Source organism: Rhinoderma darwinii, chromosome 3 (genome assembly GCF_050947455.1).
Source record: "Rhinoderma darwinii isolate aRhiDar2 chromosome 3, aRhiDar2.hap1, whole genome shotgun sequence".
NCBI classification, from domain to species: Eukaryota; Metazoa; Chordata; class Amphibia; order Anura; family Rhinodermatidae; genus Rhinoderma; species Rhinoderma darwinii.
The window spans coordinates 21768036-21885847 of record NC_134689.1 but is presented as its reverse complement, the minus strand read 5'-3'; the positions used below and the strand labels follow the sequence as shown (position 1 = coordinate 21885847).

The following is a 117812-nucleotide window of genomic DNA, read 5'->3' as shown; positions in this document are numbered from 1 at the left end:
TGCAGGCTCCCGGGCCATGCATGGACCGTAAAAACTACGGTCGTGTGCATGGCCCCATAGAAATTAATGGGGCCGCAATTCTCCCGTGGATTTTCGGGGGAATTGCGGTCGCAAAAGTACGTTCGTGTGCATGAGGACTTAGTGTTCGGAACACCACCGATCAAAACATCTGACATGTCAAAAGTTTTTTGAAAGTTTAGTTATCCTTTTACATAATCCTGTAATTGTGTATTTATGTGTTAATCTTTCACCAAGGCAGAACCCCCCTTTAAGTAGGTGTCTAGATGCTTTATAGGAAACAATGCCTGAATGACTATCTGGGGTATCTGTTTCCAATGTGTGGTCTATGCAAATTTTAGTGCCTCTTGAATTAAATGGCCACATTCACAACTACTTCGGCACAAAAATGTCATAGATGTAGTCATGCGATGCCCAGGCCATCATATCTCCGTTCAGCAGGTGCTAGCCGTTTCCTATAGTACATTTCATAGATAATCTTATTTTAAAGAGGCTGTCACCACATTATAAGTGGCCTATCTTGTACATGATGTGATCGGCGCTGTAATGTAGATCACAGCAGTGTTTTTTATGTAGACAAACGATCATTTTTGACAGTTATGACCTATATTAGCTTTATGCTAGTGACTTTCTTAATGCCCAACTGGGCGTGTTTTACTTTTTGACCAAGTGGGCGTTGTGGAGAGAAGTGTATGACGCTGACCAATCAGCGACCAATCAGTGTCATACACTTCTCTCCATTCATTTACACAGCACATAGTGATCTAGCTAGATCACTACGTGCAGCCACATACACACACACATTAACGTTACTCAAGTGTCCTGACAGTGAATATACATTACCTCCAGCCAAGACGTGATGTTCATTCAGAATCCTGACACTTCGCTAACGTTTGTGTGAGATTTACAGCACCTCAAGCGTAATCTCGCGAGATTACGCTGTAAATGACAGCCCAGCATGATCTCGATGTGCTGTGCTGTAAATCACACACAAATGTTAGCGAAGTGTCAGAATTCTGAATAGACGTCACGTCCTGGCTGGTAGTGATGTCTATTAACTCTCAGGACACTTGAGTAACGTTAATGTGTGTGTAGGTGGCTGCACATAGTGATCTAGTAAGAACACTATGTGCTGTGTAAATGAATGGAGAGAAGTGTATGACGCTGATTGGTCACTGATTGGTCAGCGTCATACACTCCTCTGTACAACGCCCACTTGGTCAAAAAGTAAAACACTCCCAGTTGGGCAATAAGAAAATCATTAGCATAAAGCTAAAATAGGTCATAACTCCGTCAAAAATGATTGTTTTTCTAAATAAAAAACACTGCTGTAATCTACATTACAGCGCCGATCACATCATGTACAAGATAGGGCACTTATAATCTGGTGACAGAGCCTCTTTAAGGGTGTGCCCTGGTGACAGACCCTCTATTATCAGACTGTAACCCCTGGGCTGATACACTGGCTGTGCCAAATGCCAAGCTCCCATGATAATCCTTCCAAGCATGAGTAGCCCCCAGAACACAATGAATGCAGGGAAAAGGTCACTGTATTAGACATGTAACAAGAATAGGAGAACAAAGCAAAACTGGAGATTAAATGTGAAACTGCAGTGAGTGCAAAATAATAAACTCCCTACTCATGTCATTGAAGTTAGTTGCCATAAAAGCTTTAAAAAATTAGTAAACGTTTTGATCAGAAGAAACCAGTAGAAATTTTGCTTGTACATTTTAGTGAGTTGTACAGTGACTTGTAGTCGCCTGCCACACGTGATCGCTGTCGATTAGTCTGTTTGACTTGTCCTGATTGTCACCAGTGATGTACACAATGATGGGATGTGATAATACATGATTCCTGCCCTCTTGATAGAATGCGAAGGTCTCATGGGTTGCTTCAGATTTGTAGTTTGAGGCTCTTGGGCCTGATGCCATGTCTTTACCAGCGCCACCCCAACAGGTATCACCTCTTGATCTCTATGCTCCCGTACAGATTGAGCTGTGTCGTTCAGTATATACCGAAGTGCCTTTTGGAAGCCATAATAATGGATAGAAGCATGTGGCGTACCCTAAGCCCACTTCTTATTACCAGAGGATGACCTTCAAAACCAGGGCTGGCTTTACATTAAATGATGCCCTGTGCGGTAACTTTTCTTGGTGCCCCCCATTTTGGTGTACAGTCAGTCATACAGTGTATAATTATAAGCGCCATATATTATGTGTTATGACCAGCAAACAATGGTACCGATAAAAACGACAGCTCATCCCGCAAAAAATAAGCCCTCACACCGCTCAATCCACGAAAAAATAAAAAAGTTATGGCTCTCAGAATGTGGCGAAACAGTTTTTTCCAATTTCAGCCCGCAAATATTTTTTTTGCCGTTTCCCAGTACATTATATGGTACTTTAAATTGTGCCATTAGAAACTACAAATCCTCCCGCAAACAATAAGCCCTCACACCGCTCCATTAAGAGAAAAGTAAAAAAGTTATGGCTCTTGGAACACAGGGAGTGAAAAACGAAAATGAAAAATGGCTCCGTCCTTAACGGGTTAAGAGGCGGCCGGAGTGCGCGCACGTACTAGGAACTGTGCGGCCGGGGTCAGGGAACACAGTCAGATGCCGGTGGCCTGGAGGTGGGACAGACTGCTGGACAAGCTACGAAACCCGGTGGCGGGGACCGCTAGGAGGAGCGGTACCCGGGCCAGGAAGAGGAGTAGACTGTAAAATGCTCAAATAATACCATACAGTGTTCAAATACCAACATACAGTGCTCAAATAATACCAACATAGAGTGCTCAAATACCAACATACAGTGCTCAAATACGAAAATACTGTGCTCAAATAATACCAACATACAGTGCTCAAATACCAACATACTGTGCTCAAATAATACCAACATACAGTGCTCAAAAACATACAAAGGCCAAATAACAGCTGCATATATAATAATAACAGTTCTATACAATGTGTAAATAATACTGCTGTACAATGAATATTAAGATTTCTGTGGTCACAATCCTCCGGTGACAGTCCTTCTGTGTGTCCCCTCATGCAGGGGTGACTGACGGACTGAACTTGTTGTCATTTGGCCCTGTATAGATACCAATGTCCACAGCAACCACTTGACAGAAAAACATTGCATACATTAAAAAAACATATGGTGAGCAACATTGTGACCTCCCTGGGTATAGAGGGAAAAAGTTTTCAGTAAAAATTGATTTGCGATATTAGCACAAGCGAAGGTTTGTTCCGTGCCCATCATTGGACAGAAGTACATGCATTTTTTTTTTTTTTTAAGAGGTAGAAACTATGAGGAGAGTCTTAACTTTAAACTGAATTAAAGAAATTGTATAGTAAAGAACGTCATTGGCTTGATGACGTCCAGCATTGTGGTATGTCTCTGCCAGTGGCATATGGAAGTGTAGTGTTCATGTTAAAGGGTCATCACTGCCACTAAACTCTGCCTGAGAGTAATGATCATAGTTGGTGCCTCTATTGCCATTCTAATGTCTGCGTCCTGTCACCAAATTTTGCCTGCAGCTGGAATCTGATTGGTTACGTTGTTTTTCTTTGCACTTGGCTATGTTCGCATGGTTTGGATTTGCCACAGGCAGAACTGACACGTATTTTCAGCAGGTTTCTAAGTTTATCTCGGATTTCTACCGCAGATGTGCAGTTTGATGTGCCGCAGATCCGCAAAGGATCAGACCCATTCAAGTAGCGTACAAAAATTGTTGCAATTGTTTTTTTGCAGCATATGAACATCAGGGCCGGCGTCAGCACCCGGCGAACCCGGGCAAGTGCTGGGGCCTACTACTCTTGGGGGGGCCCACTTGGCTGCCGGGTGCTGCCGCAGTCGTCAGGGGTGGGCTGGCTGCCTTTAAGAGCCCTATCTGTTAGGCGTGCGGCGTTAGGCACGTCTGCTATAACAGACCCTCTCCTGATGCTGCCCGTGCGGCCAGAGTGAAGCAGGAGCGCCAGGGAAGACACCGAGGAGAGGCTGACCGGGCTGAGACTGAGGTGAGCGATGTTCAAAAATAACTGAGCGACGCTCACTGCGCTCAGCCTCCTGCCCGTTTTTAACTTAAAAAATGTAAGCCCTCAGCAGTCAGTCAGATGCTCAGACCCTTTGAGGGCTCACTCGGCTGCCGGGTGCTTACTTATGCTGCCGTCATGTCTCCTTCAGGAGCGGAATCCCCGGCCAGAGCATTGCCGACGCTCTTGCCGGGGATTCCGCTCCTAGAGGGAGCCCCTATCTAGGAGCGGAATCCCCCCACAGTGTTTGTCGACACTGGTCAGGAATTCCTCTCCTAGAGAAGCCTCAGACATCACTGTCCATATATTTGTCAGTGATGTCAAGTGCTCCTACGGGATCGGAATCTCCGGCCAGAGCGTTGGCAACGCTCTGGCCGGGGATTCCCCTGCTAGAGGGAGTGGTGCTATCTACAAGGAGGGGGCTGTAGCGCTATCTACAGTGTGGGGTGTGTTTGGCACTATTTACAAGGAGGTGTGTGCGGCTTTATCTACAAGGGATGTGTGTGTCGCTATCTACAGTTAGCTGTGTGGCACTATCTACATGGGGCTGTGTGGAAGTATCTACAGGGGGCTATGTGGCATTATCTACAGAGGGCTGTGTGGCAGTATCTACAGGGGGTGTGTGGTAATATCTACAGGGGGCTGTGTGGCATTATCTACATGGGGCTGTGTGGCAATATCTACAGGGGACCCACTAAGTTTGTGTTGCTCAATAGCCCACCTAAACCTGGAGCCGACCTTATGAACAGGGTTGTGGAAATTCCATTCACATGCATGGTATGTGGATTGTCGTTGAATTGACGCAGATATTGGTATGTAATCTGTGTCCAAATCCATGTCACATCCTAAGTGTGTAAACAGGGCCTTACAGTATTACAGCATCTGTAACTTCCACCCACACCTTGATGTGAATTTGCAATATATATAGTAATAAAAAACATTGGTGTAAAGTTAAAGGTTTTTCAATGACACACAGACCACATTTAAAAAAATATATATATTTTTTTAAGTAAACTTATATGCAGTAATATTTACCCCCCCACTCCCCCCCCCACACACACATATTAGGCCTCCCCACAAAACTACAACTTGTCCTGCAAAAACAAAACATGCGTAGATGGAAAAATAAAAAAGTTATTCATTTCCATAAGCAGAGATGAAAAATCCCAAAATTTTGAATAGTTGTAAATTTCCCAAAAATTGCTTGGTCCTGATGGGGTGAAAGTGAAAATATTCATAGAAATATCTTCAACTGAACTTGCACTATAGTGTTAAAGTGAAATCTATCTAGACTAGGATCAGAGGTAAAAAAAAAAATCGAACAGCAACAAACGCCCCTGAGGAAAGTCCAATGAAGAGATGGAAAACATTTTCTGAAGTAAAATTCAGTCATTGTGAAACAAGGACAAGGAATATTTCACATGTACTGTACGGCAACAGATAATAAGTGCAGGATCAGCTATCTGGCAGAGATAAAGTCCGAGCTAGCGATCATTTCATTTACACAATGAGATAACGAACAAAACATCATTCACCTCCCATTATTAATTCATGTTTTCAATGCTTCAGTGCACTGCACGTATAAATGAGTAAGCAATGGCCAATAAATGTGAGGTAAAAATGTTACCTGTCAGAATGAAGAACATGGGGGCCATTAAAAACCAACACCCTGATACCAAAATCAGGGACATATCACATTTCAAAGAAAGGAAAATGAGTAATGAATAAATCCCAAGACTAAGGCCTCATGCACACGACCGTGCATTACTGTCCGTGCAATTGCGGATAGTATAGGACACATTCCATCCTATGGGCCAATGCACAAGACCGTGGTTTCCACGATCCGTGCATTGTCCGGGAGCCCGGACTGCAAAAGATGGGTCGGGGCTCCTTAAAGTCAATGCACATCTTGTGTGTGCACGGTCCATGATTACGGACGGCCCGCGGATGACACTCCTCGAGCCATCCGTGCCATAATCACACCTGGCAATGGTTGTGTTCATGAGGTCTTAGGCTTTATCCAGACGAACGTGTCAAATCGGCCGTGAGAAACGGACGTTTTTCACGGCTGATTTGCACCCGTGCGGGACCCATTTTCACGGATCTCTCATAGCCGTGAGTCTATTTAGGGATCTGCGAAAACAGACAAAAATATGATATGTCCTATTCCTTCATGGGCCGTTCACATGGTCCGTTAAAACAACGGACGATTTCAACGTTCGTATAAATAAAGCCTTATATTGAGGTTTAAAGTGTTCCTATTGCAGAAATCAGTAGTACATGCGAATACAAGACATTTTTAAAAATACAGTACCTTATTAGGAAAAAGTGGAATCTTCCTCCACCCCTTCCAACAGTCTGTAGTTCCCCTCACCTTGTCTGCAGTCTCTCTGCAAATACTTAGAATCCTCCTCATTCCCTGAATAGTTGGTCAACAGTAACTCAGTAAAGTAGGAGGGAGGAGGGGGATGCAGCTGCAGGATCTCTCGCAGTATTTTAAAAAAAAAATAAAAAAAATGCATGAAGGGGAGAAAATTGATTGGCTCATAGTGCTGAGTACAGCAGCAACTTAAAGAGGTTGTCCCATCAGGACAACCCCTGTCCATGCGCTCTATTAAGACAAATGAGCCAGAGCAGAGAGTCGCAATCACGCAGTATTACATGGACAGTTATTAGTCTGAATAGCCCCAGGTCATACTCAATGTTCCCTCTAAGTCTTGGCAGCTCCTGAGCGGGGCAGTTAGGGAGCAGGGGAAGTCTCCATCAATGGTGGGCGATCTGATGACCAAAAGTAAATGCTAATATAGCGACTAAATAAGAGAATAAGAAAACGTATTTTAAAGTAGTTTTAATTACTTTTTTAAATACTATAATATTACAAGTCCAGCAGTAAAATAGACAGTTATAAACACTAATTATAGGCATTAATGAAAGAATCCTCATTACAACATTGTCCATATAGATAGCGCCACACAGACCCCCCTGTAGATAGCGAAGCACACACACACCCTGGTGATAGTGCCACAGATCCCCTGTAGAGAGCACCACACAGCCCCTGTAGATAGTGCCACACACATCCCCCTGTAGATAGTGCCACACACATCCCCCTGTAGATAGTGCCACACACATCCCCCTGTAGATAGTGCCACACACATCCCCCTGTAGATAGCGGCACACACAGCCCCCTGTAGATAGCGTCACATCCCCCTGTAGATAGTGTCACCCCCCTGTAGATATCACACACAGCCCCTGCAGATAGCGCCACACACAGCCCCCTGCAGATAGCGCCACACACAGACAACCTGTAGATAGTGCCACACAGACCCCTGTAGAAAGTGCCACATAGACCCCCCTGTAGATAGTGCCACACAGACCCCCCTGGAGATATTACCACACAGACCCCCCTGTAGATATTGCCACACAGATCCCCCTGTAGATAGTGCCACACAGACCCCCCCTGTAGATAGTGCCACACAGACCCCCTGTAGATAGTGCCACACAGACCCCCCTGTAGATAGTGCCACACAGACCCCCCTGTAGATAGTGCCACACAGACCCCCCTGTAGATAGCGCCACACTGACTCCCCTGTAGATAGTGCCACACAGACCCCCCTATAGATAGTGCCACACAGACCCATGTAGATAGTGCCACACAGCCCCCTGTAGATATTGCCACACAGCCCCCTGTATATAGTGCTACACAGCCCCCTCTCCCCTTGTATTTAGTGCTACACAGCCCCCTCTTGCCCTTGTGTATATAGTGCTATACAGCCCCCCTCCCCTTGTATTTAGTGCTACACAGCCCCCTCTTCCCCTTGTGTATATAGTGCTACACAGCCCCCTCCCCTTGTATTTAGTGCTACACAGCCCCCCTCTTCCCCTTGTGTATATAGTGCTACACAGCAATTCCCCCCTGCATATAGTGCTACACAGCCCCCCTCCTCCCCTTGTAAATAGCGCTGCACAGCAATTTGCCCCCTGTATATAGCGCTACAACACCCCCTCTTCCCCTTGTATATAGCGCTACACAGCCCCCCTCTCCCCTTGTATATAGCGCTACACAGCCCCCCTCTCCCCTTGTATATAACGTTACACAGCCCCCCTCCTCCCCTTGTATATAGCGCTACACAGCCCCCCGTCCCCTGTATATAGCGCTAGACAGCCCCCTCCGCTCCTTGTATATAGCGCTACACAGCCCCCCTCTCCCCTTGTATATAGTGCTACGCAGCCCCCCTCTCCCCTTGTATATAGTGCTACACAGCCCCCACCTCCCTATGTATATAGTGCTACACAGCCCCCCTCCCCCTGTATATAGCACTACACAGCCCCCCTCCTCCCCTTGTATATAGCGCTACACAGCCCCCCTCCCCCCCTTGTATATAGCGCTACACAGCCCCCCTCCCCCTGTATATACTGCCACACAGTTCCTTAAAAAAAAAAATTGTACTTACCTTGCCCCATTCCAGCAACAGACGGAGCGCTACACGGCCTCTCCGGCGGGAAAAAATAAATATATATATATATAAAAAGGACAGCAGAGTATATGAGGGGTCAGCAGGGTATATAGGGGGTAGCAGGGTATATAAGGGGCAGCAGAGTATAGAGGGGGCAGCAAGGTATATAAGGGGCAGCAAGGTATATAAGGGGCAGCAGGGTATATGGGGTAGCAGGGTATATAAGGGGCAGCAGGGTATATAATGGGCAGCAGGATATATAGGGGCACCAGGATATATAGTGGACAGCAGGATATATAGGGATAGCATGGTATATAGGGAACAGCAGGGCATATAGGAGGCAGCAGGATATATAGGCGGCAGCAGGGTATATAGGGGCAGCAGGGTATATAGAGGCAGCAGGGTATATAGGAGGGAGAACAGATATCTTAATTTTATCTGTTCTACTTTAATATTGAACACACACTTTTACATAAACACATACACATGCAGAGATAGAGACACACACACTGTAACACATACAAACACAGAGACACATACTGTATACACAGAGACACATACTGTATACACACAGAGACACATACTGTATACACACACATATACACATAGACACACATAGATACTCACCATCTCTCCTTGCTGACAGTATCACAGGCTTCGTGCAGGATGGGCTGTGGGCGGAGCTTCCTCCTCTGCTTCTTGGCTCTTATTTACTCTGTGTGTGTAACTAAGAGCAGAGCACAGAGTAGAGGCAGAGCCCCGTGGCGCCCCCCTACATGCTAGGAGGGTGCAGCGCCCTGTGCGCTCGCACACCCCTAAGGCTGGCACTGCCTGCAGCCTATAGTATTCATTTGTATGTGCATCCCATAGCATACCACCCAACTTTCGAAAGGGACAACTCATGCCTGCAATTTTTTTTGTTAAGCCACGCCTGTAACCACATCAAATACCTGTCCATACACAATTAGCACTCTTTGTGCTTCCAAACAATATCATGCTCCCAGAGTGTCACAGACAGTATCATGCTTCCACAGTGTCCCCATAGAGTATCCTGCCTCCCCACACAGTGTTATGACTCCAATCCCTCCCCACAGTATAATGCCCCCATAGTGCCCACCCACAGTATAATGCCCCCATAGTGCCACTCGCACACTGTATAATGCCCCCATAGTGACTCACACACAGTATAATGCCCTAAAGTAAAAATAATAAAATGAATACCCTCATAGCCATGTTCCCACAATGAATGAAGGAGTTTCCTGTGTAGTGCTCCTCCGGTCTGTGCTGTAAATCTCTATAACGGGGCCCCCCAAACCCCATTCTACCGCTCTGTGTTCCCGCTGACGCATGTGATTTCCGACCATGTAAGGGTATGTGCACACACACTAATTACGTCCGTAATAGACGGACGTATTTTGGCCGCAAGTCCCGGACCGAACTCAGTGCAGGGAGCCGGGCTCCTAGCATCATAGTTATGTACGACGCTAGGAGTCTCTGCCTCGCTGCAGGACAACTGTCCCGTACTGTAATCATGTTTTCAGTACGTACGTGACAGTTGTCCTGCTGCGAGGCAGGGACTCCCAGCGTCGTACATAAGTATGATGCTAGGAGCCCGGCTCCCTGCACTGTGTTCGGTCCGGGACTTGCGGCCGAAATACGTCCGTCAATTACGGACGTAATTAGAGTGTGTGCACATACCATTAGATGAAAACAGCGTAGCTGGCTGATCTACGTTATTTCCCGAAAGTCCCATAGTTGTGAATGGCAATTACAGAAACAGCGTAGTTCTTGTTCTGCTAGATAATGTTCACCAGCAGACAACATGTTATTTTAGGGGCAACAACAAAGTATTGGGGTCATTGTGGACTGCGCTCATAGTATCACAGTATCCTACAAGATATACAGAAGCTTCTTGTCAGCTGTCAGAGTCCTTGGAAGTTACAGTATACTGGTAAATATTGATGCTGTAATATGCTGGTGGCAAATGCCCTTTCGCTCCAGATATCAATTGGGTGATCTCACAGATGAAAGTGCAAGACTGATTTTTCCCTCAATTAAGCCGGCGTGGTAATCATTTATTTTTGTCATGATGTCCGAGCTGTTTATAAATTGAGATATTTTGCAGGATGGAAACAATTTTATAGAATAAAAGTGGTAGATGTTAAAACAGACGGCTCTGCCGGAAACTGTCAGCAGGGGCAATCCGTCATAGAAATCACAACAAGAAGAGGGAATTACCAACATAAGTCGCATTGTGTTCGATGCTACTACGGGGGGCACTGTGGACAGTTTTGATAAATCTGCTCCAAAGTACCCAATTTATAACCCCACACGGAGTCCATGCAATAGTGATAGCCAAAGTAGCCATACAATAGTGCCAGCCACAATGCCCTGTAAGGGTCAATTCACACGCGGCAGATTTTGTTGCAGAAATTTCAGCGACTGATGATCAGTTCCATCAGTAAACATGCCCTTGTTGCCAATAGCAACCAATCACAGCACAACTTTCATTTTTTCAGAACAGCTTAAGAAATAAAAGCTGAGCTGATTGGTTGCTATGGGCAACAAGGGCAATTTTATTGTTACAGTTTGGATAAATCTGCCCTATAAGCGTTATTTCCACTACTAATACTGTATGTTGGTATTATATAGACACATTTAATACATGGACACTGTTGGGATGGCATTATTTGGGCATTATATGGACATTATATGGTAATTTGAAATAGGAGTGGGCATACTATATGAGAACTCTCGTCTATAGTAGTATAAATTGCCCACTGGATGGCAGTATAATTCAAGCATTTTGTTGCCAATGAAGATGTACCAGACTCCTAAACAGCTTGGATCCATGATATATGTTATACCAGACCATTCACGTCTCAACATCACAGAAGAACATACAGTTTTAAGACGAGTTACTAGTTAATACGCATGCGCAGTATAGTCGAGCCAAAACCGGTAGAATTGCGCCTGCGCAGATATCGGGCGTGATCTCTGCTGTACGCATGCGCACTGAGTAGATCACAGCTCTGCGTCTCGCTGTACGGTACGCGGCTCACTGCTTTTCCTCCTGCACCATAGAGACGAAAAGCTAGAGTAGCTGGGCAGTTATCTGCAGACGGTACCATAGAGAAGTCGTTACGTAGGTGCCAATTCTGGAGAGACGTTTGTGCGGTCTGGTGGTTCAGGACAGAGCACGGGAGGTGAGGTCCGGAGTGGGAAGACGGGTAGGCCTGTGTGCCCAGCAGATGTTTGGAAGTATGGACACTACAGCAGCTCTAGGGACACATGTGAAGGCTGCAGAGCCAGGACCGGGGGTTATATGTTTCCATATTTGTGGGTTATTGATAGGTTAAACTATATACATTAATAGTTAACGTAATTATAGATTTATAATAAAAAAAACATATTTTTTATGTATGTATGTATGTATGTATGTATGTATATATATGAAAAATAGAGCACGGAAGCAGCACTCGAAGAAAAAAAAATTCGAAATTTATTCACCCAGTAGATGTGTGTGTGTGTGTGTGTGTGTGTATACATATGTGTGTGTGTTTCATACAGTGTTATTATGAGATCGCTGTGATGACGTTTCCTTGGTGTGGCGCAGACCACGCGATGACATCACGCCGAGGTCCACGCAGACAGATCTGATGTATCTGAGCTCTGCTTGTGCCTGAATTTACTACTTTAGTTTCTGTTACAATTTGGTCCCAGACGGGTGATTCTAGCCATTCTGCTTTCCGAGAAGGGATGTAAAATGTCTCCCCCCCCCCCCCCCTCCTCAAATAGGGAAGACGACAAATGATTGGCGCCATTGATTTGCGTGCTCGCGCTTTTTAAACCACTTTTCATAACCCTGTAGCATATGGCGACTGCAACTAATAGGCTTGGGGGAGGGGGGCTTTGGAAAGTGATCTGTGCTTTTCAAACCAAGGGTCAAGTAGGCAAGGGGTCCGATGGTCCTTTCTTGCCCAGCTGGCCTGGCTCAATACTCGGTCATCATAGCGCCAGCCGGCCGGGGGTTGCTGTAGTGCCAGCTGGGCGGTAGTCTCCTCAATGCACCCACCACATAGTGCCATCCTCCGTAACGCACCGCAACTGTTCCTTGCTCCCACACTTTTTCCTGCCACTACGAGTGTCTTCGTGGGCACCGGATACAACTTTTTTTTCTCTGTCTCCCCTAAAGCCCTGACTACACGCAGTACCCTGCAGGAGCCATAGGGCAACACCATGTCCATGAACTAGCGTTAAGCCACGTTCTGACCACTTGTAAACACTGCACTTGTAAACACTTATTCAGGGGTTTCGAGGGACTGTAGGGGGATGCTTTCCAGTGCAGGGGTGACTTTCTGGACTGTTCCCCACATTTTTAAAATGAGCGCTGCTATTTAAAGGGGTTGTGCCAAGATTGACATTTATCACCTATCCACAGGATGAATATTCAATGTATGATCGCTGGGGCCGCGCTAATCACTAGAACGTGTCTCTCGAGCCATCTGTTGATCCTCACCACGTGCCGGCAGTGAGGAGGAGCTTGAATGGAGCGGCGGTTGAACATGCGCGCGCCTCTCCAGTCAAAGTCTGGGACTGACCGAAACAGCCGAGCGCTGCACTCTGCCGCTGGTGATCACTAGAACAGGGGCCCTGTGATCGTACATTTATCTCCTACCCTGTGATTGATCTTGGCAACAACCCCTTTAATGGGGATAATGAGCTTGTGTTTTTATATAATAGTTGGCAGGGGCACCAGCCACAAAAAAATAAGCAGAACGTGTCACGGCACCTGCGTTGTCGCCTTTGGGGGAGTACTAGTGGTTGGACTATCAGCAGTCAGATGTTGCTGGCTTATCTAATAAATGACATCAATACTACTGATGGAAAACCCTTTTAATATCTCTGCACACCAGGTAGAGTGAGGTTGTCACTTGCACACATATCGATCCCATTATTCCTCTGCTGTCCTGTGGTTGTCTGTTACGTTATGTCCATCATTGGATTTGACCCCTCTCCAGAGCTACATTAGGATTGTGGCCCCTAGTTCTTAACTTTACCTTTTTAAAGGTTGTTTTATGAATTGGAGACGTTCGCTGATTGCTGTTTTCCTTAGTGATGGGAAGGGATATATATCAGGCCACAAAAAAAGCAAATTGGATTGGTCATTACAGCAGCGTTTCCCAAAAGTTTCTAAGCCATGTCCCCCCTACTCAAATTTCATCAAAGCAAGACTTCTTAAAGCACAACATAAGGACTGTTGAAGTACCCCCTAAAGACATGGGTACATGTACCACTTGTTGAGAATCCAGGGTCTACCGTATGCTGTCAGTCTTTCTAAAACTGCGTTCTAGTGGGTAAAGATGGGGTGATGCATGACACTGGGATTCAATGTCATACCCTGCCCCTAACATTCCCACGCTTGGCATAACACGGTGTATGTTTTGCGAAGAGTGTTCCTTTAGGCTACATGCACACATTGCGTAATTTGGCGCTGAAAATCTGCATCAAAACCCCAGGTAATTCCGCAGGTAAAATATAGGGGAGGGGAAGGGCATTGTAAACATAACTTTTTACACGTTTGGTTGCCCCAGCGCGACTGTCGCAAGTGCCACTCTCTGCTCTGAGTGACGGCTTTACCAGCCAATCAGGAGATAGCTAAAACCGTCACTCAGGGCTGAGGGGCTGGGCTTGCAGCGTGCAGTGCCGGAGCACATTCACATCAAGTCCCACCTTTGTGGCACTTGCCATCAGCGCACTGGGGGCATCACACACCGTTTTCTCGGCCATGCAACTTGCCCTCTCCTATATCACCCTGTCAGCGGTTTTGAGACCTCAAAACGACTCACAGGTTCCCTTTTAACGCCACCTATTTAGCTTTATTGGAAATGATGGGAGTGATGATTACAGATAGCAATCCATAATTTTCTATTCACCATCTTCTTATGATCCTTTTTTTTTCTGTCCAACGGACTTCGTTATAGGCTTCATGCACATGACGATTCTAGACCTGTACTGAACTTTGTGCTGCGGCGTGGTGCCTCTGTAAAGCACTGTATTCTCCCCTAGATGTACTGCATTAGTGCAAGTTGTTTTTGCTCCTTGCCCCCTTTGTGCTTCCACCCGCTGCCGAATGCATGGCGCTGGGTGCTGCCACTGACCGCAGGGTGCTCCATATCTCCCTACTGGAAAATGTTTTTTTTTTTTGTTTTTTTTTTAGCTTATGTTCTAAAGTATTGCAATATTTTCTATTCGATATACAGTAGGTAATCCTGCCGATCAATTCTGGTGAACTTACTGGTACTTGTATTTTCACAACAGCTGAAGAGATACGGGTAGCAGAAGTCTGTTTTATATCTTCTCCATATACGTAGGATGTCTTCTATGTATTTTTGCCAATCGTGACTGTGTAACTTGTAGGACATAAACTGTTATACTAATTCTTTCTGTTAAACACACAGGTGTAAAACCTCCCTCTGTCCAGGACAAGCCTCTGTCTTTCCAAGTCATCACCCTGCAATCAACCTACACCCTGTCACGATGCCCGCTGCCGTGGTGGACAACAGTCAAGTGATATGTGAGGTTTGGGCGGTCAACCTGGAGGAGGAGATGCGCAAGATCAGAGAGCTTGTCCGTACCTATGGATACATTGCAATGGTGAGTGCTGTTAACCATCTCCTTGTTATATACAAACTGTTATACGTGGGTTGTCAGGTATCCTCCAGCTCAGTGGTATCTTCACTATGCAAATAACCTACAAGTTCTCTAGGGGTTCACACGTAGCGTAAATACGCAGCATAATACAGTAGCAGCAGAGTGGATGAAATTGTAACAAATCTCATCCACACGCTGTGTAAATAAGCAGAAAAAACGCTCCGAAATTAATGTTAATCTTACAGTGAAGGAAATAAGTATTTGATCCCTTGCTGATTTTGTAAGTTTGCCCACTGTCAAAGACATGAACAGTCTAGAATTTTTAGGCTAGGTTAATTTTACCAGTGAGAGATAGATTATATAAAAAAAAAAAAACCTGAAAATCACATAGTCAAAATGATATATATTTATTTGCATTGTGCACAGAGAAATAAGTATTTGATCCCCTACCAACCATTAAGAGTTCAGCCTCCTCCAGACCAGTTACACGCTCCAAATCAACTTGGTGCCTGCATTAAAGACAGCTGTCTTACATGGTCACCTGTATAAAAGACTCCTGTCCACAGACTCAATTAATCAGTCTGACTCTAACCTCTACAACATGCGCAAGACCAAAGAGCTTTCTAAGGATGTCAGGGACAAGATCATAGACCTGCACAAGGCTGGAATGGGCTGCAAAACCATAAGTAAGACGCTGGGTGAGAAGGAGACAACTGTTGGTGCAATAGTAAGAAAATGGAAGACATACAAAATGACTGTCAATCGACATCGATCTGGGGCTCCATGCAAAATCTCACCTCGTGGGGTATCCTTGATCCTGAGGAGGGTGAGAGCTCAGCCGAAAACTACACGGGGGGAACTTGTTAATGATCTCAAGGCAGCTGGGATCACAGTCACCAAGAAAACCATTGGTAACACATTACGCCGTAATGGATTAAAATCCTGCAGTGCCCGCAAGGTCCCCCTGCTCAAGAAGGCACATGTACAGGCCCGTCTGAAGTTTGCAAATGAACATCTGGATGATTCTGAGAGTGGTTGGGAGAAGGTGCTGTGGTCAGATGAGACTAAAATTGAGCTCTTGCCGTGTTTGGAGGAAGAGAAATGCTGCCTATGACCCAAAGAACACCGTCCCCACTGTCAAGCATGGAGGTGGAAACATTATGTTTTGTGGGTGTTTCTCTGCTAAGGGCACAGGACTACTTCACTGCATCAATGGGAGAATGGATGGAGCCATGTACCGTCAAATCCCGAGTGACAACCTCCTTCCCTCCACCAGGACATTAAAAATGGCTCGTGGCTGGGTCTTCCAGCATGACAATGGCCCGAAACATACAGCCAAGGCAGCAAAGGAGTGGCTCAAAAAGAAGCACATTAAGGTCATGGAGTGGCCTAGCCAGTCTCCAGACCTTAATCCCATCGAAAACTTATGGAGAGAGCTGAAGATCCGAGTTGCCAAGCGACAGCCTCGAAATCTTAATGATTTACAGATGATCTGCAAAGAGGAGTGGGCCAAAATTCCATCTAACATGTGTGCAAACCTCATGATCAACTACAAAAAAATGTCTGACTGCTGTGCTTGCCAACAAGGGTTTTGCCACCAAGTATTAAGTCTTGTTTTCCAAAGGGGTCAAATACTTATTTCTCTGTCCACAATGCAAATAAATATATATAATTTTGACAATGTGATTTTTCTTTTTTTTTTTTTTTATATAATCTATCTCTCACTGGTAAAATTAACCTAGCCTAAAAATTCTAGACTGTTCATGTCTTTGACAGTGGGCAAACTTACAAAATCAGCAAGGGATCAAATACTTATTTCCTTCACTGAATTTGCGGAATCGCTGCTTTGTTGCGGCTCTTCCCCATTGGATTCAAAGGGGAGGTAAAGCCTGCAACAAATGGCAGATGTTGTGATTTTTTGCAGCCGAAAAGCTGCGATTCCGCCGCAAAAATCGCAACTCTGAAAAAGAATAATTGTATACCTGCCCAGAATTCTGTGCTTCTTCGTCCAGGTCCGCCTCCTGGGATGACGTTTCATCTCATGTGACTGCTGCAGCCAATCACAGGCTCCGGAGGTCACATGGGATGAAACGTCCTCCCAGGAGAACGGGCTGCAGGACAGCAGAGGCATTGCCATGGCTACTGGTAAGTATGAAACATTTTTTTTTTTTCTTTTTACATGCTGTTTGGTGTGGGTTTTCGTCCAGAATTCCCTGCGGCGTCCATGGCGGGTCCGCTGTTTACTTTTATGCAGCCTATCCTCCCTGTGTGAACATAGCCTAAAATCTTGTGTTGTCTCTCGTGTGCTTTATTTTATGTTACTAGGCAACAGTTCTTCCTAACAAATGGAGCTGCCCTTTAAATGTATATGTAAACTGTTGTATGATATTTATGTGGTAATTTAGTTAATCGTTGCTTTGCCTCCATTGCTGTTCGCAGGACACAGAGTTTCCTGGTGTGGTTGTGAGGCCAATTGGGGAGTTTCGAAGCACCATAGATTATCAGTACCAGCTCCTGCGCTGCAATGTAGATTTGCTAAAGATTATACAGCTGGGTCTCACCTTCATGAACGAAAAGGGCGAGTACCCATCCGGAACCAACACGTGGCAATTTAACTTCAAGTTTAACCTGACGTAAGTCTGATCATTAATAAAGATGGGAATTTAGCGCAAGCTGTAACCCCAATCCACTGGATTTTTTTAATTCCCTATATTGATAGATTATTAATGCCCAAAGGCGAAAATAAGTGTATAATTCAGATTCTTTGTTCCAATAATATCTCATTTACAGTGGAATCTATAGCTTCTGTACGTGACAGTGTGTGGTCAATGGGGCAATGTTATACCTCACAAGAGATTCTCTAATGGTGGGACAGTTCTTCTCTGAACCCAAATCCCTCCTGGGTCTCGGACCACCGCTGATCAAAACTTCTGGCATGTCACCATGACATGTCAAGTTTTTTTAAATGTTTAATTACACTTTAAAGGGGTATTCCAGTTTCAGCACATAAATGTTGTTAAATTTTGTTAATTTAATATTTAATCCCTTATGGTTTTCACGAGCTCTGCTTGCAGTCATTTAATAGGATTTTCATTGTTTACTTCCAGTGGATAAAAACCTGTCCTAGTCATGTGACGGACAAACTGGTGTACGGCTCGTTACAAGACACAGCTCATGCACCTGTGATCACCACATGACCAGGAAGTAAACAATGACAGCGGACATGAAAATCATGAGCACTTGACACATGAAGTATATTGGAAAAGTGAATAACTTTTTATTGTAGAAAGAAGAACTTATTTTATGAAATTGGAATACCCCTTTAACCCTTTGCCGCAGCTGCCATTTGACGATTATGGCGATACCAAATTTATATATACTGTGTGTGTGTGTGTGTGTGTATGTGTGTGTGTGTATATATATATATATATATATATATATATATATATATATATATATATTTATTCTATATATACTTTTTTTTTTTTTTTTTTTCTTCATGTTTTACTACTTTTACAAATAATTTTAATATTTTTTGTGAAAAACAATTTTTGCGTGCCACATGTTTTTTTTCCAATGATTGAGTGGTTTTAGTGCTTGTGTTTTTTTTGCAGGCCGAGCTGTTTTTATTGGTACCACTTTTTGATTAAGTTATATGTAAACATTTTTTTCTGGGAGATGAGATGACCAAAAAACAACAATTTTGTCGGTTTAATTTTTTTTTTATTTTTTTTTTCGGCGTTCACCATGCAGGAAAATGGTATATTGTAATAGTTTCAAACTTTTAATTTTATATATTTTTTTGGGTTATAAAAAACCCAAAAAAAACTTTAACTGTTTTTTACTTTTTTTGTAATCGTTGGATCCATTGCACAATATACTGCAATACTTATGTATTGCAGTACATTGTGTTTTTTACCGCCTCATATTAAGCATCGGGAGGGGTGTCTGAGGGGGCCGCCCCACTGTTTCTAACGGCTTAGATGCTGCAGTCGCTTTTGACCGCAGCATCTAAGTGGTTAGATGGCCCATCCCAGCGATTGCAGTGAAGTGTTGGCTGAAACATACAGCAGACATCTGCGGAGTGTGGAGCGGGATCAGTCGATTCCCGGCTATGACGTATTGTTATTTATTTTAAAGCGCCATTAATTCCAGGGCACTGTACATATTAACCCCTTCCCGACATCCGCCGTATATATACGGCGCACGCTGGGTGGGGGAAAATGGAGCAGGTTCACGGGCTGAGTCCACTCCATAGAGCGAGTGTGTCGGCTGTGTGTTACAGCCGACACTTCCGGGTTACGAGCGGGATCGCGCTTTAGCTTGTTTAACCCGTTAAATGCCGCGTTCAATAGAGATCGCGGCATTTAAATTACTAAAAACAGGGGGGCGACACCCTGTAACGTCTCAACGCCCCCCCCACGCGGCGAGATCGGGGGGAGCCGTTGGTTCACACGGCTGCCTGGGGGTCTGACGAAGTCCCCCAGGTCCGCCATCTTGGTACTCCTATGAAGCTCTGCCTCCGGCAGGGCTTCATAGGTGACTGTCAGAATCACGATATACTGAAATACATTAGTATTGCAGTATATCATGCAAGCGATCTAACGATCGCTGGTTGAAGTCCCCTAGGGGGACGAATAAAAAATGTAAAAATTTGTGTAAAAAAAAAATGTAAAAGTAAAAGTTCAAAAAACCCCCCTTTTCCCATTTTCCCCCTAGAGCATAGTAAAAAATTAAATAAATAAACATAATTGGTATCGCCGCGTCAGAATTTGGCGAAACAAAATACATTTTCGTTTTTACACTTAGGTTTTTACGTGTAAAAGTAGTAAAATATAGAAAAAACTACACATTTTGTATCGCCGTAATCGTATTGACCCATAGAATAAAATTAACATGTTGTTTTAATTGTACAGTGAATTCCGTAAAAATGGCGCGCAAAAAACCATGGCGGAATCGCTTTTTTTTTTTTCATTTTCTACCCCACAAATAATTTTTTCCCCGTTTCCTAGTACATTATACGGCAAAATAAATGGTGCTACGAAAAACTACAACTTGTCCCGCAAAAATCAAGCCCTCATAGTACTATACTGACGAAAAAATAAAGGCGTTATGGCCTTTGGAAGGTGGGAGGGAAAAACGAAAATGAAAATCTGAAAAAGGGCTGCGGCGTGAAAGGGTTAAACCGGTTTTAAGTACAACATAATAAAATAAAAACTAGTACAATGAACATGAGCTTAATAAATAGCAGACTGGTATAGGTGAGAGGATCCGGTCTGCGAGGAGACTATATGTAATGGTAGAAGTTGCTCATCTGGCAGGGTAGGGGCAGCAGGTTATTGCAGGTTGTAAGCTATTTTTGAAGAGGTGGGAGAGACTAAGGGGTAGAACGTTCCAGAGTAGAAAACACTAGATCATCAGTAGATTCTTCATCCTTGTGCCTATGGAAAAGGTTGACCAGATTAGGTTGTACTGTTTGATCTTCTTTGTGTGCAGCCGATACCCCCAAATCCATTCGTAGTCATAGGCCGAGTCCTCATGTCGCGGAAATGACGCGGATCTCACCCTTTGCATTGAAAATCTGCCACAAATAAGCAAAGTGTGAACTCATGTATTTTTCTTTTTATCGTTTTATTTCTGACCTTCTAGAGAGGATATGTATTCTCAAGACTCCATTGATCTGCTGGCAAATTCCGGCCTTCAGTTCCAGAAGCATGAAGAGGAAGGGATCGACACGCTGACGTTTGCAGAGCTGCTCATGACATCTGGAGTTGTTCTGTGTGATAATGTGAAATGGCTCTCATTCCACAGGTGAGGTTTTTGTTGTGTGGTTGTGACACGTTATGAGCATTCAATTGGTGAATTCTATTCTTAAAGTGGCCCTTTGGTCCCGGGACAATATTTTAAATGTGGCGGGGTATATTCACCCCCACTCTAATTTTGGATGGGGGGCGGGGGGCAGGCTAATGTGCTTCAAGGATTTCTGGCTCTCTAACATCTCAGATGCCTGGGTGTGGAAAGTCGTTTCTACCGGGTACAAAATCAAGGTTTTTACTCCAATCTCTTTGTAGTTCTGAAAAAGAATGGGTCAGTTCATCCCATCTTGGCCCAAAACGTTTGAATTCCTACATTAAGGTTAGTCATTTTCGCATGGAGTCCCACCAATTGGTGATTGCCTCCATGGACCAGATGGAGTTTCATCTGCATACCTCCACGTTCCCATTTGCCCATCCCATAAGCGATTCTTACACTTTGCCGTCCCCCCTCCCCCACCATCACCAATTCATGGCACTCCCGTTCGGCCCAGCCCCACAGGTCTTCACCAAAATCCTCTTGGTGGTTATGGCGCTTCTTTGCCCCAGGGGTGATTCAGTTGTCCCCTACTTGGACAACATTCTGATAAAATCTCCTTCTGGGGAGGATAAACTGACCAGTTTCCAGATCACTCTGGATAACCTGACTCGATTCAGCTGGATAGTAAGCGATTCCAAGTCTTGCAAAGTATTACCTCCTATGGTATAATGTTCAACAACCTTTTTGGCGAGTGTGTTGCAGAGAAATTCTCAGTCCTCCAACAGGGGGTACAGACTCTGCGGAGAGTCTTGGGCTTCTGCATGAGAATCCTGGGCACCATGGTGGCTTAGATCGAGCCCTTTGCCCAGTTTCACTGAAAAGGCCATACTTACTCACAAGGGCAGGTACACACACCAATTTCCAACAGGATGCAGACACCACAATGCTACATAGAGGGAGATTGCTCAGGTGCAATATACTAATGAACAGACACTCACGCCAACTATTGAAGAGGGGGGTGGCTGCTTAGTATTATCATTGCACGCAGATATAGCATCTATAAGTGTGCCAGTCACTGTTACATGTACTACACCAAGCTGGCATACAGGCTATTCGTTACGCCCATACAATTAGATCAGGCGGGCTGTCCAGCACCTTCTAAGTGTGCTACACAAAGTATTGATACACTATTCTCCTCCAACATTACCAGGGCTGGCTGCTTCCTGAAAAGGTATCCATGATAAACATGAGGTATTAGTTGATATTTTGGCCAAAATACGCAAGCTCGCAACCCGTATCAAGGGTCCTCATCGTATTGCGAGTCCCTATACTCCTATTATAAACAAATCATGGAAAAAATAACAATATTAATTTAAAATCACTGAAAAGGCCATACTCCAAGGGTAGGTACACACACACCAATTCCCAACAGGATGCAGATAAGCCACAATGCTACGTTGCTAGTGTGACTGGCACACTCATCGAAGCTATATCTGTGTTCAATGATAATACTAGGCAGCCACCCCCCTCATGAATAGTAGGTGTGAGAGTGGATGTACATTAGTATATTGCACCGGAGCAATCTCCCTCTGTAGCATTGTGACTTGTCTGCATCCTGTTGGGAATTGGTGTGTACCTGCCCTTGTATGAGTAAGTATGGCCTTTTCAGTGATTTTAAATTAATATTCTCTTCTGTGATTTCTTTGCCCAGTTTCACACTCGTCCGCTTTAAGGGGCGATCCTTTTCCGGTGGAACCGCTTCCTGGATCCCTCCAACAGATAAATCCTCCTCCCCCTGACCGTACTACGGTGCCTCAGCTGGTGGATCTCATCCCCAGAAGTTCCCCAGGGCCGCTCCTTTCATCTACTGCAATGGCAGGTCATTTTCACAGACACTAGTCTCTGAGGTTGGAGGAGGGAATATTCCGGAATCTCAGGGCCTGTAGTCCCAACAGGATTCCTCTTTTCCTGTCATTCTACTGGAATTGAGGGCGATCTTCATTTGTCTTCAACATTACATGACCGTTCTGTCCAGTCCGAGTCCAGCAGACAATGTCACGGCAGTAGCCTACCTGATTCACCAAGGAGGAACACGAAGTTCAGCAGCAATGGAGCGAAGCTGTGAGGATCCCGGAGTTGGTGGAGCTCTACATTCCTTCCCTCCTTAGCAGTGCTCATCCCAGGGGTCGAAAATTGGGTCACGGATTTCCTCTGTCACAAACTGGTCGACCCAGGGGAGTTGTCTCTCCGTCACAAGGTTTTGGACCAGATCTGCTTCAGGTGGGGCAGGCCACATGTGGACTTGATGGTGTACAATTTCAACCGCAAGGTTCCCCCATTTATAGCTCAAGATCCTGAAACATAATATAGTCAATGCTTTAGTGGCTCCATGAGATAAATTAAACCAGATTTTTTTTCTTTGTCCAGGCTTCTGTCGTTTCTCTAAGAAGGGCTAAATCGGGGTCTTGCCCTGACTTCGCCTTGTGTAATTGTATGTTTTCGTTTTCTACAGCGGCTATGACTTTGGATATATGGTGAAACTTCTAACAGACTCTCGGCTTCCAGAAGAGGAACACGAGTTCTTTCATATTCTGAATCTTTTCTTTCCATCCATCTACGATGTAAAATATTTGATGAAGAGCTGCAAAAATCTTAAGGTGGGATATAAAATTGGTGTTAATGCAAAGTGTGAACCTGGTTTTAGAATTGGAGAGATGACTCATGTGGGATGTTGAATTAGTACAGGATTAGCATGAGCGAGGATTGAATAATGAATGTGACTGTTTCTTATGTCAAGCTATGTTTTCTTACTCTTGTATAGGGCGGTCTACAAGAGGTGGCTGATCAGCTAGATCTCCAGAGAATTGGTCGACAGCATCAAGCAGGTTCTGACTCCCTTCTAACTGGCATGGCATTCTTCCGTATGAAAGAGGTGGGCATATTTCGTAGGGTGAAACATTGCCAGTTTACGGACTATTACTCCTTACTCCTCGGTCTTTGATTTGCTTCAGTAATGATGTGGTTTCCAATGTAAAAGTTTTGTTGTAATCTGAAAGTTTCAGAAAATAATGGACTCTCCGTTTTTCCTGTAACAGCTATTTTTCGAGGACCATATTGATGATGCCAAGTACTGTGGACGCCTATATGGGCTGGGAACAGGAGTGGCCCCAAAGTCGAGCGAGGAGGCAGAGGAGAAAATTAGCATCATGTCTCTTATCAACAACGGACAACAATGAGACGCTTGGTCTTCTCTCTCTTGACAATGTGCTACTTCATCTTCCTATATTCTCCGCTTGTCTCAGCCACATCGCTTCCACAAGGCAGAGCCGGCTGTAAAGTAAACGGCTGTCGAAATGACTGTGTTTACAAATATTGTGCCAGATATGTCACATTTTTCATTGTTTTAAAACTTTTACTCAAGACGTCAGCATCTTACAAAAAAAAAAAAAATGTAGTAATCATCAAGAATGAGCACTTCTCCTCCACACGTGACCAAATCTGTGGGCTGCGGCTTATAGGAACAACTCGACCCTTTTTCTCATCCTTGTGCACTTGCAGACCTTTCCTATGCTTTCAGTGTGGACTATTTAACTGCAGCATTGTGAGAATCACTTTTGACCAGGTCAGTGTTTGTCCTCATGGCTTCCACTCCTGCAATGCTAGGCACCTTTAAAGCAGTTCTCCGCTGTTGTCTCTCCTGGCCTCGCGGCAGAAGTTAGCCATTGTCTCTTCATTGGATCTGCAGTCCTACGCAGGTATGTCTGCACCAACTTAGACAATATTGTGGCACTTCTGAATTGCTGCAATATTCCCTATCCAGGTACTTTGTTACCTGATCCTTTCCTTTGGGCTGCAAGCCGTGAAGAGAACCCTGTTAATGTTTTTAGCATATATTGCCGCTACAAGGAAACCAGAGAGCAGAGCTGGTCTTAAGAAGGTACATCTAATATTGTAAATCTGATATTTTTCTGTTGGTCCAGTAGACCATCTCCTCACTTAGATCAATATTCTAATAATACGATCAATCGATCGTCTAAGCCAAGACTCTCTGAGAAGATGTGATGTTTTCCTTAAATACTTGACCAAGTACTGGGCATTAATGGAGACGTAAGTGTCATGAAGGTCTATTTGTATTAACTTGGACACTAGCATACAAATTTGATTTGCTTAGAAGTTTGAGACCCCTTTTCAAAGGGAATGTCCATCTCCCAAACCAATTTCTTTTTATTGTTCTAGTGTATCTAAAATGGAAAAGGAAGGAACTTTGCAAAAGGTCTTAAAAATCCTAACATTTTGTGTCTACACTTCCTGTACAGACCTGTTTCCATGGTTACAGACTACAAACAAACCATGTAGTCTGATCCTGCAGTCATATCGCCGTCCATCTGTCCCCTCCTTGCCAATCTGCCAAATGTCAGTTAGTAAGAGGTAAGGGACAGATGGAAGGGAGTGTGACTGCAGGATTAGACTACAAAGGGTTGGCGTGCCGTCTTTTACCGTTGAGACACGTCTGCTTGGGGGCTATAGGCACAAAACATTACTTTTTAGTTTACTATTTGCAAAGTTGCTTCATTCTTTTTGTTTTTAGTTGCATTAGAACAATAAGAAAAAATAAAAGTGAAACAGGTGGACATATCCTTTAAGAAATTGGGGAACAGGCCCTTTAACGTGTAGCTGCTCTCCAAAAGATAGTGAAGGTGACCATTTTTGTTGGTCAAGCCAGTGTGCATGATCATCTTTGCCATGCATTGTTGGTACACGGGGTACCGGACGTATCAGAGCTGTCAGTAGTTACCTGGGAAATTTTTTTTGTTTTTTCTTTTTTTGGGATATCGACTCAGCCGACAAAATGGGCGCCTCTGTTATGTGTTTAGGATTGCACACGGTGTCATTGTATAAGATACCAAGTATATAACCTCCAATAAAAAGATTCTGACTTGCTGAACAAAGTGTAAATAACATTCTCCTTCTAAAAAAAAAAAAGTTGAGGTATCAAATTTATTGTAATTAGTATTTCCACGGTGCGGCTCGAATACGCAGAACAGATGTTTTATTTTTATGAATGACTGATTTCCAATGCTTGACGCTCTGGCCGCCTCCCGCCTGTTTTATGCCCTAAAAAAGAAAAGGCTTCAAACCTTTTTAAAGTGGAACGTATCCTTTATTTTTTTATGTATGTGTATATTGAGTCCCGAGTTACTGACCTGAGAACAAACACTGCCCTGTTCCTAATGTCCCTGTAATATAAAATATATCTAATAAATAATAACTGAAGGCATTGGGAAAAAAAAACAAAAACGACAATGTTTCCTGGAAGTCTTGCAGTTTTACCCCAGCAGGTTTTGTAATCTGTCTCCATTGTTGTAAGCTGGAGTTTAAGACGCGTGTAAATATTATTTATGTTTTTAAATTTGTAAAATAAAGATGTTTCATTTTGTTTGTTTTTTTTGTTTTTTAGTGAAGAGGTTTTTGTGTGGCCTGGTTATTTTGTGAACCGCGGCGGAGGCGAGATTTTTTTGGATTCCAGATTAGTCGTGCTGGTTTCTTTTTATCCGAAACACAAAAATATTAGTAAATCAGATGTTAGAGCAGCAGCCAGAGGGTTTTTAATTTGTTTTATGTACTTAGAGATGCTGGTGGTTTTCCAATTTTGTTCTGGCGGCCGTGGTTTGCCGTGTTGGTTGAAACTTTTTGAATTTGCTTCTCAGCACCTGATGGTGCAAACTGTTGTAGTTATTGATTGTACATCATGAAAGAATGACAGCTGAATGTCAGGTTCTGGAAATCTAATTCAAAAGTGACAACCTATATGTTTGCGCCTTCTGTCTACTTTTACAAAATTGGCCGCCACAATGAAATTTAAATTTTTTTTTAATTTTTTTTACAGGAATATTTCAAACCTCTAATTTAATAATATAAGTCTATTTTTATATTTCTCCCCTCTGAGGACAGTATAGGATGGAAGAGAAGACACTGAGCTGGCGGATATCATTTTCTATTACGCGATCCAGTGTTTTCATGTTAATAGCTGCCTAACTGCTGCCAGAACTCATAGAAAGACCCTGTGAGTCCCGCTTCCCCCATCCACGCAGTGATTGACAGCTCTGCCTGTTCTCATATATAAAAAGCTGTCAATCAAGGTCCTTCTTTTTTTTTTTAAATCTTATTCTTCTTGATTGGGGTTTTACCTTTTGCCATACTAAAATAAGTAGTATGACCCTGCTTTTTTAAGGGGTTTTCCCACTTAAGTAATGGTATATTGCGAAACTATGCCATCACTTATTGATTGGGGTCCAACTGCTGGGACCTCCACTGATCCTTAAAATGAAGGGGCTGCAGAGCTAGATAAGGGCTGCAGGGCAAAACGTAATGGCCTAATTCACTTGAATGTAACTGTATTGCAATTCCCTACATAAAAAACACAAAAAGGCCCTACATAGTGGGTGGTCGGGAAATGGCTGTTTTTTCAGCCGCTTGATATAACAAGAATGTTCCCGTTCAGTGGTGGAAAACGGATATCTTGATATTAGGAAGTTGCTGCAGAACTTTTCATTATATAACGTTTAAGCTTTCCTTATATAAAACACCATGTGCCTATGTAAATTATTTGCAACCGATAACCAATCAAATCACTTCTTTCAAAGCTGTTTTTGAAAAATCAAAGCTGTAATCTAATTGGTTGAGGTGACTGATGCTTCTCCCCTAATTGTAATTAGTAGTACAAGAACTTTTCAGTGTTGTCATTTTTTTTTTTTTTCCAGTCCCTCCTCCGTGGGGGAAATAATTAGTGCAGTCCTAAATTGATCTAAATGATATTGAAACATACGGCTGAATAAGTATTTTTTATGTTCTAAGTATACGTTTGCATCTGTCGCATTGAGTAGTGGATGATGTGATGTGTTGCTGTGGAGTATATGCTGTTAAGGGGGTGGGTCTGCTGTCTGGTACCGGTGACATGGGTTAGTGTGTCCCTTGTAAGGTATAATCCATGTGGTCATAGGTGGAGGTGTGGTGGACAGTGACATCACAAGGGTTACTGGTTGTATACATTAAATACCAGTTCACTGCTTGTGTAGAGCACCATGGCATTTGATATAATGGGAAATGACTGTGACACTGCCGTGTTCTGTCATAGGGTTGTAACGTAAGTAGGGGGAGTTGTGGGTTGTGATGTCATGAGGGGTTCTAGCAATATCAATTGAGTGCTGAGATCCATGGTAGTTTTTGCTTCACCCAGGCGCAGGGGTCCCCCCCCCCCCTCTATATTTCCAGAGTGGGTGATATCACAGGGCTGCCTTGGTGATGGCCACAGCAGGGACATGTGCTGGTGGGTTACCAGTGTATATAATGATGGCATAATGTTTCTATGTCAGGTCAGTTGCCAGACCTGTCCCCTTTTAAGCCCTGGACGAAACTGCCTTGGTGGGCTTGGGTTGTTGGGGATGTTTGCTGGTGAATATGTTAGACACCAGAGCATGTCATGACATCCTAATGGGTAATGCCAGTGATAATGTGTCCCCGTCAAGGCCCCAGAACAGATGCTGATATCACAGGTAGGATCGAAGCAAGCAGTGATGTCATAAGCAGTGCCAGACCCTATAACTGAAACCTCATGATGCACGAGGGAGCAGAGATGACCCATGCCCGAGGGATGATGCTTTTTCTTTGCAGTGGATGACATATTCGGTGTGCCGGCTTTCCTTGATGACATTAGCACAGAGGTTTTGTAATAGAATATATAATACTCTTCAATTGGCAAATTAGTCTATAATACATTTTTGTTGCCCTAATCAGACAATTTTTTACATAGCTCCCCATGCAAATATTTTGTACTGTATTCTAGAGGTACCATGTCCTCCACTTTTATTTTTATTTTGATAGTCCAATCATTCTGCTAATCTGGCACCGCAGATTCACCGCAACATGGAGTTGTCGTGAAAGACTCTTAGGCCTCATTCACACGGCAGGGTTTCCCGTCCGGGTGCCGGCCGTTCATAAATCGGCCGGCACCCGGCTGCATTAGGAATGATAGACCCCTAATGGGGCTATTCACACGACCGATTTTTTGACGGCCGGAAAATCCGGCCGTCAAAAAATAGGACATGCTCTATCTTTGCCCGGACACCCGGCCCCCATAGAAGTCTATGGGGCCGGGTATTACACGGCCATCACCGGAATGTGTTCCGAGTGATGGCCGGGTTTCCCGGCGCTTGCGCTCTATCTCCTCCTCCTCACAGCGCAGAGTGCATGTGAGGAGGAGGAGTTGATGCCATTCTGACGAATGGCATCGCTGCACACTGTGTTGCAGGGCCGGGGTGTACAGCAGGTGGAGGGAGCGCTGCGCTGGCTCCCTTCCCCTGCTTGTTAAAAGCACCCTGGCTCGGCGACACCTTAGATGGCGCCGCTAGTAGCAGCAGCTGCTGCGGCTGCTACTACTGCAGCGACGCCACTATAGCAGAGCGGGGAGGTATCTCCCCGCTCTGCTATGTGCTAGCCGCACTTTAGCTCCTTGAAGGAGCGGAATCCCCGTGTGTTCGGGGATTCCGCTCCTGGACAGAGCGCTTGATGTCTCGGTCCATATCTGGGCAGTGACATCAGGGGAAACTCCTGAAGCGGAATCCCCGAACACATGGGGATTCCCCTTCAGGAGCTGCCGCTGATGTCACTGTCCGGATCTGCCCGGCCCGGCACGGATGCATAACTTTATGCAAACCGGCCGGGCAGAATGGCCGATTTTACCGGCCGGCACTCGGGCTCGGACCCGACCCGGTCGTGTGAATCCCGCCTAAATAGTATTTTTTTTTTAGTACTCCCCTTAAAAATCTTTTCTTCACCTGCTGGCTAAGGGACTATTTACATCAGCATTGGCTTGCCATTGAGGGGTTCTGTTGGAGGTTTCCGTCGTGGAAGCCCTCAATGGAAAGGCAAACGGAAATCTTAGCTTCCGTTTGCATCACCATTGATATCAATGGTGACTGAAACATTGCTAATGGCTTCCATTTGTCACCATTCTGGCAGGCCTCCGTTTTTTTTTTGTTGACGGAATCAATAGCGCAGTGGACTGCAGTGAAAGCAGAGGCAGCGGGGGAAACATGTAAATCAGACTAAGGTGATTGCATGTAGTCACCAGGACATTGACCGCATACGTCTCTGGATCCCAAGACCTAGAGACAGAGAGAGGGCGGCCTGGCAAGTCCATGAGCATGCCCCACATGAAAAAGATTTGTTTGAACACCTAGTGATGAAGCTTTGCCTATTCCAGAATCGGGGCATTGGGCCGTGAGACTCCGGAAGGCCCCTCACCAATCCAGAAGGCTGGCGTCCGTGCAGAGTACCTGCTAGCATAGTGGAAGAAAGGAGTGGCTCTGAATGGCCACCAGAGAAGAGACCAGCAGTCTTGAAAGGGAAGAAGGATTTGGCGGTCAAGGGAATGTTCTCAATGGAAGTCATTATGGTGCTCAGAACCTTCATACAAAAGCAGAGAGAGGTCAGAGTGCCCAACTGCAGGGAGGACATTTTCTCCGTAGGAAGAAACACCCAAGCGAGTCGGTGTCTACACCATGCTTGAGAAGGGTCCTGTTGGACTGAAACGTCGCATTTGTGGGTAAATAAATTCCTGTTATTTTGGATGTGCTGCCTTGTCTTTTGAATTTTGCGGTCTCCATTCATGGCACCTTGGACCAGGTTCCTGTAAGGCTTGCACCCATTATACTATATTATAGTTTTCCTCCGTTGCTGTGATCATTCCTTTTTTCAGTGGTGTCTACACCATTCCCAGGACAGGTAGTCTCCGACGAGTCAGGGTTTCCAGAATAATTTGTAAGTTGGTCAATCCATATAGGGGACAACTGAAATATTTCTGGAACAAAGAATCTACATTATCACAGAAAGACCTTTGTGAAAACCTGCAGGGCCATCGGCAGGACCACATACAGGCAGTGGGGAGGGAGTAAAGTCCAGGAACACTGGTGAGCAGGCAAATGGGGATGTGCAGGTGTGTGTCCCTGATGTCCACTGAGGAGAATTGTTCTCCCTGTTGAATGGAGCTGAATACCGACTGGCGGGACTCCATGTGGAAATGACGGATCTTGACAAAGGCATTCAGTCATTTTAGGTCTAGAATGGAACCACCCGCTTTGGAGACAACAAAAAGGTTTGAGTAAAACCCTCAAAATTCTTGGCCTAGAAGAAGAGGGACAATTACTCGACTGAAGAGAGGGTCTATTGCCACACCCCCTCCGTCACCTGGCAGGTGATGGAGGGGACATGGACTGGAAGAACCTGTCGGGCAGAAGTTGTACAAATACGATCTTGTACCCTGAGTAGACTACTTCCTGCACCCAGGCATTCGAGATGTGAGAGAGCCAGACCTTTATGAAGAGTTGAAGTCTGCCCCCCCACTTGAGGCCCCACCTGTTTTTACCTGCTGCCAGCTTAGTGGGCTGGGGGCAGTAGTGTCAAGGGAAATGGGGCCTGACGGTCTGTTTTTAGAGTCCTTTTGGGATTGCTGTCCGAGGGCTTGTCTGAGCAATCTACGCCGTGTTCCAAATTATGCACATTGGATTTAAGTGTCATAAACATTTAATTATTAGTTTTTCAATTAAAGTCATGGATGGTATTGTGTCTTAGGGCTCTTTGGATCATTGTAATCAATCTCAGACACCTCCGATAATTAGTTTGCCAGGTGTGCCCAATCAAAGGAAAACTACTTAGGAAGGACATTCCACATTATTAAGCAGGCCACAGGTTTCAAGCAATATGGGAAAGAAAAAGGATCTCTCTGCTGCCGAAAAGTGTGAAATAGTGCAATACCTTGGACAAGGTATGAAAACATTGGATATTTCAAGAAAATTTAAGCGTGATCATCGTACTGTGAAAAGATTTGTGGCTGATTCAGAGCACAGACGGGTTCGTTCAGATAAAGGCATAATGAGGAAGGTTTCTGCCAGACAAATTAATAGGATTAGGAGAGCAGCTGCTAAAATGCCATTGCAAAGCAGCAAACAGGTATTTGAAGCCGCTGGTGCCTCTGGAGTCCCGCGAACCTCAAGGTGTAGGATCCGCCAGAGGTTTGCAAGTGTGCATAAAGCTATTATTCGGCCACCCCTAAACAATGCTCACAAGCAGAAACGGTTGCAGTGGGCTCAGAAATACATGAAGACTAATTTTCAAACCGTGTTTACTGATGGGTGCCGTGCAACCCTGGATGGTCCAGATGGATGGAGTAGTGGATGGTTGGTGAATGGCCACCATGTCCCAACAAGGCTGCGACATCAGCAAGGAGGTGGCGGAGTCATGTTTTGGGCTGGAATCATGGGGGAGAGAGCTGGTAGGCCCCTTTACGGTCCCCGACGGTGTGAAAATGACCTCTGCAAAGTACGTAGAGTTTGACTGACCACTTTCTTCCGTGGTACAAAAAGAACCATGCCTTCCGTAGCAAAATTATCTTCATGCATGACAATGCACCATCTCATGCTGCAAAGAATACCTCTGTGTCATTGGCTGCTATGGGCATAAAAGGAGAGAAACTCATGGTGTGGCCCCCATGTTCCCCTGACCTCAACCCTATTGAGAACCTTTGGAGCATCCTCAAGCAAAATATCTATGAGGGTGGGAGGCAGTTCACATCAAAACAGAAGCTCTGGGAGGCTATTCTGACATCCTGCAAAGATATTCAAGCAGAAACCGTCCAAACACTCACAAATTCAATTGATGCAAGAATTGTGAAGGTGATATCAAAGAAGGGGTCCTATGTTAACATGTAACTTGGCCTGTTAAGTTTTTTTTGATTGAAAGAGCTTTTGCTTTCTGTAAATATGACCTCCTGATGCTGCAAATTCAACAAATTACCATTTTAGTTCTCTTTACAACCTTTAAAATGTTTTGATCTCTGTTGTGCATAATAATGTGAAACCGTGCATTTTGAGTTTTTTACTTCTAAAAAAAAATCTGTTATCATTAGGAGATTTGTTCAATAAAATTTGCATTATACTCCAACGGTTGATGGCTTGAAGATTATTCTGACTGTCATTTGCATCGACTATTTAGGAAAATCACCGAAAAATAACATTTGCATAATAATTTGGAACGCGGTGTATGAAAGGGTAGATTAGTAGCGCGACGAGCTTTAGTTTGAGGCACGTGAGTGCTTTCTTCATCTATTGCTTCCAAGATGATGTTGTCCAAGCGAGCTCTTAAGAGACGGGAGTCACAGAAGGGAAGAGGTGTGAAGTAGCGTTTAGAAGCAGTGTCGGCAGACCATCATTTGAGCCATGCCGTCTGGCGCATGGCAACCATGGAAAAGGAGACGAGTCAAAAAGCAACCCGCATTCAGGGAAGCTGCACACAGATATTTAGTAACATCGGACAGGTGGTGAGAGAGATTCAACAGATCTTCAGTGGGGGCCCCTGAAAGGAGACCATGTGGGCAAGGCCATTAAGTAGAGGCTCTTCTGAACCATGTGGAAGCGAAGATTGGACACAAGGCCGAGCCAGCGGCCTCAAAGAAAGACCTAAGGAGTCAATGTGGCGATCCAAAAGATTGTAAAATTAAGCAGAATTTGCCATAGGAAGAGTGGAGGTATGCGCCGCTGTGGGTAGCAAGACGTGTGGCGCAGGAGTGCAGTGCTAGGTGCTAATGGGGAAGGTGGTGGTTCTCATCTGTCCTGAAGTACATCTGCAGAATGGGCAACCAGCAGTGAAGTTCCCACTGTGTGCCAGTTCAGTTTGGATGGACACTGATATAGCAGGCATGGGGGATGACGCTCAGGCTGGTAAGTGACAAAGGAGCTTGCGCTCCTGTGCCCAGCATGGCAAGGTGGGTGGGGGGTCAACAGTGCATTGGAAACACTGTGTGACCGCTGAGGTTGGGAAAAGTTGGGGAGACCGCATCGTTCCTGTAATCTGAGTGAAGAGAAAGAAAAGGAAGCAAAAAAAAAAAGGAAAGACGTCCTGCTGTACTAGCATCGGTGTCGGCCTCCTACAGACACTAAGCTAAGACTGCTTAGCTAAGTGCCTGTAGGAGGGGTATGTAGTGTAGGGGGGAGTCAACATATGGTCTGTTTCCCCCAATGATGAGACGAACCAGAAAAAAAAAAAAATAAGCAATTGAGTGAGGTTTAGAATACGTGAGTACAAAATGTTGCACATGCTTTCAAATGTGGTGCAGTGTTGCAGCATATTAATTCATTTATAACAATCTTGGGTATCTTTAAGCCTTCTGGTATTTATTTGAAAAAGAAACGCAATTCCTCCTTGGCATAACAGTAAGTGTGTACAGAAAACATATAGTACAATTAGGTTCACAGTGTCATCCCCATGTATGTAGCTCGTCAGTCACACGCCCTGTACATACAGGTAAAGGGGACATTACAGCTGTAAATGACAATAATACTATGTCCACCGGGACAGTTCCCACCAGTAATAAATGCGTGTGCACTTAGCCCATAGTAAAAAGTGGTGTGATGCTGCTCTTCTAGTTGTCCGGGATTGGAAAACAAAAAGGTCTGCCTATTCTCCCCCCAACAGCACCATTCTGGTTCATGGGCTGTGTATGGTTTTGCAGTTCAGTTCCTTTCACTGGAGTGGGACTAAACTGCAATACCAGATACAGCCTATGAACAAAAGTGGCTCAGTTTCTTGAGTGTCTTTTTTCGAATCCTGGACAATCCCTTTAACCCCATCGACTCAACAGGTGCATACGAAGCTCTGTACAAGCAAGTTCTGACCAAGTAATAATCACACACTTTCCCCATATCGGTCGTTGCTGGTAAACACTGCCCATTACAACAGCAGGGTAATGGTAGCACACAGTGGTGGTAGTAGTCTTTCTTTGTGGGTTAAGACAACAATTGCTTGGATTCATTCTTTGGAGTTCATACAGTGCAGTTCTCCACATTATTATTTCTTAAAGGTGGGAATGGATCAGGAGCACCACACTTGTCTATGGGCTGGTGAGTGGGGCTGAGTTGCAATACCCAGACACAGCACATGGACAAGAGTGGCGCAGTTTCTAAAATATTCCTTAAACTGTATCTTACATCCTCCCTTTATGGGATCTACTACGTTCTTCCAGAGAACCACGAGTAAACGGCTGTGTAGGAACCCAACCTAAGCAATAGCCTGGAAGGTGGATGGAACAACAGAAAATGTCTCAAACTTAATAGATAGAAGTCATCATTCGAGTAGGGCTGAGCTGTAATACCAGACACAGCCTATGAACAAGAGTGGAGATTCTGGAAAACAAACAAACAAACAAGACTCCTTTTTGTCTCTCTCATACAACTCTTCTAAAAGAGGGCCAGTCAGCTCTCTGGATATGGAAATACATTTCCATCCAAATTGTGCCATTCCTCCATTATTCCTCCTGGAAATGTTCAAATATATTGACAACCAGGCATTACCTTTCCCCATGTCAATCAGTGGCAGACTGTGTAGGAATAAGCCCGATTGACAAGGGAAATGGGAAGACCCACTTACTTCTACATTTCCAGGAAGAATATCAGAGGAACAGCACAACGCATTGTTCCAAGAGAAGATGCTTCAGAATTCTTGTTTTATGGGGAAGTGTTTACAAAAACCAACCATATCAGGAGGGCCAACAAGTACTCGCTAAACTCTGCTAAGATTTGGCTCCTGGGTGTAGGTCTCAAAGCCACAGCTACGGGATGTGGTATACTTAAATTTCTATGTTCATATAGTATCCCTCTCCTCCAGTCGTGCACTAAGAAATTCATTCCTACATGCAAAGCTTGAGCATTACTATATACTACCGCTTTTCCCCTTTAACCCTATATTTTTTAAAGGGGCATACCACTTAAAATGTAATCTGCCGCCTACCCTTTGCGAAGCCAATGTTAAAGGCAAAGCAGCCTATTGTTTCACTATAAACCAGCACTTTGGGGATGATAAGCTACAATTTTGTCAATATAGGCTCACCACCGAAAAAGAGCAGCATCATTTATTTAGGATTTAGCACTTTGAATCACTGCTGCATATCAATGACAGTAAATACGAACAGAAGAACATAGAAAAGAAGAAGCAGAAAATGGATCCTTGGCATTGAACTGCCTCATGACTGGCATGGAGTCCATAAAGTGCCTCTTTTAAAGGTATAGTACAGCATATGCCATGCACCCTAGTTAGACCATTGCGGTTTCATTCCAATGCTGGGAACATAGTCCATAACCCAGCGGCTATTTACATGGGGCGGATCAGTGACTATAGTATCCAGCTTCCGGGAGAAGCGAAGGCAGCAGACGGATGCCGGCACTAGTGCAGTGGTTATTGCTGACCTGAAAGCAGTAAAAAGCAAAGACCTAAACTCAGGGCTGCTGCCCTTCTAATGATGACACAAATTTTCTGGCTACTTTCTGGTGGTCGGGTGACCCAGAGCCGTGTCTCTGCAGGAGACTTCTCGCCTGTCCATGCACGTCAGAGGTCAGCTCAGAAGAGGGGAGGTGAAGGATGACCAGGCAACTCTCCAGAACATCAGGGAATGGCAGCACCTAGAGAAAACATAAGAACGTAATATGTGCAGTGGTCATGTATGTAGATGAGCTTCATAGGGCCACTATTCTACAGAATCCATCATGCAGGCCATGGCTATGTTTCACATAGACTTCAATGGAGAGTGACCGAGCAGTGAAAAAAGTGGACTCCATTTAATTTGTGGTCTTATTTTTAGACATAAGTCTGGCAATTGATCACTGGTCTTATATGAGAACACGAATGGGTCCAGGGCATTTATTGTATTTATCCTTAAAGGAGTTGTCTCAAGAAGATACGCCCTTCTCTGAAGAAAGCTGCCCTAGCAATCATCTGATCGACGTGGGCCGGCTCCTGACCCCTCTCCAGGGATCGGCTGTTTTTACTAGGCAAAGTTGTGGCCAGCCGCACATCTCCTCTGCAGGGAAGTATTATTACGTGACAGCCCTTCATATGAATGGGTGACCATATAATACACGGCCAGGTTGAGTCATTCTTTTCAATTGGCTTTTATACTTTCCAAATGCCCTAATTGGACGTGTATCCTGATATAGACATATTGGAAATTAAGCGATGACTACAATTCCTTTTCATATTTCTAACCTCCACTACGTAATTTGGAGAGATTACAACATAAAGTACAAGAAAGACAGTAGGCAGCATTCAAGGGGTGAGGATGAATCACCAGTGGTTTAATCCAATATGCAACGTTTCGGCTTATCTACGCCTTTATCAAGCATTACACAAGCCGAAACATTGCATATTGGATTAAACCACTGGTGATTCATCCTCACCCCTTGAGTGCTGCCTACTTTCTTTCTTGTAATATACGTTTCTGGGGAAATTGGGACCATGCCCCCGGCTTGGCGTGCATCATAAGGATCCAAAAGAAATGAGTAGAATTGCTATTCCCATCTCTATTTTCTACAGATAACATTTGAGAACTATACACATTCAGTCAGGTAAAGAGGTTTTCCAGGAATTCACAGGATCGTTTGCATAGTCCATTAATGTGTGATCGGTTTGGGTCTGACCTCTGGTGGTTCCACGGTGCAGTAGTACACAGGGGTTGTCTGTACCATACACAGAGGTGTTTCCGTACGTCTGGCTGTGCCCTGCCCTGAAGTGAATGTGATTGAGCTGGGGATTAGCTGCAGTACTGGGCAGAGTATGGAAGCGCCACTGCGTTTGGTACAACAGTGAAGGTGCAGCAGCATTTGTTTACCAACCTCCGGGACCCCCATTGATCACACATTGATGACTGATCCTAATGAATGGCATCAATGTAAATTCCTGAAAAACCCTTTTAAGTCCCATTTATTAAAGGAGTTGTGCCACTATTAAATTTCATAATTAAAAGTATAGATCATGAAAAATGAACGTTTGTTAAAAAAAACAATCCAGTGGAGTGTCATGATAGTCACTTAAAGTATGGCGCCACCTGGTGTTTAAACTGTATAACAATGTGCACGTCCTGTTGGTGGACACGCATGCTTACTCATTCTCCCCACAGCTAGTTCACTGCAAACAGCCAAATCAAAAAAGCTTTCTGGCCTGCTTGTCAGGGAAGGAGCAGAGCCTCTGCATTAACATGGCAGTATAGCTGAGAAAACGCCTTCTTCTCAGTTGAAAACAATGGGAGGTGGAGGTGTTTTTTTTCTCCGCGAGCAGAAAAAAAACGCGCTATTCCGGAGCTTAGTGCTTCCGGGCATGTACGTTCGGTGCACGAAGGCACCAGACCAGCTGATCTGCACGGGGTTCGGACCCCCCACAGATCATGTACTGATGACCTATCCGGTGGATAGATCATCAGTTGTAAGAACGTGGAAAACCCCTTTAAAGTTGAAACTTCCCCCTTAAAATCATCCTGGTGCTGCAGCTCTGCACCTCTTACCTTTAAGTATTCAGGAAATTCAGCCAATTTATGGTTTGCTGTAGAAAGCTTCTTCATCAGCTCCGTCAGGGAGACTGGATTTGGGCTAGAACTATGAAATCAGCAAAAGAACAATTAACATAAGACCTTACGGAAGGAGTGATGATAATGATCTCCTCATAGTCTACTCACATCAGGCTGTTGCCGTCAGAATCTTTCTCCGGGGATGACGTTGGGTTTGATTCAGAGTCTTGGTCTAGTTCTAGAGAATTATCCTGGATCTGCCGGTTCCTCTGATGCTGCTGAATCATCTCCCGGAGAGCTTGTTGAACATCCGTAATCTCCCGCTGTGCGTTCTGGAAGCCGGCATGTAGATCTGACAGCAGGACTCTAAAGTCACAAAGCATTTCTGGAGTGTCCTTCTCCCCTGGGGCAGGGAGATCTGCATCTTCTACAGAAGAGATCTCCATCTTCACTTCTGACGGATTCCACCAAACCTCATACAACTTGACGTAGGCGAGGAACGCCCGCACACTGTCACAAGCAGCTAAGCTTTGTTTGTTGTCCGGGTTGAGGTTCATTCTTAGCTCATCACAACCTGAGGACAAAAGGAAAATACCACATCTTGTAGCATGGAATAATGGACAACTTTGCTGTAGTAACGCACCCTAGTAAATTAGTTGCAACACGTTAATTTAAAGGGACACTCCACTTTTTAAATAGGAATTTACATTTTTGTTAAACGCTACATAAAATGCTGAGAAACTCTGCAAATACTTTACTCATCATGTTCTCATACACTTTATTTTCTTCTCCATTTATGTCTAAAGCTAAATGTAGAATTCTGCTGGTTCCACCAGAGTAGAGCATTGTGGGAGCTCAGAGGACAATTATACAGGAGCGGCTAAGCTTAGGTCACATGACTGACAGCATAATGGAGATAAACTGCTGTCTGTTTCCAAGGGCGACCAGTAGAATTCTAAAAACAGCTGTGTGTGTGTGAATGGAGAAAGCATGGAAAAAAAAAAAAAGAAACCGTGTGACTCACCATTTGGATACAGAAGCTGGGAAATTTCTTGCATTAATGTAAATTGTCCTGCCTGATGACAGCGGGAGAGCGCGCGGAGTAACGCGGACGCCATCTCATCCCAGCTCTTAGACAGGTAGCTCAGAGCAGAGAGCGCCACCTCTTGAGCGATGTGGAAAAGCAGCTGTGTGATTGAAACCAACCAAGATAAGTAGTTAGTCAGTCTTGTCATAATGTTTATTAACCCCTTAAGTAGCAAGCCTATTTTAGTTTTTCCGTTTTTCCCTCACCATCTTCCAAGAGCCATAACTTTTTTGTTTTTTCATCGACAGACGTATGACGACTTGTTTTTTTGCGGGACAAGATGTATTTTCTAATGACACCATTTAATGTACAGAGAAACTTTTTTTTTTGGGGGGGTGGAATGGAAACAATACAGCACTTCCGCCACGTTTTTTTTGGGGTTTCATTTTTAGCGTTGACATGTTAACTTTATTCTGTATATCATTGCAATTACAACGATACCGAATTAATCTGGTTTCTTTTTGTGTTTTAATACTTTTACAAAATAAAAATAATGTGTTAAAAAATAAATTGTACTGTCGTCGTCTAATTTTTGTGTCGATGCAACAATTTGAGGGCTTGTGTTTTGTGGGGCGAGCTGCGGTTTTTATTGGTAAGATTTTGGGGTACATACAACTTTTTATTCTATTTTTTCGGGAAGTGAGGACCAAAAAACAGCAATTTTGGCGGTTTAACTTTTTTGGGGTGCTCATCGTGTGGGATAAACAGCCTTATATTTTGATAGTTCAGACCTCTATAGATGCTGCCATCCCACTTATGTTCATTTATTTTATTTAAAAATGGGAAAAGGTTAAAAACCTTATTGCATTTTTTTGCTTTATTGCATTTCTTTTTTTAGTCCCCCTAGAAGACTTGAACATGCAATCGTTAGATGGCTGGATCCATACATTGCAATACTTATGCAGTGTATGTTACTTTTAACACTAAGCCCTGCGTCAGGGCTTAATACAAAGTAGACCTGGTAGACAAGGTCATGTTAGACCTGGGGGGTCTTCATCAGGCCCACACACTGCATTGGCAACCATCGGCACCTCGCAATCAATTCGCGGCCGATGGGACGACGGAGGGGACCTCCACCTCTTGTTTACTGTGGCATCTAAGTGGTTAAATGGTCGGAATAGGAGTTTTCTGATCTTGGCCGTTAGGGTGTCAGCTTTGATAAACAGCTGAGACCTGCATAATACTTCTCCTCACCAATCATAACGTACAGCGAGATTCATGTACAGATAAAAAGCCATGACACTGATCATTGATGTGCAGAGTAATCATGCAACTCAGATTTCCTATAAAAAAGGGGTGGTCTCATCAAGAAAATCCCTTTCCATATACCATATTAGGGCATATAGATGTCATTGAGAAGTCCCCCCATTCAAAACCCCCCTACTATTAGTCATAGCGGAGAGCTGCTGCAAAAAAATGACTCTTGCTCAGGCAGTCCTGTCCCGTCCATGTATTATTTGGACGCCCTTTGCTTTGAATGGCTGCATGCAATACTACATTTGGCCAGCCATAGTTTATCCAGTAATAACAGCTGATCACCAGGGGTTTCTGAAGCCAGACCCGCGACAATAAGCTGATCACTGGGTCGGCTTAAAGAGACATGCTATTTAGGGATTTTTTAATATGACAATAAAGGACAGCTCCATTACCTGCTTTGGACTGGTGTTGGCCGTGGTTGGTGGGGTGTCAGATGTACACAGCTGCTGACACACCTCAGTATACTGATCTGCTGAGCACAGTCTATACTCCATCTGCCACAGGCCTGTCAGTTTACTAATGAACGGCTCCTCGCTGCCATGTCCCACCCAATCATGAAAACATGGGGTGGATTGGGTCTTCCAGTCCACGGGTGTCTTGTCCTCGAGGCGGTTAAACAGCAGTTCACTGGTACAGAAGACCAGCCTCTGTCCCTGTAAAACGAGAACAGAAAGAAGTGATGTTGCAGATAGAAGCCAATCAAGATTCTAATGGTAGTTTCCTACCAGACTGGTTGCCATGGCTAATATTTCTACATGACCTTCATCTTGCTTGCGTTTCCTTTATTACAGTGGTAGGCAATGTTATCAAGAAAGTAAATGGTTACCAGCAGGGTTGGGTGCTGCTTCAAAGACGTCTGGGCCCCAACCCAGTTCTTAGCAGTGATGTGTTCTTGGGCACAGCGCAGGGCAAATGTGGCTGCTAGAGTCTTCTCTCCAGAAATGAATGCAAGTTCAGCTGCGGTGCTGAGAGATGGCAGGTCACCCTTCTTGGCCAGGACTTTAGCTGCATCATATGGGGATGATGCCCCTAAGTAACTGAGGAAACAATAAGAAGGGAGCATCAGAATTACTGTTAGTCTCGGATTGACACTGGATTCCAGAGTGAAGGGGCTCTATTAGGGGGCTTAACACCCTTTGACACTACTCAGAGATTTCAGTTACTGGAAATCTGATGGAATATTCCTAATAAAGGGCCATTTATATCAGTGTGCTTACAACGTGGTGTCAAATCTTCAACAGCACAAATGTCGGATCAGTGGCAAAGGCGTTTAAGCGCTCTATAGAGACCTATAATTCTGGAAATCAAGTGGCGGCCCAAGATCACAGACCTTACCAATGTGTATATGAGAAACTGCCCGAGGTCAGGAGAAGCAGACGAGGTGTGCCCCGCTACCACCATCTAAAGGGTTTAACAGGAGCATTTGGCGAATCACTGCAAATCTGTTCTTTGTTATAGCGATGAATAAAGAATCCTCAAACTTTTCTCCTTCCTAACATTACCCAACCGTTTACCTACTTATTAGCCGTGCCTTACCACTTAGCAGCCATAGAATAATGACCATCTTGCTCCAGTACAGTGGCCCAGCTGGTGTACAGATCTCCGAGCACGGGGTCATCTGTTTGCAGACGAGATTTGGCCACAGCAATGGCTTCTCTGAAAGACAAACCCCATTCCTAATTACACAGAACACATTTCAGCTCGGAGATTCCACTAGACCGGAGCCGCTACACCTACTAGAAGAGCCGAAGAAAAACCCCAGCCGACCCACCGACCTGTATAAGTGGTTTCCTTTCAGGAGCTGCACCGCTTCATAGACTTTATTAATGGAGAGGAGATGAGTGGCGGCCTTTACATACTGTTCCTGGAAGCACAGCTGTTTCACATATGCGTCAACCGTCCAAACCCAGACTTTGTATCCAGCTAAAAATACATGATTTTTAAATCAGAGGTGGGTCCATAATCCACTTAACCACATAAGGCGGCAGGACTGGGTCACAAAGCAATATCTCAATGCATAATGATGTAATTCTACAGGACGGAGTCATCTCATTATATAATTGCTACATGATGTATATAGATTATATATGGCATCATAATCTATACTGCCATGACATGTGAACTCGTTAATGTACTGGTTAAGGTGTAGCTTTCACACTGGGGTCCAAACAATCCAAGTTATACCCATGTTTTCCCGTAGGGCTCTGTTCACATCGCGTTTGGCCTTTACATTTGCTGAATATGATGGGAACACCTCTTGGCATATGCGCCAAACCTAAACCTCCGACGTATGTCATACAGTAGCATGCAACATGCGTAGGCCCCACGTTAATAAAAACCATGTACCCTGTGGTCCACCTTTTCTGGCAGTGGCCAACAGTATAAGACAGCGCAGTCTACGCTTTCCTTTACAGTTAACATAAGGTAAACCGACGTATATCTGCCCGGTGGAAGACACTATGGATATGCTCAGCATACACAGCAAACGCCGGGAAATACCGCCATAGAAAACGTAACAAGATATGGCAAAGCTACGGACAACACAGACAATTAAAAAATAAACTATTCCATAAATGCAATAACCCCTGCAACACACGATACTGATCTAGTGCAGAAAAGATCAGGTAACTTCAGTCGTTCTGGTTGCCCATGGACAGTGATTGTGACTGGAAAAACATTCACACCTGTGATTAGATGGGGAGTGTGGGATAAGCGGGTGCCAGACCACTCTGGCAGCAGCTTATCTCCTGGGGTACACAGGATATCCTTCTTTCTCTCACATGTCGGGGAATGGTCAGGCTGCCCCCATACACATTGGATTGTCTGCCAATCTTATCTAAATGGGTCAGTGTACTTTTAATAAATGATCATATTATTGAGTAGCTAGAGAGGGCTGACTATATACACATCCCCAAAACCTACCCATTGGTGCCAGAGCAAGCAGCTGGTCTGTAAGCTCTCCCCTATCTGCAGCAAGCTTCAGCGCCCCCTGCAGGTCACCTTTCCACAGCATAATCTGGTGCTGGAGTTCTGAGTGTCCACTCTCTAGATGAGCTTTTCCTGGATGTAAAAACAGACAAAAAAAAAAAAAAAAGTAATGAATTGAATTAAATATGACACAGAGGCCGGACCCTTATGTGAGCTGAAATTGATTCATTCTATAATAGACTCATGACAATTACTGAAAAAAATAGTCGTAACAATTGTCAAACTTATCTTTTGTCAATCATCTCATTGGGGGACACAGACCCTGGATATATGCTTCTGCCACTAGGTGGCGTGACACTAAGAATAAGAAAGTGTTGACTCCTACAGTATATACCCCTCTTACAGGAACTGAGCTAATCAGTCTTAACTTCGTGCCCGTAGGAGGCAGACCACCCTGCTGGTAGAGCAGACGGTCTTGCTTTTTAGTAATGTTCATTTATTTTTCTTCCCTTCTATCGAGGTAACGGGCGTCGCAGGGGTTCAGTGTTTTATCACTCTGTTGTCCCCCTGCCATACTGAAGACAAGAGGGACAAGAGCGTAAACTCCTCTGTCGCCCACCAGCTAAATGGTTGCGCCCCTTTAACCCCACCACATCGCAGATGGCACACAGAGGGGACTTCCCTGCTGGTTCAACATACTGGGGATGAAGTGGACTTCTGGATAGGCGAGTAGTGTACATCCCCCTCCCTTCTATAACCTTCTCAGGCACTCTCTCAGATACAGTACGGGAGCATTTAAATAGAACAACTCTTTTAGGGAGTTACAGCCTTGCTTTCCAGTATTGAGTGGACTCATAGTTACTAGTCATTTTCCCAGGTACTTGGGAACTTGGTGACCCCCATTCTGCCATGTCATACACCAGAGGAGAATTGTACGGACAATTGCCTTATGTAACTTATTTTGTGTGTTCCACATGTGGCCAAAAATTCTCATGTGGTCAACTTATTCCTCTTTGCAATGCATAACGGCCTCCAGGCCAAGCGTCTGTGGACACTCACCCTGTGGCTTCATTTCAGTTTCTGCCAGCCATGTCCACGCCTAGTGCGGAGGCTGAACTGCTATGGACCAACTCCTTCTCTAGGGTCGTTGGTGACCTCTCCAATGCCCCCCATACTGGGCATCTTGGTTCGCCTTGTTGACCGACTCTCTGGAGACTCTCAGTCCATGTCGTCTTCCCATGGCAGACCCCCTAAACAGGAAAGATCTGTACGGTCTCCTCTGCCCTCCGTATCATCTGCCTCATCAGTTTCCCTTCCCTTCCAAGGGACCACTCCACTGTTTCTTCTCCTCACAGGGAAACCTTGTCTGAGAGTGAGCCCTCGGATTCTAACCCGGAGCATTCCTACAAGCTATCTTTTGTGAGGACAGTCTCATCTCTGCAGTCATAGACACCTTACATGTTACTGATGGGGACCCATCTCCCCCAGTAAAGTCAGTCACCTTCCATTGTTCCAGACGACCTCACAAGCCCATCCTCTCCCACCTGGAAGAGTGGAAACATCCTGATAAGAGATTCGCAAAGATCTCGTCTGTACCTCATGTATCCATTCCAAGAAGATGTTTCTTCCAAATGGGCTACGTCTCCGGTGGTGGATCCTCCAGCCACCCATCTTGCCAAGACCACTATGATTCCTATGGCAAACTCTGCCTCCTTTCGCAATCCTTTGGACCACAGTAATGACACTTTCTCCAAAGTGTTCTTTGATGCCATGGCTCAGCCTACAATTCTTGCTTCTGCAATGGGTCAACAGAGCTTCACTAATTCCACCATGGCTTCCTCTCAGAATAACCTACTGAAGATCTAGTGAATCTTTCTCAACAGCTGTCAGAGGCTACCAAGTGTCTCTGCAAAGCGTCTCTGGATAAGGCTCACACATCATCTTCCCTAGTCGCCGGACTGCGTGGCTTAAGTGTTAGTCCGTCAACACTGCTTTGCAGCGCTCCTTGACAGCTCTTCCTTTTGTTGGCTCCCATGTCTTTGGAGCCTGTCTGGTTGACCATCTCAGAAGCCATAGGCAGAAAAAGCACTCACTTGCCTCAAACTAAGGCTAGCTGTGCTCCTTTCCCCAGGCAAACAGGACATCGTTTGCGTCCATTTCTTAGATTCCTCAGACCACAGACATCCAGTCAGCAGTCCCACCCGGACCTCAAGAACAGACCTCACTTTAAGCCTTGTACCTCCTGTCATGCCCACCGTCAAGCCACAAAGTCTGCAGAGGGAAAGAGCAATTCCGCCTTAAGGTACACCCCGCCCTCAGTAAGGGGGGGGGGGTGGGAAGACTTCTACTTTTCAAGAATGTCCGGCTTTCTCCTATTTTGGACGCCAGGGTACATGAAGTAGTCTCCTTAGGGTACAAGATGGAGTTTGTAAGCCTTCCACCCGACATGCTCTCTCTTATTCAAGCACAAGAATCTCTCTTGGGTCAAGCAGTCATTATTCTCGTTTCTCGAGACCAGGAGTTCCACGGGTTCTACCAAAATCTTTTTGTTGTCCCCATAAAGAACGGTTCAGTCCTACCCATCCAGGACGCCTTTATCCAGGTCCGTCATTTCCGCATGAAGTGGTTCCAGTCAGTGGCACAGGGGGACTTTCTTTCATCAGTAGACATCTAGGACGAGTACCACCCATTCCCATTTGTCCACCTCACCAGCGCTTCCTGTGCTTTTGTGGTTCTTCCTCACCACTACGAGTTGTGCCCTGTCAAAGAACCCCTGGGTCTTCACTAAGTTTCTCCCTGTGGTCAAGCCTCTTCTTCGTTTAAAGGGATTTTATTTGTCCCTATTTGGACGACATTTCCATCAGGTTCCGGTCCCGGGAGGAAAATCAGACACCCACCTTGGCTCGGGTGTACTTTTCTCCTCGGAAACTGTCCACCTTGCAACAGGGGGTCAACGACCTGCGGTGGGGCACTCTGACCTATCTCCGATTTTGTATGAAGGATCTGAGCCCAGTTTCACACTTGTCCACCTCAAAGCGTGGTCTTCTCCTGGTGTAACGGCTGGTTTCCTTGGCCAGTCTTTTCTCTGGTGTCTCTACTCCCCGGTGATCCTTCAGAGCAACTCCTCTCTCCCGCTCCTTTGGCAGGCCCTCTCAGTGGTTGCCAGTCATCGGGGTTGGGGAGATGCCTTCCGGAATCTCACGGCTCAGGGCCTTTAGTTCCACCAGTAGGCTGGTCTCCCCATCAACATCTTAAACTAAGAGCAATCTTCATCTATCTCAGTCACTGAACATCTCTTCTGGCTGGGAGTCTGGCCTGAGTCCAGACAGACATGGACACAGCAGTTGCCTACCTCAATCAGCAAGGCAGGACCCAGACTTCGGTAGCCTTCAAGATTCTGGCCAGGGCGGAGCGTCACTTTCCTGCTCTCTCAGCAGTCCACTTTCCAGGGCTGCCGTTCCCTCCATTTGGAGGGTTTTACGAGCTGAAAGCTGTCTTGTCGCGCACCGTATTTTTCTCTACATCGAGTTAAGGCAGTGCTTTTTTTTCCCCCAAGTTGGTCTCCTCATTCCATCTTAAAAAGGATATTGTTTTGCCATCCTTCTGCAGTTTCCGGTGCATCCAAACGAACGCTCTCTTCACATGTGCCTTGCTGGTCTACCTTTCGGTCACTTTCTCCTTTCACCACTCTGTTCGTGTTTCCAGAAGGTCCCAGTAATGGCTTGCCGGCCTCTAAGGCTACAATCGCCTAATGGCTGCGCTTGACTATTCACGAGGTCTACCAGCTCATAGGGAAAGAACCCTGCTCCACTAGCACTCTTGGTGCTTCCTGGGCTGTGGGCCATCAGGCTTTGGCTCTATAATTTTGCAAGTCAGCTACCTGGTTGTCTTTGCACCCTTTCACCAAATTCTACATAGTGCATACTGCTGCATCTGCAGATGCTTTCCTTGGTCGCAAGGTGTTGCTCGCATCTGTAGAGTAGATGATTTCTTCCTTATCTGTTAGTTCTCATCCATGTGGATTGCTTTGGGACACCCCTTGTCTGTGTCCCCTAATGAGACAAGCGAGAGAACAGGATCTTTTTGAATACTCACCGTAAAATCCTTTTTTCGTCAAGTTCATTGGGGGACACAGATCCCACTCTTTTTTCATGATGACGTTGACCGTTGGCTTGCTGGTTAAGATATAATGATTTTCCCTTCTGATCTGCTTCTCCTCCTGCTTTTGTGCAGATTGACTAGCCCAGTGCCTGAATGACAGGTATATACTGCAGGAGTAGTCAACACTTTTTTATTCTTAGTGTCAGGCCTCCTTGTGGCTACAGCATATACCCATGGTCTGCGTCCCCAATGGACTGGATGAGTAAAGGATTTTACGGGGGAGTATTTAAAAAATCCTGTTTTCTTTGCCCGAGCTTCGCTTTATAGGGGAACAGTTAGTTGGTCGCCACTGTGGTTCTGTGACCTATAAGATGCAGCAGTGGTGACGTCATCAAAGTACTTGAACCCTCTAGTGGATATATGACATCAACTGCATCCATCACATTCATAGGGTATATACTAAATTAAATACCAGTTTCTACATAAGAACGTTCATTATATAGTTGACCATCATAAAAATATTGTTCACTAACCCTCTTCCTCCATTAGTCTGTGTAGAGTAGCCCGATCACTATAGAGGCCCAGATGTGATGTGTGCTCATCAAGGGAACACGTCCCCCCTGCAGATTCTGTGAAGAGAAAACAACGAGGAGACATTTACCATTCTAGAACATTATGGCTGCCAGGTTATGGAATAAACTAACCGGACAGGTAATATCTCAGGTAGGTACCCATAGAAATCTAATGATAAAATAGCTAAGACTTCGTTCTATGGCATACAATGTATGGTGCCAGACATGACAATCAGATTATATGGCAGTACATTGAGAAATAGTCTCACCTCCTCCATTGGCGCACAGGACGCCTGCCAGCTTTATACAATCCCTATGTTGCTCTTCTTTGGAGCGATGATCTTTGCTGGTACTAATTGGAAGTAGAGAACGTGATTTCTTCTTTCGGCTGTGGAGGTCTAAGGGTAAAATAACATAGGGAATGTGTTTTCATGGACAATATATACAGTATGAGGAAAATGGTAAAGACTTAATGGAAAGGCGTTGGTGAATACTTAATGGAAAGGTCCACCCTTGCAACGATATATATATATATTTATTTTGTAATTGTTCCAATGCATCAAACATGCAAAATGAAACAACGTTGCAAATAGTCTTCATTAAAAAATGTTCTATCGTTTGGTGTCTACAGCTCCTATGCAGACCTATGTATCTCCATAATAACAGACTACAGACAAACCCGGTGTAGCCTGAACCTGCCGTTATGGTCTCGTTTCTTCAGTCCCACTCCCTACTACTCACTTACATACATTTGGCAGGTGAGCAAGGTGACAGATGAATGGTCATATGATTGCAGGATTAGTCCATACAGGGTTTATGTGTAATCTTTTACCATGAAAACGCATAAGTCTACATAGGAGCTGCAGACACAAAACGATAGGACATTTTTTTTAGTGAACACTGTTTTAAAACGGCTTAATTTTGCACTGGAACAATAAATATAATGGGTTGTGCTGTCGGGCCATCAGCAGACTACAGATTGTAAAATAGCATGTAGTCTGCTAACGTTAGGGCAGCATTACAGCAGTGGATTTCGTTCTATTCTGTTGTTTCAATAGGGAACTGCTATTCAATCCACTGCTAAATAATCACTAAAGTGCAGCAAAAGTTACTTGCGAGTTCACGTCCATTGTCCAGCGAGTCAATACGAACCTCCTTTCTCCTTTGGCTGCTCCTTTCTGGGTGCAGCTCTCTTAAATATTGGGCTTGGACTGCGCTTCTCAACACTCGGCAGAGGTGAAGCGTCTAACACAGGCGGAGATTCTGCTACAGCTAGAATTACACACAAAAAAACCCAATATGTGCATCAGATTATATAATACCAGGTTACAGAGCAGATGATGGACAAGTAAAGCCCCCACCATCCCCCAAGTGTAAGTATAGGAGGTTGTCAGCCCCCCGACCAACGTTTGCACAGATGCACTGTTAAATCAAAGCAATATGGGAATGATATGTCTAGGGGGGCGCTGACTTTTTTGGGTTTAGAAAATCAGGCATTTACTAAGGGGTATTCCGACAATAGACATTTATGTCTAAAAATGGCAGATAGGTGGGGGTTCCAACACGTTCCCGTTGTGTCTTTGGAGCTGGGCATAAAAGGGGGAAGAGAAAACTTCTCGTCTCTCATTCGCTTCTCCTCCTCTTTGTGGGTGGGTTCTAAGGCACATTGAATCCCTATTCTCCTTGGTCCCAGCGGTGGGATCACCTTCAGTGCCAAGTGTTCATTTTACACACTTTCAGCCATGTAGTGTATGTATACTATTTATTGGTGGTCTCCAACCTGTGGCTCCCCAGCTCTTACGAAGACTACAACTCCGAGCATGCGGTCAGGGCATGTTGTAAATTGTAGTTGTGTAAGAGCTGTGGGGCCACAGGTTGGAGACCACTGAAGTATATCAATGCGCTAATTGCTCAATATTAAATAATGCAGTTTATTTTTTTAATGATATTCATACCCAAAGTATTAAAACTAAAGCTATAATAAAGCTTCACGTAACATAATAAACACATCAAGTCTCCAGACCATAAAGCGAGATAGTGGGAGAATCCCAGTGCAACCCGCACATGGGGAATAGATGGAGACGTGCCTGGAGTAAGAAGTGCGGGGCAGGAGAACCTCTGGTGCGGCTGTAAATAATTCATATGTATACATCATTTATGGAGTAGGAATCATCGTAGAGGTCTTGGCCGTACTCTGACAGCTTACATACTAAACAAACTTTTTTCTTCATTCACTAAATTATTTATACAGCAGCAGAATTTTAAGAAATGATGTTAAAAGGAGATAAAATATTTCTTAAGACTTTTCCCAAGTTGCCCAGACTGATGAGAATTCGCAGGATGTCTCTACATAAAGGCAGTGTCCAGATTTAAATAAAGCTTTATAATTGTATAATGAAAAGGTTTGGCAACATTCTAATATACTTTGTGTTCAAATTCCTCATTATTTTCAAGATCTCTGCATGCTGTAAGCGAATTGGAGCATTCTTCTATAAATTCAGAGACAAAAACCATGTCCAGACCGGATACTTCTCACAGCTAAAGGTTTGGTACATTGTAAGCTCTGTGAGTAAAACATAACAGCAGCAGAAATCTCACCCTTGTCCTGAGGGTTTGCTACAATTTATTAGTATAAGAGCGGCTAGTGGCCTGGAGTCCAGACTGTTTAGCTCATATAGGACTACAAAGATTGAATGCATTGTAGTAAACTCTCGCTGTAAATTTTTTTTAGGTCCGGATGGATTTTTCAGCTTTTGGATGTAAACAAATTTTTCCATGATCTAACAGCAAGCAGAGATCTTGAAAATGGTGAGGAATGTAAACAAAAAATATATTACAAAGTTTCAGAATTGTTCCATTATGCAGGGATTAAAGAAGTTGCTCCAACTAGACAACTCCTTTCTGTATGCTCTATTAGGATATGCAGCCGTCACATGGGGGTCTTTGCCAAAAATAGCAGCTCGCTCCCTGGTGGACTCTACGTGAGAATGTATTACATGGCCACCCATTCATTTGACTGGGCACCGTATAAAACAAAATTTCTAATGCATCAATGGAGGTGGAGTGGAGGGTTGTTTATAACAATAGCAGTGAGGGTCCGACCGCTTAAACCCCTGTGATCGCTAGATTGGGGACCCTGGTGAGCTGCAGTACAGTGCTGTGCCTGTGGAAAGAATGAAGGGGCCGTGGCCATCCATAATGAAGTCCTGGAAAATCCCTTTAAATGTATATGTCAAAAATGGGTTAAATCACCAGCAGTCCCACCACCCTGAGCCACGTTTAGGGTGCAAACTCTCCAATACCTTCCTGCGGTGCAGTTTTCTCAGGAATGATCTCAGGAGAGGCTCGATCCTCTTCTTGATCAGATGTCCCATTCTGTGCTGGGGTAATCGGACTTTCTTGTTCTCTGCTCATCACTTCTCCACCAACCTCCGGAGTAATGTTGTCTGTCTTTTTCTTCTTCTTTGCCTTGTTTCTGACTTGCAGAGAACGTTTCTTTTCCAGCTCATTTGATTTCTTTCCTAAGAGAGGAAAAATACAAAAAAAGGGGTTTCCCAAAATTTGCATAGGCCGCTCACCGAGTGAACAAAAAAAAAATCTCCCAAAAAAAACAGATATGAGAACTGACCTTTGGGAGGTCGACTGTGCTCCTGCTTTGATATGGACCAGTTGTGTAAGCAGAAGTCATCTGCTCCCGTCCATATCTGATCAGCCTCCACCGGAGACCACTGGACACAGAGCAATCGTCCCTTGTGCCCCCGATAGTTACTGATTGGCTCTTCTTGGAGTACATCCCAAACCTGGTATGGAAATAGAGACCGATTAATCAAGACACTAATGGCAATATAGTCCATTATTATTATTTGACCCCATGAACAACAGGACATCATCACCCTAATCTTAAAATAGACATATGAGAAGAGGCATATAAAGGCCCTTTGATGTAATTGTAGTGCTGTAATGGAGATGTTGTGTGGATTCATATCAATGTCCACATATATGCCAGTATTCCAGACAAGAGGTAGATATTGATGTAGATAGTAATTTGGATTCACACAAGTCTTTATGACAACACAGTATGTTATCAGGATCTCTCAGTAGTGCAGCCTCAGGACCGCGGGCCTGCAACTTCAAGCAACCATATCCCACTTTGATAGATTGGAGAGGGGAGAGTTTATTAAAGTGAAGACCGATTAAAATGATTGTACTAGAAAAGGCTGTTTATGTCAAGCGTAAAGCGGAATTTTTTTTTTTATTCCATATGGGGACCATGGTTATGCCTAACGGAATATGCACCATAAACACTGTGTAGGACCTCTTTATAGTGGTTATAATATGTTCTGTATACGATTTACACATATAGCTGTGGGGTAAGGAGAAGGGGGAAATTGGAGAGGAATATATCTGAAATACATAGTAATATACTGGAGGGGGGGTGCTTGGATTACCCGATAAATTCTGATGTATCTCATATTCCTTGTATTATGTGATTGATATATCTGACAATTGCAACATGCTATACCTCATATACTTTGTAATTTTGTATTTCCTGAAGGTGTCTGGGGGGAAGGTTGGAGACGGGGTTTGACTGTAATGTTTTGTGCAGTTTACTTTTGAAAATGTAATACAAAATTATCTGATTTAAAAAAAAAAGGGAAGACCGATTAGTAAGGAGTTAGGCCCCATGCACACGACCGTATATTTCATCTGAAATTACGGACCCATTTATTTCTATTGGCCACGGACACCTATCAATATTAGAAGCCTATGGGCATTTCCGTAAATAAGGACAGCTACGGATGTGCATCCGTAAAGCGTCCGTATTCACGGAAGCGTGGCTATGCAACATGTTGGTGGCATCCGTTGCAGCCTCCCTCTTTTTTACGGATCAGTATATACAGATCAAATGCGGACGCATTACGGACCGTATTTGCAGACATCGTTCTGTATATACGGATAAGTTATGGATGACTACGGATCCGTATTTACGGACAGATGAAAATACGGTCGTGTGCATGGGGCCTTACAGTAGTCAAGACAAGAGTGAATCAGAGCGACAATGAGAGTTTTTCCACAGTAAGAAAAGGCCGGATTGTGGAGACGTTTTTGAGGTGTAAGTGATTGAATATAAGGAGTAAAGGAAAGATCAGTCAAAAATAACCCAGAGACAGCGGGCGTGCTGCCTAGGAGTTATGGTAGTGATAGAGACAGCGGGCGTGCTGCCTAGGAGTTATGGTAGTGATAGAGACAGCGGGCATGCTGCCCAGGAGTTATGGTAGTGATAGAGACATCAGGTTTAGGGAGGTCAGTAGATGGTGGGAACACAAGGAGCTCAGTTTTAGAAAGATTCAGTTTCAGATAGAGAGAGGACATGATGTTAGAGACAGCGGACAGACAATCACTGGTGTTTTGTATTAGAGCGGGGGAGATGTCACGGGAAGAGGTATATAGTTGGATGTCATCAGCGTAGAGAGGTTACTGGAAGCCAAATCTGCTGATGGTTTGTCCTATAGGGGCTGAGTAGAGAGAAAAGAGGAGCGGACCTAGGACTGATCCCTGAGGAACCCCGATAGCAAGGGGAAGAGGCGAAGAAGTAGAACCAGAAAATGACACACTGAACGAGCGGTCAGAGAGATAGGAGGAAAACCAATAGAGTGGAGCATATTAAGTAGGAGTTGGTGGTCAAAAGCGGCAGAGAGATTCAGTAGAATCAGTAGAGAGTATTTGCTGTTAGATTTAGTCATCAGGAGATCATTTGAGACTTTAGTAAGGGCAGTTTCTGTGAAGTGCGGAAACCAGATTGTAAGGGGTCAAGAGGAGAGTTAGCAGAGAGCTAGCGGATAAGGCGAGAGTAGACCAAGCGTTCCAGGAGTTTAGAGAGGAAGGGGAGATTAGACACAGGTCGGTAGGTCGCAACACAGGTCGGTAGGTCGCAGCACAGGATGGGTCAAGAGATGTTTTATAGACAGCTTCAGTGCACAACATAAGTAACTGCAATGGATGTTTGTTCAGTCTATTTAGCTATAGATGTTAATAATACATTGAGGAAGCGTTGACATCTATGGGAGGGGGTTGATTATTTGCCCCAGGGACATAGAGCAGGAAGTACATTTGGTAAATAGGTCGTCCTTAAAATGACACGGTCTCCGCCTAAGAGAAGTCTTCTCCATCTGCTCTCATGAATTATACACAACTATGAGTTACTGTGGAACTATAAAAGAAGTCGTCTTGTTTTTAGTCATGATTTAAAGCTCCATTTCCTCACAATGTCATTATACCAGCAAGTTTCTAAGAACACGTACAAATATACATCTATCAAGTCTCAATGCTGACAGACTTTGATCTATTGTGTATAAGATATAGACTAGGTGGAGTCCATCACTGACGTTTATATGCAGGGATCTACTTAACCATTTAAAGCTGCATACGACAAATGTAGACAACAGGATTCTGCATTCGTACGGTGTTGGGAACCAGATATTACCATAAACTGCTATTTGCTTACGTACCGTGTGTGTCAGCGCCGGGTCCATTCACAGTAAGTAACTCCAGTATGTAGTTCTAACCTTACAAGATCATGTTCTTAAAGGGAAACTCCCCTTCTGGACAATGGTTTACAACATTCAACAATTAAAATCTACTTGAACTGTTAAGTAACTTTGTAAACCATAAATGCCATGAGGTTTTCTTCTCCACTTTCTTGTGTGGAGCTAAATAAAGGTTTCCAAAGACAACCAGCAGTATTTGAAAACAGTTGTGTATATGAATGAATAGACCAATAAAAGCCAAAATCAGTACACGGACCGTAAAGTGTTTGTACCTTTAAAGGCTTTTTTTAAATTAAAATCTCCCACCGTTCCAACACAATAAGTGTCCTCTGTGTATACAGCAAGGCGGGGACATGTTGTCCATAATAGGATCACCTCTGCAGGCAGAAATTGGCCACTGCAGTCACGTGATGTGTCATTAACATGGACGATCGGTTCCTGCGTACAAAGTGGATCGATAGGGGACCAGGACATCGGTGGTGCTGTAATGGCATTATACGTCAACTATCCTTTGTGGTATAGCAATGTGCAAAAAGTGAAGTGACTGTAAAGAAACACTGTAAGACAGGGTCCACATACATCTATATGTAGGCATGTGGGTGGCACAACCTCACGATTGGTGCCCTATCCCCTGAAAACAGGGTTTTATGTCTGTTTAAATGAACACCAATCTCCCATTATATTCAGCTTACTTGAGAGGTGCCATCATAGTTGGCAGATACCAGCCTAGCATCATGATGAGGGCTCCACGACAGACTTGTGATCTTAGCAGTGTGCCCAGACAGGGTGCGGAAAGGATCTGTGATAGTGACTGGGATTTCGGCAGGGTTCTCTGTAGTGATATATGAAGAGAACACTTAAAGAGATTCAATCCACATTTATTAGAAAAAAAAACAAAAACGTAATATACAAAAAAAAACGGAACAGGAAACAGCTCAGAGGATTGATCACACCGGATGATGGAGATCTACACGCCACCCGATCACAATGGAGTCTGTCGTTTACATTGTTACTAAAATCTGCCATGACTGTGTATAGAATTCTAAATTATTGCAGTTTTTACATTGACCACTAGATGTCAGCACAATATGCTGCAGTCCATGCTGGAAACAAAGACTGACTCAATGACAACTCTCAAACGGTCACCATACTAACAAAAAATGAAAAAAAACGAAATATGGCTGCGGCGGGAAGGGGTTAAGGCAAATAACGGCTAATTCATGTGAATACAATAACACATTGTAAATATGCAGAGCCTCACCAAGCGCCCCCTTTAGGTTATGTACATAGATGACAGCATTGTTGGATCCTGATGCAAGGAGGAAGCTCAGGGTGGGATCCTCAGAGTGATCATGGTGCCAGCGAAGAGCGTTCACAATTTTATGATGCTGCTGAATAGTGCCGATCAGCTGAAGATGTGGAGCCCGAAAGATCTCAATACTCCTACAACAACACAGCAGGGAGGTCAAGGAAGTTCATTCATGAAGATGGTAAAAACAGGGGAGTCTGAGGTGTAGACGGGGGCAAAAAGCGATTACATACCCGTCCTCATTACCGATAGCTAAATGTTGCCAGTCTGGTTTCCAGCTCAACTCTGTATGTGATGGTAACTTGTGCTGATTAAGCAGGAAAAAACAAAAAACATTAACCCACAATTACAAAACAGCACAAATCCCCGTATAAACGATACTGCGGCAAATCTTGTTATATTCACTTGTGAAATCTACGTAACATGGACCTCCATTTTTCCCTGCAGGGTGAACCATAGACATTGGCCATAGACCTTAGAATCGTCTGACAGACATTCCTGTTCAAGTTGCAAGTCAGCGACAACTTTTTCCCCCTACGGCTGAGTTCAGAAGCGGAAGATATTGATGCGGATTTAACCCTTTGAAAATCTGTAGCAGAAAAATCTTCTACCTGTGAACGGGGTTTATGAAGACTCCATTGACTAACACTGTACTGTAAATTTTTTAATCCACACAGAAAATCTGTGACAAACCGGACATGTCTGAACTCGGCCTAGAGAGAAGCAAGCAACCAGAGTCACCACAGAGCCCAGGCCTTATGGCAAATCCATGTCTAATGGGAAAACCCATGAAGTATTTGTGATGTTTGCTGGGTCTAATCTGAAGGTAGGGCTGGGCGATTAAGACCTAAATCAAAATCACGATTAATTGCACATGTAACCTCGATTACGATTAATAAACATTTAGGCCACACCCCTTTTTGCCTGCCACACCATTGAATATATATCCCTGAGCCTGCTGTATACTACTGTATATAACATACCCCCTACAGTATAATGCCCCCATGCAGTATCATGCCCCTATAACTGCCCCCCACACAGTATAATGACCCTACAGCTGCCCCCCACACAGTATAATGCCCCTATAGCTGCCCACCACGAAGTATAATGCCCCTATAGCTGCCATCCACAGAGTATAATGCCCCTATAGCTGCCCCCACACAGTATAATGACCCTACAGCTGCCCCCCACACAGTATAATGCCCCTATAGCTGCCATCCACAGAGTATAATGCCCCTATAGCTGCCCCCCACACAGTATAATGCCCCTATAGCTTTCCCCACCCAGTATAATACCCCATAGCTGCCCCCAGACGTCCCCAATAGTGATCAATAAAAAACTTAATAAATACTCACCTAACCCCATTCCAAGGACGAGTGGAGGATATTCCTCTGCTCCCCCGGGCTGTGTGGCTCGGCACAGACCGGGGTGATGACGTCACTGCTTAGCGCCTGTCTGTGCCGAGCCGTGAGTGGCTGGCGATACATAGTGAATGGAAGAGCAGGTAGCGGATGACTCCCTGCTCCACCGTTAGATTCAACTGTATCTGCATCCTGAGGGCGCAGATACAGGTGAAACCGGGCATTAAAAAAAAAATGAACGAGAAAAACGAAATGCGCAACATGGCATTGCTGTACTGAATTTCAGTTTAGTTGTTTTTTTATTAACTGCCCAGCCCTATTTGAAGGTTTTTTATACAGCAAATACGAACCCAGTGGGACATACAGAGAGGGACTTACTTTAATGTCATTTGTATCGTGGATAAGCTTGTTAATATCTTGGGCCCCCAAAGTCAGTTTCCAGGGGTTGTGCTGGAAAATAATCCCCTCTCCACCACAACTATACAGGGTGAATGGAGGCCGGTCCCCTTCAGCACCTGGTTGAAACACACAGAGAAAAAGAGTTACATTTTTCCCGATATTTCGGCACTATTTATGTTGTGTGTGATTCACCGTCTGTGACACTAGTTATGGTGAATCATAAAGCTTTTTGCACGGTGTTCCAAATCTCTGACTGCAACAAGCAATGCAAATAACGTTCAGGGATCAAATACATTTCAGGCATATCATATCCGCAGTATATCCCATACATGTCTGATAGGTAGAAGTTTGAGAAGAGGGACCCTCACCTTTAGGGAGCATTGGATTGCAAAACAGGGACCACAGGACCTCCATTCTCACGATAGGAGGGGGTCCCACCTATCAGACATTTATGGCATATCCTGTGTAAACTTGACAAAACATTTCTAACGCCATAGATAAGATCGGTAGATCAAGAAATATCTCACCAAAAGAGAATGGAGGCAATGGAGGACCCCAGGACATGGAATATACAGTCTTTTTGTGGTACGTACTGGAAATCTGAGGGGGTCTGCAAAGGGGACAAAAAAATATCTGTGTAAAAGGACGTATATAAAAGTGTCCAGGGCAGGACGGCAACATATAGTAAATCTACTGCTTATCCCCACTGACCATAATCCATAATCACACCAATTAAAGAGAACCTGTCACTAGGTCATATAAGTTGAACTGATTTACTGATCTGAATAGCGCGGTCTCCCTGATTCTAGCGCGGTTTTTCTTTTTCTTCTGGACCCCCTCCCCCGTTTCAGAGATATGGCCCACTGTTGTGTTGGAACCCTATATGCTAATTAGCTGTAGTTAGCCAACAGGGTCGAGCTAGCTGCCCTGCCTCTGATACGGACTAATCAGCGAAAGGCAGCTTGAGGATAGTTCACACCTTGTTGGCTAACTACAGCAATATAGCATACAGGGAGCAAACACAACAGTGGGCCGTATCTCTGTAATGGGGGGGAGGGGGTCCAGGAAAAAAAGAAAAACAGCGCTGGGATCGGGGAGACAGCGCTATTCAGGTCAGATAACCAGTTCAGGTCAGATAACCAGTGTCACGTAGTGACAGGTTCTCTTTAAGTAGAGGCACTAAATATTAACTGCCAATATAAAGCACCTGTAAGATGAGATAAAAGTAGCATCTTATATATGGAGGGATAGAAACCGCTCCGGGAGCGACACCTTTAATGATTTTCCCCTCCTTCGTCAGTGGGGAAAGAGGAATTAGCCACCCCCAGACCCTTGTGGCAGCGGCTAATCTCCCGTGGTAACAAAGGATTAGACGTGGAGAAATCCAACATGCCCAATCCTTCAGTTACTCAAAATCTACCATTGGGTTACAGTCGGGTGGCCACCATACACCTAAGATAGTCAGCCCATCCTGCCGAAATGGGTGGGTTCAGCAGAGTTCTGCCTGATGTGCACGGGCACCTCTACAGTCCATCAGGCAGACCTTCCTTGAGACAAAGACGACTGCAGGGTCAGATGTAAGGAACCTACAAAGCAAAGCTAGAAAGAAGGGCTGCTGATTTGTAGAGACTTCACACAGCCCCAACAGTTGGTCTAGAAGTCAGCCAAGGGAGTGCATGAGAGATGAAGGATTCAGCTGGTAAAATGGAACAAACACACTAAACGTCATCCACGGTATTAGCAATGTGTCTTACTTAGTGGAAAAGACATCAAAAATCCCAACTTTGCCATCATCCGTCCCAAATGCCAGGCTGCCCTCTTTAGTTGGATGCCAAGAGAGCTGAAGGGAGCAAAAGATAAAGTGAGAAAGAGGCAAAATCCTTCTAACAGCAGTAGAACTTCCTTACAACAAGGCTATGAAATGAATAAAGACCAGTGACTGTAATCATTCTCAGATAGCAAATTACGATCCTCCAGTTTCACATTTTCTGGGGACCGGAGCGCCCAACGACGCTCTAAATGAAAAGGCACCCAGGTCTCACTACTGATCGGGCATCTTCATTGCTTGGCAGAGATGAATACGCAAACAAACTAACTTCAGGAGGTACTGTATGCCATCATGCACAGGACTGCCAGCCTTCCTGCCCACCATGTACCCATCCTTCTCATGCTAGAGATACCAATCTGAATGTACTTACCGCAGTCACTTTGGACCTGATGCCTTGCCACAACGTCTTCACATCGTATGCATTTACGACAGAGAGGGAATTCCAGACACGAATCATGCTGTCACCCACTCCAACCGCCAGACATCCAGCTGCCACTGGAGAAAAGGCCAGGCTGTACACAAAGCCCCCGAGCGAGCTCAATGACCAACAGCAAGAGAGGGCGCCCAAGTCCCAACATTTCACCTGCAGAGAGATTACAGCATCCATATATTGCAGTAATAGTAAAAAATACAATATAGAGGTAGTATACACCATCAGGGGAAGAATATGGTGGCTCATGGAGACCCCACGCGGCAACAGGTGGAATGCCTATGGCACCATGATATGCCCCCATAGGGACTTCCGCGTGCCGGCGCACATGGTATGAGATGTGTGCATGAGGCCTTAAATGAATAGGGAGTACGTTGAAAGGATTAGGGACGCAGCTGTAGTCCTGTCAGGTGAAGGGAATATAAGGAACAGAATATAAGAAGAACATTTACCGCAAATTACAAGTCATTTTTCATGGTGAATTTAAAGTATATGTTCCCCTTACAACGCTGCTTCATATTTTACATACAGAGTTAATTTATATGAAAAGTTGTGTAACTTTGTAAATACATTGCATTACTTGTCTTGTATTGATGCTGGTTTACAGCCTGTATTATTGTCCGGAGCTGAATTCACAGTTCTGCAGGCTACAGAGCTGTAATCATACCGCATTATACATGTACAAAGCTTTGTCTGTTGATTTGCATTCTGGCAAGTGCAGATTTTACGCCAGGCATTGTACAATAATCTGATATAGGAAAAACGGCCTGCATTATAGGAGCTCAGCTAAACTGTTAGGGGTGTGTCTGACAACAAGCTTGTTGACGGTTTCCAATAACAACCTGTAGAACTGTGATTGCCGCTCAGAGCTATTATACAGGCCGCACTATTCAAAATGTGCCAGAATTCTGTGCACCACATTTATTAAGTATTTTACCACCTTTTATCAACAAGCGTGGCAAAGGGGTGCGGCTTAAAATACTACACCATGCAGCAACTTTGTGCTAAATGTTTGCCGAAAAAAATTTGCGTAATCTAAGCCAACTAAGACGTGGTATACGAAAAGGAAAAAAAGTGTCTAACATGTCTAGATTAGTACGACAAATTTATCATAGAGCGTGCATCACTGATAAATTTGGCGCATTTTCTGACTGCCTTGACTAAGTTCTTCCTGTCTAAGGCCTCGTTTACACGAGCGTGATATACCTGCGTGCGACGCGCGTGCTTTTCACGCGTGTCATACGCATCTATATTAGTCTATGGGGGCATGCAGACAGTCCGTGAGTTTTGCTCAGCGTGAGTCCGCTGAAAAAAAACCTCACGACATGTCCTATATTTGTGCGCATCACGCACCCATTTGAAGTCAATGGGTGCGTGAAAACCACGCATGCTGCACGGAAGCACTTCCGTGTGAACTGCGTGATTCGCGCAACAGCTGTCAAACTCTGAATGTAAACAGAAAAGCACCACGTGCTTTTCTGTTTACAAACATCCAAACGGAGTGTCATAATGATGGCGGATGCGAGAAAATCACGCAGCCGCGCATCATACGCTGATGACACACGCAGCTGTTAAGTGCCTTTTGCGCACGCAAAACGCCCACGCTCGTGTAAATCCGACCTAAATATTTTAGACAGTATTCGTAAATCTGCTACAATGTGCTCCTTCACTGGTGGTCACCTAGCTTGAACATTGGAGCCCTCAACCCTTCTCACTGATTGAATCATCAACATTTAAAGTGTAGCTAAACGTTTGACAAACTTCTGACCTGTCATAGTGACGTGTCAAGAAGTTTGGATTGGTGGGGGTCCGAGCACTGAGACCCCCACCAATCGCTAGAACGAAGCAGCTGAAGTGCTCGTGTGAGCGCTCAGCTGCTTCGTATCTGTTCGGCTTTTTCCGGAAAGCTGACGTGAGTACGGGCTCATAGACTTTTTCTGTTGAGTCCATAAACCGATACATTTGCTTCGTTCTAGCGATTGGTGGGAGTCTCAGCGCTCGGACCCCCACCAATCCAAACCTCTGACATGTCACTATGACATGTCAGAAGTTTGTCAAACGTTTAGCTACACTTTAACACCACATGACCAGTGTCTGCTCAGAACTCACATCCCGATCCATAGATGTAGACAGAAGTAGCTCTTTCCCCTCCTCTGTGACTAGGGAACAAAGGTTGAACACAATGCGGGAATGGTTCTGTCCTTCTGAGGAGCCCAGCAGGCTCCATTTCTGCTTTCCACTCCTAGATAATTCCCAGAGAAGCAGCTCTCCCCTATAGAGACAATGCAAAATATGGTTTCACAGTTCACAACATATTTATTCCAGTCAGTTCAGTTGTTTAAAGGGGGTTCCAAATCCTCACAATTATCCTCAACCTGCTCCAAATGACTAAAGATATCAAACTCATATACTTACCATTTACATTCCACGCTGTTGCCTAGCTGAGAGCGACTTTGATAATTATTATAATTTTGGGGTAACGTACATTGTGTGATGTGTATGTATTAATGCCTGAGCACCTGATGCCAATGCAAAATGTGTTTGTGTTGCACAGGGTGTTCAATACTGGTATGTGTGGGTCTGGAGAGGTGTGCCCTTTTTTCTAGGGGGACCCCCCCTAGAGTGTTTTTTAGTTAAATTTTTTTGCTATTTTCATTGTTTTTTTTTCTCATTTATTCTAGTTATCTTAAAATGTACTATATTTAGGCTTCGTTCACATCTGCGTTGGAAGTCGACTATGCTATAGCTTCCGGCACAACGACGGGTCCGGTACACCACAGACACAAACGGAAACCATGGGCACCGGATCCGTCACCATTGATTTCAATGGTGATGGAAACGGAAACCTCTGGTTTCCGTCGGTGTCAGTTTGTGTCTGCTCAGAGTCCCGTTCTGACGGAAACCTCCGACGGAACGTCAGAACGGGACCCCATCGCAGATGTGAACGAAGCCTTATACATTTTTAAAAGGTATTTATTTTACACTTGGGGCTTAGTTTAGCAGGCGACACATGTGCTATGTGTTCCCTGCTGTCCCCATATAAAGACCACTAGGAACTAGGACCACTAGTGACCTAATAGGAACAGCCCATTACATTGTGTCTTGTTTGCAAGCCTCAGAGCCCCCTCTGCATAGGGAATCCCTGTGACATCATCAGTGATACCACAGGGTTCCCTAGCAACCGCCCAAATGCAGAAGCAGCATTTCTACCTTCGGGAAGACAGCGCTCAATAGGAGCTCTGTTTAGGGTTTTTTAGTGACAGGAAACTGATTATTTCAGTTCCATGTCACAGTAGAGGACACCTTGGTCTCACATCAAAGATGTGAGACATCTCGTGACCAGTCTATCAATCACAAGAAAATCCTCAAAACCAGATAACTTCTTCAAGCTATATAAAGCAGCTTACTTCTATACCTCTTCATCCCCCCCCCCCTCCCCCCACCAGTGCAAACCTTGATAATGCACCAAAAGAGCCACCCTCTGGGGTACTATAAAATTATTTTGTTGGGGCCCTTTTAATCACTAACCCAAAGCAGCTGGACAGTATCTGGGTAGGATGCCCACGAGGCCAGTGGACTGTCAACCATAAGCGTTCCTTCACCGTAGGATCCATTCCTCCTCCCCGTCTCTTTAGATATGGCAACCTCAGAGTCATAATGCCTAAAAATTAAAATCAGAATAATTAAAAAAATCTTTCTAACCAAAAGTTGAGAGTTTATAAAAAAAATATATATAAAAAGCTGCTTATATCTGTCACACACCTGTGATTAAGTAGTGATGATAGGGGCAGGGATTTTTTTATTGGACTAGCAAGTAATCCCAATATTGGCACCCCTATTGCTATGGTGGGAGTAGGGATAAGCAGGTAAATCTGCCAAATGGTAGCATGTAGTCTGCCGAACGATCTGCAGGGCAACCGTGGACTATTTTAGGTTCCCTAAAAGGAGATATATATATATGGGAACTAATATTTAGGAAATGCTGCAAAATATTCTTTACAGCACCACCGAAGGTTGATCTGCACTGATATAAACCTGCAACATAAAGAAGTGCAACTTTTACACATCAATATTAATATAGTGAAGAATTGTATCTACTCCACCTGCATAATAAGAGTGCAATGCACAACAAACCTAGAGGGCTCCTACCTTTGCCTGTGGAGGAACTCCAGATACGGATGGTTTGATCTTTGCTGCCTGAGGCCAGGTAACAGCCCTTGTTCTCAGACTCCGGCAGGAGATCGCCATTGGTTGCATTCGGTTCTACGCCTGATGAAAAGGAACAGAGAATCCATATCAAAAGACGCACAAGGGGGGAGAGAGGCTGCAGAGGTGAAGAGCTGTGCGTCGTCTGCATTACTAATGCATCCGTATATATCTTCCATTCTTTTTAGTATTCCTAACAAAGAGACTAAGAGATTTAAAAAGATCACTGGACTGCAAGCCTGAAATATTCATATCTGGCCATGAAGGGAAAAATTTACTGATCTGTTAAAGTACGGTTCCATCTAATATTAACATTCACACGGCACCATCTGAGTCACAAGGCGGTTTAGTTCTTGCAGTAAGGCTGACAGCGTGCTGGTCATGGCCAAAGGGGGAAGAGAAGTGAAGAGAACAGCTACTCGAAGCACAAAATGAGGCAATGAGTGAGAACAGAGATCAGAGACCATAGACACAAATCGGCAGACAGATTGGCAACAAATCTGTACTGCAGGTTGATTCCATCACCAATACTACAGCCATCAATATATGATCATTGGGGTCCGACCCCAGGAACCCCCCACCGATCAGTAGAATGATTGTGCCGCAGCGCTCCATTCATTTGAATGAAACCAGACTGTAATACCAGAAAGCGCCTCAGGACAAGAGTGGCGCTGTATCTCAAGGTGCAAACCCTTTTTTCTAATTTCAGACAACCCCTTTAAAGCTGCGTACAGAGATAAGTCAATGTAAACAAGGACTGAAATATCATGGGGGAATTTAACAACGTTTCCACCGCTTTCAAAACTTTTCAAGAGTGGGCTCAGCTTAACGGAAAGGGCTTTATCACTTGTGGCGCAACACATTTAGGGCCTGTTCACATCACCGTTCACTTTCCGTTCCGGGGTTCCGTCGTAGGTTTCCGTCGGGTGAACCCCGCAACGGAAAGAACGGCTTCCGTTTCAGTCACCAGTTTTAACGACGGAATCAATAGCGGAGTCGACTGCGCTATTGATTCCGTCGGAAAACCGGAAACCTGCCGGAATGGTGACAAACGGAAACCATTAGCGATGTTTCCGTCACCATTGATATCAATGGTGACTGAAACGGAAGCTGTGGTTTCACTTTCACTTTCCGTTGCGGGGTTCACCCGATGGAAACCTCCGACGGAACCCCGGAACGGAAAGCGAACGGTGATGTGAACAGGCCCTTACTATAAACACCAGAAACAGGCATAACTTATATCAGAAATCTATGCCAGCACAGACAGCCAAAAAGATGTGACAGATTTATTAAGAGGGCAGCACGGTGGCTCAGTGTTTAGCACGATTGCCTTGCAACGCTGGGGTCCTGGGTTTAAATCCAACCAAGGACAACATTTGTATGTTCTCCCCGTGCTTGCGTGGGTTTCCCCCGGGTACTCCCACACCCTAAAAAACATACCGATAGGGAATTTAAGATTGTGAGCCCCGATGGGGACAGTTAAAGAGGACCTCTCTACAGCGCTGCGGAATATGTTGGCACTATATAAGTAGCAGAAATAAAATAAGAGGCGTGTAACTCAGTCTATTTTCCCATCTTACTCCAGCTGGTTTCTTATTAAGACTGGCGTATTTTTAATAAATCTCCCCCATGTGTTGAAAGGGTAAAGCCTTTTGTACCGCATCCTTCTGGTGCTGTACATTTACCGTGTCTAGCGCAGTAAGTGTACGGCAGAGGTCGCCTTTTTACTATAAACCTATTTTGGTGTTTTTTTATTTTTATGTGCATACAAGATATCTTGAAATATTCCAATTTTTATACAGGCCACATAATGACACTTCCCGTTTTCTTTTACTCACTCGCCAGCTTTGCTGCGTAGACTGGGACAGAGATGGTGGTGGATACTATGACAGCTCTGTTGTACTGCTGGAGGCCTACATAAAGCAGGATAGTAATACTATACACACACACAAATATGGCTCTATATACATCTTCCCTGTCACTCCCTAGTCTCAAGGAGAGGGGCTGTACTCCATCACTTTCTAGAGACTGAAAATCTATGACTTTTCTCTAACCATTACCTTCATGCTTTACAGCTGCCATAAAGCGCACACACTCTGCTGCAAGACAAATAAGGAAGGAAGTGTCTGCCTCTAATATGGCCGCTCCCAAAGAAGGTTTTAAAAATTAAAAATAAATCCTTACAAAATTAAAAAATAAATAATGATAAACACAATGGGGCAGATTTATGAAAATTGTCTAAGCCTCTATTCACATTTGCGTTGAAGGCTTAGTTTGGAGCCTCCGTCGCAGATTCCTTCAAATTTGAAGCGAAAAGCAGAGCTGCTTGTCCATGAAAGTCAAAGGCGGTCCATCAAGTAACGCTACCATCCGTCATGTGATGGATATGGCTATACGTTGTGGTTTCCGCTATAAAGGGGAAAACCACGACGCAGGTGTAAACCGAGCTTAACATGAAAACAGGCCTTGGTGTCCATAGCAACCAATCAGAATATAGCTTTCATTATTTCAACTTGTCTGGTAAAATGAAAGCTGTGCTGCGATTGGTTGCTATGGGCAACAAGGAAAATGTTCATGTTATACAGTTTTCATACCTGAGGGCCACTGTTTCTCTTCTACAGACTTATATCTAATTAATAAAAATACTATTAATCCATGATACATTACTGCTAACGTGGAACCCAATGTATAAGAGTAGTGATCTATGTATAAATACTTTTACAGGTTAGGTCATTTACATACCTTGCGTTTCTTCCATCTTCTGATATAAATCTTCCTCCCGCGGATGTGGGCACCATGCCAGGCAATGGATTTCATCATCGTGTCCCCGCAAACGGTGTGTGACTTCTCCTCTACGGCTGATGTCTATGATGACTATCATACCATCCTTGTACCTGGGAAAAATGATAATCATGTTAGAACTGGACACTTAGGTCCTGTTCACACTGCGTTTCTTGGCACTTTTTTTGACACGGAAACCGCGTTGGATACCACGCCAAGAAAGACTCCCATTGATTTCAATAGGAGGTGGAGGCGCTTGCGGGAAAAAGAAGCGACATGACCTATCTTGAGGCGTTTTCTGCCTCAAAAAAACCCCATGCAAATTAAAGGGAAGCAGGAAAAACGGCGCGAACGGCCGCAGTGATTTTTTGGTGTGTTTTATGGCAAAAAGACGCTCGCGGTTTTTCTCTTTGCCTGTTCAAGAAATAAGTAACAAAAAAGCCTAGAAAAATGCGGCAAAAAACGTATGTGGTGCAAAACCACTTCAAGAAAACCGGAGCAGATTTTTCCAGGCAGAATTTTCTGCCTGCAAAAGAACTCAGTGTGAACTAGGCCTTATGTTTCTATATTTTAAAGAGGGTCTCTGTGGGCGCACTGCCATCTTCCGATCAAAAGAGCGAAAGATTCCCCATGCTGCATGTAAATTAAGTCACGCGAGTACGTTTTTTTTAAGATATAGATGCCCTAAAATATAGCGAACTGTCAGGTGACAGATGCTTTTTAAAGGGCTTGTCTCGTGAATACAACACCTTTTTAAACAGAAGCTGGATGGCGATCAACCCCCAGTGATTAGCCGTTAACGCTAATGCAGGGGAAATGTAGTATGAAACACATGGATGGATCGGGCCTGTCCGAGCAAGAGCCGCCGCCCTAACTAATAGATGGAGGGTTCAACCCATTTAATACTATAGGTAAGCTGGCAATTAAAGATTAAATGAACAATGGGACTACTTTTCCAGTTTGCTGGAGAATGGGAACGATTATCCACCTGACAATCCATTCCCAGGGTTGCAGGTATCTTGCGATGTGTGCCCTTTTAATGGCTCTTTAAGAGTCCTTATAGAAAAAAATAATAGAGCACTGGTTGGATACGGGTGGCATTGACCAGTCAACTTTAATGGTTTCTTTTGTTTTTGTGAAAAACTGCAACCTACCCTATTGCCACTAGATCTTCATGGTGCGGTGCGCAGGACAGACAGAAGATGGTCCTCGGCTCTGGAAAAAACTGCTGCCCATCATTTCGATTACACCAAAAGCAAACCACTATTCCCTTCTCGTCTCCGGTTACCAGTAAGTCTTTCACCAGGGGGGACCAATGGAGGGAAGAGATCGTGCCCTGTAAGAAAGGATGGGTGTTTTTGAGAGCATTTACACAGACGACAGACCTAAAAGCTAAACAAGTGTTCAGGATCTAGTGAGAGAGTTGTTCGTTCCTGCCAACATCTCAGAACACAACACATTGGCGATTCTTTTCAGTGACTGGCACAGGAAGAGATCGCTACATAACAGTGTCTGCTGATTGGCTGCTCACAAGGGCCCTTGTTTTACAGATTTCCTGTCAGGTAACGAGCGCCGATCAGGTTGGGTTCTCACGTTGTGGTTAAAATGCGGTTGCAGCAAAAAAAAACAAAAAACATTTTGACTGCGATGTGTGAACCCATCCTAATGACACATCGATTGGCGCTCATTTTCATGGAGAAATGATCGGGAGTATAAGGACAAACAATCATCAATATGAACGTTCGCCCCTATACAGTCTACGTCTTGTCGGCAGCACATCCTCACACATTATTTTTTTGGCCGTATAAAAGATGCAATCGGCCAACAAATAAGCGTTTGCGTGTTTGTCGGCGGTCACTGCCATGTTTACACGGGGCAATAAATGGAAACGACTGTTCATATGAATGCTCTTTCGGCTGATCATCTGCCCCTGTTAAAGGGGTATTCCCTTCTCCTCAGGATATACCATAAATGTTCGATAGAAGCATTTCTGACCTCTGGGATACACACCTATCTCTAGAACGGGGCTCCCTGACCCCCCATCCTACCTTCTACCATTGCTTGACTTGGCGGCCAGGTTTTTTTGCAGAAACAGCCGAGTGCATTTGGCTACGCTATTTCTGGAATTTCCTTAGTGAATATAATTTCCAGAAACAGCATGGAACAGCCAGCTACGCTGTATCGGGAGTTCCTCAGTTCCGTAAACAGCATATCTGGCTGTGCTAAGCTGTTTTCGTAACTCCCATAATTTCTATGGGAGCTCTGGAAACAGTGTAGCAAAACGCTCTCGGCTGTTTCCGAAAAACCTAAAGACCAGGACAGCGACAGAAAGTAGGATGGGGGTCAGGGGGACCAGTTCTAGTGACCTAGAGGTAGGTATCGCATCTATCGGACAACTATGGCATATCCGTGGATATTACAGAAATGTCCGAGATGAGAAAACATCTTTAAGTTCCTGTTGGACAAGTACAGAGAAGTGCAGGACCATGGAGAGAATGGTGTTATGTGATAGGGGCACTGCTTTGGCTAGCACAATTTTATGGCCAGTGTTGTAGCAGTAACTACTCTGTAGGCACGGCTATATTTTGGGCATTTCTGCATTAGTGTTATAAATGTACTGATCCTACTATTTAGCCTACACTTCATATGCACACCAGTGAGAAAGAAGTGCAAAGTACTTGTGGGCTCAGTGTGGAGACAGTCTGTGAGCAGTAATATTTGGAACAATGCAGAGGTGTCATTTCTGACTAGGATATGCCATAAATGTCTGATCGATGGGGGTTCAACAGCTGTGACCAGCGCTGATCGTTGGAACAAACTGGCAGTGGGGCTAGGATATCGCTGTGCCAATTCGTGTCCTATTGGCTCCTATCACTGATCATCGTATAAGATTAGTCATGAGCTAATGGCCCTAGTGGCATGCCATTTAAAGTGGTGTTACAAAAACTCCCACCAACTCCAAGAATGGGGGGTCCCAAACTCACAAATCCTAAACACTGCATCCCACGTAGTGAGGAGGATCCGAGGGTTAGGGAACCCTGTTCTTGTGATCGGTGGTTACACAATTACAACCTATCCTGACGTTTTCGTGATAATTGTGGATTCCAGGAATACCCCTTTAATATCTTTACTAAGATTACCCCTTTAATACTAGGAGACCATGTGGTTGTAAACCAGAGAGTGTAGACCCATGATAACGTTCTACATGTACTTTTTAGCAATCGCTATCACTATTAAGCAAGTTTTATAATGTATATCCCATTCGGCCATGATTTCATGGACGGCTCCTAACTCCCTCCTTCTTTCCCGTGTCCTTTCCTCCTACCATCCAATCCTAGTAATTCCTCCTTTCTTTTCTCGTCTCAGCTGCATTTTTTCTCTTGTCTCTAGGTTTATGTATTGTCAAGTTGGTGACGACCTGCTGCTTGCCCTTTAGTTTTTTTTAATCCCATTGCGAGCCTTTTCACCCTCGCTTATAAACCTCACGCGTTCATAGACTTTTGAAGACATTCACGTCAATCTCACATTGTATCACATGACATTGCCATTTGTAATCTGCATTTTTTTTACTTATTTTTCTACAAAGGTACTTGCAAAAAAAATAAATAAATAAAAAAACGATCTATTCTTACCTGGTGCAGCTTGTTTTCTGTTACTAAACTCTTCGTCCGGGTGTCCCAAATTTTCACAGAGCCGTCATCCGAGCTGCTGGCACAGAGGTTAGACTGACCAGAGTAGTGGGAGAAGGCAAAGCTGGACACCCTTTCTGTATGTCCAACCAGTTCTCCTAGAGAAGTAGAAAAATAAAAGAATTCATTAGGGACCAGATTGGGACCCACTTCTATTAGAAACAGCAGAGAGCCACTGCAAAGACATATACAAGATCCCAAAAGATGCTCCTATGCAGAGACTTCAGCTTTACCCACTCCCTGATGGTGCCAGTGCCAGTTGCTCTGAATATGCAGTTGCAAGAAAAATTATGTGAAGCCTTTCTGCATCGATTACTAATAAAATGTGGTCGATTATTATCTAAGTCACAATTATAGACAAAAACAATCGAAACTAATAACACAAACATTGGTACTGGTCATGTCTCATTTAGCACATTGAGTGAATATCCACAGTGCAGGGAGAAAAAGTGAACACTTGACTCTAATAACCAGTAGATACCCCTTTATCAGCCGCCGCCGCCGCCACCACCACCTCCTCCTCCAAAAGGAGGAGGAATTTTGGACCATTTCTCCCTGCAAATGAGTTTCAGTTCATGAATATTTCTGGGATGTCTTGCGTGCACAGTCGTCTTCAGGTCACGCCACAGCATCTCCATAGGGTTATGGTCAGGACTCGGACTTTTCAAAATACAAATCTTTTTCAACCATTCTTTAGCTGATTTACTTGTGTGCCGTATGTCATTGTCTCATTGCATCACCCTCTTCAGCTTGAGGTCATGGACTGCTGCCCTTACATTGTCTTGTAAAATGTTTTTATACACCTCTGAATTCATTGTAACCTAATGACCGCAAAGCAGCCCCAAACCATGACACCCCCTCCGCCATGCTTCACAGTTGGGATGAGGTTTTGGCGTTGGTGTGTAGTGTTCTTTTTCCTCCATAGTGTTGAGCATTTGTGCTAAAAACTTCCAAATTTTTCTCATCTGTCCATAGGACATTTTCCCAAATTCAATGTGGAACATACAGGTGGTCTCGGGCAAACTTGACCAAACTAACCAATCTTTCTCGAGAAGAACAGATTTGTCAGTAACCAGGCTTTGTGTGCCTCTATTTAAAGGGCAAAGCACCTGTGAAACCCACACTTCAAAACTCATCTCATCTGCTTAATTAAATCAGCTTTTCTCAATTATCTCTTGGAGTAGTCGGGAAAACAAAGGTTCACTTACTTATTCCCCCTGCACTGTGGATGTTTACTTAATGCGCCCAATATAACACATGAATATTACAACGGTTTGTTGTTATTAGTTTAGTTAGATTGTGTCCTGTCTATAATTATGACTTAGAGGCTCTCTATGTGTGTGACCCACTTTATTTTTTTTCTATTAGATATCTTAATTCAGTGTCCACTGATAACAGTGTCTGCTTAGGGCTTAAATGCACAAGCTCCATGCATGAGCCTTCTATATAGTGACAGGATTTGATCCCCGATCTGAGAACAGCCTTTCACAAAGTTTTCCTGATCCCATGGGATGGGATTTGATCCTGTCCTTGGCCCTGAATATATGCAACTGTGACCACAAACCCTAAGGGTATGTGCACACACACTAATTACGTCCGTAATTGACGGACGTATTTCGGCCGCAAGTACCGGACCGAACACAGTGCAGGTAGCCGGGCTCCTAGCATCATAGTTATGTACGACACTAGGAGTCACTGCCTCTCCGTGGAACTACTGTCTCGTACTGAAAACATTATTACAGTACGGGACAGTTGTCCTGCAGAGAGGCAGGGACTCCTAGCATCGTACATAAGTATGATGCTAGGAGCCCGGCTCCCTGCACTGTGATCGGTCCGGTACTTGCGGCCGAAATACGTCCGTCAATTACGGACGTAATTAGTGTGTGCACATACCCTAAAAGGAATGATCATGATAAAAATGAAAAAAATTATTGTAGGGAATTGCTAGTTAAATGGGGTTCTCCACTTATTAGAAGGGTCCCATGACAATAATTAGATCACAAAGTCTTCCGCTGCTGGGACCCCCAGCGATCAGCTGTAATCTGTGGAGAAATCTGGTGGTAAGTGTTAAATTTCTCTGCAGAGCCAACACAGGGGAAATTAAACATTACACAGTGCCCATTCATATCAATGGGTTGTCTGTAATAGGCCCCCTTCAGATGATGTTTGTTCCTTCAGGCATAGATCGAGACTCCCAACGTATACCTCTAACAGAAGACTGCAACATATCCGACTGTATAGGCGTACAGTCGCCCGAATCCCCCGGGCAGAGCGCTACCTGAAGCGCTGTGCCTAGGGAAGCTCCTGATGTCACTGTCCATATATGGAAAGTGATGTCAGGAGCTTACAATGCCAGAGTTCCTGGACAGAGCATCGAAAGAACTCTGGCTGGGGACTCCGGCTCTGGGAAAGCTTTACAATGGCGAGCAACGAAAGCGCTCTACCCGGGAAGGCTCCTGAAGTTTATGTCCATATATGGACACCATAGCGTGTAGATCAGGAGCTTTTCCGACATACACGCTAAACGTAGGGACCAAAATGTAACGTGAACTAGGCCTAATGCAGGACAGGTCCTCCAGAGCAAGAAGCATTCTTTGTAACCGCTCTCTTCTCTGGCCAAGAGACGAGGATCCTAAGCAGAGGACCCCGTCAGAATTAGGGTATATGAAAATGGGTTTTCTGATCTGGACAACCTCAAAGCCATTTCCAAATATATTCTCATAGATTCACCAAAGCTGGACATCCATTCTAGCTCCACAGTGCTGTAGAGAGTGTTACCATAAAATCCAGGCTCCTGGGGGCTGATACGTAGCAAGTAGACAGAATTTCGAGCAGCGAATCCAAGAAGCCCTCCGGCTGCGTCACTGGAACGACTGCAATACCAGTTGGGAGATGCACTAAGCATCCGGTCTGGATCACCCATTATTGTGTCTCCTGTAGAGTCAGAACATAGTAAACAATAGTGATGAGTGACAGAAGTCAGTACTGGGAGCGGTCAGTGATATGGGATAAGTTGTATCATTGCAGAAGTACCCAGGTTTGTTTCCGACGTTTAGGAAAAGCTGGGTGACAATTATAACAATGGCTCTATTGGTTGTCAACCAGCTTTCCCAGAAACCAGATATCATTAGGCATAGATTATGAATTTTTTTTTGTGGAGTGTCTGCTCACACTTTGATGTCTAGCAGGCATAGTTTTCTTGGACATGCAGCACCTATCCCTGGATTTCGTGCTGCATTTTTACCAGCTTTTCCAGATGGGGTGGGTGGCAAGAGTGACCACACAAGTACTTCACCACCAGGGACGGTGGCAGGCAGTCATATTCTGGGAATCACTGGGTCTCATTCTGGGGGTCACTAGGTAAGACCCCAGATATTTATGAGATACACCATAAATGTATTTGAAGGGAAAAGACCTTGTTGTATTTTTGTAGGAAAAAGTTTCCTTAATGCAGTTACGCTGGTTTTCTGGAGTAATTGTAATGAGAGGAAGGACATTGATGTTAAATGCCAGAATTATGAAGCCCCCACCTGCAACATTTTTATATTGATAGGTATAATATACAGTGTATAGGTTTTACACATAATATATATGCATTATATACAGTGTGCAGATACTATATACAGGATATAGGCATTATATACAGTGTGCAGATACTATATACAGGATATATGCTTTATATACAGTGTGCAGATACTATATACAGGGTATAGGCAGTGTGCAGATACTATATACAGGGTATAGGCAGTGTGCAGATACTATATACAGGGTATAGGCAGTGTGCAGATACTATATACTGGGGCACAGGCAGTGTGCAGATACTATATACAGGGTATAGGCAGTGTGCAGATACTATATACAGGGTATAGGATTTATATACAGTGTGCAGATACTATATACAGGATATATGCTTTATATACAGTGTGCAGATACTATATACAGGGTATAGGCAGTGTGCAGATACTACATACAGGGTATAGGCAGTGTGCAGATACTATATACAGGGTATAGGCAGTGTGCAGATACTATATACTGGGGCACAGGCAGTGTGCAGATACTATATACAGGGTATAGGCAGTGTGCAGATACTATATACAGGGTATAGGATTTATATACAGTGTGCAGATACTATATACAGGATATATGCATTATATACAGTGTGCAGATACTATATACAGGGTATAGGCAGTGTGCAGATACTATATACAGGGTATAGGCAGTGTGCAGATACTATATACAGGGTATAGGCAGTGTGCAGATACTATATACAGGGTATAGGCAGTGTGCAGATACTATATAGAGGGTATAGGCAGTGTGCAGATACTATATAGAGGGTATAGGCAGTGTGCAGATACTATATACAGGGCACAGGCAGTGTGCAGATACTATATACAGGGCACAGGCAGTGTGTAGATACTATATACAGGATATATGCATTATATACAGTGTGCAGATACTATATACAGGGTATAGGCAGTGTGCAGATACTATATACAGGGTATAGGCAGTGTGCAGATACTATATACAGGGTATAGGCAGTGTGCAGATACTATATACTGGGGCACAGGCAGTGTGCAGATACTATATACAGGGTATAGGCAGTGTGCAGATACTATATACAGGGTATAGGATTTATATACAGTGTGCAGATACTATATACAGGATATATGCATTATATACAGTGTGCAGATACTATATACAGGGTATAGGCAGTGTGCAGATACTATATACAGGGTATAGGCAGTGTGCAGATACTATATACAGGGTATAGGCAGTGTGCAGATACTATATACAGGGTATAGGCAGTGTGCAGATACTATATAGAGGGTATAGGCAGTGTGCAGATACTATATAGAGGGTATAGGCAGTGTGCAGATACTATATACAGGGCACAGGCAGTGTGCAGATACTATATACAGGCAGTGTGTAGATACTATATACAGGATATATGCATTATATACAGTGTGCAGATACTATATACAGGGTATAGGCAGTGTGCAGATACTATATACAGGGTATAGGCAGTGTGCAGATACTATATACAGGGCATAGGCAGTGTGCAGATACTATATACAGGGCATAGGCAGTGTGCAGATACTATATACAGGGCACAGGCAGTGTGCAGATACTATATACAGGGCACAGGCAGTGTGCAGATACTATATACAGGCTACATGCATTATATACAGTGTGCAGATACTATATACAGGCTATATGCATTATATACAGTGTGCAGATACTATATACAGGCTATATGCATTATATACAGTGTGCAGATACTATATACAGGCTATATGCATTATATACAGTGTGCAGATACTATATACAGGGTATAGGCAGTGTGCAGATACTATATACAGGCTATATGCATTATATACAGTGTGCAGATACTATATACAGGATATATGCATTATATACAGTGTGAAGATACTATATACAGGATATATGCATTATATACAGTGTGCAGATACTATATACAGGATATATGCATTATATACAGTGTGCAGATACTATATACAGGATATATGCATTATATACAGTGTGCAGATACTATATACAGGCTATATGCATTATATACAGTGTGCAGTGTGCAGATACTATATACAGGCTATATGCATTATATACAGTGTGCAGATACTATATACAGGATATATGCATTATATACAGTGTGCAGATACTATATACAGGATATATGCATTATATACAGTGCGCAGATACTATATACAGGATATATGCATTATAGGCAGTGTGCAGATACTATATACAGGATATATGCATTATAGGCAGTGTGCAGATACTATATACAGGGTATAGGCAGTGTGCAGATACTATATACAGGATATATGCATTATATACAGTGTGAAGATACTATATACAGGATATATGCATTATATACAGTGTGCAGATACTATATACAGGCTATATGCATTATATACAGTGTGCAGATACTATATACAGGCTATATGCATTATATACAGTGTGCAGATACTATATACAGGATATATGCATTATATACAGTGTGCAGATACTATATACAGGATATATGCATTATATACAGTGTGCAGATACTATATACAGGATATATGCATTATATACAGTGTGCAGATACTATATACAGGATATATGCATTATATACAGTGTGCAGATACTATATACAGGATATATGCATTATATACAGTGTGCAGATACTATATACAGGATATATGCATTATATACAGTGTGCAGATACTATATACAGGCTATATGCATTATATACAGTGTGCAGATACTATATACAGGCTATATGCATTATATACAGTGTGCAGATACTATATACAGGCTATATGCATTATATACAGTGTGCAGATACTATATACAGGATATATGCATTATATACAGTGTGCAGATACTATATACAGGATATATGCATTATATACAGTGTGCAGATACTATATACAGGGTACGTGCATTATAGGCAGTGTGCAGATACTATATACAGGGTATAGGCAGTGTGCAGATACTATATACAGGATATATGCATTATATACAGTGTGAAGATACTATATACAGGATATATGCATTATATACAGTGTGCAGATACTATATACAGGCTATATGCATTATATACAGTGTGCAGATACTATATACAGGCTATATGCATTATATACAGTGTGCAGATACTATATACATGCTATATGCATTATATACAGTGTGCAGATACTATATACAGGCTATATGCATTATATACAGTGTGCAGATACTATATACAGGCTATATGCATTATATACAGTGTGCAGATACTATATACAGGCTATATGCATTATATACAGTGTGCAGATACTATATACAGGCTATATGCATTATATACAGTGTGCAGATACTATATACAGGGCACAGGCAGTGTGCAGATACTATATACAGGATATATGCATTATATACAGTGTGCAGATACTATATACAGGATATATGCATTATATACAGTGCGCAGATACTATATACAGGATATATGCATTATATACAGTGCACAGATACTATATACAGGCTATATGCATTATATACAGTGTGCAGATGCTATATACAGGCTATATGCGTTATATACAGTGTGCAGATACTATATACAGGCTATATGCATTATATACAGTGTGCAGATACTATATACAGGGTATAGGCAGTGTGCAGATACTATATACAGGCTATATGCATTATATACAGTGTGCAGATACTATATACAGGCTATATGCATTATATACAGTGTGCAGATACTATATACAGGCTATATGCATTATATACAGTGTGCAGATACTATATACATGCTATATGCATTATATACAGTGTGCAGATACTATATACAGGCTATATGCATTATATACAGTGTGCAGATACTATATACAGGCTATATGCATTATATACAGTGTGCAGATACTATATACAGGCTATATGCATTATATACAGTGTGCAGATACTATATACAGGCTATATGCATTATATACAGTGTGCAGATACTATATACAGGGCACAGGCAGTGTGCAGATACTATATACAGGATATATGCATTATATACAGTGTGCAGATACTATATACAGGATATATGCATTATATACAGTGCGCAGATACTATATACAGGATATATGCATTATATACAGTGCACAGATACTATATACAGGCTATATGCATTATATACAGTGTGCAGATGCTATATACAGGCTATATGCGTTATATACAGTGTGCAGATACTATATACAGGCTATATGCATTATATACAGTGTGCAGATACTATATACAGGGTATAGGCAGTGTGCAGATACTATATACAGGCTATATGCATTATATACAGTGTGCAGATACTATATACAGGGTACGTGCATTAGATACGGTGTGAAGCTACTATATACAAGGTATATGCATTATATACAGTGTATAGGTATTATATACAGTGTGTGGATATTATATACTGTGTGTACAGGGTATAGGTATTATATACAGAGCAGGTTATCTTCTCTCTTACCTGCCCTAGCTCAGCCTTTCTCCCAGCACGCTGCAGCACTTCACGACCGAGCTGTCGTAAAAAACCGGCTCCCATGTGAGCGCTGACAGCGAGTGGTGTCGTAAAGTGAGACACTCTCCAAGATGGCGACGTCCATATCTGCGTGTGAGTACCGGAGAGGGCGAGAATGTCATAGCCGGGAGAAGTGATGTGAGGGCGGCTGTGTGTGGCTGATGGGACGATGTCCCGGCTATAAGGTCTAAAAATGTAGTAATCTTCTGTGAAACACCTCGGACACCGCCGTCGCCATACCCTCCCGCCCCAGTGTACACAGGTCATGTTATGTCGTAATGTTGTTTCAGGCTATATATATATATATATATATATTTATATATATATATATATATATATTTTGTTAAGATGTTATTCAGCGGTTTCCTAGTTATGTCTGCTGGACGAATGGTTGGTACCCAGCTTTCCCAGACTCCTGAACGGCACATCTGCCTGATTGTGCAGCATTATGGCAACAGGCAATGTATCACTGTATAGATAAGTAGATCTGCCATTAAGGACTCCAGGAAAGCTGTGTCACACTTACAATCCTAAGAGAGCTGTAACCTTAGGGGTGCTGATTGACACCCAGCTTTCCCAAACTCAGATGTGACTAAGAAATTGTATGAATTGGGTTGGTGTGTTCTTTTTTGTCATAATGATAAAATAAAATGACTTTATAAACAGTGGTTCTATGTGACTGCCTGTTGTTCCCTGTTATCAGCCATTACAGGCTAATGTTCTTCAATGGGACTACTGACCGGAGTGCTGCTGAGCCGTAGCATGCTCTGATTGGCCCAGTCTCCATATTTACTGTGATCGGTAGAGAGGTATAAGCAGCTGCCAGATCCCCTTGGCGCTGCTTACCTCTTGGTGAACAAAGGGATCGGCATGTTGAAATCCAATTTACCCAATGCTTTTATTTTTTTCTGATGACAGGACTGGTGGTAGTAGATTGTCAGCGGATCCCGCTGAATCCAGTGTGTAATTCCAGGAGATTCCCCACGATCACTATTTTATTTAATTATTAGGTTTTCTTGTCAGTATTTTTATTGTTCTATGTTTCTCTTACAGACGTGTGGGGGCCACTATTCCGGATCCAGCGGGGGTGAGTAAAACGCGCATGTCAGTAAAAGTTGTAAAAACGTTTGCTGTCAATGAATATAAACATTCTTGTTTACATCCAGTTGCTGAAAAATGTACAGACCTGATACTCCTCACAGCTGAGGTTTTGCTACAATTGTATCCAGTCTAGTCATCTCTGTGAGCGAAATAGATCTGCAGCACAAATCTCTCTCCTGTCCTGATAGTTTGCTACAATGTGTAAGTAAAATGTATCAGTCTCGTGTTCAGGCTGTTTAGCTCACAGAGGATTGTCTAGACTGGATACAATTGTAGCAAACCATCAGGTGTAAGTAGTATTAGGCTGTGTTCACATCAGCGTTTGGTTTCCGTTGATGAGTTCCGTCAGACCTTTCTGTCGGAGGAACTCATCAATGGAAAGGCAATTGGAAACCATGTCTTCCGTTTGCATTACTATTGATTTCTATGGTAATGCTTCCGTTGCAAGTGGTTTTCGTTTGTCTCCGTTCCATAATTCCATATTTTTGTGTGTGAAGGAGGCCTGAAAAAGAACCTTTCACTAGTCCATACATGTGCAGCTGAGTGCAACATGTTATAGGCGCCAAATATAACGGCACCGATATCTCAAAATTGGAGGCTCGACAGGTAATTTAAAGTGCCCCAGGGTCTGTGCGGCAGTGCCTATAACATGGGGCACTCAGTTGCACATGTATGGGCTAGTGAAAGGTTCTCTTTAAAGGCTTTGCACACCTTAGAATTTTTTTATTTTTTTTCCCCCAAATAGAAATGTTTAATAGATTGTTTTGTGCAACTTTCTAACTACTTTTTATTAAAAATTATTTTTACTTTTTGAGATACAGCTGCTTTGTATTCTGTATACAGAGCAGCTGTATCTAGCGCTGAAACCTGTATCCGTCAGGCCTGCGGGACTGACTGGTTCAGTGACAGCGGGTCCTGCCTGTCTCTGACATAAAAAGTATTTAGAAAGTTGCACAAAACAAGCTATTTAAAAAAAACAAACGATTTCAAAGGTATACATAGTCTTTAAATATGGAATCGTGTAGTAGGCTGCACTATTCCATACAATGGGATCCCTCAAAAAATGTATACTGTGCAATATGTTTCTTAACATGGGAACCTATGGTGACAGATGCCACTTTATGACATAGCTATACGTTACAGGCATCCATTAATCGTATACGGCATGAGCTTTTCAATGGCTTTTTATGACATATATGTTAAAACAGATACCGTAATAGTCTATAGGTGGCGGATGCCTAGCAGTGGTATCATTCACCTATAGACTATTATGGGATCCGTTTAACGTATATATGTCATGAGAGTTCATGACTTATCCATTTAACATATACCATTATAGTCTAGGGTTGTCGGATAACACTTTTAGGCATCCGTCACAGCCTATGTTTAACGTATACATCGGGAGCTTTTGTGGCGTGTGTGTTAAACTTTAAGGGGTTTTCCCAAAATGATATCTATTACCTATCCACAGGTTAGGTGATAAATGTCTTATCGTTAGGGGTCTGACCACTAGGCCCCCCACCGATCCCAAGAACAGGCTTACCTTGTCATGCCTGTGCGCCCCATATGAATGGAGCGGTACTGCGCAATCTCGGCCACTGCTCCATTCACTTTCTAGGGGGCTGCCGCTCAGCTATACTCGCCTATCGATTATGGAGATACATTTTTAAATGTATATGTGTTTCTATATCTTGCTTTTTTCAACATCTCTGTTTGCAGTGAGTGAATGGAAATCTCTTCTCTGGGCCTTTGTATTGTTCAGGCTATGAATCCCCCTATGTGCTTTGTCATACAGTGTTTGTAGATTGCTGGACTGATCTCATGACATGGTAAATGTATTATATTTCAGCCTGTCCGCTACCAGCAGTGTCCTATCACAGAGCAGTATCCACACCACCGCTGCACTGGAGAGGCGTAACTGGGAGATGAAGAACCGAGCTGTCTACCCCCCTCAACTTCCTGATGAGTCTCGACGACCGGCGGTGAGTCAGTCTTTGTGCTATGCAAACTGGTAATCGGGTTAATTGTGGAATCTGTAGCATTAGGGGGAATTCACATGTGGCGGTTTTTCAGGGCGCGATAATTTACAGTACAATGAATTCACATGTAGCCGAAAGAATTAGCGCGGAATTCAGGGCATGCTGCGGACTTTAAAATCTGTAACATATCCGTTATTTTGCTGATTTCACCCCCTGTGAAGCATAGGGTGAAATCTGCTGCGAATCCGCCATGGGAGAAGTCCGCTCTGGTTATACCTTGTTATTCCCTTAGGAGGAGAAGCCCAGTTTTCCAACCCCTAAAAGACCATTACAGGTGGCTCAAATTATAAAAATGTAATACATTTACCTATTATCTACAGCTCCGTTCCAGCGCTGACGACCATATGGCTCCCCGCCGCCTCCTGCATAATGTGAGACAGAATTCTTAACTCCCCCTCAGGGTGGCATCTTACATTTACTGTCCTGCTTGTCCAGTCTGAAGTAGAGAGCTGGCAGCACATGAGATGTCTATCCATCGCAGGCCCAGCTGTTTCCATATCTCCCATTCACCATAATGCAGGGGGCTGCGCATGTGCGGCCATCTCTCTCTTGCAAGCAGTGGACATGAGACCCCTGTTCTTGGTATGACTATTTTAGTCGTGCTGATGATGCCCACCCCAATAAAAAAAAAAGGTCAGAGCTGGATTATTAAAACCTTACCATGTGTGTTTGAGTTTGACATGGAGCTCCGTCAGTCTCCCACCATATATACTGTACATTATACTACTTGGGGTACTCAACTATTTTTAGTGATGGTCCATTTACCTGGGTCTGCTGTCAGGTGAAGTTCGGAGCTGGGCACCAACAGTTAAGCTATATTCATGCGGGTCAGATTTGCCATAGGCAAGTCTGATCTCTGGATCGGCAGCAGAAATCCAAAGATTATCTGCCCCCACACAATGGCCCTTATAAAGATTGCCACACAGTGTCCCCAGTAGATAGTGCCATCTGTAGATAGTTGCCATGAAGTGCCCACTGTAGACAATGCCACGCAATGGCCCTTTTAGATAGTGCCATAGTGCCCCTTGTAGATAGTGCTACACACCCACTGTAGATGATACCACAGTGCCCGCCCCTGTAGAGAGTGCACTCCAAACAAATAAAACAAACCTGTACTTACCTAGCCCCATTTCTATGAAAAACGAAGCTACTCTGCCGGCCATCTCAGCCACGTTAGGCCGGCAGCCTATGAGACGCTGGGATGGGACACTTGCGTAGGCCGGCACGATGCAGTGACGTCATTGCGCCAGCCTACACAGGGATCATGTCTGTGTCTTTTAGGCTGCAGGCCTAACATGGCCTGGTGAATGGTGGAGCAGGGAGCTGATAACTTCCTGCTCCGCCATAGTATTCAATTGTATCAGCACCCTGAGGAACGCAGATACAATTGAGTGTAGCAGTCGCCTGGGGAACTGGGCCAAAACTCCAGGCTTCTGTCCCGAATGCCCAGAGCTAGCGATGCCAGTAGTCTGTCCGTGGTTCGGGCTGCGGTCTGCCAGTTGAGCACCCCTGCACTATACAGTACACAAATTGTACACAAGTTGAGGACCGCATACGGTAATATACCACCTCTCTGGGGTCACTGGATGTCCACCAGGCCCTTTACCTGTAGATGCACAATTCTTAGTGCAGTCTCTATTCTGAGGCACCAAAAAAAAGTGATATTTAATCCGACCTATCATCCAGTGCTGCTGCAAAAGATTTTTTTGGGTCAAAGTCAAAACCTAGAAATATAAGCAATGCAGTTATGACCATAATGAAGCCTGACACTGTGTGCGGGGGGTACAAGGGGCCAGAGTTGTCTTTGTATTTATTGCTCTATTTGTTAGCTGGAAGGAATTGGGAAATGCGCTGTCTGTAATCTTTTATAGATGATTTTATCCGGTTTGTGCTCTCCTCTAAAGCCAGATTGACAGATTCTAGTATTATTACTGGAGTCTCATCGATTCGCTGCCCACGTCAACAAAATAAAAGCTGATCTGTCCAATGCAGAAAGTTTGTTGGGGGTTTTGTTTAAAATTGGAACCAACTCCACTTGAACACAGTTATAGCTTTGGTAGATCGATCTGAAAAGTTGAGTAACTTTGTAAATACACTACATTACTTAACTTCTATTGATCCGCCTACGTAATAGCCCAGGGCTGCATTCACAATTCTGCAGACTACAGAGCTGAAATCCCCCATGAGTCTTTTTACGCCCATAATCTATACACCGCTTTCTCTCGTGATTTGCGTTCTGGGAAGTGTAGTATTTACACTAGGCCTTGTACAGCAAGCTGTCAGTTTTCCCACTGCATTGTATGGGGTGTGTCTGTCAACAAGATTGTTGACTGTTTCCAGTAGCAACCAGCAGAATTGCCAAGTCAGCTCTAAGGATCAGTATAAAATAAATAACGTAATGTTTTGACAAAATTACTCACTTTGTAGATTTTATCTAAATATAAAATGTAGAATATTGTTGGGAGGCGGGCATACACTTTAACATTTTGGCGCCTGCATCATATTGATGATGATTATATCTGATTACTCCGATCATCATGACTATTATACACTACCGTTCAAAAGTTTGGGGTCACCCAGACAATTTTGTGTTTTCCATGAAAACTCACACTTATATTTATCAAATGAGTTGCAAAATGACTAGAAAATATAGTCAAGACATTGACAAGGTTAGAAATAATGATTTTTATTTGAAATAATAATTTTCTCCTTCAGACTTTGCTTTCATCAAAGAATGCTCCATTTGCAGCAATTACAGCATTGCAGACCTTTGGCATTCTAGCTGTTAATTTGCTGAGGTAATCGGGAGAAATTTCACCCCATGCTTCCAGAAGCCCCTCCCACAAGTTGGATTGGCTTGATGGGCACTTCTTGCGTACCATACGGTCAAGCTGCTCCCACAACAGCTCTATGGGGTTGAGATCTGGTGACTGCGCTGGCCACTCCATTACAGATAGAATACCAGCTGCCTGCTTCTTCCCTAAATAGTTCTTGCATAATTTGGAGGTGTGCTTTGGGTCATTGTCCTGTTGTAGGATGAAATTGGCTCCAATCAAGCGCTGTCCACAGGGTATGGCATGGCGTTGCAAAATGGAGTGATAGTCTTCCTTATTCAAAATCCCTTTCACCTTGTTCAAATCTCCCACTTTACCAGCACCAAAGCAACCCCAGACCATCACATTACCTCCACCATGCTTGACAGATGGCGTCAGGCACTCTTCCAGCATCTTTTCAGTTGTTCTGCGTCTCACAAATGTTCTTCTGTGTGATCCAAACTCCTCAAACTTCCATTCGTCTGTCCATAACACTTTTTTCCAATCTTCCTCTGTCCAATGTCTGTGTGCTTTTGCCCATATTAATCTTTTCCTTTTACTAGCCAGTCTCAGATATGGCTTTTTGTTTGCCACTCTGCCCTGAAGGCCAGCATCCCGGAGTCGCCTCTTCACTGTAGATGTTGACACTGGCGTTTTGCGGGTACTATTTAATGAAGCTGCCAGTTGAGGATCTATGAGGCGTCTATTTCTCAAACTAGGGACTCTAATGTACTTGTCTTGTTGCTCAGTTGTGCAGCGGGGCCTTCCACTTCTCTTTCTACTCTGGTTAGAGCCTGTTTGTGCTGTCCTCTGAAGGGAGTAGTACACACCGTTGTAGGAAATCTTCAGTTTCTTGGCAATTTCTCGCATGGAATAGCCTTCATTTCTAAGAACAAGAATAGACTGTCGAGTTTCACATGAAAGCTCTCTTTTTCTAGCCATTTTGAGAGTTTAATCGAACCCACAAATGTAATGCTTCAGATTCTCAACTAGCTCAAAGGAAGGTCAGTTTTATAGCTCCTCTAAACAGCAAAACTGTTTACAGCGGTGCTAACATAATTGCACAAGGGTTTTCAAGTGTTTTCTAATCATCCATTAGCCTTCTAACACAGTTAGCAAACACAATGTACCATAAGAACACTGGAGTGATGGTTGCTGGAAATGGGCCTCTATACACCTATGTAGATATTGCATTAAAAACCAGACGTTTGAAGCTAGAATAGTCATTTAGCACATTAACAATGTATAGAGTGTATTTCTGATTAATATAATGTTATCTTCATTGAAAAAAACTGTGCTTTTCCTTCAAAAATAAGGAAATTTCTAAGTGACCCTAAACTTTTGAACGGTAGTGTACATGTAGATATTCCTTATAAGTTCTGATTTTCTCGGTCGTATCATAGCGTTAATAACGAAGGCCAGCCATGTCCAAAGAGTCTTATGATTCCTAACCTTAATACTGTTTGGGAACCCCTAAAAAAAAATTCACTTCCATGGATGCCCTACCTCATTCCAAACTTAATGAGGCATGGTGTAGGGTAAAGCCTGTTGACTACTTCACCTATACCCATGGAAATCATATATGAGCAGGCTGCGTTTGCCATACCTGCTGTAAAAGTGACAGCTCTTTCTGTTGCTTTCTTCTGGGGAACCCCTGACCAGATTCCAGGGAACCCCAAGGTTCTTGGTGATCCCTGTCATAGACATGGATGGATTGTGCTGCTACAAGTCCCCCGATCTGCAATTGTAGACATTATTCTCTTTTTAGTACCAGACTTAGGCCTGTGTTTGGTTCTTACATAATTTTCCATTTATTTCCATAGGAAATTCACCACTGTCGGCGACAGATCAAGTACAGCATGGACAAGATGTGGTATTTGGCCAAACTGGTAAGTAGGGTGTTTGAGGTAAAGGGTACGAGCTTGAGACCCAGTTGTGAGTTTGCTTGTGCCATATTAATCCTATTCATATACATGACCTGATGCAGAGCAGTATGAAAGTGAAGGTGCAAAATCCGAAAAAGAGAAGACCAAGTGATCCATATATCAAGTGCTTCATCTGTGGGAACGCAAAAGATCATTTCCTGTTTGATCTTTTAAATTTTTTTTTTTTTTCAAGGGCCACTAAACTTAAAATGGCTGATAATGGGGAACAATGGATAGTATTCAATTTCTCATTGAATAAGATAGACTTTGAGCATAGGGTCTATAAGCAGGTTATCCCTATCGCCACAATCAGACGGTGACTGTAACCAGATGAAAAATGCATTTTTTTTTTGGGGTCTATGGAGGGGCATACGCAGAATTCATAGGACCCAATCAGAATTGGCACAACCCCACGAAGGTGGGTGAAATGGATGAAGAGGAAAAAATGTGCTATACCAACTAAAACTGTATATTCTTTATTTCATTTTATATCTTTATTGGGAGTCAACGCACGCATTTTCTGATACAGAGCTCCAAATCCCTTGCTTTCTCTTCACACAAACATAGACTAAAATTTTACTGTTTTGGTTACATGCAGTCACCACTAGGTGGAGCTAACTGCATATGGACGTATACAGCTAGTATTGAACTTATTGGGAGCTGTATAAATCTGTATTCAGTGAGCTCCCCATAGTGGTGGCTGCAGTTACACATAACTTCATCCTGAAAGGAAGCAGTTTAATGCTGGGTCTCCTCTCTCACCATAGGGCCTATAGCAGTGGCATGCTCTGCCTCTATGGGAGGTACACCAATGGGTCTATGCCCAGCATTACAATCTGTAATTGGATAAAGTAGCAGTTATCGTAGTCAGAATAGGAAATGACTATACCATAAGTAGTGTTGCATATGGTGGATCTTTATGATGAATGACTGAAGTATAAAATCCCCATTCATAAAAACAAGTGTAAACCAACAGTCATGGGGCAATTGTGCACGATGGGCATAGTTTACCGTTTTACTACCCAATATATGTCTTGTGAGGTCTAGTAGGAGAGCTGTTAGTATGAAAAGGGGCCCGGTTTAAAAAAAACAAAACAAATGTTTTCTTTTCCAGTTCAAGACCCTCGTTTATTAGCGATGAGTAAAATGCACACGGTGTAATGCTTCATTTGTACTGTGGTGGCGCTGCAGGGGAACTGAGCATTTGCTGCCGGTTTCCCCAACACATTACAACTATTTGCTGGTGTTCCAGCAGCGGGACTTTCTATGATCAGCTTATTGTCAAGGGATCGCACAACATGTCACCGTGGCCTTGAATCACTCGGGTCCTGTGTTCAAATCCACCAAGAGCAACATATGCACGGAGCTTGTATGGTCTCCCTGTACCTGTGTGGGTCTCCTTCAGAAACTATGATGTCCTCCACCTCTCCAAAAACATACCGATAGGTTAGTTGTCTTCCTGTGGGCCTGAGAAAAAATTCGAGATTGTGAGCCCCATTGGGGACAGGGATCGAGGTGAATGGTACAGAATATGTTGGCAGTAATTTTTCTTTTTTTTGCATAACTCGGGGGCAGCTAAAACTTTTTGTAGACCGCGGCTCAACCTGGTGGGTAGGAGCATATGTGTCATTACTAGAGAGGAGGCCGTCTATGTAAATATCTGCATAATCGCTGCGCTCCGTGGCAGACGGCCTTGTCTGAGAAGTCTTTAAATAACATTTTGCAAATTGAATCCCCGCCGGTTCCTCGTGATTAATTTCCTAAATCCAGAACTTTGACTGTAACCACAAACAGACTTTTGTAAAATGAGTTTCTTGGTCATCAAAGTGAAATTGAACAAAGTTATTAATTCATCTAGATGATGGTTGGAGATATGTAAATGATTCCGTATTTTCATAGAACGGCTTTCATCCAGTCAGCTTCACAACCCTCAGGGGCCTGCTTAATAGCAGAATAATAACCCATCAGTCACATGGCCATGGAGGATTAACCCATTATTCCTACCTCTAGATCAAGGGGATGACTATAGACCAGGCGATTGCTCAGATGGAATTCAGTGACAAGAAAGGAGCAAAAGTAATTAAAGAGGTAAGACCAATTTTTTTTGGGAATAAAAAAAAAATACATCAGTTGTTAAATATCATCAGTTGTTAAATATCGCTATCGTCAGTCTCACGTTCTGTATAATTATTCTAGATCAATGTCTGACGTGGATCTTTGATCCGTTTTTGCTCTCTCTTACTGTGCTGTGGGCAGGCTCTTCCTGTTGAGGAGCTGCAGTGCTATGCTGTGTTCTCTAACCAATCAGCTGCCTCCCACTGCTGCTCCTCCCCCCTCCCCTCTCACACGGGCTGAGGCAGAGTGTCTGCAGCTTCATCCCCCTCCTCTCCTCTGTGTCTTCACTTACTAAAGACTATATTTTAGTGACTGGGGAGGTTTATAAACATTTACAGAGAGACTCCAGGGGAATTGGCTGCAGGAAAGAGAGGAAGATTTCACTTACCCCAAATAAGATATATTACAAAGTTTTATAAAGTCACATGTACTACTGATTTAATACATATAAAATGTAACGACCGGTACACGGGAATGTACCTGATGGTCTTTTTAGTCTTTGTTAGAGCGGAATCCACTTGGTAGAAAGAAGATATGAAGAATTAGGTTCATAATAAAGTTATTTTTCGTGATCTTGAACTTTTTGGATCCCCGCTTTAATTTTTCTTTAAAGGAACTCTCCAGGCAGAACTGATATACTGTGTTACGACTAGTGCAGGGCCTGAGTGGGCGGTGCATGACACAGGGATTCTCTTTGGTGTTCTTTGGATCTTTGTTGTGCACCGATCCCTGAGATCCTGCTAGAGACAAAACAGTATATATAAAGTTTTGCTTGGAGGTTGCTTTTCATTTGCGTCTATACGTGATGCCCCTAAAGGGTTAAACCATACCGCACCTGTGATGCTGATTGGAGGAGAGACGTTGACCGACATAACCACCTTTCCTCTGCACCGCCCAGATGTGCAACTCAGCCGGACAGCTGAAGCCCCTCACAGCACCGCAAGGAGATGTCCATATTTGTTCACCTGTTTATTGACGGGTATAATCTTGCAGAAGCATAGTCTGCCCACTAGGGGGTGCTGCAGCTTAAATAATTAAAAAATTATGTTCTCTTTGAATAGCTACAGGTTCGGCTATAGGTCTAGAGCAAACTTAAGGGAAGTAGTTGATGAGACGTCTTGTAATATACCGCATTAAATTGTGATTTTTGAATGACATTACCCAGAAAAAAAATGATCCCTTTTTTTTTATTTTTTACATTGTGTTTTAGGTCCTGTTAGAAGCTCAAGAAATGGCAGTAAGAAACCACAATGTGGAATATCAATCTAACCTTTACGTAGGTAAGGTTTTCATTGGAGTGACGCTTGATCCGTAGAAATTGAATGTATAACCTAGAAAATGACTAAAAGTGTTCAACCATTAAAAACATTAACATTTAAGAAGTGGCGGAGATTCCCGGCTTCTTGGCAGCGATAAACGAGTGACGATGTTATATAAGGATTTGGTCTGTGCTTTCCAACTGAATATAATGTACATACAGGGGCTTAACTGAACACCATGTTAGAGATGCACACTGAGCATTAATGTATACACCCCACCGCATTTGTATAAATTCACAAAGCAACAATGCAATCTTAAATATTTTATTAAATCTTTCATGATTTGATCACGTTTTATGTTCCCATCTGCCATCTCACCACTTTATTCACTAATATTAGGCCTGTATAAGATGAGACTCCTCTGCTGGCAACTTATCTACTAACAAACAAAAGGATCGGGCATATTGACATTCAACAGCCCGAACCTTCTCGCCATTGACCTCTGCCGTCATGTGAGAGTCGGGATACCAACATACACATTAGATGGTCGGATGGTTTCGCCAAAATCAGCAGGTTCAGTCGTCATCTATCTAATGTGTACGGCCAGATTGACAAATCAGTTGACGTTTTGACCTCCCCTACCGCCCCCCTAGTAGTTAGAATCGAGTCCGCCTTGGTGTGTAACCCACTCTTCGCCTCTTAGTCCCCCACTCTGCTCTCTACTCCCTCAGTAGTCACAACAGGCTTCACACACTCCCAGTAGTCCTACCATTACTAAGCCCACCCCCACCCAGTATATATTGTCTCTTTGCTGCAAAAGAGGGGGTCCTAAGGAGGGATGCCCTCCCCTGTTTGACGGCATATGGACAAGGGTTAACCAGGTAGGATTACATTGTTATGTTGTATACAAATTGCCATACGTATCCATACCTACCTTAGCGCTGATGGTTCTGCAGTATTGTGCAGCATCATTGGGTCCTGTAAACATGGTAGGAAGATGATGATGATGAAGATAACAGAGGGGGCTGATAATACATAATAGCTGAAATGATTGTCATTGTTCACACAAGCCTGTCTCTGTTCCTATTCAGCCGACTCCTTTTCCAATAAAGGCACTTACCTGAAACGGATTCGTATCCATGGCCGGGGCAACTTTGGAATTATGGATAAGGTACATTGTCATTATTTTGTCAAGTTGGTGGAGGGACTACCACCTCCAAAAGAAGAACCGATCACTGGATTCCAGCAAGCAAAGGACTACGTGCAGCAATTGCGAAACCGCACCATCATCCACAGCTTGTGAAGCAGCCGTTCCATACAGCACTGTGGACTTTATAGTGGGAGGGGGCCATATTTACACAGATCTGAAAATGCATATGTAAAAAATAAAATATTGTTTGCCTATTAAAGGATTTGAAATTGAAATGTAATGTTCTGCAATTGATACAATAATGTTTATATAGACTATTACCTATGGGTAATGCTTACCTGGTAGTCACTTTCTTCTGTGTTGGCTGCTTTATTAGGACATCGGGGACTGCAGTTTACCTGCACGGTCTAAAGCAATGCTACAGGCCCCGGGAGCCAATAATCGTCCAAACGACCGTTTTTATGAATGCTCGTTCCCGATTTATTGACCCTTGTAAACAGCAGGGATTAGCCAATAAACAAGCAAATACTCGTTCGTAAGCTGATCACATCTTTTATGCAGTTTGTAAAAAGATCGTTGCCAGGAGTAAACCTCCTCTATTGTGCTGCTGACAATGATGCAAACCGATGGGGAAAAAAATGATAATTACTGAGGCTCTGTCACCACATTATAAGTGGCCTATCTCCTACATAATGTGATCGGCGCTGTAATGTAGATTACAGCAGTGCTTTTTATTTAGAAAAACGAACATTTTTCACGAAGTTATGACCTATTTTCGCTTTATGTTAATGAGTTTCTTAATAGACAAGTGGGCGTGTTTTTACTTTTTGGCCAAGTGGGTGTTGTGGAGAGAAGTGTATGACGCTGACCAATCAGCGTCATACACTTCTCCCCATTAATTTACTCTGCACGTAGTGATCCTGCGTTGTTCACTATGTGCTGTCACTTACTCGCACATTAACGTTACTCAAGTGTCTTGACCGTAAATAGACATCACCTCCAGCCAGGACACGATGTCTATTCACAATCCCGACACTTTGGTAACGTTTGTGTGGGACTTACTCACACAGTACATCGAGATCACGCTTGCTGTGCTGTAAATCACACACAAACGTTACCGAAGTGTCGGGATTGTGAATAGACATCACGTCCTGGCTGAAGGCGATGTCTATTCACTGTCAAGACACTTCAGTAACGTTAATGTGTGTGTATGTGACAGCACATAGCGAACAACGCAGGATCACTATGTGCTGTGTAAATGAATGGAGAGAAGTGTATGATGCTGATTGGTCAGCGTCATACACTTCTCTCTACAACGCCCACTTGGTCAAAAGTGAAAACATGCCCAGTTGTCTATTAAGAAAGTCATTAACATAAAGCTAAAATAGGTCATAACTTTGTGAAAATAGATTGTTTTTTCTAAATAAAAAACACTGCTGTAATCTACATTACAGCGCCGATCACATCATGTACAAGATAGGCCACTTATAATGTGGTGACAGAGCCTCTTTACTGATTATTCGATCCCATACAGCATAGCATCAGCCTGTGAACGACCGCCGCTCGACTTGTTATATCGTTGATCAGCACTCGTTTATGGGCAGAAATCTGCCAGTGTAAACCCACCTTAACGGCTTATTCACACAAGCAAATAATATGGCACCCATAGACTTCTGTGGGCTGTATTGTACCTCCTATATGTCTCCAATCTCATACAGAGGTTTACATATATAATCCAACAGAAAAAAAGTTGTAGCATGTGCCTTTGGATGCTGTATTACTGGGAATTGCTTCTAGGTGAGAGTACGGCCCCCTGCACACAACCACGTGCCAGTAATCCTGGTCCGTGATTACTGGCACGGCCTGCCGCTGGCAGCCACATGCATTTGCAGGCCATACTCGCATTCTAGAGTATGGGAGCACTGTCCGTAAAATAAAAAAATAGGACATGTTCTATCTTTTACGGAGGCTTTCTATGGCCCGCACACCTTCCCGTAAATATAGGAGGAGTCCATGGGCAATAGAAGTGAATGGACGAATTCTATGGTTGTGTACATGGGGCCTTACTCTGTAATACGGTACCAGGCAACGGCATATTAAGTGCCTACAGCTTTGTACTCCTGTGCCTCGATACACCCTGCTCTCCAGTGTTCATGAGGCCTTAGGTAGTCTACAATCCACCTCCTGTCGCATTAGTGGCTCAGGCTGTTACATTTTTTCTCCTTAATGCTTTATACTGCAGCTCTGCGAATATTGGCCTTTTTGTAGAAGCACCAGCCCAGAACATGCTTAAAGGGTAACTAAACGTTTGACAAACTTCTGACATGTCCTAGTGACAGGTCAGAAGTTTTGATTGGTGGGGGTCTGATCACTGAAACCCCCAGCAATCGCTTTAACGAAGTGGCGTAAGTGCTCAGCCGCTTTGTTTCTGTTTGGCTTTTTCCGGAAAGACTTTCTATTGAGCCCGTACTCCGATACATTGATTTCTGGAAAAAACCAAACAGACACGAAGCGGCTGATTGCTCACACGAGTGCTTCTGTCGCTTAGTCTTAACGATTGGTGGGGGTCTCAGTGCTTGGACCCCCACCGATCTAAACTTCTGACTTGTCACTATGACGTGTCAGAAGTCTGTCAAACGTTTAGCTACACTTTAATGAGAATTAAAGTCTGAATTTTTATAGATGTGTGGTCATGTAGCCTAGATGACGACTATATCAGGGCTGCAATACCACTCATGGCCATCAGGTGACAGTGGAGTGCTGTCATAACTACATTATTATTGCATTATTTTGCTTGTTGACTATACTAGTATGAAGTAGGTATATACTATTTGACTTATCACAATACAGCAGGACACCTTTTTGAATAATGGTCGCCCAGTAAGATGACAGAGTCAGTTGTTTGCTATCAGTGGGAATAAATGTCACGTATCTCTGTGTCCTCGGAAGTGATGGTGAATAATGAAATGACAAAGTTATGTATTCGTACTGAGCAGGAGGGGGGTACTCTTTTTCACTTCAGTTCCTGCGGCGTATGTCTTTTTTTCTAATATACAAGTTGTAATTAGGAAAAAATAAAAATAAAAACAGTAATTATTATGTGCGCTGGCAGCACAGAGAATCGGGACTCTGCATTCAGCAGTTTTACTACTTGAAAGACATTGATACAGATAATTGAAGTAGAACGTTACAATGACATTTTATAAACAACATAAATGAAGGTTCTGCGATGGCGGCGCAATGTTCTAGATATGAACAAGCATGTAATTAATCATTCACTCCAATATTAGTCAGACCGCTGTTGATCGAGACCTGGTAGATCGTGTGAAAGTTTTACTGCATTCACTTTCTTCTGCGTCCTAAATATAGAGAGGTCTGTGGATCGCAGGAGGCGGCCTTACTCGGTTCAGCTGATAATCACCTGTAAAAGGCGAAATATTAAACTATGTTGATGACCAGAGTTGTCGCGCTGGAACCCTGTGTCAGGAACATCTCAATACTCGAACTTGTATTAAAGGAATTGTTCACCTTTGATGCGTTCACCTGCAATATCATTGGTGATGTAACATGGTCTTCTAAGGATACGCCTGTACATGCATAGCTGTGTCAATTTACATGGTAGAAAACCAAAATGAGGGACTTATTACCTCGGAGCCATACACAGGGTAGAGCAGGCAAGCGTCAGAACGGATTCTCTTCCCGCTGCTGGTTCATGCCATCACACCCCACCTTCCAGGGACAGAATTTCCCTGGCTTGTGTTGCCGTCTTCCTTCCCCTTATGAGAGAGCAGGCTAGCTTGGTCTGCTGGCGTCTGTATATAGGGGAGCACACAGAAATCCTACAGTCCCAACTCCAAGTTTGTCCACTGCCCACTTTGAAATCCATTATTTGTACTACAACTTCTACGAATTCTAATTTCAGGTCCAAAATGCTCTGTTTTTCTGGTTCTGATAAATGATATAATTCTGGCTGCATTCAGCCACCACTAGGGAAAGCTAACTGCATATGGATTTATACAGTATAACTGTATGCAGTGAGCTCCCCCTAGTGGTGGCTGCAGGCAGCTGGTATGTCAGTGTCTCAGCAAGCAAGGAAAGCAGTTCAGTCCCAGGCTCCTCGCACCACCAGAGCTATAGCAGTCACGTGCCCTGTAGGCACACCTATGTGGGAGACCGGTTCACACATCCGATAGATGACAAGGATATGGTTATGCTGAGCTGACTATACCCTTCTCAGGAGCCCCATAGAAGATGCATGGGCTACGTCTATGGAATATATTCCCTTGGGTCACCCTCAGATCTGTGGGTGATAACATAAAGGGTAGACATCCCTTTAAAGAGATTGGCCACTTTATAATAATTATTTCCTAAAAGGCACTAAACTGTATTGTTGTGGCACACAAATCTGTAAATCTCATCATCATACTTTAAACCAGCTGCCCAGTAGAAGGCTCCCGGCTGCCAATGTATAAGCTATGTAAACATTGTGCCCGGGTCCATGGCACCCGAGATGGTGACGGTCACCTGATGTACCCACGAGACTGCTTTCCACGTGGAGTCCACACCTTCTTCTGCACAGGCGCTAAACAGAACATGTGCATAACGATTTCAGTTACTGTTCATCGAAAGAGGTTACGGCCAAAAAAGCAATGACGTGACTGCCGCCATCGTGTTTGCTCTGGACATGGACGCAGTGTTTATACGGTGGCTTTCTACTGTGCAGCTAGGGTGACGTATGATCAGATTTATGTGCTGCAACAATCCAGTTTAGGGCCTTTTAGGAAATATTTTACAGGGGGAAAATATATATCCGACTTTGTGCAAAGTTGCATTATGGAATTTACAAGGTAGCGATTTCCGTTTCGACAAGAGCTGCTCTATAAAAACAAGTTGTTTGTTTTATCTTCTAATGTTAGACATAGTGACAATTTTACCGTCTATATATTTCACCATGGACTAAAGGTCAGAGCCAGGTATTATAGTGGAGCGTGGATCAAGGTGTTAAAGCAGATCCTAGTGGAAGAAGTTGCCCGGTAGTGATACTTTGCATTGCGGAGAGAATACCCAGTGCTGACAATTAATGCCAGTTACTGACGTTTTTTAGATCCTTGTCCGATAAACAGAGTATTTTGCAGCAGACGCTCTGATCTGCCAGATTACTGGATTACGATAATGTAGTCTTCAGAGCTTTGTAGTTGCATTGGATGCCAAGTCCTTGTTTTCAATGGGATTTGTGCTGTAAGCAGGAGTACAGAAGAGGGAGCTACAGAATCTACAACAAAGTCTCCTCTACAGGAGCGTGCAGAGACTAAAAATACAGCTCCGAGGACAAAGAGCCATGTATACTAATCTGTAAGCCACCCCTATGTGGCTGCAAATATAGGACGCACGACTAAGGCTGGGACGACTCTGAGGGATGCTGTGCACTTTGACGTCTGGTCACTGGGATGAATGCGCTGTGTTTGAGCATTTGAAATATACCAAATTTATAATATTTTATGGAAGAATTATTCTGCACGACAAATTTTAAATCCAGCGGAAGATAAGTGTTAGAATAAATAAATAAATGATAATGCAAATGCCCCATATTCATCAACATATTGTTCAATTTGTCCCCCAAATATTAACCAGATTTTTTTTTTTTCATTAATAATATATTTTTTAAAAGGTGGGGGGGCTAGACAGTTACAATTTTGCAAAACAGGTGTAGCTTGAAGAGCCTGTGTCCAAATGAAAAGCATGTAATGGTGCTCCTTCCTATATACTTACCAACAGTCCCAATTTGTGCAGGACAGTCCCATGAATTGGACTACAAAAGTGCTGGAAGTTATGCAAATTTGTATGAAAAGGGGCATTTTAGGGTGCATTTTAGGGGGCAGAACGGGGACGGGACTCAAAGGTGTTCTCCTTGATTTGCCCTTCGATGGCTTCGGTTTATGTCCAACCTCTGGAAGTCCCGCCGATCAGCACATTAAAGGGGTTGCAGCGATCCAGCGAGTGCCGTTTCACCTTCTTTGTTTACACAGGCACAACAGCTTGTCCTTACATGTGGTTGTGTCTGGTACTGCAGCCCAGTCCCATTCACTTAAAGAGGCTCTGTCACCAGATTTTGCAACCCCTATCTGCTATTGCAGCAGATAGGCGCTGCAATGTAGAGTACAGTAACGTTTTTATTTTTAAAAAAGGAGCATTTTTGGCCAAGTTATGACCATTTTTGTAGTTATGCAAATGAGGCTTGCAAAAGTCCAAGTGGGTGTGTTTAAAAGTAAAAGTCCAACTGGGCGTGTATTATGTGCGTACATCGGGGCGTTTTTAATACTTTTACTAGCTGGGCGTTCTGATGAGAAGTATCATCCACTTCTCTTCAGAACGCCCAGCTTCTGCCAGATCACGCTGTGACGTCACTCACAGGTCCTGCATCATGTCAGACGAGCGAGGACACATCGGCACCAGAGGCTACAGTTGATTCTGCAGCAGCATCGGCGTTAGCAGGTAAGTCTATGTAGCTACTTACCTGCAAACGCCGATGCTGCTGCAGAATCAACTGAAGCCTCTGGTGCCGATGTGTCCTCGCTCGTCTGACATGATGCAGGATCTGTGAGTGACGTCACAGCGTGATCTGGCAGAAGCTGGGCGTTCTGAAGAGAAGTGGATGATACTTCTCATCAGAACGCCCAGCTAGTAAAAGTATTAAAAACGCCCCGATGTACGCACATAATACACGCCCAGTTGGACTTTTACTTTTAAACACACCCACTTGGACTTTTGCAAGCCTCATTTGCATAACTACAAAAATGGTCATAACTTGGCCAAAAATGCTCGTTTTTAAAAAATAAAAACGTTACTGTAATCTACATTGCAGCGCCTATCTACTGCAATAGCAGATAGGGGTTGCAAAATCTGGTGACAGAGCCTCTTTAAGCTTCAGTACCAGAGACACCCACATTTATATGAAGCTTGCAAGTCCGCCATGAGACCTTCATTGTGCTGATCGGCAAGGGTGCCGGAGATCGTACCCCCCCACCAATCAAACATTGATGGCCTATAAAGTTCTCCCACCACTTGGTGCAAAATTCATTGCAGATACAGCCATTTTTGAATATTACATTTTTGTGATTGTATATTATGAAATTGCATTATTATCCCTTGCCTAATAGACATCCATCACTCAATTTGTTCCCTTACGAGAGGGTCTGATTTGGGAATTCGTATGGGAATTTAACTCTCAGCCCCTCTCCTGTGAACTTGCCAACAGTTCCAATTTTCACGGGACTGTCCTGCAACAGGACATAAAAAGGGGGTGGGGCTTCTACTAATTTGTCTTAAAATGGGCGTTTCCTGTAAATTTTTGTGAGTTCAAAAGCTGCACAGGGACAGGACTAAATATGTCCTGAGATTTTGGAATTAAATGTCCGAAAATATGCCCCATGCACCGTCCGTATAATGCGGGCACTGTTATGCTGCCTATAATATGTCAACGTAGAAATCAGACGGACATTAGCTATGGAACTGGGTAGGGGTCAAAATGTAAAACAAAACAGGGTCTAGATGAAATCACAACAAATATATAATCCCAGAGCTTCATGTATTCATGTGCAGCCTCGAGAAAATGGTGTATATACGCCCGAAAAATAGGCGCCATATTAACAAACAAATTACAACATTTCCTGGGACAATGACGGGCAGCCTGGGCCAGCCATGGGGTGTCCGACCTATGTGGTCACACAGGGTGCATCATCTCTCACTAGTAAATGGGGCCTTACTGGCCCTGGTAGCCTGGACACCCGGAGCCTGCACTCCCGATCCCACACTTTGTGTCCAAGCCTATGGATGAAACTACATTTCCTAGTTATTGATTGGATAGTGTTATTTGGGCACTGTATGATTGTATGGATCACATGTTAATAAAGGGGTACAGAAGGATTTTAGTCATACATAAGTTATACATACAGCCTGTAGTCTCAATGACGGACATACATCTCTCATTGCCAGCAGTGGTAGTATATTCATTTAATAGTCCGTGTAGCAATAAATAGGACTATGGACTAATTTGACAGTGAAAATAAGATCTGTGATGAGATTACAGCACTAGAACAGCTGAAATGATAAAGTAACAAATGCAGGGATATTAGCGCTTAAGGCATTTAGGATCACAGTCAGGGGCAACCATTGTTGGGCTGACAGTAATTAGTCCTAACACATGTTTGGTTCATCTGAATATACATGTTACATTAAGCGCGCAGTCACACATGGCGTAAAAAATAGGCCACAAAATCTGCAACGGTAATTCCACGGCTAAATTGTGGCGTATTTGTTGTATATTTGTGTTGGGATTTCAGTGCAGAGTTTCACATGGCATTGAAGACTATGATGAAATTCCGCAGCACACACTCAACACGCTCGGGAATATAAACCATGTATGTGTTGCAGATTTTGTTTCCGCTCGTAGGGATTCATGGTGTAAATTTTGGCAGTGGATTTTTCTGCTACTAAAATTACGCCACGTGTGACTGCACCCTAGTAGAATAGATGCGTGCCAGACACCTCGAGTGCCACTTGTCGCCAGGGAGATAAAAAGGGGCACATAAAATCAAACCTATGAACGTTCCCAAGAAAGCAGAAGACGAGCGAGTATAGCCAGGATAGATATTAAATAAGCATATAATGACATTAAATCATAAAAAGCAGACGGTCCAGTTTTTTTTGCGAAATTGTCCTGTAAACAGGTCACAAAGTGGGTTAGGCTTATGTCAATTTGCAGAAAAATGGGCGTTTTTAAAAGTTTTGTAAGCATGTCAGGTATTCAAATGTTGGTAGCTATGCTTATATATGGGTTTGTATGGGGAGATCACACAGGCTGTAGATAGGGAGGAGAGAACCCAGAGCAGATTGTGCAGGGTGTGTGGGGAGATCATACAGGCTGTAGATAAGGAGGAGAGAACCCAGAGCAGATTGTGCAGGGTGTGTGGGATCCCACAGGCTGTAGATAGGGAGGAGAGAACTCAGAGCAGGCTGTGCAGGGTGTGTGGGGAGATCACACAGGCTGTAGATAAGGAGGAGAGAACCCAGAGCGGACTGTGCAGGGTGTGTGGGGAGATCACACAGGCTGTAGATAGGGAGGAGAGAACCCAGAGCAGTTGTGCAGGGTGTGTGGGATCCCACAGGCTGTAGATAGGGAGGAGAGAACCCAGAGCAGGCTGTGCAGGGTGTGTGGGGAGATCACACAGGCTGTAGATAAGGAGGAGAGAACCCAGAGCGGACTGTGCAGGGTGTGTGGGGAGATCACACAGGCTGTAGATAGGGAGGAGAGAACCCAGAGCAGACTGTGCTGGGTGTGTGGGATCCCACAGGCTGTATATAGGGAGGAGAGAACCTAGAGCAGGCTGTGCAGGATGTGTGGGGAGATCACACAGGCTGTAGATAAGGAGGAGAGAACCCAGAGCGGACTGTGCAGGGTGTGTGGGGAGATCACACAGGCTGTAGATAGGGAGGAGAGAACCCAGAGCAGATTGTGCAGGGTGTGTGGGATCCCACAGGCTGTAGATAGGGAGGAGAGAACCCAGAGCAGGCTGTGCAGGGTGTGTGGGGAGATCACACAGGCTGTAGATAAGGAGGAGAGAACCCAGAGCGGACTGTGCAGGGTGTGTGGGGAGATCACACAGGCTGTAGATAGGGAGGAGAGAACCCAGAGCAGACTGTGCTGGGTGTGTGGGATCCCACAGGCTGTACTTTATCACATTATAGATAGGGGGATAGATCAAGCACAGGCAGCATCAGTGTCTGTGTCAGGACAGGAGAGAGGCGATTATACAGGGGCTGTATTAGAAGGGGAAAGCAGTATAGGAATGTAGCTGTGCTAGTACATGTACATGATACATTGAAAGGACTTGTTATTTCCTGAAAATCCTGACAACTCTGGAATGCATTTCAAATATTTTTTTTTTATAACGTTCTCATATACAGGGGGGGGGGGGGGGGGGTCGCAATAAATAGAGCCCTGTTTTCCTTGTGTGATTTGTACAGGATAATGGATAATGGAAGAATGAGGTACTTAACCATTACAGGAGATACTGAAAGTGGTTTCAGCCAGCGGCTATGCATTGTTGTGCCTGTCTTATATTCAGGAACACCTTCTGCAACACCACACGTTCCATATTCCGGACATTAATTTCAGTTTGCTGTTTCACTGTCTGGGGATTAGTTTCATAAACCCTACGATTCAGGTAATCCCATAGAAAAAAAAGTCGCATAGTGTTATGTCTGGTGACTGTGGAGACCACAAACCTTCGTACATCGTACATATTTCTGTGAATGCCGCATGAACTCGGCACAGAGATGCGTGCAACATATGGCAAGTTGCTCCGTGTTTTTGAAAGAAATAATACTCAGGATCAGTATATGGCTGTTTTCACATTTTCATCAAACAAGATTGGACCCACAATCTGCGTACCCATAACCGTGCACCAAACACCGATATTTGGATCATGAAGTGGTTGTCGGTGCAGCTTGTGTGATTTTTCGGTGTACCTACTGTTCTGCGAATTAACACAGTAGTTAGATAGGACCATGCTTCATCGGACATAAAGTAGTGCAGAAAGTCCAAATGGCCGTCTACGATCATATCCAGTAGCCAATTGCAATACACCACACCCTTCTGTTTACCCCCCCCCCCCTTCCTTTATCTTGTACAACTGACACTCGGCATGGCTTCAGGTGAAGTGATTTCATCACACGTCGTCACGTTGTTCTTCTGACCTGCTCCAGCTGGGTTAAATTTTGCATTGATTTCCTCGGGCTTCTCATAATCCTCTACTGGATGTCTGCAACAACAATGGGCGTCCGAACACATGGTTGTCTATTTTTTTGGGATCGGCCACGTATCCTGTGTTACGCCACTTCCACACCATACTGCTTTTTGATGGAACAAGAAGATCCGGAAATTGACCAGTCCTGTTTCTTTGAATGGGCCTGTGCATACATAGGCCTCCACAATCGCAATTGTATGTTGAATTGAATACGCCATGTTGGACACACTCATGTACAACGCTACTGCCCTCCGCAAAGAGTACCACTGGACTGGCAGGGAGGAATACGATATGGGCAACAAAGACATTTTTACTGGAAGACCATTTTGATGAGTGAGGCCGATAAGTGTCATCCTGTACAAACAGGGGTCTGTGTTTCGTGGCCCACCCTGTATAACCTAATCTTTTATTGTTGAATCTGCCCTTTGTGTAGGAATACATTTTAAACTAAGTACTTGATTTTTTTCCAAATTATTAGTGAGCTCACCATGCTTTTTTCTTTATTATATTTATTTTCCTCGGGTCTGCACATAGATTTTTATACATTCGAGGGGCTGTAAGAGATTATTGGGGTTTGGGGATGGGGGGGGGGGGGGTGGGCAGGCAGAGGGATTAATTTGTCCTGACCACATGTCACCAGAGACAAGTTTATGTTACCGGTTCTCATGGCGGAGCTCATATTGGTACGGTTAGTACATTAGACTGTATGCAGTTTGCAGAGCTCAAGGTTAGACTGGCGGAACAATGAGCTGTCAGGTTATAAATCAGCGACAATATAGAAACTGTGAGAACGTACGAGATCACTGTGTGTTCAGTACAGGGACTATAACAGATCGGCCGCCCAATCCACAGCACAAAAATGTTTCTTCTCAACTTTTTTTATTTTCTTTGTAGCAGGATGACTCATAATCCCTATTTTAGCAGCAAATACTCAATGTTTTTCTTAGGACTTATTCAGTTTCAACTCATTGGCAACTTCTGTAGCGCTCCACTATATTGGATGTCAAGGAAAACGCCTGGCGCCTTAATGGAGGTGATACATATACACAAATTTAAAATCTCTTCTTGTTGTCAGTGAATGGAATGCTCCTTCACTCTACTCTAGTGTCGGTTCACAGAAACTACAAGACTCTGATGCCTTGAAATGTAAGACCTGAGTACTGTTATCTGACCACTCTATTTATAGTATTAATCACCTCGTCCTGATCCAGCACCTCTCTCTTGCTTTTGTTCGCCTGCTCAAAGCCGCAGCCCGCTTTGGGTCTCTATGACAACCAGCCCGATCTGATGACATTACACCTGGCGGCAGATTGAAAGGGTTATCCTGCATGGAACCACTGCTGGTGTATTGAGGTATATTCCTTATAACTATCTAGTTATGCCGGTTGCACACGACCAATGTGCAACTCGGCATCGGAGTGACGCCCCATAGTCTTCATGAACCCATTCACTTTAGCGGGTGAATCGGGTCCGTGAAAATTGACCCAATTCTCCAATCCGTGGAAAGATAGGACATGTCCTATCTTTCCACGGATCACTGACGGGACTCGGCCGGCGCACACTGTCATGTGCATGAGGCATTAGTCCTACCTCTTGACCCTGACCTTAGCAGTGTCTCTGGATTACGCCACCGTCTCGTTCCTTCTTGTTTTGTCGCCTGGTACTTATAGTTCATCCTCCTTGTTATTGACCCTTGGCTTGTCTTCTGGTTATGTCTCTTTTTCCTCTCTGGCTTGTCGCATTATTGTCCGCTCTCCCGGTATCGATCCCCGGCTTACTTCTGACTCCATTCCTGCATGTTCTCTAGATGTTTTTGCTATCGCACTCGCCACCAATTGATGACTAGTCTGGGGGTAGAGAGCCGGGAATCCAATTGAGAAAGTCCATACGAGGGGATTCTAGGGTAAGGACGGGGAGGTTGCTTAGCCTCCACTCCTCAGTTTAGCCGGTTTCAAACAGATTGCGTCATAAGAATCCACTTCTCCGTGATTTGTAACATTTTGTTATGTGCACTGTATGCCATTATTATTTAGACTGTTATTTGGGTATTGTGGTGGGGTTATTTTGGATTGTATGGTGGTATTTTGTGGACATTGTAGAGAACTGTTTGCTGAGAGGCCTCCAGCACTGATTTTATTATATTCAGAAGTTGAAAACTGGTCCTGACCTAGTACTGCTCACAGCTTAGGGTTTGTTTCAGTGTAGGCCATATTCGAGAAAGATCAGCCGCACAAATCTCGGAACTTAAACTCATGTAAGCCCATCACCCGTAAGAGGAGAACATGGTCTGGATATTTTCAGTCTTTACCCTACACTCAGTTGATTGTGATTTGGGAAGATTTTCCTTTCCTTCACCCTGTTTAGACATTCACAATTTGCCCCGATGTAAATATGCAGAAATGATAAATGTACCAACATGATTAACACACCTGGAAAATGATTTCCTTCTGTTCTGTTAGGAAGCCCCAAGGTTTGTTAATGAGAATTAGTTATCTATCCCCTCGATATATATATATAAACCATGAAACATAAAAATTATTTACACGGATCAACTGGCCCTCTGGCATATACGCCAGCTGTCCTAACATCTGCAGTACCAGAATTAGAACATTTTGTTGATCAGTACACAATCCTCATTATATATATATATATATTCCAGAAGCACCTTACAAGCCAGAATGCATGTGAATGTATATACCTCAAGATGTATGTTCGCCCGAGTCTTGGATCTGCTGTTTAGCTCTTCTCCACTATTTATTTCGTGCATATGACCAGTCTTTGTCTACATGTATTTCTTTATGTTTTGTATAGAAAGGAGCTTCTATACCATTTTGTTTGAGTTCATGTATTTGGGTTGCTACTAAATATTTTGAATGGTTATTTTTTTCACAACTTCACTTTATTTTTGCAAAAATATTTAAAAAAAAATCCCTGTGTAATTGTTTTATTCTAACGTCAGAAAATGCCAATGGTGAATAACCGGCATCTTACGACCTGGGAAACACATTGTTGAGGGAGAACTCTATAGCAACCCAAGAACTAGGTCTCCCTTCTGGTTCAGTCTATCTACAGAACATATGGATCACCTCCTTTCCAACCTACAAGTGCTGGGTTAGATAATAACCTTCTCCATCCATTTCAGAACTCTTTATTAGACCTATTGTCGAAATTCCCTAACCATAGGCCAATGGATGGGCAGTTTGGTGAAGGGTATCATTTAAGTCAGACCTCATATCAATGACCCTGTGTCTATAGTACCACCGATCTCTAACCTCACAGTAGAGCTGGTTAGCTCTTATAGAGGCCATAGTTTCATACATGGCATATAGTTAAATAGGTTGAAAAAAGACACAGGTCTATCAAGTACAACCTTTCTCCATCAATTATACATCATACATTGCTAGATTAATTATAACCCTTAATGCCATTTGTCATTATATAAGCATCAAGTCCATTTTTAAATCCTGACATAGTATCTGCCATCACCAACTCTTGGGGTAGGGCATTCCATAGTTTGACTACTTTAACTGTAAAGAACCCTTTCTTATATTAATCGCTGAAATGCCTTTCCTCAACACGCAATGAATGTCCTTTGTAAAGTCCTTGGAAAGAATAAACCATGTGCCAATTCTTTCTACTGACCCCACATATATTCATACACGTAAATGAGAGCACATCTAAGGCATATTTTTTCCATGATGAACAAGCCAGATTTATCTAGCCTCTCATTATAAGAGAAATCTCCCATCCCATTTAATAATCTAGTCACCCACCTTTGAAGTCTCTATAGTTATCTTATATCCTTTTTAAAATGTTGATCCCAAAACTGACTCCCATATTCAAGATATGGCCTTACAATGCTTTATAGAGAGGTAATATTACATTTGAATTACAGGTTTTTATCTCTCTTTTTAAATACCCTAAAATCCTATCTGCTTTTGCAGCTGCTGCTTGACATGAAGTGCTGCTGCTTAGCTTATTTGTAACCAGAATACCCAGGTCCTTCTCTTGTATTCCTGCGGTCTAGGTGCCTTACTTTACATTTATCAACATTAAAATGTATCTGCTTTGTTTTTGCCCATGCTGCCAGCTTATCTAGGTCATTCTGTAATATTTTACAATCAAGCTGAGTTTTTAGTATCCTACAAAGTTTTGTATCATCAGCATAAACTGACACCTTACTATCAATCCCATCTACAAGGTCATTAATAAAGACAATAAAAAGAATTGGGCCTAACACAGATTCTTGTGGTATCCCCACTCTGACTTTAGCCCATTTTTTGTATGTACCATTTATACTGACTCTTTGTTTTCTGTACCTTATCCAATTCTTGACCAATGTTCATGTAATGCCCAGGATCGCTGACCACCTTCATTCCCCACTTACCGGCAACCACAGGTCTCCCAGGACTTGCCAGCATCTCCTCCCAAGGGTGCGCACGCAAGCTCGTCCCCGGCATTAAACGGCCAGCGCGCGCACCAGTACTTAGTCCCTGTCCAATCCAGCTCACCCGGGACCTTAAGAAAGACTTTGCCCACTACCACTTTGCCTGAGCAATGTTGTGTCTTCCCTACATTTTTCTTGCAAATGGTTCCTTAGTTGTATCCTGTACCCCGTATCCTATATCCTGTTTCCCGTATCCAGTATCTGTGTTTAGTTCCAGTGCCTAAGTCGAGTGTCCAAGACGACTTCACCATCTGTGTCCGGTGCCCGTGCCAAACCAAGTGTCCGAAATGACTTCACCATCTGTGTCCGGAGCACGTGCCATAACGAGTGCCCGAGACGACTTCACCATCTTTTTTTATGGTGCTCGTGCCAAACTGAGTGTCTGAGACGACTTCACTATTTGAGTCCGGTGTCCTCGCCAAGTCCTGTGTCCGAGACGACTGCACTACTCCAGTCCGGTGTCCTAGCCACACTTCATTATCCTGCACAGGCCTGCTTCTCCCTGACTGTCTAACAACCGGACACTGCACCGATCAGCTGTTACGGGTGTCTCCGGGCACCGGAAGCTATGCACGCGTCGGTGCTGGAAGCAGAAGGCTACAGTCACTGTATAGCGGCCGTGCTGGGTTACTGCAGCTCTGCTACTATTTACTTGAAAAGGAACAGAGGTGCCATTGCATAACTTCCGGTGCCTGGAGGAGGCTGGAACAGTTGATCGGTGCGGGGTCCGGGTGTCTGACCACTACCAATCATTTACAGATGACTGATCCTGTGGATAGGTCATCAGTCTAAAAACAGCCTCCAACCTGGACAGCCCCTTTAAGCCTTGTTCCCTGTCTAACAAAATAGTTGTGTATTATATAATTGATTAAATTAAGAGGGGCCGTCCATATTTCTGTAACCAAAACAGGTACATATGTCTCCAAATGGGTTTACGAATATATTCCAAACTAGGATTCGAGGTGCAGCGAGTCCCCATCAATCAGATATTGATGGCCTATCCAAATGATATAGCTGAGGAAGCTAGGTTTCTACTGGCAATACGCGTGGGGCTGGTCTTTGTTTTTTAAGTGTGCACCCTGGCTTGTATCTATTATCTTATGATGTTAGGTATGTTTTGGGAAACGCTTATTCCTTTAATGATCTCCATGACTACTGTTCTGGCTTCTGGGCGGTTCTGGTTTTTCCTTGAACCAATCTCTTTCTCTATCTTTCTGCCTATCAGATTTGGTTTAGTATTTATTCTTGTCCTTCTCACTCAGTCTTAGCTTCTGAATTTTTTTACCTTCTGGCATCTTGATCAAGCTTCTGACTAAACCCCATACCTCTGACTTTTGGACTTCTTGGAATACTAACCTCGGCTTGTTTCTCGTTAACCCCTTGTTTGCTAATTTGGATTATCTGTTCCCGGCTGACTTTGACCTCTGCTTTATCCACTTGCTTATTGATTTACACTTTCTGTTTATCCTCTGGCTGTCTGGTTTCCTGTTTAGGTTTGCCTACATTGCACCTCTTATCCAACATCGAACTCTGCTAAAACAACCTGGGTTCTATGCAGCAAAAACCATCCCACCTTGCTGTGGGCTCTGGCAAATGCCATAGAGTAGCCTAAGACTCTGTTGATCACAGTTGCGGCAGATTTGAGGTTGCGGATTTATATGCACGCTCTCTGCCCACAGGCTCCAGCAGCCTTTGGGGAATCGCTCTTCTAGCAATTCCATAACAGTATGTGCCTTTTTGCATTGTATGTCACATTTATTCATGATCTAATCCTATTTTAGGAATTAACACATGTATTGAAGTGGGATCCTTATTAGGGCCATTTATGTGTCCGGCAGGTCTGATCTAGTTGTGGGCTCTTGCGCACTTTATGGTGAATCTTATTATGAATCAGTGTTTACATTTTTGTATACAATGTTTTTAACTTATTTGTCTTCCCCTTTTTGGTGTCAATCAAAATTTTGTTACTGTTTTGATCCAATTTTAGAGGTGAATGTCAAATTGTTTTGCATTACTTTCTCTAGTAGTTTTAGTCGTTTGTTCTAGGGCATAGACTTTGCACTCCATAGATAGGCGGTGTGCCTGCCCATTCTTGGTTTCATATCCAAAGTATAGGCAATTTATTTTACGTCACCGGATAACCCCTTTAAGGCTGTGGTGACATGGTGGTATTGCATCTTTTTGGTGGCAATTTTTAAAAATACAGCAATTTATGTCACGGTTTTGAGAAAATCTCGTGAAAAATTTTGAAACAACGAATCTCACAGAGTTGGATTTACAAATTTGCGATTCTGTTTCATTCTCCTTTAAGTCTGTATTGCTACGTGTTTTAGTGGCCAGTAGTGAAAAGGTTACCTTATGGCCGTACTCTGCCACTGAATAATAGCAGATCAGGAGCCGGGTGTAACAGGTCACAGGGTGACTTCATCTCCACTCACTAAAACAGCATGAAGCAAATGCAGAAAACAATTGTATTTTGGGAAAACATGGATTAGGTTATATTCCCAGTGGCATCTACAGAGAAACCGAGGAGAGACCAAACAGCAGGCGACATAATGACAATTACTGTATAAGCTGGTGCCAAGGAGAAAAGGACACAGCTAGGTAAAGAGAGACGAGATGAGAGATATTCAACGGTACATCTCAATTCACTGGCCTTATATCTGCTTATATGAACTGATGTCCACTAAATTATTTGTATGTTTTATTTAAAAAAAAAAATCTGAAACACAAGGGTATTTATTGAAATCCTTACACAGGCCTGTGAGCATGTAGCGTCGGCCATAGATAAAATACATTTGATTAAAACTACTTTTAAGTTAGTGAGTGCGATCGTATCGCTAGGCCCGGTCACCAGGAGCACCTGCCCCACGTCTTTTGCCTGATGCAATAGCTGTCCTTAACAGAAATTGCTACTATCAATTGTGTCTGTGTCCTTAGGATACAATTAAAGCTAGCAGGTAAATAGACATTAGCGCACCGCACGTCAGACATTGGGAGAAGCCAATCCACAGGAGGTATTGATGGACGGAGCTTATTCAAGAGAGAAAGACTCTGTGGCTAGCAAGGGGGCATTGTGACTGGCATAGGGGGCATTGACTGCATTGTGGTTGGCAAAGGGCAGTGGCGGATTATCATTAGGGCGTTTCGGGCGGTCGCCCGGGGCCCAAGACTGCCAGGGGGCCCAAGGAGCCTATGACCGCCCGAACCCCCTCATACCCAGTGGCGTCGCTAGCACCGGAGGGAGCCCCGGTGCCAGGACCGCACCTGTCAGGCGAGGGGAGCTTTGCTTCTACTTAGCAGCCGTGGTCTGTGCTGCTTTAGAAGCTCCCCCTCCAGCCCCCCTTCCCTGCTCTAAACATCTCTGCTGCTAGCTGTCGGGACATGGGGGAGGGGAGACTGTCGGCGGGCTCTGTGCTGTGAGCAGGAGAAGAGCTGCAGTGAAGACATAAAAGGTAAGTGCATGTGTGTTTAATATCCATATTCATGTGTGTTTAATGTCCATATTCATGTATGTTTAATGTCCATATTCATGTATGTTTAATGTCCATATTCATGTATGTTTAATGTCCATATTCATGTATGTTTAATGTCCATATTCATGTGTTTACAAGGTGTACTTTGTGTATAATGTGCATACTCGTGTATAATGTGCCTACTTAGTGTATAATGTGCATACTCGTGTGTACTTTGTGTACTATGCATACTTTGTGTATAATGTGCCTACTTTGTGTACTTTGTGCATAATGTGTGTACTTTGTGTACTGTGCGTACTTTGTGCATAATGTGCGTACTTTGTACTGTGCGTACTTTGTGCATAATGTGCGTACTTTGTGCGTACTTTGTGCATAATGTGCGTACTTTGTGCGTACTTTGTGCATAATGTGCGTACTTTGTGCATAATGTGCGTACTTTGTGCATAATGTGGTACTTTGTGTACTGTGCATACTTTGTGCATAATGTGCCTACTTTGTGCATAATGTGCGTACTTTGTGCATAATGTGCGTACTTTGTGCATAATGTGCCTACTTTGTGCATAATGTGCGTACTTTGTGCATAATGTGGTACTTTGTGTACTGTGCATACTTTGTGCATAATGTGCATACTTTGTGCATAATGTGCGTACTTTGTGCATAATGTGCGTACTTTGTGCATAATGTGCCTACTTTGTGCATAATGTGCGTACTTTGTGTACTTTGTGCATAATGTGGGTACTTTGTGCATAATGTGCCTACTTTGTGTACTTTGTGCATAATGTGCGTACTTTGTGCATAATGTGCATAATGTGCGTACTTTGTGCATAATGTGCGTACTTTGTGCATAATTTGCGTACTTTGTGCATAATGTGGTACTTTGTGTACTGTGCGTACTTTGTGCATAATGTGCCTACTTTGTGTACTTTGTGCATAATGTGGTACTTTGTGTACTGTGCGTACTTTGTGCATAATGTGCATAATGTGCGTACTTTGTGCATAATGTGCCTACTTTGTGTACTGTGTGTACTTTGTGCATAATGTGCGTACTTTGTGCATAATGTGCGTACTTTGTGCATAATGTGCGTACTGTGTGTACTTTGTGCATAATGTGCCTACTTTGTGTACTAGTGTTTAGGTAGTGTTAGCAATAGTTACGGCGCGGCAGGGTGGTGGTGGAGAAGGGGGGCCCAAGTTTGGGTAACAGCCCAGGGCCCATGGTCTTCTTAATCCGCCACTGGCAAAGGGGTATTGCGGCTGCCATAAGGTACATTGGGGCTGACATGGGGGCAATTTGTGGCTGTCATGGGAGGTATGTGGTGTAAAAGCATGAACCCTGGGCAGCAAACTCGATTACAATGAGAAAAGATATCAAATGTGAGTCATTGGATTTAATTGTTATTAATTCTTTGAAGACTGTATTTACCGGTCCTGTGTATTGAGGTAGTAATTGGTCATGTCATGACGATATTATTTAGATTTAGAGGTATGTTTTAAATGTATGGGACTAAATTGGGACACATGTATGAGAAACAAATTGTGACCATCGCTTGACCAAACAATGGTTTGGCTGACCTTTCTTATGTCTTTAATCTGATTTACCTGATTGCCGTTTAGGATAGATTTTCAGTTTTACGTAATATGAAGCATAGTTGCCTGTTCCTTGTGGTTGCTACATGGCGAAAACACTAGTCAGTTAGTTGATACCTGATAAGGATAAATCTGTCTTTGTGGGGAAATTAAAGATTCAAAGTTCATCAGGACTTAATTAAGATTCAGGGCAGCAAAGGCCTAAACTCCACTAGAGATAAAACCAAATTAGAATTAAGAGTGTTATAAAAAAATAGCTTTTTTTTTTTTGCTTGATTGAGACACGAGCTGCGCAGCTTGTGAAGGTCCTTGACACAGGACATTAGAAGACATAGTAAGATATAGTAAGGGTATGTTCACACGGCCTATTTTCGGGCGTTTTTCGGGCCGTAGACGCCCGAAAAACGGCCGAAAAATCGGAAAGCAGAGCGCCTCTAAACATCTGCTCATTGATTTCAATGGGAAAAACGGTGTTCTGTTCCAACGGGCCGTTTTTTTACGCGGCCGTTTTGAAAAACGACCACGAAAAAGAAGTGCAGGTCACTTTTTTGGGGCGTTTTTGTAGCTGTTTTTCATAGACTCTGAAAACAGCTCCAAAAACGGTCGTAAAAAACGTCTGAAAATCAGGAGCTGTTTTCCCTTGAAAACAGTTCCGTATTTTCAGACGTTTTTGAGTTTGCGTGTGAACATACCCTAAGACATGAAGTTACAAAATGTTTCCATGCTTAAGGGTGGATTCACAGACAGTGTTTTTTTAGGGTCAAAAAACGCTGCGGCGAGATGTTAGCTTGAAATAAATGGGGAAATCTAAAATGGCCTACAAACATGCTGGTTTTTTTGGTGGCTTTCTTTAATTTTAACTTGACTTTTTTTTAGGTCAGTGGCGTTTTTCTAAAATCGCAGCAAGCCTGGCTTTGGCTTTTCTTGCATAATTTTTGGGCAATTTTGTCCCATAGATAGTTTTTTTTTTGTCTTAAAAAGTGTCAATGTGTGTTGCTTTTTTTTATTGTTTTTTTTTTAGATGCCTTTTTTGGCCAAAAAATTACGACCAAAAAGCATGTGTGAAGGACGCCTGAATGAGTAAGAGAGGATTAGAAAAACATGGCTGCTTTCTTCCTAAAACAGCGCCACAACTGTCCACAGGTTGCATGTGATATTGCAGCCCAACCCCATTTATTTCAGTGGAGCGGAGGGGGCCCCGGTGCTAGCGGCAGCCACATTCAATTGTATCTGAGTCCTCAGGACTCAGATACAAATTAATATTATAGGCTGCAGACCACGTTAGGCCTGCAGCCTATAAGAAGCCGGGAAGACTCCCTGCGCAGGCCGGCGTGACTCCTGGAGCGGCCGTCGCGGGAATGGGGCAAGGTAAGTACAATTTATTTTTTTTAGGGGGGGCAGCGCTGTGTGGCCCTATATACAAAAGTAGGGGGCGCTGTGTGGCCCTATATGCAAGGGGGGAGGAGAGCGCTGTGTGCACTTTATGCAAGGGGGGAGGGCAGTGCTACGTGGCCCTATATACAAGGGGAGGAGTGCTATATGGCCCTATATACAAGGGGAGGAGCGCTATGTGGCCCTATATACAAGGGGGGAGCACTGTGTAGCCCTATATACAAGGGGGAGCACTGTGTGGTCCTATATACAAGGGGGAAGCGTTGTGTGGCCCTATATACAAGGGGAGAAAGCGCTGTGTGGCCCTATATACAAGGGGAGAAGCGCTATGTGGCCCTATATACAAGGGTGAGCGCTATGTGGCCCTATATACAAGGGGGAGCGCTGTGTGGTCCTATATACAAGGGGGAGCGCTGTGTGGCCCTATATACAAGGGGAGAAAGCGCTCTGTGGCCCTATATACAAGGGGAGGAGTGCTATGTGGCCCTATAGTCAAGGGGGAGCGCTATGTGGCCCTATATACATGGAGGGAGCGCTGTGTGGTCCTATATACAAGGGGGGAAGCATTGTGTGGCCCTATATACAAGGGGAGAAAGCGATGTGTGGCCCTATATACAAGGGGAGAAAGCGATGTGTGGCCCTATATTTTATATACAAGGGGGGAGCACTGTGTGGCCCTATATACAAAGGGGGGGGAGTGCTGTATGACACTATATACAAGGGGGGAGTGCTGTGTGGCCCTATATTCTATATACAAGGGGGGAGCACTGTGTGGCTCTATATACTAAGGGGGAGCGCTTTGTGACACTATATACAAAGGGGGAGCGCTGTGTGACACTATATACAAGGGGGGGGGGAGTATTGTGTGACCCTATATACAAGGGGAAGCGCTATGTGACTCTATATACAAGGGGGAGCACTGTGGGACACTATATACAAAGGGGGGAGCGCTGTGCGACACTATATACAAGGGGGGAGTGCTGTGTGGCCCTATATACAAGGGGTGTGCTGTGTGGCCCTATACACAAAGGGTGAGGGCTGTAGCACTATATACAAGGGGGGGCTGTGTGGCACTATCTACAGGCATATGTGTGTGGCGCTCTCTACAGGGGGGCTGTGTGGCGCTATCTATAGGGGGTGTGTGTAGCGCTCTCTACAGGGGATGTGTGTGGTGCTAGCTTAAGGGGATGTGCGATATCTGCAGGGGGCTGTGTGTGACACTCTCTACAGGGGGCTGTTTGATGCTATCTATAGGGGGCTGTGTGTGGTGCTCTCTACAGGGGGGACTGTGTGGCGCTATCTATAGGGGGGCTGGGTGTAGCCTATGGGGGGTGTGTGGTGCTAGCTATAGGGGGGGCATGTGTGATATGTGTGGCACTATGTACATGGGGCACTGTGTATGTGGTGCATTACTTTACAGTGTTTAACACAATTATATTCAGGGGCACAGTGTTTAGTACTATTTTATTCAGAGGCGCAGTATTTGGTGCTATTATATTTAGGGGCACTCAGTGTGCCATGCAAGTATGAAATGCATATAATGCAAACTGTTACCATTAAATTCTTTATTTTATTTACATATTTTGAGGTACTTGAACTCCTTTTGTTTCTTTTTTGGCAGGCGATTTTTTAGGACGTTTCGGCCTATCCCAGGCCTTTGTCACAATCGCTGTTTAGTGATACAGAAAGAAAAAATAAATATGTATGACCTAAATTTATAATATAATCACTCTTATTGATATAGGCATGACATATTTAATTTCAAGATAATTACACTGAGACATCATGGAAAAAATTACATGACAGGAAATTTCAATGAAATTCATAAAACTCATCTATGAATAAATGCAGAGAGCATGGGTTTGTCCGATTTCAGTATTTATAGCGAATGTTGTCATAATTTATGAGCATTGGCGGAGACCAGAGAAGGAGAAAAACTGTTTGGTAAGGAAGATGCAAAATAACTATCATTATAATATGTGCGGCATAAACAGCATAAAAAACAGAATTACATGTGTCTTAGGGATAGGTATAAGCCATTATAATATATCCAGAGAAGAATCCCCAGAGTAAGTATACAAGATGTCATGATTTACAATACATACGAATCTGTACACATCTATACATCACCTGAAGGGTATACGGGCCACCACACAACTTCTCGAATCTACCAATATGACAACAGAATCTATAGAATTCTGTTTGAAACTACTAAACCTAATTTTAAACGAAAATGTATTTTTATTTGGAGACGATTTTTACATACAAACGTGTGGTACCGCTATGGGGTCAAATGTAGCACCACCATATGCCAATTCTTATATGTCGTTGTTCGAAGAAGAACACATCTATATCAATGCACTCTTTAAAGCACATGCCAAGTGCTGTCACCGGTACATTGATGACATCTTTTGCATCTGGGATGGCCCCAACAATCCCTTAACGATTTCTTAACTTACATCAATCAGATTAAAGAAGAACTTCAATTCACATTAAACTCTGACATTGAGAAAATCTGTTTTTTAGACACCACTGTTATCAAGGACAATGGAGGTCACCATACTACTGATCTTTATTTAATCTTTACCTAGATCACAGTTCGCGAGAGTCTCTAGAATTGTATCTGACGAAGATACTAGGAAAATCAGACTACAACAAATATCAAAAAAATTCAAACATAGAGGGTATCCAACGACACTTCTGGACCAAGAAATGCTGAATAGACTAACATTCATAAACAATGCCACTACAAAACCACCTGACAAATCTACCCAAGTCAGACTACCATGTGTTCATACGTACCATCCTTTAATTCCCAAACTACGACAAGTCATTCACAAACACTGGCCAGCACTACACTGCTTACCCCCCGATAGAGGCATTTTGTAACCCTGCCATGATGTGTCAGAAAAACCGCGTCGGAATCAGCGCCAAAAAATGGCCAAAACTGCCTCTCATTGATTTTAATGGGAGACAGAGGCGTTTTTTTTCCTGTTTGCGGTTTTAGCCGCCCGCGGGAAAAAAAGTGACATGCTCTTTCTTCCCGCGGTATCGTCTCTGACCGCCCATTAAAATCAATGGGACATAGAGAAAGCGTTTTTCACAGAATTTTTGGCCTGCGGCTCTAAATGGCCACGACCGAAAAACGCAGCGAAAATCGTGGCAAGAAAGCAGGTCAAAATCAGTTAGAGGCAAATTTTTTCTGCCTGCAGAATACTCCATGTGAACATGGCCAAAAATGTTTCATAATGTTTATCATGCTAATTTTAAAAAGAACATAAAAAGTAATTTTTTTGATCCAACACTGAGGCTTGGTCTGTTACTTTTTCACGGAAATACAAAGCCCGACTTATCTTTACAATCACTTCACCAGCATGACCCGTGATACAACAGAACTACTGGAGGACTATTTATGGACCACGGGGAGGATGATTCCATGTCCAACAACTCATCTTACCTCATGAGAGTACAGCATTTCCATACTGCACCTTTACATCCTATATATTACACAATGGCGTTGGTCCTCTTTGCTTAAAAATGTAATTTTTGCTCCTTGGACTTCAAAACCAATAATGGACAAAAGGGTTTTGGATAGTGGGGCACAACTATGTGAAGATTCAAGGTGACTCAAGGTGGTCATAGACACACTGATAATGTGATATTACAATGTCGGACTGGTGTTCCTACAGGAAACTATTCTGAGGGACTACTCTCCATCTATACAGTACTTGTAGACGTCCACTTTGTTGTTATCATTGTACATATAATAAAGTCTAATTATCCCATAAGAAATAAACTCTAGTGGCAGCGTAATTGTCTCCAAAGTCAGCTCCAAATGTGATTGTCTTCTTCTGGACCTTTGGGGCCCATTTTTGTGTCAGAGCCTGAACCCACCCCAGGATCCCCTGTTATTCTGTTGGGTCAGTCCGACCCTGGTGGTGTATAGAACTCATAACAAGCAGTCGGAGAGATAAATATGGTGTCCATGATAGCAAAACAATTCGTTTCAGAGGAAAATTAGACTTTCAGGACGATTGTGGTCGCATCAACACAATTTTTTATTTCGATTTCAGTGAACGGTGACTTTTCTCTATCTCATCCAGTCTATTGCATGTATTTTCTTTCTGTGTCTACACTTGGCTTTTTATAGTAAGATAATTCATTAGAGGCAGATTCGTAATGTGACGCAAGCTATGACCCCACTTCCATGTGGATCAGTGTCTATGATGTGCTTTTCTCAGAAAAAGGATATATTGACCCCTAATATCAGATAAATCAAAGCCTCAGCTCCAGACTCTGATATCATTTTTTCATTAAAGCTCTTCTAAAACGTTAGCTGCTTTTTATAAGTGTAAAATATACCTGTACGTATATCAAGGGCACATTTATGCTTTACATCTAAATATATCGATTCGGTTGGTATATCTAAGTGGTTGTCTCATGAAGATGACCCTTTTTAACTCTTTTTAGCTGTTATGAAGCCACATCTGCATCTATGTAACACATGGAAGAGCCGGGTCTGGAGCCGCTTTTGTAGAGTCGCCCTCCATTCTGGCTCAATGGAGGACGCCCCCTCTATAACATTCATGTTTCCTACTAGGGCATATGGTCAGTGGTTGTCTTCAGACAAACCCTAAAACTTCCACCTAAAATCTAAAAAAACAAAACAGTAAATATAAATATATATCATTTTTTGCACGGTGATAGCCAATATGGGTACTACAGTTGGGTCCAGAATTATTTGGACAGTGACACAAGTTTTAGCATTTTTGCTGTTTACCAAAACATATTGAATATACAGTTATATAATCAATATGGGCATAAAGTGCAGACTCT

General features: G+C 43.6%; 3 protein-coding genes across 6 annotated transcripts; 2 read left to right on the top strand and 1 right to left on the bottom strand.

The window, feature by feature from the left end:
• The first annotated feature begins 11525 nt into the window (after nt 1-11525).
• CNOT8 (CCR4-NOT transcription complex subunit 8) lies at nt 11526-26396 on the top strand. 3 transcript variants are annotated; one of them, XM_075856109.1, is made up of 7 exons: nt 11526-11736; nt 14968-15163; nt 17600-17793; nt 20810-20971; nt 23466-23610; nt 23775-23885; nt 24049-26396. In XM_075856109.1, exons 2-7 carry the CDS (start codon nt 15047-15049, stop codon nt 24187-24189), a joined length of 870 nt encoding a protein of 289 aa, XP_075712224.1. In that variant the 5' UTR covers nt 11526-11736; nt 14968-15046; the 3' UTR covers nt 24190-26396. The 3 variants fall into 3 exon arrangements, with proteins under 3 accessions (XP_075712224.1, XP_075712222.1, XP_075712223.1); XM_075856107.1 differs by having other exon boundaries at nt 11527-11712; XM_075856108.1 differs by having other exon boundaries at nt 11527-11767.
• A 9500-nt stretch (nt 26397-35896) lies between these two features.
• GEMIN5 (gem nuclear organelle associated protein 5) lies at nt 35897-78892 on the bottom strand. Of its 2 annotated transcripts, XM_075856104.1 has the most exons (29): nt 78817-78892; nt 73611-73766; nt 70776-70930; nt 68298-68479; nt 67105-67256; nt 64306-64425; nt 63685-63817; nt 62266-62428; nt 60097-60309; nt 59653-59738; nt 58426-58508; nt 57878-58014; nt 56372-56445; nt 56091-56272; nt 55522-55661; nt 51910-52081; nt 51584-51802; nt 49434-49553; nt 48551-48679; nt 48243-48338; nt 43603-43740; nt 42456-42603; nt 42217-42336; nt 41507-41717; nt 41073-41333; nt 39361-39523; nt 38505-38910; nt 38334-38424; nt 35897-36459 (listed from the first exon to the last, which is right to left on the bottom strand). In XM_075856104.1, exons 2-29 carry the CDS (start codon nt 73753-73755, stop codon nt 36277-36279), a joined length of 4422 nt encoding a protein of 1473 aa, XP_075712219.1. In that variant the 5' UTR covers nt 73756-73766; nt 78817-78892; the 3' UTR covers nt 35897-36276. The 2 variants fall into 2 exon arrangements, with proteins under 2 accessions (XP_075712219.1, XP_075712220.1); XM_075856105.1 differs by lacking the exons at nt 67105-67256; nt 68298-68479; nt 70776-70930; nt 73611-73766; nt 78817-78892 and adding an exon at nt 66423-66792.
• On the top strand, nt 78885-91544 carry MRPL22 (mitochondrial ribosomal protein L22). Its single transcript, XM_075856106.1, has 7 exons — nt 78885-78960; nt 79921-79954; nt 81818-81950; nt 86644-86709; nt 88756-88833; nt 90071-90140; nt 91211-91544. The coding sequence occupies exons 1-7, from the start codon at nt 78939-78941 to the stop codon at nt 91420-91422; spliced, it is 615 nt and encodes a 204-aa protein (XP_075712221.1). The 5' UTR covers nt 78885-78938; the 3' UTR covers nt 91423-91544.
• Nucleotides 91545-117812: the final 26268 nt, after the last annotated feature.

Coding starts and splice junctions, on each gene's coding strand:
- CNOT8 (XM_075856109.1), top strand. CDS start 15,047: ATGCCCGCTGCCGTGGTGGACAACAGTCAAGTGATATGTGAGGTTTGG. Junction 17,794..20,809: donor AACTTCAAGTTTAACCTGAC/GTAAGTCTGATC, acceptor CTGACCTTCTAG/AGAGGATATGTATTCTCAAG. Junction 23,886..24,048: donor CATTCTTCCGTATGAAAGAG/GTGGGCATATTT, acceptor TTCCTGTAACAG/CTATTTTTCGAGGACCATAT.
- GEMIN5 (XM_075856104.1), bottom strand. CDS start 73,755: ATGGGTGATCCAGACCGGATGCTTAGTGCATCTCCCAACTGGTATTGC. Junction 60,310..62,265: donor CTACATCTATGGATCGGGAT/GTGAGTTCTGAG, acceptor ATCTCTCTGCAG/GTGAAATGTTGGGACTTGGG. Junction 49,554..51,583: donor GAAAACTGCACCGCAGGAAG/GTATTGGAGAGT, acceptor GTGTAATTCTAG/CTGTAGCAGAATCTCCGCCT.
- MRPL22 (XM_075856106.1), top strand. CDS start 78,939: ATGGCGACGTCCATATCTGCGT. Junction 86,710..88,755: donor TGTGGTATTTGGCCAAACTG/GTAAGTAGGGTG, acceptor TCCTACCTCTAG/ATCAAGGGGATGACTATAGA. Junction 90,141..91,210: donor TCAATCTAACCTTTACGTAG/GTAAGGTTTTCA, acceptor GTTCCTATTCAG/CCGACTCCTTTTCCAATAAA.